Raw genomic sequence first — 144,179 nt, forward strand, 5'->3', positions numbered from 1 at the left:
TTCACATACCTGTGAATATTTATTAGGTATATACTCGCGAAAATATATTAGGTATATACCCGGAGATGTAGTTTAGCATACCCGGACAAAAAAACTTGGGTATTTATAGCTATGGTATTTATACATACCAGTAAGTTACATCCTCGGACAAGTAATTTTGCATACGCGAAAAATGATTGGATATTTATAGCTAGTTTAATATAACTTCACATACCTGTGAATATTTATTAGGTATATACTCGCGAAAATATATTAGGTATATACCCGGAGATGTAGTTTAGCATACCCGACAAACAAACTTGGGTATTCATAGCTAGGGCATTTATACATATCGGAAAGCAATATACTTGGCCATGTAGTTTTGCATAAGACTGGGTATTTATAGCTAGTGTAATATAACTTCAAATACCCCCGAAAATATAACCTCACATACCTGCAAAAAATATATTAGGTATATACCCGAAGATGTAGTTTAGCATACCCGGAAAAAAAAACTTGGGTATTTATAGCTATGGTATTTATACATAAAAGTAAGTTACATCCTCGGACAAGTAATTTTGCATACGCGAATAAATGATTGGGTATTTATAGCTAGTTTAATATAACTTCACATACCTGTGAATATTTATTAGGTATATACTCGGAGATGTAATTTAGCATACCTAGACCAAAAGCTAGGGTATTTATAAATACCCGGAAGTATATACCTAAACGGTACATGGGTATGTATCCAACAAATTAATCAATATACGGGACTGTTAGTGCCACAAGTCGTTAGTTATCATTTTCTTGCATCTATGTGTGGCATATTGCGTCCGTATTTTCTTAGGTATACAACACTAGGGTAGAAGAAAAGTGAGGGTGTGGGTATATAATACCAGTGAAAAAAAGAGTGTGCATGTATGACATACTTAGTGACAAGACCAAAGTATTCGATACAACAAGGTAAGGTCTTGTTTGAAGAAGTTAAGGTAAGGTCTTGCACAAAGCGGTCCTAGGTATGCCGGGTATATCCATCTCCCGCTCGATTCGCCACATTGTTCGAAGGAGGTGGTGGTTTGGGGCCTGGTGGAGAGGTACCGGAGGCGACAAGAAACATGCCCATTCGATGTCAGTTCGCGTCGTCGCAGTGAGAGTATTCGAGATGGGTTTCCAGGTTCGACTTGCTTCTTTGATATCACATATGATACCTTGCTTTTGTATGTCTATGTGATAATCATAGGAAAATGCAGATAACTCAGACTAGAATTGAACAGTCATACTAAAATACGAATCAAAATTTCTATTTTATAACTTCAGTAAAGATCAGGGTGTATGCGGTACATGTTTAGAGCATGCAAAGTTGGAGGGTGCATGATACCTAGGGAGAACGACCATCGGTCATAATTTTGACTCTCTTTAACTATTTTTTTTAAATGTTGCGATGGTGGCACGTTGTCGCTCACGCACCTCCGTCAGAAGAAAGTGGTGTTTGGGGGGTGGGTGGGGGGGCTATGACAACGTTGCGAGATCCATATATAGTAGTGTCCGCTCCATTCGCCACCATCTTGCACGCATTAGGGAGAGGGTGGATGGTGGTTTGTTGGCATGGTGAACAAGGATCCATGAGATGGACGTCGTGACTGATTTCGCATTTATATTTTTTTTATCATAATAAACGCGGAAATACCCAGCTAAATTAAGGAAGCAAATGGTTTATAACATTTTGATAGAAGTGAATGTCCAACAAGTGTGAAAATACTTGACCATTGCACAGGTATATGGATCCAAGATTTTTCAAGGTTAATTAAGACACTACACATTCAAAACTGGTCCTCTAAAAATGCACCTATTTAGTCTATATAATCTATAAGAAAGTAAAGAAATATTCTAGAAAAAAATAAAAAAAATCCTAAAACCTATCGGTCTATACAAAGTGTCACATTTTAGGATCTAAAATGCCATCCAGGTCGGGTCGACAGCGAAGCCAGTCGAAGCATCTACGAACAATGATGCCATCTTGCACACTTATGTGACAAATAAATCATCTGTGCGTGCCGGGTGTCTTTCCAATTCCACAACATGTAGATCTATCACAAATGAGCCACACAAAAATCAACTTCAGACGAATAAAAGAATTATGGATATATACTTGATGAAAACCGAAGCTTCAAATAATGAAGCAAAATAAGGGTAGAGAAACCAATGGTGGTTGAGGAGATCTCACGATCTTATGTGTAATAAGAAAAAGAAATATACCTTGACATAACCACTTAAATCAATCTGATTTGAAAACGGAAAAGTCTATAATCTGCACGGGAGAAGATGGATTACAACACAAATTGCAGCTTCAGTCAAACAAATGTGCAGAGATCAATCATGCATACCTCGTTCAGCTTGGATGTAGAGAAACGGAGGTTCAGCTTGATACCTAACGAGGTGAGACTGTACCAAGGCGATGTCGCGTGTACGAGTTTCTCGTCTAGAGGTAGAAGATCCGTCGGCGGTCGGCCGGCCGTTAGGCTCGCTGCGACGTATAAAAGGATGGTTTATGTCTTCACCGGAATCTTGAAGCATGCATGAAAAAGTGGAGCTGCCGGAAAGAGAATAAGAAGAGGTCGGGCTGCTGGTTTGGTGGGTTGACAAGGAAACAACTCAAATTTGATACCTGTTGCCATATATGGATGGTCGTGTGTTTAGGAAACCAATCAAACTTGTCTCCTCTTGCTTCAAATAGAATATTCTAACGGGTTTGACCCGAAATGCATGACAAAAACCCGAGTTCTTATGTGCTATTTTTGAAAAGATCCAACGGCGATTTGCCTTGGTGCCCGAGGCACCTAGGTGCACCTATTATTTTACCTATATATATATATATATATATATATATATATATATATATATATATATATATATATATATATATATATATATATATATATATATATACACTACTATTCTGCAACCGGTTGCAGAATAATATTCTGAGCACCAACTTGTACTTTTCTGGACACAAGGTTGAACTTCCTGGATAAGAGGGTTGACCTTTCTGTCGGAACTTACGTGAACTTCCCATTTTTCTTCAGAGCTACTGATTACACTATGATTTTCTTAACCATTTGGCGGAAATGTGCAAATAATATACCGTTGGATAGATAATGAAAAATCGCAACTTTTTCATGTTCACAACTTTTGCGGATTATGCACGGTTTAAATCTAATTTTGAAAATACGAAAACGCTTCTATATAGCCAGAAAACGAACTTTTAGATTGATTTTCGAACCGCTTATCGAAAATGTACAAATGATATACCGTTGGATAGCTAATGAAATTGCGCAACTTTTTCATGTTTTACGTTTTTTCAAAATCTTCACAGTTTTTGAATCATTTTGAAAATACCGAAATTCGGACGTACTTAAAAATGAGCGGATAGTAATTTGGATGATTTGTTTCAACCGTTTGTCGGAATGATGCAAATGATATGGCGTTGGAAAGCTATGGAATAGGTGCAACTTTCTTATTCCAATTGTTTTTTCTAATTCCTTACAGTTTAAGAGAATAACTTGAATTACTGTCCGCCCGCTTTATGTGACGGGCACCGAATGATTTTCCCCGCGATTTCCATGCGGTACATTTAAACAATGGAACTGATATACGGTTGGAAAGGTGTCAAAATGGCGCATCTTTTTCATATCTACCATTTTTGCGAAATCCAAATGGTTAAAAAGTAATTTTAGAAGTTTTGAAATCATGTTTCCGGTATATTTTGCGAGAAAACGACTTAAATTTGATGGGTTAGATCGATTTATTTGTTGTGAAATGTTGTAGGTAATGAAATTATACACATACTCTACCATATAAAGATTTTGGTGACAACGGTTGAGGTGTTCGGTGATCAAATCGATGAGATTTGCACAATAGATTTCCGCCCCGTAAAAACAGAGCATTGAACTTCCCACGACATCAACTTGTACTTCTCGGGAAGTGAGGTTGTACTTCTCAGCGAGGTTTCACGAAAGTGTTCAGCAAAACGGCTATAATTTTCTCGTACGATGTCCGTTTGAGGTCCACAACCACACAAAATGTGTAGCACAACCACGTGCATCTGAACTTCCCGCGACATGTCATTCTACTTCTTGGCCTACGTGGTTGTACTTCCCGGAAATGTTTTCAATACTAGTGTGCTTTACAATAACTAAACATGTGTTTTTCGGAATGATAATTTTAGATTATGCATGCCCTCTATTTAAGAGATTCTGCACTTCCTGGATCTTAATATTTGAACTTCCCAACATTGCTATATGAACTTATATGTGAGTATTTTCTTAGAACAATTTGCAGTTCCTGTAATTACCGCTTGTACTTCATGTGGTCTTCGCTTGTACTTCTTGGAATAAATCCTTGTACTTCCTCGCAGATGACGGGATTATTTTGTTTTTCCTACATTTGTGTTTTGTCGGTTTTCTTGTACTTCCTATATTAAGTGTGTGTACTTCTGGTGTCCAAGGGTTGTACTTCAATCCTTCAGCTATTTGAACTTCCTCTTGGGTGACGGGACTATTTCACTTTTTTACATTTGGATTTTGTCGGTTCTCTTCTACTTCCTATAGTAGGAGCTTGTACTGCTTGTGACGAATGGTTGTACTTCTCGTCATCAACTATTTGAATTTCATCGGGGGTGACGGGATTATTTCATTTTTACTACATTTGGATTTTGTCGGTTTCCATGTACTTCCTATAATAAATGCTTGTACTACTTGTGTCGAATAGTTGTACTTCTCATCGTAAAGTATTTGAAATTTCTCGCACATGACAGGATTATTTTGTTTTATCTTCATTTGGATTTTTGTCGGTGTTCTTGTACTTCCTATAATAAATGTTTGTACTCCTCATGTTGAATGGTTGTACTTCTCATTGTCAAGTATTTGAACTTCCTCTTGGGTGACGGGATTATTTCATTTTTTACATTTGGATTTTGTCCGTTTTCTTGTACTTCCTATAATATGTGCTTGTACTGCTCATGTCGAATGGTTGTACTTCTCGTCGTCAAGTGTCTGAACTTCCTTGTGGGTGATGGGACTATTTAGTTTTTTCTACATTTTGATTTTGTCGGTTTACTTGTACTTCCTTTAACAAGTTCATGTACTGCTCGTGTCGAATGGTTGTACTTCTCATCTTCAAGTATTTGAGCTTTCTCCCAGATGAGGGGATTTTTTTCCCACATTTGGATTTTGTCGGTTTTCCTGTATTTTCTATAATTACCGGTTGTATTCCTCGTGTCGAATGGTTGTACTTTTCTTCGTCGATTATTTGAACTTCCTCGCGGATGATGAGATTATTTGGCCTTTTCTACTTTCGAGTTTTGTCGGTTTTATTATACTTCCTATAATAACTAGATCATGCTGACGACGGATGCGGGGAAAAGGGCTAGCGGCGCGGGGGTCGATGGTCGATGGTGCGCGGGCCAGGTGCGGCCGCATGCTGGTAAAGGGCGCCGATGCGTGGGTCAGGGGTGTGCAGAGCGACACGCGGGCGGAATATGTCCTGGAAGTCTTTGACTTAGTGGCATGTTGCCTGCGTGCTAGCAAGAGAAAGGTCGGTGACGAGCACTGCCAGGGTGGTTGCATGTAGCATTAGAGGAGGAAGGAGGAGTCTCCGCATGGAACACCGACAAGCGGTGTCAGGGAGTTCTCCTCCAAATGTGACCTTGCTATGGACGATGGATAGGGGTATCAGGGGTGAGCCTGCGTGGGAACCTGCGGTGAAAGAACGAATTCCATGACGTGGAGAGATCAGGTGTGCCCGACAGGAACGTTGATGCGGGGGAGGGATCGGGGGGAGGGAGGGGCATGCCCTCTTCTCGGCCATTGTGGAGCAGCAGCGGAAGTCTCGTGGAAACATCCGGCTCGGTAGTTTGTTGGGAGGCTGCCCATGGGAGAATCGACTTTCATTGTTTCGTGAATCTAATCAATTAAAATCACAACATGGAGAATACGCATTCATCTTTTTCAGAAGGAGAAACAATTTTGGGGTACACCACAAGACAATAATGAGTTTTTTTTAGGGAAATAAACATGTGAATGTTGGAACTAATCTTGTTATTAGGGCCAAGTTTAGAGTTTTATCATGTTTCATTTCATCGGTCATACGGTTAGTAGCTGTGGCAGTGTGTGCCGTTGCATTAGGGAGTAGTCTATCTACAAGGAGTTATATTAGTCAGCTAGCTGCAGCCGTACACTGCGGAGATGGAGCAGCCGAGTCATGTGGCAAATCAGCGTGGAGAAAGAATAGGAGCCATTAGTTGAGACTTGGTTCTGAACGTGGGAATCCAATGGTTTGAAGACTTGGTTGTTACTCAAGTTGTACGTGTGTAGCTAGCCAGTAGAGTAGAAATAGGATCAGACTGTTAGGTCTGGCCGTGTGTGTGAGTTGGCTATAAAAGCATTTGTAATCAGCTGAGTTATTTGAGTTGAATAAGAGAAAAAAAGGCACGAAGGTGCGGTGCCACAAAACTCTGCGTGTTCTTCTTCAACCTTATACATATGTACGTGTGTGTTGATCCTTGGGCAAATTCTGTCATTGAATTGAGGTGAGGGGTGGCGAATAAACTCATAGCAAGTCTAGAGTATACAAACATTTTCAGGCCGGCAATGAAAATGCAGATAATACATGTACTGCCCAGACCGAACAAGCTCAAGTAGTACATATGCATATTTTTTACGTACAAGGTGCTATGTCTGCTTTTCGCATGCTTGTACTTATTTTATTTGGTACCTGCACTTTTTTCTTACCGTATCTGTACTGCCGAAATCATAATCACAAGAGAAACGTGAGATAGAGAGCTGCAACATGGCTGAACCAGGCTCTGGCATGTCGCCGCCGTCCACCGCAACCAGCCAGAGTCTGTGGTGTTGGACGCCGAGAAGGAGAAGTATGGCCTACGTGTGGCTCTGGTGCCTCAAGCGCCCGGCCGACCGGCCGAAAATCAATACCGTCGGTGACAGTATGTGCGACAATTATCAGTCCCCTGTAAGAACTATTTTTTCTGCCAAAAGTTCACGTCCATGCAGTCCATATCTTTTATTACACAGCTAATTCATTTAATCACAAGGAAAGTACATAACGATGCTTATCAGAAGTACAAGTGGATGAGTAACATATGTTCATGTCTAAGAAAAAACAAGACAGTGATATCTGCACGAATTAAACTTCCTAGCGTCAATACTTGTACTGCCGACGTCTAATATAGTTGTATTATTTCCTATATTAGATATCTGCACCATCTGCATATGTGCATACTTCAATTCTGAAAGAAAACAATGGTGCTTGTCACCTATCAGACATTAGCACGACCGGGGTATTATAAGTTTATAATTGCACCAGATTCAGCTTTAAACAGGAGAGCAAGGGATTAGCAGATTCACCAGATTCAGCTATCAGGCATTAGCACGACCGACGGCTTGGTACATAGCATCTGAAGAGCTGTCGTCGAAACGGAACCAATACGGCTGCAAACTCGTCACGGCCCGCGATTACGCTCTCCTCTACATGCTCCTCCTCTTCTACATGGTCAGAATCTACCTTTGTTTTATTATCGAAATCTTGAGTGTGAGCCTGAACAACTGTTGTCACTTCAAACTAAAACTCTAGGACAATAACTCTTTTTAGAACTTTCAAAAAACCTATGATTGTACTTCCATGTGTTTCTGGTTGTACTTATCTACAATTCTATTTATCAATTTTCCGGAACCATCACGAAAAGCACATCGGCGCACGAAGCTCTCAGAACGTGTACATCCTGAACAATAACTACGCACTCTCTACTTTCAACCATGTGCACTGCCAAAAGAAATACCGGCCGGTGAGGGAAAAATAGTCACACTCTGAGCACCACGGTTACTAGGGAAAAGGTGGAAACATCTTGGGAGTAGCACTGCAAATGAATCGGCAGCATCGGAATTTGACGGTGAAAGTGATACTGCAAATGGATCAGAACATCAGAATCAGCCACAGCACTCAAGCATTGAATCTGCTACTTATCTCAGTACCATTGCATATGATCGGCGACATCAAACGTGCACTGCCTACCGTTTACAAAATGACGAATTTTTTTTCCTGTTAATGGATAATTGGACTGCTCATTGCCAAGCAACTGCCATGCTGTTAAATAAAGCGTGTACTGCCAAGAAATTACGATTTTGTTTCTCTCCAAAGTGAACCTGTAGATGCGTCTGTACTTCAATTATTATTTGCAGGAAGAAAATCAGTGAAAAAGTAGTACTTGAGGGGGTAGAGATTAGCATCAAACACGCCCGACACAATGACTGAAAATTGCAGGCAGTACAACAGAGTGTCTCGTTACTCTCTGCAGAGACCAGCAATCAGGCACGATCTTGACAGCCTCGCGCGGAGAAGCAGAGCAATTACCGGGAGCACGGTTGGTGAGAGATTCGAGCAGGTGGCCTGAACGCCTCGTCTGCTGGTCGAGGGAGCGTTGACCTCGAGTTGCTGCTTGGAGCTTCGGGCGCGGGAGGCACTGGATCTCGTGGGTGCGGCGTGGGAGTCTGGGCGTCGCGGAAATCCTCCATGGCGGCGGCCAGAGGCCGAGCCGAACAGTACAGCGGCGGGAGGTTGTGGTCCGGCAGGGGCAAGAGCATGAGGGCCGGCGCCGCCGCGCCTTGGTGGGCTCGGGGGAGGCGAGATTTGGGGGCGCGGGGGCCTGCCGGCGACGGGAAAGGTGGGTACACACAGGGGACTACCGGCCGTGGGGATGGACAGCGCCGTGGGAGCCAGCCGGCGACGGGGAAGATGGGCTGGCGCGCGGTCCTTCCAACGTCGGGGAAGGAGGGGAGGGCTCGCGTGAGGGCCTTCCGGTGGCGGGGAAGGAAGGGCAGGCGGAGGAGCCTGCCGGTGGCGAGGAAGACGGGCCTGCGCAGGCCCTGCCGGCGTCGAGGAAGGTGAGACAGGCGTAGTCAGGTTCGGTCACGCGCGTGGGTGAGGACAATGGGTAGTTTCTCGGGATTTTTCCGATTCGCTCGATCGCCTCCTTATATGATCGGTGGTGCTCAGAATAATATTTTGAGCACCGGTTTCGGAATAGTGCGACCCTCTATATATATATATATATATATATATATATATATATATATATATATAGAGAGAGAGAGAGAGAGAGAGAGCAAGACTATTCTCGAACCCCTCTTAAGAGTGGTTCTAGAATAGCTATTCTATTCTAGAAACCCCCCCCCCCCAGGATGTTATAGACTAGTTATTGGAGGTGGCATTTTGGCTCATAGGAGCAAATGCTCCTATTATACAAAATAATTAAAAAACAATTTTAAAAATATCAAAAAATTGTGACATAAATTTTTTGTTGTACATCGTGACATTCTATGTTAGTGCACAAATTTTCATGGAGAAACAACATTTTATGTGGCGTGTACAAAAAAGACAAAAAAATGTCCTGTACGTAGTCGTGTTATAGCATCAAAATTTGTCTTTTTTACTGGAGCCACAAATTTTTATAGTTTTTTCTGAAAACTTGTGTACGAACATAAATTGTGTAGATGTACATAAAAAAATTTAGTTTAGAATTTTTTGACACTTCGAAATGTACATTCACACAATGGGAGCAAATGCTCCTATGAGCCAAAGTGAATATCCCCTAGTTATTCTACAACCCATCTCTAAAGACCTTCTAAACCCGACACAACCACCCAATCCCATCCAACCTTCCGCCGGCCCAACCCACCCACCTCCCGCCAACCCCACCCCACCTAGCTACCGCCCGCCAACCCCACCGCCCGTCGACCCCACCCTACCTCTCGTCGACCCTACCCCACCACCACCACCCACCAACCCCACACCTCCAACTTCCGAAGATCCCACCCACACCACCTCTCGATGACCCCACCCTACCTTACCTCCCGTCGACTCCATCCCGCCTACTATCAAACCCACGCCACATACCGCCGAACTCATTTTTGAAAGTTCGCTTCATTTTTTGGAAGCTCGCTTCATTTTTCGGAAGTTCACTTCACTTTTTTGGGAAGTTCACTTCATTTTTTGGGAAGTTCACTTTTCTTTTTTGGGAAGTTCACTTCATTTTTTGGGAAGTTCACTTCATTTTTCGGAAGATCACTTTACTTTTTTGGAAGTTCACTTCATTTTTTGGGAAGTTCACTTCATTTTTTTGGGAAATTCACTTCATTTTTCGGAAGTTCACTTCATTTTTTTGGGAAGTTCACTTCATTTTTCGGAAGTTCACTTTACTTTTTTCGGAAGTTCACTTCATTTTTTGGGAAGTTCACTTCATTTTTGGAAAGTTCACTTTACTTTTTCCGGAAGTTCACTTCATTTTTCGGGAAGTTCACTTCATTTCTCAGAAGTTCACTTTAGTTTTTTTGGAAGTTCACTTTACTTTTCCCGGAAGTTCACTTCTTTTTGGGAAGTTCACTTTATTTTTCGGAAGTTCACTTTACTTTTTTGGGAAGTTCACTTCATTTTCGGGAAGTTCACTTCATTTTTCGGAAGTTCACTTAACTTTTTTTCGGAAGTTCACTTTATTTTTTCCGGAAGTTCACATCATTTTTCGAAAGTTCACATTACGTTTTGTCAAACAAGCTGAAATACTTTTTTTCTGTAAAAATTCACTTAGGTTAAAACAGTAGTTCACTTTGTACACTACGAGGAAGTTCACTTGGCACCACGTAGAAGTTCACCTTTTTGCACGCCGATAAAATTACTTCTTGTGGGAATTCACTTTTGTAAAAAAAGAATTTCACTTTGTACCGCGTGGAAGTACACTTTCCATCTCATGGAAGTTCACTTTAAAATATGTCGTACAACTACATTTTGTTGAAATTCACTTTGGTCAAAATGACAGTTCACTTCGTAACGTCCTGAAGTTCACATTGTACCTCGAGGAAGTTCGTCTGTAAAAAATTCAACACGAAAAAGTTGCACCTAATCAATATCTTTTCGACAAAATTTCAGTTGGAACATTCCGACAAGTGGTTCGGAAATAAATCCCAAAAAACAGTAAATAAAAACAAGAAATTCGAAAAGTAGAATCATGTTTTTTCAAATCTGCTCTTAAACTGTGAATAATTGGTGAAAATTATATATATAAAAAAGTTGCGCCTAGTCAATAGCTTTCCAATGGCATATCATATGAATCAATCCAATAAACCGAGACCTCAAAAACTGCACGAAATTAGTGAAATCCACGAAAATGTTGTTTTGTATATTCGAAATTATTTTTAAACAATAAAGAATTTGGAAAAACAATGAACACGAAAAAGATGCGAAATTACTATACGAATCCAATAGTATATTATATGCATCATTCCGATAAGCGATTCAAATATTAAATTAAAAATACTGTCCGCATAAACATTTAATTCTAATGTTCTGAAAAATAGAAGTATGTTTTTTTCAAATCTGCTCTTAAACTGTAAAGAATTGGGGAAAATGATCTATATGAAAAAGTTGCGCCTAGTCAACAGCTTTCCAATGACATATCATATGCATCAATCCGACGAATCGTTTAGAAATTAGACCTCAAAAACTGCACGGAATTAGTGAAATCTGTGAAAATACTGTTTTGTATATTCAAAATTATTTTTAAACAATAGAGAATTTGGAAAAACAATGAACACGAAAAAGATGATAAATTACTGTACGAATCCAACGGTATATTATATGAATCATTCCGATAAGCGATTCAAAGATTAAGTTAAAATTACTCGTCCGCATAAATATGTAATTCTAGTGTTCCGGAAAGTAGAATCATGTTTCTTTTTCAAATCTGCTCTTAAACTATAAAGAATTGGAGAAAACGATCTATATGAAAAAGTTGCGCCTAGTCAACAGCTTTCCAATGGCATATCATATGCATCAATCCGGTGAACCTTTTGGAAATTAGACCTCAAAAACTGCACGGAATTGCTGAAATCCGCGAAAATGTTGTTTTGTATATTCAAAATTATTTTTAAACGATAGAGAATTTCGAAAAACAATTAACAAGATAAAGATGCGAAATTACTATACGAATCCAACGGTATATTATATGCATCATACCGATAAGCGGTTTCAAAATCAACATGAAAATACTGTCTGCACGAATATGCAATTCTGGTATTCCGTCGAGAAGTTCACTTGTGAAACACGCGGAAGTTCAGAAAGGGTATATATATATATATATATATATATATATATATATATATATGGGAAATAGCCACATGACTTGGTGCATAGATGCGCATAGCCCCAAAACCGTTGATCTACACCACTGTTGATAGAGAGAGCATGCATGTGAGCTAACGGCGGCATGATATTCCGTCACACCGGGAGCATGTACCTGGCAAATTTTTAGCTGACACATGTATGCTTTTAACACAGTCGACAGCGCACACACATCGTATTTATGTGAAACCAAGCATCCCAACACAGAAGCAGGTGTAGATGAATGCACCAACAAGCATGAGCCTCTAACACAGAAATACGATCGTGCGACAACGTGTGGATCAAGGATTTTTTCTAAACGCGCATGGTTTGCTAAGATATGTAGCGTTTGGACACAACATACAATAAAGAATCGAATTCAAAAAAAAACGGGGTATAGGTGTAACGACAGAGCAACGCCGCGCACACGTAGCATTGTTAGTTACCGAGCAGGTGTATTGCTTTGTTTCGCCAAACGCAGCACACACAAGCAAAGTTTCTAGCCGAATCCAAGCGGTTGGCGCACGGCTTTATCTCTGCTAACACCACTTGTAGTCACCCCCAAGCATAGTACCCGAAGCATAGCCGTCTGAATCCGCGAAAACCCAACTAATTAGCCATTCATTTGCGGTCGAAGGTTAGCATGCGATCTCTATCTCCTTCTAACTCACTGATCGCTCCTGTTATGCGTCCATCTTGTAGCAAATGTTTGCTGACCACTATCCTACTCCCTCTTCTGTTTTCGTTTGCATCAGGATGAGTACCGGTTCTGGATCGTCGATCGGGAGAAAAGGGCGCAACCAGTCCGAGCAAACGATGAAGGCGCAGATCTTTCGGGTGGGAAACAGTCAGCCCAAATACGGAAACTCAGAGTTGATTATTCGTCTGAACAACCTCGTCAGCTCGTTCACAGAGAAACAGTTTCTGATTGCACAGTCAACTGGGTTCAGTGAATTTGCAACACCAATTCATCCTGTAGAGTTTGATAAACAGTTCACTGTTTGGTTGATGCAAAGAGTTGATACCATGACCAGGACAATTGGGCCTGTGGATGGTAAGAAGATCATGATTTTCCAGGAGGATGTTGCTATGGTCTTCGGCGTCAATTCGTCTGGGAAGGAGGTGTACGACTCCTCTTTGGACAAGTCTGCAACGATGCGCGAAGAGGTAATGTCCCTTGTAGGTATGGATGATGAAAGGGCTAAGCCCAGCGATGCAGCCTTCAAAACCTTGTCTGCATTAGCTGGACATCAAATGAATGACGAGGATGAAGCTAAGTTTAAGGTATCATTCTCTATGCTCATCGTGTGGCTTCTGTGCGACGGAAGAAACCCCGGAGAGAAGGAGTCTGTGAACTTCGGCCAGCTCTAAAATGCCCCGCACAGATCCACACATTCAACTGGGCATCATATGTTCTTGATTCAGTCATCTCAGCCTGTGTAAATGCAAGGATGGCCATGAGGACGAACACCTGCTACTCCCCACCAGCAGGGACTGCACTTTTCCTTCAGGTACCATGTTTTTTCTTTCAGCAAGATATGTAGATCACAAATAAACCATTCTCATCTTAATCATTCGCAGGTTTTCTACCTCGACAACATGGATTATGGCGCACTGTCAATGCCCAAAAGTAGCACCCCCCGATTCAAACTATTTGACGCCCAAACGTTGTCGAAACAGATAATGGCAGAAACAGTGGGGCTCCGTGGCCAGACACCATGCAGAATTTTCGGTGCCGGCAAGGTAACCATATCTGTGCACGACCACATAACTGGCTTTAAAACAATGGACTGCTGACCAACCCCAACTTATCATAACTCGGTATTTTGCATCTTACATTTTTGCAGATCAGAGCAGATGATCAAGTAGTGTACAAAAGGTTTGTACGGTACGTTCCGGGGAAAACTCCATCCGGCACTAGTAAAGTATCTCCTCGCCAAAAAACGCCGCAACAATTGGCGGCTAGAACACCGACTAAGCCAAAGGTCAACATACGGGATAACCATACGGCTAATCAAAAAAGACAGAGGGCGAGAGGCACCTCATAATAGCCGTGCCATGATCGAGCACCTGCTAGGATGGGCGTAAGTATATGCCTGCTACTCAGAAACACTGACATTTGTTTGTTCCTTCTATCTCCCCGCGCCCTCTGAGTTTTATTGTATCCTCATAATCCTTATTTTTGTTGGAAACAACTACTGAATTTGGTGCGTTTCCGTTGGTTCGGCAGGTAAATATGGAAGCCTTGCTTGCCGTCAAAGCACACAAAGCCAGATGTTTGAAGATTCTTACCGTAGCAAGGAAAGCGTTAGAAGACGAAACCGACAAATTGATAGACAGAATTAGTGTGCTAGGAGTTACAGGCAAAGTTTCGCCTACGGTCACAACTTTTTCGGTCAACGATGAGCAACAAGATGAAATACAAATTTCACCTGGCCAGCCATTCACCCCGTCGCCCACAATCAACCGCCCACCACGTAAGAATGAGCTCAATCATATTAGTTGACCTGGGGTCAGAGTTCCATGTTGTATGCGGCTTTTACACTTCTTCATTGAAAATTCACCTTTTTATTTGTGTCCAACATCGCTACACTGATTTGTTTTCAGGAACGCCAACTGGAAATAAATTGAGAAGCTACGTTGGATGCGAAGCACCAACGTTCTCTTTCGGGGCAGAGTTTGATGATATGGATCTAAAAAAACAACCAAGTAAACAAGTTTTGATGCATGTGGGAACCTCATCAGTGTCGCCGATTGGTCCTAGCCCACCGAGGAAAACCATACGTCTCTCCAAAGACAACATCTCCACTCGTCGATCACCAAACGAAAAGCGGTGAGTACCTCTTCAACAAGAGAACATCATCAACAATAAACCTCAACGACATTGCAGCCGAATTGGAGTATACACGATCACCCGTCACTCGTAAGGTTGTGCGCGAAGGCCGGATACTATGCCCACCGAGAGACACATCGCTGCCGCACAATGAAGCAAAATCCAAATCGGTCGCCGAGTTCCACACGTGGGCCATTAATGCAACGGCTGACAGTAACAGGTTTAGAACTTGAACTATACCCAAAAAAGGTTTTCATCACGCAAATTAACATCCATCTATTTTTTTTTTGCATGTTTTCTGAACAAATGCATGACCTGACACAGGTACTGGGTGCGTCACGCTTATCCGAAGTTTATTGAGATATCGATGGCCCAGATCGTCGCACAATTCAAACCCAACGGAACATACGAACCAGACACATGTGACGCCTTGCTACGTAGATTCAAAGAAACAGCTGCAAATGGAGCAATAATTGCATGGAGGCATTACCTAGAAACTGATTTCGGGGTAATTGGTTTCATCCTGAGCATCTCATATTTGCAGAATTCGTTTTATGGGTTCCATGCCATTTCCACTTTTTCTTAATTTTATATCAGACACATGGACATTCACTCTTTTAAGATGCATGTTAGCAACTGGAATAAACAATTTTGTTTCCCAAAGCACTTTCTAAAATTGTTTTTTCGGATGAGAGCACTAGCCGGTGAAGATTATATTTCCTCCAGGAGCATCCGGAACCAATGGATTGGCAAGCACATACAATACGATGTTTCAAAGTGCATGCTGGTTAGTTAATATGCAGCTTTTCCATTAAACACTCCCATTTTGTTTTGTACATTTGCTTCCTTAACTCCTACCCAGCTTCTCGTTCATTCATTTTGCTTGGACGGATGCAGATCATGACCATGGCCATCGTCGAAAATAGGTGGACATCCTTCGCCTGGGACATGAAGAGAAGACAAACGACCATTCATGATGCAGGAAACAGGTGCGAACAGTGGGACGCCCACAACAAGGTGGCGGAGATCTTAAATTCTGCAATACGCACGTGCATAGCGGCATTCTTTGACGGGTGGAACATAGATTGGGAAAATTGGGCAACGGTTTATATGTCATCAAATGTGAGGATCTCGAATAGCACCGACAGGTTAGCACCGACCAAACCGACTTCAAACCCATGCAAGCACCATATATTTTTTTAGTCCACCAATTTAAACTACTCGCCTTTTATGCAGGTCAAATACCCCAAGCAACTATGACTTTGCACCGGAAGCACTTCGGTTCTGCCGCACCTTCGACGGTGTCAAGCAAGGAGGCCGACTAACATCGGTGAGCACGGGATGCACTATGAATATTGTTTATGCGCATCAATACGTACATTACCCCCCCGTACATGACAATCATGATTTTTTTTTCTCCCATACGGTCCATAAATAACTTTATACAACCACTTGCAGCCCAATATGGACTTACCAAGCCCGGCTGATCTTCTATTCGACCTTCTACACCTGAAGAACAACTCCGGGTCATTGCCGTCCCAATTCGTGCAAGACGTGGATGATTGACCGGCAGTTATGCACCACAAATAATGCTCGCACAATGGCCACGCACGAACAAGATATATTACGCTACCCGATGCCCTTTTATGTTGGACCATGTCGTGAATTATTATAGGCAAAGAAGACCCCGATATGGTATCATCCCAAGATATTATGGTTTTTTAGATATGTATCAACTCATTTCCAACTCATTTTTTACTAACTCGGTATGCAATGTTGAACAAAACGGGACCGCACATAGCACTAACACATGCTTCACCCATAAGCTTTGGTCCACTCTTCGAGTGTCGTCAATCTCATCTCAACCCGGCTACTAGTAGTTTTTGCAATTTTGTTCTCATGACGAATAAGTACTCCACATGGAGGACGTACACTCACCAGTTTAGGACCCATTAGTACCGTTGTATTTTTAAACCAACACTATAGTTATACACACATGCGTGCCAACTCTCAATTTTTTATTTCTCCTAACACACGACAAATACAACTAACGGAATACACCCCCCCCCCCCGGTTGCTAAATAGATCGGTTCATACTCCTAACACACGACTGAAAAAACAAACTCAATGCTCCGAAGACATGAACGACAAAGTAATTCCGCCAATGCGTCGGTTACACAAACCTAGGATCTCACCCGGAGACAGAACCAATCCAATGCGGTGACAGGGAACTGTCGACATACCTCAACGGCGCCCATAAGGTTGGGAAACGACACCCACGGGCGCCATCGACGCCTACACAACCAAAGCGGGCTACACATCAGGCTGATGCCCCCACAACGCCCACAATGCCCACCCGGAACGAACCACTTATCTTTTTGTCTACACCTACGCCGCCACGACAATCCGGCATCTTAGCCTCACCATGGTGATCCACGAGCTCCCGTCATGGCCAAGGAGGGCACGCTTCGAGCTCCACCACCAGCCAGAAACGAACAACAGTATGCACCATCCGTCCCATAATCTAGATCGGGCCCCAGATGGACCAAAATCTGGGCCCTGCGACTCCAAAACAGCATCCCCATCGCCGCCATCGGTGAACGAGGACGCATGCCCGCCTCGCTGGGACGTCGTGCGCCCTCCACTGTACCATGTCTCACCCTGGTCACACTCCATGTCGCCGCCGCCACCAAGTTAATGACCCACCGTCACCGTCCCCGTCCTATGCTGAGTCTCCACCGCCTGACCGTCACCGGTGTCTACACCGTCGGGATCCTCCGCACAAACACCACCGGCGTCGCCCCCTAGGGACGCCCCCCCCCCCCCCCCCCCCCCAAGCGCGCGAGGAACCCATTGGTGGCGCGCCGCCGAAATCACCCGCCGTCCTCGACGGCCGGTCGCGCCCACCACCGCCAACGTAGGCAGCCGCAACGACCAGGCAGAGAGGAAGAAATGACGGTTTTCATTACGGTTGGTGGAACCCCGGAGACGCTCGCGATAGCGGCCCGGGAGGAAGGCGGAAGACAGAACGGGGGGTTTCCATTCCTTTGTAGGGGACCTTCCACGTGTATTCCAACACATGGGGGCACATGCACAAGATGGATGTTACGTAAGGGATTCCAGACTTGGGAGGTAAATAATATACCCATTAAACGAGCCATCCTTTTTTTTTTATCACAATTACTACTTTTGGAAATCGGCACGTTTTTTTGGCCAAACACGGTATTCAAGCATAATTAGGGACGTGCGATATCACGAAACTCTGGATTTTTTTATATCCAATGCACACCCACACGAACTTTGCAACGAAACAACTACAGTGTTGGTCCACCTAGGTCGCACGCAGATTAAATAAACCATCACCAGCACCTGCATTGCGCACATTGGGTTCATCTCTACGCAGGTGCCCACCGACAACACGGGAAACAATCGAACAACTGCACATTTGCGTTCTGCTAGAATAGCACCCTGGCACCGATTTGGGTCACCTCATTGCCACCTTTTGTACATGCCGAGACCAACTCATTCTCCCTTGCAACGTTGCTGATAATCAAAGTACACACCAACAGCCACACGCATTTTTTTTTTGCATCGACCGTCTACCATGCTCACCTGCTGTGGGCATGCAAAATCCGTTATACAAAAGGCGGGGAAAGTTGTATAGAGAGAAAGCAGTTCGTAGCTAGCATCTTCTTTTTTTTTGCGTGTGACTCCTTGTATCGTCTCGCGAGGATAATTTTTCAGTCCCTGCGGCAGCAGATCGATTTTTAAGCCGTGGACGTAGATGTGGATGGCACACAGTTCGTTACGATCACACACTGTCGTCCTAGCCAATTGTGCCCAACAGCAACGCATATAGATAAAGCGCACGACCATGCTTCCGCCGGGTCGACCAAACGAACCAGAGGACCAACTATATAAACGATGCTATACGTTTGTGGATGCCATTCCATCCTAGCCAGTAACTCATCCTTAGCCATGAGGAACAATCGCCTAGCCATGCTCTTAGCCGTCCAAGCAGCTTCCAAGCACGTACGCAGGCCTGCCGGCCGTTTAGCTAGAGCTCGAAGCATCCATCCATACCACCGCACTACTACGCCCGGTTCTCCAGTCTCCACTTTGACGATACCCACACCCAGCAGCCCAGCATCCCCGCCCACTCCTGGGAATGACATGACGCCCCCCACAAGCCCCAATCCATCGCTGCCCACCCAGAATGCCATAGACGAACCCGAGCCATTCGCCCCAGTAGACTCCACGGATGGCGCGTCGTCGGAGATGTCCTCCGACGAGGAGGAGGTGCCGGATTCCCCTATGCCGCAGGCGGCGGTCCAAGAACATGGCGATCCCACGGCGGCTGGAGATGAGGAGGATGAGGACTACAAGTTAGTCATCCGGGATTCAATCCGCGACGAGGAGGAACGCCAAGCCAGGGAAGCAGCATACGAGGAAAACAAGAAGCAGAACGAGACAGTCGACGACTGGCTGAAAGCGGTCTCTGGTGTTCAGGCAACTCCACCACCTAAGGATACAGGTTACAAGTCTCACCCCGTTGTAGTCGGTCATGCACTTACTATAAACTATTTTTGACGTGGTTTAGTTTCTTGCAGCTGCACGTTGTAAAGACAAGGTATCCGTCAACATCATTGAGATTGGCGGCACACTAGTGAAGGACGAGCCGGATGAACAGCTGCAGAAGGATGATGTCATCGACATATCCGATGGAGAGGATTCGGACAATCGGATGGGCTGGCCATCGGCAAGTCACGGGAAGTGTGCTGACGGCGACGCCGTCATCACCATTTCAGACTAGGTAGATGCAGGCCGGAGATCGATGCCACCCCCCTGCAGTGATTGCCAAAAAAATTGTCATGTTGTTGTTCTATTTGTATTTCAAATCCAGTAGTTTGCTACGGCGTCCAAGGCTTCTCCTAGATGCCCACCTCCTAAACCATCCGCATTTCCATTTTTCAGTTCCACGTTAGTTTGCAAGCAACTTGTGTCATGTAACCGCCCGTAATCATTAAATGCTAGCATGTGTTTCAATCATGGATTTTGTCTTGGTTTATAATTATTCACTCGCCCTTGACTTGTTCCGGATGTTGTCAGCCAGATAATGATTTTAATCTTGCTTCGCTCTTCAAGCATAAAATCATGTCTGTTCGAACGTGCAAGACGTTGCATCCCATCGATCGTAACATAAAATCATCACTACCTTTGTTCTGAGTAAAGACATAATTACTAAATGGCAGTGCGACTATACGGAGGACAGCAGATGTACGGCCGTAAGTGGAAACATTTTTGTTTTTGTGCTACACATGTCATGTTGCCTTCACCGATAGACTCAGGATCCATGCGGGTTCACCAAACATCCGATCGGTAATTTCACACCTTTTAATAGTTACTAAAACATGGTTTGTACGAAATATAATAACACAATGGAACAAGAGCCTGATACCTTAATTCATAATTCCGCTAAAACCCTAACCTCGACATCTTCAAATCCTTTGTTAAAACGACGTAAAATGAATGTAAAGCGTGCGCACATTTGTATAACGAGTTTTACCATGTATCACCGCCAAGCGGTCAAGATTGATACAGCTTTTGATCACTGACACGACACAATGTGATCCAAAAACCACCTACACATTCTTGCCAGTGCATTCTAGATTTGCAACCCGTGGGAGAAGAGATGCGTGGTGATTTTTTTTAACTCTTTCTTTGCCTCATTGGTCAACTACATCCTTTTTTTTTAATGGAGCATCCCAAATACAAATGGAGTTTTATATCTTTTTTTTTTGTGGAACACTACAACAGTTACGTGCAATAGATTGTGTTAATACAAATACGGGTACGGTAAACACTAGCTTTTTATATCTACCGCCACAATTAGCAAGATACCAAATGACAAACTAATCTATCACATCAACAAGTTTGCCAATGGCTATGTTTCCACCCACTATCGGAGTAAGAGGGTCCCCTATCCATCCGAGGAAATGTACATGCTACATTGGCTAAATCCGCAACACATAGTTAAGCCGTTATATCTAAAGTCGCTGTATCACCGAGACAACGCTCGGGGGGATGCTACACTATGATCACCTATATGACAGAACTCGTTACAAGTACCAACATTATTTTCCCCAGCGGAATCCAGATTTAAACCAAATCGAACGGATGCCGGTGAAGTTTTTTTGCCATCTTTTTGACATGTTTCGACCAACAACACCCCTTTTTACATAATGTGACAAACCAAATACAAATTTAGTCTTTGCATTGGACATTATACACGCGTCGTGCTATACGAGTTCGTTCATAGTCGGTTCGCGGGTGTTGAGCAGCCCTTCTCTTAAAAAACGGGCCTTTTTTAAGATTGCTATCAATGCAAACTTGTTACATCAGATTTCCATTTTTAGGGAGGTTGTCCAGGGTTTCACACCTGTCGGAGTAATAGAGAACGATGTCCATCCGAGACTAAATACATGTCTTTTGGGTTGAAAACATGCCATACAGTTTAGCCGCATTTACTATTTTCGATGAATCGCTGGCCAACGGGCCAGAATGATACTCTACGATAACCTATATGAGGAAAATGATACGAACACGGGTATATTCTTTTGTAGAAAAAGGAACGTATCTTTCACGCCCCGAGCCGGTGCAACCACAATGGAGGTGTCGAAAAGATGTCCCCTTTTTTCGCTAGAAACAGGATACGAGCAGGGGGGTGCAGATGATATCACCATCACACGATATAAAATACACAAAGGTGTGTCGGCCCCATTTATCTCTTTTCTACGTAGATAAGATCAGTCCAGACAGGACCCTTATAACCCACCCACGCCACCCCCCCCCCCGTAGATTTACGGCGGGATACTTGGCAGGAGTGATTGTGGCCATCTAGCAGGCCCCGAATCCAGGACCGCCAATTTGGGCGGAATAACAGGTCAAGGACAACTCTCCAAGCCCTCCCCCCAACTTATACCGGTCGCAGGTCCTAGTTTGGGTTTAACACATCACTCTCAACCCTAAATCCGCCGTGCGGCGCAACATCCGTAGTTATATCCAGCGAGCAATACTGCACACCCAGCTCCGTATATGTACCGCGGTTCGTCACGTAAATTAGCGCCAGTAGAACTACCTCGCCCGCTATCGGAACCAAGGAATCCAGCTCGCCCGACACCTTGCACGAGGCGTGGCAGCGCCAATGCGAGCGCTCTGCCGAAGGAAGCCGCATTGAGGCGGCTCGGTTAGCGGACGATCTTGTACGTGCGGGACGTACCGATCAGACCCCGCCGGTAAAGCCTATGAGCGGCGTCGCCTCCGAGAAGTGGCGCGCAGACCAGTACCGTGAATGTGGCGGCATGGCCGGCGCACATCACCGTCACCATCGGCGGAGGAATCGTTGGAGATTCGCGAGTCCACGAGGAGGTAGCGGAGACGGCAGAGGAAGGGGGGACATCATGCAAGCGTTGGGCGCATACAAGAGGGGTACTGCCTATAAGGCTCGGGCCACGGCAGAGGAGCATGCGGCGGACATCTCCGCCCTCAAGGAACTTCGGACGCAAAAGGACCGAGTAATAGGCGACGGCCATCGCGTTCACCCCATACATCATCCTTGATGAATAGATGTAGAATAGATGTAGGTAACATCGTAATGTATTTATGATTGGTGGTATGACAAATCAACCTGGACTTCCAGGTGTTTTATTTGTTGAAAATAAGAGACGAAACAAACTTCAGCAGGCTCCACTTCATTCCCATCCACCTCCCCCCCTTCTTTAATGACCATTCGCGTTGTCCGCGCATTTTCTCATCTGCCCCACCTACTACTCGTCAAGATTAGATCCACCGAAATAAACACAAAAAATCCTACATCAGCCATGGAGAAGCCAAACCACCCCGCTCCACCCATGGATCCAAACCAGCACCACGTTTTTGGTGACCAAAACCTACGCAGAGAGATCCTTCTAAGGATAAATTCCACAGCCTCCACCACAAGATGCGCCCGCGTCCACGAGTGTTTCATGGAGGAGATCCAACACCAAGACTTTGCACTAGCCTATTCCAAGATCCAGGATCCGGCTAGCATAGGTTTCATAGTTGAGTCAGGGGATGGAGCAGGCCGGATCACCTGGCTTGCCGACACGACGGATAAGCCCGGAGACGACACGGCGGCTCGGTTAAGAGCACGCATCAGCCGCCCCTCTCTAATCCGTGAGAGGGTCGTCGGCTGCCGACGAGGCGTCGCAGGTGGTCGAAAGAACCGACGGATATTACACCATCGGGCCCCGCATCGGGGAGAAGGAGGTTACGGCCGTGGCGCCGCCTCGCTCCGAAAATTGTGCGGTCAACGGAATACATCTCCTCCAACAACTACGGCAAGTACGTCGTGCTCCAAGATCTTGTTCAAGGAGGGATCGGCTTCTTCGTCCAGGACTCATCTTCCCAGCCCACACGCACCGATTTTGGGGTAAGCTGCGGCCCATCTCCTTTCAACAGGGTACACCTTACTGTCCTTTCGAATGGTCAGTGGCGCTGCTACGCCACCTCACAATTCAAGCATCCGCACCAGATTTTCTTTAAGAACAATCCTAGTTGCATCATCAAGAAAGACAGGTTGTTCATGGATTACATCTTAGGGGTAATCGTGACATTTAGGTTCAGCGATTTCAGTTTCAGCCACACAACACTGCCAGTAGAAGTCAACACTGCTAGCGTAAGAGACACTGATTACGCAATAGGAGAGCACGAGTAAGGCGGACATGTTATTGGTTCATTTGAATTGTGGCGTCCTAAACACATTTGCTCTGTTCCAAACCAAGCACGAGCACGGCTGGATGAAGATGTCATCGACTTGCCTTTTAGACAACTTTGTATACAAGTTTGGCTTGTCATTCTGGCAACGTCTTTTGAAGACAAATGTTGGAGGGACAGAGCAGGCAGAACCCAAACCACTGCAGTTAAGGTCGGCCACAAGGAACGGATCACACATCTTCATCACCATGGCGGACGACGAGGGATTCTTCGTTTACGACGCCACTAAGTTGACGATCACTGAAATATACAGAGGCCCAAAAGGTAGGATTGGTAGCGTGCTTACCCTGACTGAACCGTGGCCTCCTGTATTTTGAGTTACTATGAGCCCAATTCATGTACTGTCCCAAAATAAAGTGTGAATATCGAACAATGTTTGCATTGCCTTTCGGATAGTATGGGATATTACATCGTTTTTAATGCAAATCGATCGCTATTAGGCTAGAACAGATTTTTCGAAGCCAATAGCAATTAACACTACGATATTTTGGGAAACGATCGTATTGCACACAGGTGTTAAGCAACACATGCTATAACGAACCAATCATGAATTTTAGGCAGTCGGGAACATTTTCCTACTCTTGCTACATTTGTAAGTGTTGATCAAGCGGTAACACGATTTTAATCCATTTTTTTACATCCTCTATCATATTACAGAGCACCGCATGCTAGTAAAGTAAGGCTGCAAAACATCAATCGTGTGGACACTTAACACGAAATCAGAAGCACAAGTAACGACCGGAAGCCCAGCCATGTTTTTGTCGCATTATGAGTATGTAAATGGTTGCGTCCGAAAGCATGGTAAAAAACTAAACTACAATAGTTCCGAGCATGAGCGTAAACACAACAACATGGCTGGGGCAAATCGCTGCTCGCCGACTCGTTGGTCAAAACGAACCTCCCACAAACAGGATGCGGCGAAGGTTTTCCCCAACCAATATGGCCAACCGGAAGACCATCACAAGCGCACCACAAAACAATAATCCGAAAACATAAAAATCGGTGGTAACAAACAACAGTTCTGCAATCCAAAGGCGGCGTCCCATATATCACCATTCGCTATAAAAGAAGGCCACAACACAACGATGGCGCACAAACATACCTTCCACTCCACAAAATCAAACCACCAGTGCATACACAGACCGCAAACCAGATATGGAGCAGATCAAGGAAGGGAGCATTGACCTGTCGCTAGCAATCGTCCCAGTTTCATCCGCGGCCTGCATCAGGGTAAGGAAATCAAACCTTCGTTTCCCAGACAACCACTCTCCATGTTTTACACTAACCACCGTAACCATCAAATATCTAGTAAGCACAGGCTTATTTACTCTTGTTTTCTGCATTTCGTTGTATGCAGGATGAAACACCAGTGACCAAGTCTATGCAGACAAGCATTGATGGTTTTCTATGCTCCCAAGTTAAGAACGAAGTGTACCTTGGGAAGACTCTGATGCCAGTTAACACAAAGCAGATCAAGGATGCATGGAACAGCCGCAGGAGAGAGTTCATGGTCATAAACAACACAGCCGTCTCGTCAGTACGTACTGTAACCTTTATATTATTAACACATATGCGGCGGATCATGCAATCCCTCTCGTATTTCACCAGGCGGCTACTGAGTGCATCTTTTTGCATCCTTTTGCTTAACAGATTAAAGTCATCGGGCAGATCAGAGGGAAAAAGACTGACGAGTACAAGGGGATATTCTGGATCGAGGATTGCTGCGGTGCAGTTAAGGCATCAATATGGTTCACAAACGGGAGAGACGAGCTTGAACGAATCCAGTAAGTACTATACTCTCTAATCTAACCGCAAATCACCACCAAGCCCACCGAAATGCTCTAGATTAGATCCTGCAGAAAGCATTGTATTGACCTGTTCAACCATTTTTACAGCGAGGGATCATACGCAGCTGTAGTGGGCTGTGTGAAGCTGGCGGGATACTCACCAGAGATCCAGTGCTACGATTGCAGGCCAGTGGTGAATTTCAACGACATACCACACCATCACCTGTCTGTCATCGCTACACATATTGATCTCGTCATCAAACCGGTAACAAAAATCTAATTATTTAATAATATTTACTAACAATTAAAGCACAAATCAATCTGATTTAGATAGTCTTCAGACTAATCATCTAGGGAGGATTAGCCAGCTGTCTAACATTTTTCTGTCCTTGATGTTTAATTGCTTCCCTTTCAGAAAAAAGGCGTGTACGCTCGAGTTGCTGAAATGTGGGCCGAAGACAACGATAAAATTCAGAACAAGGCCAATGAACCTGCGCTCGCACCTGTTAAACTGCAGAACAGAGCGAACCCCATTGCCATTAAATCACCTAAAGAGGAAATCATGTCGCAAGAGCAAAAGGTAAACGGCCACGACGCACTCTAGATTATAAATAACACAAAAATGGGTTTGCATATAAGAATTTACCAGTACGCGACTGACTAAAATAATCGTATACCAGGTACAGGAGTATGCCGGAGCAACATTAGCAGGATCACCAAAACGTTCGCTAAACGAATCTACTATGAACACGTTGCGTCTACAGTTTGAAAAGTAAGTTTCCGTTACAGGTGAAAAAAAAGTTTCCCAACAGATATATTTTGACCTCGGATAACGGAATAACAATGCAAAACAAGTTGCCCACACTGTTTTTCTGAACTGACATGCCTTTCTTTTCCCCGTGAAAACATAACACATAAACAGAGTTGGTCCGGGGGGGGTTCACATTGATGCATTATGCAAACTGTTGAAGATCGACAAAGACACAACAAGGTAATCGACAAAAACATGTTTGTAACAACGGCCAAATACCCGTGAATGAAAAAACCTACTTAAAGCGCACCTTTTTTGTATATGATGCAGGCAGACACTAGATGAACTTGCTCTTGATGGGGAGGTGTACACCACAGTTGATGGTGACCATTTCGCGCCGGCCTAGTTATAAACGAACAACTGCTTGAATGCCGGCTGATCTATAGGAGCAGTTTCATCGGGAGACCAAACGGAAGCTTTAATGTGTTTTTCATGCCTCTTTATGTTGGCTAATCTATGTTGTAACTAACACCTTTCCGAAGTGTCGCATAAATCGAAGCGGATTAAGGACGAACATGTAGCATGTTCAACGATCTGGTATGTTAGGTTTTGCTTTTCATGATTCATGAGTAAGATTTATGTCGGAACACATAGCATCAACGCATTATCAGCAAACATTGTAAAAGCATAGAACAGCCAACCATACATTTAACGCGAAAAAAGTTCATCTCAGTTCTGACCCCCCAAATATACCAGCATAAGGAAAAAAACCCTATCCCGTAAAAATCCTAGAATTTTCTACAAACAACATTTAACATTTTTACCAAATATATTCGCAATGTTGGTCCGAGGTGGAATATCCTAAATGAAACTGTCCGTATGTCGTCAGAGCTAAGGCAAAGGACAAACAAAGATAGCAAGCATACCTAATACAATAGTAAAGAGAATCGTAGACAGTGCATTCCATCGTCTTAATCCCTTTTTTTTCCGAAACTAATGACCAATGTCAACATTCACATCAACCACCGAATATAACATGTTGCACTAACCTATCCATTTCTGGGACAAAGGCCTTCATTTCCCAAGTATTTGCTCTAAAAAAAACATCTCACTTTAGAATGTAGTTCATTGATTGTTTCATGAAGTATGACCATCCCTCACATGTTTTGTCTACCATGCACCAATGCTTGATTGGTCTTACTATAGACCCCGCGGGAAAACCGCCGAGATACGATTCGTAGCAACTATTGTGAGTATCTAGAAACATACAAACCGAGATACGATCCGTAGCAACTTTTTGTTGGAGAGATCAAGCATGACAATACAGTCGTGCACGTGTTCGCTGCGAATAAACAACACTCAGTTCTCCTACTCGGCGGATTTGCCGCCGTGGTAGCCCAGGCGGCAGCGCATCTCGTGGAATAACTTAACGCTCATGTCCTCCTAGACGAAGTAGGAGGACATGAGGATGATGCCGGATCAAAGGCTGTGGTGCCGCACAAACTAATCCTACCTGATGTTGAGGTACATCTAGCCGCGAACTTCGTAGATCACGTCGACAATACACCGGTAGCAGCTGCACACGCACCCCCGCAGATGCATCGTGCGTGGGAGACCGTCGCAGGCGACGTATTCTGCGGAGGAGTCCGGTAGCATCTGGATCCCGCGCGGTTCGCCCTTGAGGACGAGTACGAATTCAAACAACAAGTCCGGCTACACATACATCTGCCACGGCCAGGAGCACGAGCACAACCACGACCACGGCCGCGAGGTCGTCTCCCGAACTTACTACACCTAGCGTGAGTCATGCTGAGATGGTGGCGGTTAGGGTTTGGGAGAGGGAGCCCAGGGTTTGCGCGCGAGATTGGCGATGAGAGCCGACCCTTTTATAGGTCGGAGGGAGGCGGAGGAGCGGGTGTGCTCATTAACGCCGGCACGCAGAGCTAGGTGAGCCGGTTATGGTAGAAACGACTATCCCGCCGCAGAGTCGGCTGCGTCACCTCCGCCTTGATTTTTCGGTGTGTCCGATGTCCCAGGTTCGTCAACTGTGTAACGGGAACGGGGCTCGGGGCGTCAGAAACCTTATCGGGCCGCACCGGACGAATAATTGCTTTTTGGTGGACGAGAGTTGAACGTTTCTTTTGGCCGACGCGAACCTAGTACCGTAAGTGATCGTTTTTTGTGTGGTACGCGCCAGGAGATGCTTAATATAGAATACTTGTGATTTATCGACGATTATCGGTTTCCGAAATGGGGGCTTGCTTGTGATATTACTAAGAGATGCCCGGTACTCATCACACTCGTATTCTTGACGGATCAAACAACAACGGAAGTAACCTTTTTCCACGCCAAAAATGCATGAAACGGAAAAAAAAAACAAGGTCTGTACCCCACGTGCAACCCTCCGATCAACAAACACGCATCATACTGCGAGTGTACTCAACAACAGCGAGAGAGACAAGCGTGGGAGGTGACTGCGAGTAAGGAGATACGTCGATCAAGCGAAGAGCTGCGGGGTGGGTTAAATAAAATGATACCAAGTTAAGCCAATTCTCCATTGTCCGTACGGCGATCGAAAGCTGGCCCTCATACATCAGTCGGAGGCAACATGATGTCGACGGAACACAGTTGGCAACGATACATGTCTACCTGTCCACGACGGCAACCAAAGGCGACATATGTCGCGGCAGCCTGCTGGTCATGCATGGATAGTTGAGGTGCACGGTCTGGTGCTGCCGCTGCGATTCGCACACAGAGGAAAATCCCAACATTAAATGGCTGTGCAGCGAGGCGGGGAGGCAGCAGAAGGATGTTTCGAAAAGCATGCACTTGAAGTACAGCTCGGCCGCGCTAGGATGTGACGGGCCGGCGGGGAAGAGAGTGGTGGTGAGGGAGCAGACATAGAGTTTATTACCGACGTACCGTTTGTTATTAAGAGCTCTGTCTCCACACACTCGACGACGGGGGAGCAGCCGCATGACATGTATCCAGAACAGGAACACACAAATCTCCACGCGCGTACCAATGCTCGAAGACACAAAGAATAGGAGTAGACCGATTTTCTACCAAAGAGCAAACGTTGTAAATACAATAAGGCACAACGAGAACTTCATGTCGACCGCCGACGATAAAAAACGATGCGCGACCGTATTTGTTCTTAGCCCTACTCGAAAATGAGTCTGCCACCCCATATAGCGGGACGCGGCAGAAAGTCACCAGACCGTCATCGTGAGAAGGAAATATACTACCCCGTCCATTTTTAGATGTCAAAAAACTGTCTCATTTCGAATGTATTTAGACATTTTTTAGGCATAGATACATCCAAATTTTAGACGAACCACTTGGACATCTATTAACGAGCGGGGGAGTAGATGAAACTTGTGCCTATGATGCACCTCCGTGGATGCGGCACGAGCACGCACATTGTTCGCTCCGTACATGCGGATGGTTTTGGCTGCCGCACCTGCAACAAGAATGGGCCGATGCGCCTTGTTCCCTAATATTGGTGTCGAGCCGTCTCTTTTGGCAGAATGCGCCCGCGTTAATGGCGGAAACGCACGTGCCCCCGCGGTCGTCGTTTACTTCCGCACACGGAATTATGGCGCTGGCACGCGCGCCGCGGCCGTCGCACTCCCTTTGATCTACATAAAAACTGCATACGTCATCGCAAGTGTTGTCGCACTAAATAAAATAAAACAAGCACACAGTGCACTGTATGGTCCATCCAATTCAAACATCGCCGCAACAACCATTATCAACGCCAAACAGCGACAATGCTACCCCACCGCCGCCTACACCTACCAAAATGACATACAACGAACTACAGCTAAAACGAGTCGTTCACATCCGGAAAAAACAAATACCAGCTCCTCGACCCGCACAACGACGTCAAAGCATTAGTGGACGCGGATCATCGAACAAAGGACGAGGGGCCAGTACACGTGGTGGAAGTACGTCAACATGCAATAGCCCAAGCTGGCGTACGACACAACCGCAAGGAGCATTGGCCCCGGCGTAACATAGTTGTATGCATCACACGGTTTGGATTTGCCCCCGAGGAGGGGGTCAGCGGAGCACGCACGAAGCAATTTGCGTTGCCACACGTGTCATGGGAGTCGGACTGCTGCTAAACGGTACAAAACGAGTGACGTTCGCAACTTAAAACATCTGAACTTAAAACATTGCCGAGCGTACAAACATCCACCTTTTGCTCCTTTCGAGCTCATACCCCCGCCGCAGCAACCGCAAACAACGCCGAATGTTGCCAGACTCCCACTCCTCCAAACACACCCTACTCCTTGAAACACCAACTCCCCAAGCATATAGTTCAACTCCGACATGGAGCTCGACTCGGACAAATGCCCGGGCAACCTTATATAGACGATCAGGGACGCCATGGATTTTGTCCGACGTCGAGAATGAGACAGTGGATTCTCGATCGAGCAAAGAGACGTTGGATGCCTATGATGGAATAGCGCACGTTAGCGACCGCCGCAGACGGATAGTAGTCGGACTGGGGCGTATCACTATGTTTCCGAATACTATGATTTGCTTACCATTGGGAAATTTCGAGCTACCCACATGTGTTTATGACTTTTTTTACAAATATCAGCTGTTTTTTTGTGTCATGCACAGCAAACAAGTCGAAAAAAAATATTGGAAAATTAACCAAGCTAACAATTAATGCTTGGCCACAACCTCATTAAACAACTGTAATATGCAAACACGTACTGGCAGAGAGAACCGTTCTGGTCTATTTTTATACAATACGGCAAGCCCACTGTAAATGAAAAAAAGGGGATGGGAGTGCATTCCCCTTTGTTTTATGATTTTCATCTACTTGAATTGAATAGTGGGGCACACAAAATCTAGGGGAGAACCATGCCAAAAATACGAAATGGTCTTCCTTTTCATCTTGTCCCACTTCGCGGGAGGGGGTGAACCAACTGAAAACGTGGGGCATGCGAGTATCGGTACCCATTTAAACGAGGGGTAGAACCGAAGCAGACTTCACCTACTACGCTACTGTTGCTGCTTTCCTTCTCAGACTTCTTCTTCCTTCCTCTGCACACCTGCAACCCCCCTACTAGTTGGCTGCGCTACTCGCTCCGTCGTTTGCAATGGAGGTGGATGGGGATAGCACATTCAACGCTAGCATGGGGTTCGCGAGCAAGAGATAGAGGTATTCTTGTTTTGCAGTAACTACGGCAACGAAACATATACTCTAGTTCACATTCATATGCTCTGTACGTAGTACTACTCATCCTCTAAAACTGTTTCTTCCTTCAACAACTGCAGAGCTCATTAATGGCGGCAGGTCGGGGCTTCGAGCTGGACGGCTTACTCTTCTCTTCACCACCACCGGCAGCCAACAATCTCGGAGGTCAAACGGTACGGCCGTATTTATCACCTAATATGGATGCACAAATCCGCCTGCCCGACCATGCTACTACCCGGATCTATCTATAAAAAAAGCAGACCAGTTTTAGATAATTAGACTTACGAGCATCCGCATCTTGTTAGCAAATGGATGGTTCGAACGGCATTTCACACGAATGTCTGCCCAAGAATGTTTACTCTGTCTTGTTATACTGCAGTTTATATGGCCAAAACGTTAGTACCGAGTGAAGTTTGCCTGACGTATAATACACAATCTGTTTTTGGCAGGTCAGCATTTTTGACAAGGGTTCAAGCTCCATGAGAGGAACACACATGAACTTCAGCCCAATGTTCAACAATGCCGATGCTAGCGGTGATCGGCATATGTGCGACTCAGGTTGGTTCTGAATAAGCTGACCAATTTCCTTAAAAAAACAGTTAAATTTCGTTAGACATCCTCTCAACTTTCAAAGAATCACCAAAAATTTTCGATTCTATCCTTGTAAGCAGCAAGGACCATACACAGGTATGTACAAGGCTGTCCAGGAAGCAATTAGCCGGGCAACAACTGTTGCCCCAAGCGTTGATCTGCCGCCGGGTGAATTTCGCAACAGGGCATACCGGGTATGCAAGCTCGTCAAGGCCTGATACCTGATTTGTTTTATTTTTTTTTCCTAATGGATACGAGTAGGGAGATCGTGTGCAGAAGAAAATGTCAACAGATGATGTCCTTTTCTCTCTAGATTACCAATAGACAGTTCACCATGAAAACGAGCTGACGACGAGTAGAATTTGACAACCGTGTCCAGGCTTTACACGAGTCGTATATTATCGAGCATTTGGTTCGATTTTCACGTTGATGCGTCTCCAGCTGCACAACAACACCGGAGCCTACACATGAAGAATTATACACTACCCCATATAACACCTCCACCGCAGCCATGCGTTTTACTTCTGCCATCTGAAAGCATGCAACCAGCTTAGCACTATAAAAACAGAGACGTCGCCTAGATCATTCATTGCAGGGGGGTAGGGAGGTTAAAAAGGACACCAGTCAGTAGGTTAACAGGAGCGTTTCAGCAAACCAATCTGAGATTGAATGGCAGTTGAGTTGCAATTAGCATTCTGGAGGTTCGTTGCAACGGTGAGTCCTTTGCCATGTTTTCCGGTGGATGTAAGTTATTCTCCAACCATGCCTGTAAGGTTCATTTTAGGTTGTGTTTCTCCTATGCTTCTGTTGTTATTTTGGTTGCATGAGACACAGCCGGATCCAGATCTGTTTTTCCACATCCCTGTACTGCTCCCGTTTTGCTGAATCCGCACACGTTTGACTGACGTTTCTTACTTCCGCACAAATAAAACGAAACAGGTGCCAGCTCCAAGATCAACCTTGCGCCCCCTTCCTGAAACGGTGACGCCAAGGGTGCTGTTCGACGAAGATGTCCCCGAGCAGGTAATATGAACTTATTTGATGTATAGCGCCGAGATCTTCCCGAAATGAGTTGATGAATCGAACCAAACCATGTCTGCTGGCAAAAGAACATATAGATTATTTTTCTGATACACCCAGCTTGATTACTATTGTTTGCAGACACACAAGATGGATCCAGAATTCCTCCGAGCAATGAAAGCTTCGGCTGACCAGTTTCAACATGCTGTATCGGTGTTCAGCAAAGCAACCGAAAGCATGAACAAGCTCGCATCAGCTATTGTTCAGGCGAAAACAGATGGTGATGCTAAGTTCAGTTCATCTGTGGAAGACATGAGTGCAAAATTGGAGGAACTTGTCAAAACCATCAAATCGGAGCAGAAAAGCAAATCCAGAAGTAAGTCTTTATCTGGTAGGCTTTTTCACCGCATTTTATAAACTTCCAATCTAAGGGATCTAAAACAAATTCTGACAAAACGATGTATTTCTTCCAAACAGAATCAGCAGACGGTGACAGGCCCATACCATTCAACTGGATGTTCGGCGATGGTACTGCGCCTAAGAGAGGGAGGAGGGCCACCAGCGATCAAAACAGGTTTCAACGACTCAGAGATCATATGAAGGGGGCTGCAACATGGTTTGTACACAATGCCACTCCCCGGACCTGAATCGGTAAGTTTCACATGCCGATCTACAAATGAATTATCATATACGAGAGGCCAAAACTATTCATCCGAGCACGGGCTTAAAAGCTATAATTTCTCACATGGTTATCCTTACGATACATGCAGGATATGGATCGAGTTCGGGGACCCCCTATGGTATCTCGTAGATGGTGTATACATTAAGAGAATGCTGCGGTTCAGGGAAGATCTATCCGAAGAAATGGAAAATGTTGTTGTCAGGGTTTTGAGGAACGACGAAGCAGACAAGAGGGCAGAAATTGATGGAAACGTACACTACGTCATGCATACGTGGGCGGTGAGAAAATCTTCCTTTTGTATAATCCTAACCATTATTACCACTACAGCTTCCATACCCATCTTACCATAAACAGTGACATATGTGCAGGAAGACTGAACTGAAAACTGAATACCATTCACATTTTTGCAGGACAAGGTGGTTTCGGATGATTCTAGTGTGCATGATTGTGAAGAAAGTTTCCTCCAGCCACATTTCCATTACGACATATCAAACTGTGGCAGGGGTAAGCTAATGGCGACAATTTTTCACCCCAAATCTGAATGCCAACTAGCGCATGTGCAATATGCTTCCTGTCCCTACCGATATATAATTCTTTGTGATAATGCACAGGTAGTTGCTATGATAAAGTTTGAACAAGTGTGGGCTTCAGTCTCAATAGACTTTGTGAAGTGCATAACACACTTGATCAATCCAACTTTAGCCGGGACATCACACATCCAAGTGTTGGATGTTTTCCGGCCGACAATGGAGAAGATTACCTCGTTCGCAGTATCTCACATCAAGCACCTAACAAACAGGAGGATCCCTGACATCCAATGGGTTTATGACGTCGCCCTGAAAAAGCATCACACCATGCATGGGTAACAAAACCTGATCAATCAAAATATACAGTTTAACATTATATAGTTGTTTGCAACAGGTTCATGTTTCACCGCCTAGAAATATTTTTGCAACAAATTCGTTGTCGTTTTTGTGTTAATATGATCCTGTCTAACAAAATATTCCTCGATTCGTTTTTTCTAATGTAGACCTGACACTGGAGTGAGCACAGCATTCTTCAGTGTTCCCAAGCCAAACCAGTTCCTGGTATGTGATCTTTATTGGGACATCCATTTGTTGTTGTTCAGTTAACTGACATGAAACAAACTGTTAGACTGGTACTAACATTCTAACCTGAACAAAACAGCCTGTTGGTCCAGATACCATCTACCTAGCTAAAATGACATTCATATACAAAGGGATCATATCATCCTACACGATCACGAAGAAAAGCGCACCGAAAGGGAAGAAGGTGTTGTCAAAGAAGAGAAAGGCTGAAGGAGTAACCCTAGAGGAGGACAAGTACGCAGGTTATGTCAGTGATGTACCGAACGGCAAAGGGAGCGACCATGCACCCCCGTCGGATGCATTTGCATACCTGGTCTGATATGTTTATTGCTACCTTTTCCAAATTCCTATGAACCGCGTTTGCCCACACAATGTGTTTTGTAATATGGAGGGTTGGGTTTAACTGAATCCCTGGAACTATACACCGTTTCTGTATGATCGAAGGCTTTGGTTTGTTCTCGTGTGCAACAAGAATAGGTGGGAATTAAACTTTTGTTACTCTGTTTCTCTGCTCGACCAGAATCAACATGCAATGCTTGATAAATGTTTTTTCTCCTAGGCCAAATGAAACACAACAACGATGAAGCACATTTTCTAACAAACCTGCCACCAATGAATTACACAGAGAAACATCTATCCTAATTTATTGTAGGGGAGATCATTCACTAACAATACTAAACCCCTGCCGGCAATCCAACCAACCGCAACAACTAGTGCTAGTAAAGCAATTCGAACAACCATGAGCTCGGCCTGCACATCTCTCGATCCCTTGCATAACATTGGATGAGGAAAACAAGCGAGATGGGTTTGCTGAAGCCAACTCCTTGCGAACATCCTGACGTCTGCTGGATCGTGCACTAACCTCATCTTCCCAGAACCAGTACTTGCATTTCTGTGTAAACATCAAAATGCTTTAGCACAAAAGATTCATATGACAAAAAACAGAAGGAAAACTCCAGCAGACGAATCCAAAGATCTAGACGAGTACCTTCTCCATGCCGCACTTCAAAAAAAGTCTTCCTGGGTTATCGGATGTCCCAGACCTCCATAGATCAGCAGGCTCGTCGCGTAGTGAGGGGAATTTTGAGAAGCCAAGATAAGCGGTGCTGCGATCCGATACATTGGCGGACATGCACGACATCTTGACCTCAACGAACACCTATCAAGAAACAGACGCAAGTTCTGTTTTTTTTGGTCCTCACCTGAATGAAAGGAGCTTGGCTACTGGTAGCTAAACGGGAGGACGATTTTTAGGGTGTGCCTGCTTTGCTTCGATACCACCTTTTTATAGCCACCAGACGTTGAATTATGATGTGACAGCCGACCGTTGTGGGAAAGGTGCATATGTCGTCTTTACAACCATACCACCTGCACCGTTTTGAACGAGTTATTTCTTCAATCATTTAACAAAAAGTATCACATGTTTTTTCAACCCAAAAACAAAAGCTGTGATACAAAATCGATTCCCCCTAGTAAACGATCAAAAGGAAGTTACCCAACATAGGAAAAAAAAGTGACAAGGCCCATTTTTACAACGCAAACGATTGGGGTCATTATAGTACCGGTGAAGAAAATCCAGCATATGTTTTTTTTACCCCTCACCGCCTCCGGCATCAATTTTCAACGTTTTCTTGGGCGTTCGCACTGCACATTCCATGTATAGTGAAGTAACAGGTGAATCCATTTTAGTACATCCTCAAAGGCGGGGCAAATTTCAATGTTCTCGGTTGTCGGTTCTTGCCGCGCTGCAGACGCCAAAAAATGCCTGTTCCTATACGAGCTTCCAGTTTCCCGTCTGGGGCCTGCTTCAGCTGTGCGACGTCTTGCCCTTAATTCCCTCACTAATACAAACTGCACATGGTTTGGACGATTGCAGTTAAAAAACATGAATTCAAACAAACTAGCACATAGTCGGGAAAATTCGGATGATTCGTTGAAATATTTAACTTGGATTAATTTTAAATTTGCATTACTCATAGTGTGCTAGCATATCAGTAAACCCACAGCCATGTTACCAAAACATCTATATGTAAATTTCTCACTACTAATACAATAGGTTTCATGAAACGCCCCCATCATGTTAACGAAAGACATGCATATTTTTGTTTTCAATTATGGTTTACGTTTCTTCGTTTATGTTTCAAACTTGTGCTAAACTAGAGCGATGCTTCCATTCACAAATTAATGCAACATGCAACCACCATCATTCCAAATGAAGCACAGAGCTAAGCATCATAACCTACATAAGAACTCAACACACAACATAGATCCACACAGATTCAGTACTTAAGACCATCACTATAGTAGATGGACTGACAACTCGATTCAAAAGCAAACCTAAACATTGTTCAACACACCATGCAGCAGATTGTTCCAACATCATAAACCAAACGCATATCTAATAAAGCAACCGAGAGAAACCACCGTCCACAGGAGCTAGGATTCAAGCATCCTCCATAGCAAGCACCAAGAGAAGGCCATGATGCTCGCCCTAATCTGCTTGGAGGTGCCGATCCGAGCTAGCTCCTCGCGGTGCTGCCTCGGGCCACTAAGCTTCCCATCCCCGGGCTTCACCTTGTGCCATGGACGAAGTACTTCCCTCTTCTTGAAAGGGAAGGCCCCAAGCATCCAGCCTCCGTGCAGCCTTCCTCTTGAAGGATCCAATGTTCCTCGCTGTCCACGGACTCGGCTGAATCTCGGGAGTCATACCGCACAACAACAAAGTCTACAAGTTATGATTCAAGATACAAACCAAACACAATGAAATACATGCGAGTGGTACATAACAACTTGTATAGCTCACCTCCAGGGAGCCATCTGAATCCTGCAACTCCTCATATGGAGCAGGGACTGGTGGAGCTGGCACTGGTGGAGCAGGCACAGGTGGAGCTGGCACTGGTGGAGCTGGCACTGGTGGAGCTTGCACTGGTGGAGCTGGCACTGCTGCAGCTGGTACTGGTGGAGCTGGAACTGGTGGAGCTGGCACTGGTGGAGCTGGCACAGGTTCTTCCTCCTCCTGGATTGGAGGAGGGACAGGTTCTAGCTCATGGACCGGAGGAGGCTCATGCTGCTCCTCATCGCGCTTTCGCTTCCTGGAACCTTCACCAGCCTTCATAGTAATAATATAAGTCACCACAGTAATCATCTTAAGGAAAGTAACATCCAAACAACATGCATACAAAATAGATCATCTTAATTATTCTTTCATTGTATCTTATGTATAATCCAAACTACCTGACCATTCATGTAACGGAATTATTTTTTATAGCTACATTTACGCTAGCACCTAGCACTGATCATGCTTTGACAAGGGTATTGTTTTTTGTCCGCCCCATCATGCAAAGTTATCATTGACGGGGGATTATTTTTGTCTGGTCTGTTAAGCAATGTATCAGAACTAACTGATCATGCAAACTTACATTATACTCCATACTAACTGATCATGCAAAGTTATCATTGAAAAGGCAATTATATTTTTGTCTGCTTTGTTAAGCAATGCATCACAACTGCAAATAATTCAACAAGCTCCATCTTGCTAATTGGTAGTGACCCATCATCGCTAATTTTCCCCTTGTCAACAAATGGAGAACATAATTCATTTTGTTCTTATTTTGGTAGTGGACCATCAGTGCTAAAATTTGCTACGTAGTAGCATCAATTTGTCATTGATATCTTTGCAGACATGTATGCTCATACAAGCAAGTTTTCTATCACTAATTTTCATAGTTTAAGCTATTTTTGTACCAGGCAACATATCAATACCAAGCTTTAAAATGTAGTTAATGATTTCTTAATCTAGATAGGAGTTGACAAAGCATTGAATATATCAATTTAATTTTTCTGTATCAATAATTGTGAGTCTACCAAATTTTAAGGTAATCCTATGTCACCAAATGTTACGTGTAACCCACATTGAAACTCATAACTAGCATGAATCGAGAAACAAATCAACAATACTGTTTTTGTACTCACTTACAACCCATACTGCAATTCATACCCACCATCAATCACGAATCAATACAACGGGCTAGGTTAGTTATTGCATTCACAACACAAATATGAAAATACAGAAATCTCCGCTGCAACAAAAATCCTATCATAGGCACACACTATTTCTTTCTTACATTTTTACGAGCATAGCAAGATACCTCTACAGCAAAATGACTACGCCCAAGATCCATCGCTCTCAAGCTTTTTAAAAACATACGTAAATCAATCGTTCTTCCTAGGTCATTCTCATCCCCAATGCACTCCAACCATGCAAGCTGTAGACCCGCTCAATCGAAAGCAAAAACAAAGGGACAGAGAAGTTACCTCCATCCGCATGTCCGCCTGCACCTCACCGACGTCGCCGGCGGCCGGAGCGGCCACCGGATCCGCCACCGTCTTCACCGCCGAGGAGGATGAAGCCTCCTCCACAAGATCCGACGCCGCCTTCACCGCTGCGGCAGCATCTCCGCCCGCATCCACATCGGCCGTTGCAGCCGCCACCGTGCCGACGACCAACGGCCCGATGATGGAGGTCTCCACGGCGGTGGTCCTCGCAGCGACCGCCGGCACTCCAGCACAGCTTCCCCCTCCAACAGCCTGCGCCGATGGATCAACTTCCACCACCGCAACCGTCTTCACATCATCCGCGGCAGCTCCCCAGGCATCCATCGCGTACGGATCTACAGGATCGCCGACGATCTAACACCTAATCTACCGGCGGGCGGAGCGAGGGAGAGGGAGGCGGGTTTTTTGGCGGAGTGAGCGACAGGGAGAAGATGGGGAACGGGGGGAAATGGCAGCGGGCGTGCCAGACGGAAGGCTTTTATATCCCCGACGGTTTCGCTCCCTAGCCACGTCCGGCTGCACGTCACCGACGCCTCCTCTTCCTTGCCACGTTGCTGGCCACGTCGCAAACCGCGTATATACGGAAAACCGTACAAATGCAACCGCGCGCCCCGCTTTACACATAGCCGAAGGGGCATCGGGTAACCTTGAACGTCAATGTGTTTTTCACCCAAAGGTCGTTCGCCATGGGGTGGACACCGGAGCACATGCGAGCACAGCTTTTAAGCAAAACACAAAAAACAAAGAGTTCCATTCGTGGAAATACATATTTTGCCAACGAAACTATTTTTTGGCAGTGAAACATAAGGTAAACGATAAGCTACATTTTGGGGGTGTAGGTGGACTTCCGCCCGCATGTCGAACGGTTATGCCCAATTTCGCCACAACTCTTGCACCTCCTCCGCGTGGCAGTAAATTCCTCCGGCAAGCGATTAACGGAACACTCCGATGACCGGTGCTTGCGTGGAACCACAAGATCCACAATGTTCAACAATGTACACCCCTGTCTTCGGGAATCGGGATGACCGTCTAGGACGATCATCTTCTAGGCTACGACTGCTGTCTGCAACAGCCCGTTTGCGCGATCCTGGTGATTCGATAGGGGACTTGTACCTCAGCTCCTTCGGCCTTCCTCGAGAACGAACTCGCGGTGGCGCTGCTACAGATGGGTCGACATTCAGCTTCTCCATACCACATGCAGGGGCATTTTGAGCATCCAGAAGACTCTGAACCGGGTCCTTAACAGTAATCGCCGACACAGCAGCCTTCGCATGGCTGATGTAATCCACGGCTATCTCAAATGCCTGTCTAGAGTTGGTGCCCATGCCAACCAACTCCATTGCAGCAGCGTGCAACATACCGTGCATGGACGCGGCATCGGCTCCTCGGGCAGCGAGCGTCACCGTAACCAGGGATATTGCACACCGCGCCATCCCTAGCGGATATGCTCCATCTCTTCTTCAACAATCCAGCAGGGAGCTCGCACGCGCCGGTGTGGACAAGCACCTGCAAAGAACGTCAAAAAAGTGTTAGTACACAACGCTGAAAACAACAAAATAGAATGTAGGTATTTTTGCATTCTGATTGAAGTTATTACTGTTACCTTCAGCACGTGCCTGCACGGCATGCCACAGTGTTCGAAGGATTTGCAAATGCACCGGTAGTCGGTTTTCTCCGCATCTGTCGTTACAATGAACTCCTTTCGCCACTTACTGATGAGCTCGAAGAGCAAGCGTAAGTCACAATGAACCTGTTAGCTTCTTCACTTTCTCTACATACGAGAGCCCCAGCGCGGAAAAGCTCCCTAAAAAAACGCTCGAACATCGCTCTAGTGTAAACACTAGTGGCGTGTCGCTCAATTGGGACACCGGTACGCAGGAGGTAGTTCACCTACAAACGGATAAAACATATATGACATGGTTAGCAGATCCAACACCACCTTTCATGTTCGAGTCACAAAGGAAACAAAAAATGTAGAAAGTCACGCAAAGCATTCGTGATTGACAACAGAAAGAACAGTTGTCTTGAGAGGTCTCACCAGCTTTTGTAGCATGCTCTTCACGACCCACATCCGCTACACGGTCTCGTAATTAACCGATCATATTGGGTGACAAACAAGTGCATCGGTGCTGACCGAGGTATGTACGTCTTCAATACATGGTTTGCACTCTCGCTACGCTGTGTGCTAGTCATGCCGGCGCAAAATGTATCCGAAAAATAAGGCTTCGCCCACATCTCCCTATTTTCGTACGCCTCGGCAAGAAACTCGTTATCACCAAGACCATTGCCGAAACGATCTCGGCCCACCTTGTCTCGAATTCTTCAACATCAACAATTTGGTCGAGCAGGTTCATGCGGTTCTCTCTTGAAAACAGAGTTTTTGTCGTACACGGGGCCTAGCGATTCCTTCGCTTTCGCGGGACGTGCCATTTGCACCACCGGTGCCGAGTGTCCGGCAACTCTGAATCAATAGCAACCCTCATCCGATGGCACCGGTGCTGTTGTTGAAAGAAGGAAAACCGTTTGTTATCTAGTAAAAAAGGGGCAATTTAAATATGCATTACGAGTTTTTAAAGGTACTCAAAAGTTCACGAGACGACAACAAAAAAGCTAACTTGTCAAAATAGTTTGAGGTGCTTCCCCACCCATGGCAACAACAAAATTGCGAAATGTCCACTTGAACGCTTCCGTCGTCTCTTCGGTCAATAGTACGCCCCCAAAAATTATACTCTGGAAGTGGTGGTTCACGCCGACGAACAACCCAAATGGCAAATTGTAAAGGTTCGTCCTATATGTGGTATCAAACGTGACAACATCTCCAAAAGATGAATAATCAACCCGGCTAGAACCGTGGGCGAATAATAGCGACCTAACTCTTTTCTTGTCATCTACATCCATCGCTACAACAAATCCCGGGTCCCTTAATCTTATCCTACCAAACACCTCTAGTGTTTTTGCAATATCACCCTCTATCGATTCCTCGGGCTAATTTTGCACACAACGTGCGGACGGACTGCCGGCTAAATGGGACATATGAATCATTATGATGAACTGACCCCACTATCGAACAAACTCTAGAGAGCTGGACATTGTTACCGCGCAAGTGGCGAATAAGCTCCCGCGTGCTTGCCGTCGATCCGACCGTGAGATGGCCACCGACGTTTCTCACCACAAGATACCGACATGGGGTGGTTGTGTTCTTCGCATAAACGCTTAACATACCACGATTCATCGTCTCCTCGGAGCAACGACATTATGCGGGGACAGTCACACACGGCGGAACGGCTCATCTCCCCATTGTCTTTGCCCTGGTACATGAAAAAGTAAATAGCAAAGACACATAAAACGTAATGATAGTCCGGAACAAAACGGTCCAACGAGATATACAACAGAACACAAACAATGAAAATTATCAATGCCTTGTGTTCCATATACTAACCTGGCAAGAACAAATAAGGTCTTGTCTAGTCTTTGTTTTGGCTGCATTAATCCGGCTACGGCCATATCGTATGCCAAATCCAACCTCCCAAGAATACATGTTGAAGAACTCATATGCTTCTTCTAGCGTCTGGAAAACCTGTCCCTCTGTCGGTTTGAATATGAACTCCCCAGGTTTGCTTGCAGCTCCTCGAAGGGCGATCTCGACTGCCCCATAGTTCCAAGAAGATGGCAGGCAGGGCCCGATAGGAAAACTTCATGTAGAAAACGGGATCACCACACGTCAGATCTAAAACTGGCAAGTAAGGCATTTGCCTATAACAGAACTCCATCGGGCAGGGGGGTGGGGGAGGAGATTACCTTTCGCCGGCGGATGCATCTGCCATGGAGAAGAAGTAACCGGAAATGAGCTAGATGGTGAACTTGGTTCCTCGGGTTGCTTTGGTAAGGTCAACCTTCACTGCCAGATATGTTTTTTAGGCTAAGGAGATGAAACCATGAGGCGAATCATCGGCGCGTCACGCAACACACATTAACACACGCGTGCCAAGGGTACATCTTTGCAGATCGACGCAAGCTAGCAGGACAAAAAACGGTGTGTGCTGTACCTCGCATCTTTTTTTAAGACGTGTGCCCTCTTGTATAGGGTGTGAAGGACTATGTGTTTTTTCTGATTAACACGAGCATATCAAATGGAACTAGCCAACGACTTTTGTTGTACGTCAGCCAAAGCAGACTAACACTAGCACGGCAATAAAAAATATTAGCGGATCAACTTCTATGTAGCGAGAAAAAATTTTTTGTAGCGCCTTCGTCATGTTTTTAAACATGTATGCGCTTTTGTAAAGAGCGTGACGGGGGGAGTGGGATTGTTTTGGTTGACTAACAAGAGGATGTCAAGGAAGAATCGTAGCAGATTGGTGCCGGGTCAGACAGAAGAAGGCGTGTATGCTGTGTACCATGTTTTTTATGGGGTGTTTGCTTTTGTCAACCACGATAGGTACTGTGTGCTATTTTGTTCCACAGCCTGTCTCTCATGCAACTTAGCAACGCGAGCTAGCTCACGGCGCAAAAATTCATGAAACAACACGCGTTGTTTTTAACCAATGCAATTTTGCTTTCGTTCGGTGACGGACATGCATACCGCCGTTAGCTACCGAAAATTTTGTGAAGTATCCTTATGCACCACATCTCAATCATGCTCCCTATATCCAACGGCTGGGCATGTGTGCACAGCTAGCCACCAGGTCATAAAATCCGCGTCGATATATATATATATATATATATATATATATATATATATATATATATATATATATAGAGCCCAACTATTCTTGAACCCCCCTAAGAGGGGTTCTAGAATAGCTATTCTCGAACCCCCATCCACCAGAAAAACCTTCCTACCTGAACTAGATCTCCTTCCTCCCACCTACCCCTTACCGAACTGTCCGAACTTCCCCACGAGCACTGCGCATCTGGCCCTAATCCCGCCTCACCTTCTTCCCCCGGCTGCGCACCCGGCCCTAATCCCGCCTCACCTTCTTCCCCAGACGGCTGTCGGCCAGGTGCTCCTCCATCACGCCGATGTGCTACGCGGCGGCCGTCGACCAGGAGCTTCTCCGCGCTGCCCCTGTTCTGGCGACGCGGATCTCCTCCACGCCTGCCTCACCGGCCACCCGGCCTCCTGCACGGTAGCTGACCCCTCCTTCCATCCCCTTCCCAGCGTCGATTCTCGCGGATGCGGGACTTTGACTCGATTGAGCGCCCGGCGTGGACTCCCTCTGCATCTACTTCGGTACTCCTCCCAATTCCCAGACCACCAACACAACGCCCACCAGCGAGTCCATATCCAGTCACGAGGGATCCACACGGGGACGGTTTGCAATCCCGCACGGCCCTTCCCCAACCTCCTGCGCCAGCCACCGTCTGCCGCTGCCCTCCCCTCTCCAATCCCCTGCCTCGTCCACCTCTGCGCGTTGGCCGGCAAGCTCCGCCCCATCATGGTCCAGGCTCGCTGCAGTCTCGTCTCAGTCAGGCACTCAGGCCAGCGTGGCCGTCGAGCCAGGCCAATCGACCTGCTGTGGCACTCCATCGGGTGATCTGAACAGCCCGTTTCTGAGCTGCCGTGTTGTTTCTTCTAGTGAGCCCCCCTTTTTAATTTGTTTCCATTATGTATTACATCGATAAAAAGAAGACTGCAATGTGGATCGGGACAAGTTCACTTTATTCTGTTCACCTGCCTGGTACTAAAAACATTAGTTCACATTATTCATAGGCGCAAGTTCACTTTGTATTTTCAGGTTGTTCTTTTGGTTCACATTATTGTTGTCTGACACAATAACAGAAAGTCAAACAAAAAAAATAGAGGATGGTCTTTAGCGAGGACAATCACCTGGATGACAGATATAAACGATATGTTCATTGGAGATCATTTGAACTATTATTTTGAGCATTTCCTGAAGGTATAAGTAACTATCGCCTTGTTTCATTGCTAGGTTGGCTCCTGTTTATGAAAACTGAAACTTATATTAAAAGGATGTCGTGCTTTTTTGCTTTTAATGTCATTGCACAAGCTGGGAATGAGTTATAGCGGCTATTGTTTTTAGCAGAGGGCAGGGAGGACCGGCTGCATAGTGTGGCCAGTGCCACTCTGTTTTTGTTGAGCTAGAGGCCCCCTTTTTTGCTTTGTTCCTTATACATGAGCTAGCTCGTCGATCAATCGATTCAATCGACCTGGATTGGCTCAGTCCAACTGAATCATGTTTGGTGGTGTGCACTCCAGTGCATTTCTGATGTGAACCGCGACAACTTCTTCTGCATCGAGCTTTTCCCTTTTAATATGTGAACTACGTTTTTCTTTACGAAATCTCTGAACTTCAGCTCATTAGAGGATGCAGCGTGTTACACTAGCTGTACATAAAAGTTTATCTCTGCATAAAAAACTGGCCGAGTAAAGTTTCTAGAAGTAAAAATCTTGTTAATTTGTGCAGAAAAAACTCCAGACTACCACATGTGCAGCCTCTGTCGCTGAATGGAAGCTTACGATTGGGTGCCGAACTGCGAAAGGCCGACTCCCGATCTATGCTTTGCGGCGACATGTGCACTGCATCCTGCTGGACAACCTTTGCATCAGTGTCGACACTGCTGCTGCAGAGTTTGTTTCTTTTACTTTTGAACTGCATGCCCTACCGGTTGCACTGCTTTATGTTTTCAGAATTCTGATGCTATTTCTGAACCGCTACTTCTGAACTGTCCACCTCCCTTTACTTTGTTCCTCTTGTACAGAAGCTCACAAGCTTGCCTCATCGAACGATCTAGTCAATCGTATTGGATTGGCTCAGTCCAAGAAATAGTTCCGAGAAAAATGCAGGAAGTGCAGTAGTTCAACGCGAGTAGTCCTTGTGTTGTAAGTTCTGGAATACTATTTACTTAATCTGATGCCATTTTGTAGCATAAAAAAGGTTGAAATAATGATTTACTATGTTGCGAAATCGGTGTGCATATACACGAGGAAGCATGGCCTTGGATCTCTATAGATCCAGAACATATAAACATATAAAGAACATATAAATATTTCTTTATCTTCTGAAATTCACTATTTTATCGAGTAAAAGTTCACTTCGCCTATGAGGGGAAGTTCACCTATTTTAATTATGCCATCATAGTCTTTTGCATATTATCAATTGTGTATTGCAAAAGAATTAGCATTCAGAGATGCAACTTATCTATGCCTTCATAGTTCACAAAATGAAGTTCTGGTGGTACACTTATGTATTTAGGGCAGGTCAAAAGTCTGATTGATGTGCCGGTACTTGCTGATTGATCTTGCTGTTCTTTAGCCCATATCTTTTTTGATTGATGTGCCGGTACTTCACAATTTCTAGTTAGGACGTTCAGTTTGTACACATGTGAAGTTCACTTTTATCCAACAAAAATATTAATACTTTTATTCTTAATTATCAGGACTGTACTTTATTTGTCGTAGAAGTTCGTTTTCTATTTTTCGTGTAGTTCAGTTTTTGCTTCTCGAAAAGTACTGCAGCTTCAGTTTGTTGTTGTTTGTCACTAGTATGCTGCCGCCTTCCACCTTCCGTCCCGCGCGCCGCCGCCTTCCGCCCCCGGCCCCGCGCGCCATCGCCGCCCGCCTCCCGTCCCGGGTGCCGTGCTCCACCAACGGCCCGGGTTGCTTCTGCCGTCGTTGACCCGCGTCGCCCCGCCTGGGGCACATGGCAGCACTCCGGCGAGCGTCGCTCCGAACTCCCTCTAGCACCAGGTTCATGCAGGTACTCAAGTGAACTTATGCTCCCGCTGATGTGAACTACTGTTATCGTTGCTGCATACTAGTGATGCCACTGATGTGAAATAGAAGTGTTTGTATCTGGCTAAAAATGATCAATCAAAAGAATTATCTAGTGGAGTGCACTTTTAGTTTTCCTAGCAGTGAGATGATCCCAAAATAGAAGTGCATATTCTCGAGTTTTAGTTTTGGTCCTGAAGTGCACCTTGTCTGTTGCTGAAGTTCATTTTCTTTCTCAGTAAATTGTTATATGTTGTCAAAGATTTCACTATGCCAGAGCTAGAAGCTCATTAAAAATATGATAAGTCCAGTTAAAAAAATCATAGATTGCAGTTAAAAAGAAGTCCAACACAAGCTAGAGTTAATTACAATTCATGGTAACCCACAGTCGTCCAACTCATGTTTGCCATTTCCTGTTTATTTCTTAGTTTGTCTCCCAACAAGCATTTGCATGCCATTGCTTCATACAGCCCTTTCATCCATGTATGTATAAACTAGTCTGTTAGTAAAACCAAGTGCATATACGGATGTATATAATGGTATGAAACGATGATGGACACTGAATGTGAGAAACAGAGCAGTGTACACCCACTTTTTTTTTTGACCTGGAATAGAAGTTCTATTTACCGTAAAAAATTGTGGAAAAATAGGAAGTTCACTAGTTAAGCTACAACGGTTCTTTATTTGAGAAGTTTGTGAAGCTCACTTCTATTAATTTGCGAAGTTCACATCTACTGCTATTTTCATTTTTTTCTCGCCTAGGAGTTCAACTATTCATTTATATGTTGATGTATGTCTGACAACATGTTAATTCTACAATAAAAAAAATTCAGGAGGTTCGCTTTTACCTGTCCTAAAGTTCATTCTCTGTTGGCAGGAAATTAGTTTGCGTTTGTGCAAATACTCGAGCAGCTACAGGATGCCGACGATATTCTCTCAGGAGCATTGCCAGGACGAGTGCAGTATGTGAAGTTCATTTCTTCTAATCCTTGTAGTTCACTTCCCCTAATTCATGAAGTTTACATCTCTTGCTACTTGCTATTTAGTTCATCCATTAGGTTTAGATATGAACTTGTTTATTTAGTTCCTTGTGAAAGTCAAATTTTTTTGTCGAAGTTTAGTTTTATCGACGGGAGAGTTCACTTTATTTTTTAGAAGTTCAATTGTTATAGTGCAGATATTCATTTCTTTCAGCAAAAAAGGGTCTGATTCACCCACGAGGGAAAGGTTCACATTTTGTTCATCCATCAGGTTACCTACTGATGGAGAAAACACATTCAGCTTCTTTACACCTGTTAATTGTATGCTGATCGAGTCTAGTCAATAAAAATACTAAACCGTGCTAGTTGTTTCGCTCTGCTATATAACTTCACAAGTCATGGTGATCAGAACAGATTGGTGATCAGCTTGCCAAGAGAAAGGAACTCACGCGAGAATACATCAGAACGTGGAGTAGCAAGCAACAGTTCACTTCAGCAGACAGCAACAGTCTAGTTCAGCGGAGTTAGATGATGTTCCCACAACAGTCAGATCTTTACTTTGAATGACACAAAGCTAAACCTATATTATCCCTTCTGAACTACCAGGGAACCAAGGACTGCTTTGGACAACAATAATCCCTAGTCTGATATTATAGTCCATGTGTCAGGGAGTTCATTTGGTCTATCACGAGAAGTTCTTTCTTTTGTTAGAAGTTTATTGCCTCCATATCAAAACATTTTTTAAGGACTGGAACGCAGGCATTGCACTTATCATGTTTTGCTAGGTTATTGTATAATAAAACAGGAGTTCACTCAGTCAGTGCAGGAAGTTCCCCCTTTTTCTATCTAAGAGTTCATCATTTCTTGTTATCAACCTTGTTTTCTGTGGAAGTTCAGTTGACAACCATTTGGAACAAAAATTCTAATAAGTGACATGAGCTAAAACAATCTTGCTGGTGGAATTTCCGCAGATGAAGTTACACAATTGCTATTTTCCCACTAAGTTATTCTAGCGCTTTGGTAGTTTAAGAATTCTTCTTTTACATCATATATACTTAACTAAGTTGGTCAAGTGATTATTTTCTTAATGCAAACATGGTGTGTTTATCTGATCTTTTTCTTTTTCTCAGGTTCTATCGAGCAGTCGTTGGCTTTGCTCTGCTGCAGGCGCCCGTGAGCTACTCTTAGATAGTGTGCCCCAGACCAGGCCACACGACCCTAGGAACCACCTTAGGGTCGTGCGCATGTGCGCCTTCTATAAGGTTTGAGCTCCAGCCATTGCGTGTTGACGAAGGCATTTGCCGCAACCTTGGAGACGCAAGTACTTGCCTGCCACGATGTAGCTACGTTTTCGAATATATTACAGAGCTCACCATCTCAGTACCAGGGGCAAACATTTTTTTTGTGTTACCTGTTGAGCAACTGCTCGTGAGAGCTGAAACTCTTTTTTTTGTGAACTTGTGACACCCCTCATGCCGGACAGAGAGCTGAGAGGTTCAGAGAGAAAACGTGATGTGAAGTTCAGTTAAGATAACAGTAAAGTTCAGATATCCTATCTTATGTGAAGTTCAGATGGTTTGTTGAAATTTTAGTTGCTTTTAGATGAAGTCATTGAACCATATTGTGCTTGTTTTCATTTTTGTATTTTTTCCATCGAAGCTCAGGAAAAAATGTACTCCCTGTAGTGTCCGGGGAATGTAAATTGTACTTTGTAGTTGCTAATTTTAAAGCATGGACGTTGTAGAGATTTGTTGTGTTTGGGGAATGTAAACTTTCCCCATCTAACGTGAAGTTCACTAAGAGTTCAAAGTTCACATTAGTACTTTGCAGATATTAGGAGGTTCACGTATACATATGAAGTCCACTTTTGTCAAGAACTTTGTCGAAACTTTTCACCGAAAGTTCATTCTCTTCTGAAAGGCACGGTGCAGGTTTGAGGTTCAGATTCATTTGACGGGAAGTTCCAATTCTAACAGTGGGGAGGCTACTCTTTTGTTTGTTCACAAATTTGATTTCCTACGGTACATGACCATACCATAATTTTTTGTGGTACGCATGTTTATTTTAGACAGCTCATCCGTTTGGTCTATAGTGCACATATTTATTTACTTCCATGTGAAATTCAATTTTTGGTTGAAGTTCAGTTTTGTTGTAACGAGAGTACACTTTATATGTTTAAAAGTTCGAATGGTCTATTTTAGATAATACACTTATTATGCCAAAGTAATTCAATTCACCCACGGGGTAAAAAGAAGCTCACTATTTTCATTCCTGGAAGTCCGGAAAAAATTTAATGTTTCATTGTCTTGAAGTTCAGTTTTGTATATAAACATAAAACAAAAGTTCACCATTCAGTTTTGTATAAACATAAAACAGAAGTTCATCTTATGACCATTATAAGTTCACTGCATTCAACATTAAAGTGCACTCGCATAAACTGCAGATTATGAGAAAAATAGAGTTTTGTATATTTGAATATGCCCTATGTTCGCCTAGCTTCAGAAGTTCGTTCAATGTTTACAATCTCAAAAGTCCACTTTGAAATACTATGCAAAAACACGAGTTCAAAGAAAAAACATAGATTCTTATCATAATTCGCGACCGGAAGTTCACTAATGATTAGTCTGAAGTTCACGTGCATGTAGGAGGCAGTTCACATACTCTGTTTTTCACGGGCGGAAATCCTACTTAATAAATTCATTCATACGAGCTACAATTGACGAAATCGATCCCCTCCTTGTGTAATTGACAACAATACGAGCTCAATTTCACCCTAACATGGCGGCCCTCCTCACCCGACTATCGAAGGCGCGCCAATTTCGAACCGTTTGTGTGCCGATGACCATCTCTATTTTTAGTATATATAAAATTACTTTCAAACCGCTAATTATTTGGAAAAGTGTTCAGAACAAAATATTTGCGCATTTTCCACACGTTTTTAACGGTGTATCATACATGTCAATCCAACTTATGGTTTGAAAACAGCGGCCCAAAAACAGTACGAAATTGGAGAAGTTCGTGAAAACAGATTTTAGTATTTCTCAAACTGCTCTTAAACTGCCAAAATATTGGGAAAATAATCTGAACGAAACATATGCGCATTTTTCATACCTTTGAAATGGTATATCGCATGCATCAATGCAACAAACTGTTCGAAAATTACAGCCAAACAACTGTACGAAAACTTTGAATTCCGCGAAATAGAGTTTAGTATGTTTGAAATTATTTTTATACTGTTACGAATTTGGGAACAGTTTCTACACGAAAAAGTTGCGAAAATTTCATAGCTTTCCAACGGTATATCATATGCATCATTCTGATAAACGGTTCGTAAATCACCCTCAGGACATTGTCCGCCAAAACATAGAATTTCAGTGTTCCGTCGAGAAGTTCACATGCTATGCAGCGGGAAGTTCAGAAAGGGTTCGAGAATAGCTATTCTCGAACCGGTTCGAGAATAGCAGACCTATATATATATATATATATATATATATATATATATATATATATATATATATATATATATATATAGAAACTCTATTAGACACCCTGGGTGTAGAATAAGTAATTCTACACCCGGATCGATTCACCCAGCCGGAGCATGCCCCTGAACCTTTTGCGGCCCAGCCTTCCGCACAGTCGTGATGTATTTTTCTTTTTCTTTTTACGTTGACGGTTTTTGCCCTTCCGTGGTCGTGGGGTACGACTGTACGAGGTAGCCCAAGCCAACTATTTTCCGAACGAGATCGAGAGCTGGTGTGCGGCGGGTGATACGTCTCCAACGTATCGATAATTTCTTGTGTTCCATGCCACATTATTGATGTTATCTACATGTTTTATGCACACTTTATGTCATATTCGTGCATTTTCTGGAACTAACCTATTAACAAGATGCCGAAGTGCCGATTGCTGTTTTCTCGTTGTTTTTGGTTTCGAAATCCTAGTAAAGAAATATTCTCGGAATTGGACGAAATAAAAGCCCCAGAGGCCTATTTTCTCACGAAGCTTCCAGAAGTCCGAAGGAGAGACGAAGAGGGGCCACAGGGGCGCCAAACCCTAGGGCGGCGCGGCCCCCCCTTGGCCGCGCCGGCCTGTGGTGTGGGCCCCCTGTGCCGCCTCTTGACTTGCCCTTCCGCCTACAAATAGCCTCCGTGACGAAACCCCCAGTACCGAGAGCCACGATACGGAAAACATTGCGAGACGCCGTCGCCGCCGATCCCATCTCGGGGGATCTCGGAGATCGCCTCCGGCACCCTGCCGGAGAGGGGAATCATCTCCCGGAGGACTCTACACCGCCATGGTCGCCTCCGGAGTGATGAGTGAGTAGTCTACCCCTGGACTATGGGTCCATAGCGGTAGCTAGATGGTTGTCTTCTCCCCATTGTGCTATCATTGTCGGATCTTGTGAGCTGCCTATCATGATCAAGATCATCTATATGTAATTCTATATGTTGCGTTTGTTGGGATCCGATGAATAGAGAATACTTGTTATGTTGATTATCAAAGTTATGCTTATGTGTTGTTTATGATCTTGCATGCTCTCCGTTATTAGTAGATGCTCGGCCAAGTAGATGCTTTTAACTCCAAGAGGGAGTACTTATGCTCGATAGTGGGTTCATGCCGCATTGACACACGGGACGAGTGACGAAAGTTCTAAGGTTGTGTTGTGCTGTTGCCACTAGGGATAAAACATTGATGCTATGTCTAAGGATGTAGTTGTTGATTACATTACGCACCATACTTAATGCAATTGTCTGTTGTTTGCAACTTAATACTGGAGGGGGTTCGGATGATAACCTGAAGGTGGACTTTTTAGGCATAGATGCAGTTGGATGGCGGTCTATGTACTTTGTCGTAATGCCCAATTAAATCTCACTATACTCATCATGATATGTATGTGCATTGTCATGCTCTCTTTATTTGTCAATTGCCCAACCGTAATTTGTTCACCCAACATGCTTGTTCGTCTTATGGGAGAGACACCTCTAGTGAGCTGTGGACCCCGGTCCAATTCTCTTTACTTGAAATACAATCTACTGCAATACTTGTTCTACTGTTTTCTCTGCAAACAATCATCTTCCACACAATACGGTTAATCCTTTGTTACGAGCAAGCCGGTGAGATTGACAACCTCATCTGTTTCGTTGGGGCAAAGTAGCTTGGTTGTGTTGTGCAGGTTCCACGTTGGCGCCGGAATCTCCGGTGTTGCGCCGCACTACATCTCGCCGCCATCAACCTTCAACGTGCTTCTTGGCTCCTCCTGGTTCGATAAACCTTGGTTTCTTTCGAGGGAAAACTTGCTTGCTGTGCGCATCATACCTTCCTCTTGGGGTTGCCCAACGAACGTGTGAAATACACGCCATCAAGCATATTTTACGGCGCCGTTGCCGGGGAGATCAAGACACGCTGCAAGGGAGTCTCCACTTCTCAATCTCTTTACTTTGTTTTTGTCTTGCTTTATTTTATTTACTACTTTGTTTGCTGCACTAAATCAAAACACAAAAAAATTAGTTGCTAGTTTTACTTTATTTGCTATCTTGTTTGCTATATCAAAAACACAAAAAAATTAGTTTACCTGCATTCACTTTACTTATTTCATCATGTTTCCTTTTAATTTTACTACAAAGAACATACCGGTAGGACGTGGGTCTATAGTCGGGAGAAATAATATAGAAGAATTCTTCAACCATGTTAGTACCATTGAAAATTTTGAAGATAGACACTTGATAGATCTTGCGCCTACTTATGAAATTGCTGCTGCGCATTTAGTTCGCTTGTTGGAAACTAAATTTGTTAATCTTAATCCTATAATCCAACACATGTTTTTCACGCTTGGTGATATGGAAGAAGGGGAAAAGAAAGATTTTGTTTTAGAAACCCTTCTTAGAGAATTTGGTGGTCTAGCAAGAGAAGCTAGAAAGGTGTTTGCTAAATTCAATATGCTTGGTTCTCCTACTAATTTTGCTAGTCTCCTTGAAAAGATGGATATGGATAGAATAAGATACACTAATAATATTGATGATGGTGAGGAGATCAAAGCACCAATACCATGCAAGCTCCTAGCTATGAATGATGCACTAGAAAATAATTATGCTTGGCTTGTTCCAGAAAATTTGTTTGATGAGAGTAGCACACCTAAGACTAATAAAAAGGGAGATGCTAAAACTTATGTATCTAATATAATATGCCTAGTTGAGAAAACTCCACACCTCGCTGAGAATGCACCACCCTTCGATAATACTTGATACACACTTTCTGCGCCTAGCTGAAAGGCGTTAAAGAAAGCGCTTATGGGAGACAACCCATGTTTTTACCTACAGTACTTTATTTTTATTTTGTGTCTTGGAAGTTGTTTACTACTGTAGCAACCTCTCCTTATCTTAGTTTTGAGTTTTGTTGTGCCAAGTTAAGCCGTTGATAGAAAAGTAAGTACTAGATTTGGATTACTGCGCAGTTCCAGATTTCTTTGCTGTCACGAATCTGAGCCCACTGCCCTGCAGGAAGCTCAGAAAATTATGCCAATTTACGTGCATGATCCTCAGATATGTACGCAACTTTCATTCAATTTGAGCATTTTCATTTGAGCAAGTCTGGTGCCATTTTAAAATTCGTCAATACGAACTGTTCTGTTTTGACAGATTCTGCCTTTTATTTCGCATTGCCTCTTTCGCTATGTTGGATGAATTTCTTTGATCCACTAATGTCCAGTAGCATTATGCAATGTCCAGAAGTGTTAAGAATGAGTGTGTCACCTCTGAATATGTCAATTTATATTGTGCACTAACCCTCTAATGAGTTGTTTCGAGTTTGGTGTGGAGGAAGTTTTCAAGGATCAAGAGAGGAGTATGATGCAACATGATCAAGGAGAGTGAAAGCTCTAAGCTTGGGGATGCACCCAGTGGTTCACCCCTGCATATATCAAGAAGACTCAAGCGTCTAAGCTTGGGGATGCCCAAGACATCCCCTTCTTCATCAACAAATTATCAGGTTCCTCCCCTGAAACTACATTTTTATTCGGCCACATCTTATGTGCTTTTTCTTGGAGCGTCGGTTTGTTTTTGTTTTTGTTTTGTTTGAATAAAATGGATCCTAGCATTCACTTTATGGGAGAGATACACACTCCGCTGTAGCATATGGACAAATATGTCCTTGGTTTCTACTCATAGTATTCATGGCGAAGTTTCTCCTTCGTTAAATTGTTATATGGTTGGAATTGGAAAATGATACATGTAGTAATTGCTATAAATGTTTTGGGTAATGTGATACTTGGCAATTGTTGTGTTCATGTTTAAGCTCTTGCATCATATGCTTTGCACCCATTAATGAAGAAATACATAGAGCATGCTTAAATTTGGTTTGCATATTTGGTTTCTCTAAGGTCTAGATAATTTCTAGTTTTGAGTTTGAACAACAAGGAAGACGGTATAGAGTATTATAATGCTTTCAATATGTCTTTTATGTGAGTTTTGCTGTACTAGTTCATCCTTGTGTTTGCCTCAAACAACCTTGCTAGCCTAAACCTTGCATCGAGAGGGAATACTTCTCATGCATCCAAAATACTTGAGCCAACCGCTATGCCATTTGTGTCCACCATACCTACCTACTACATGGTATTTTCCAGCCATTCCAAAGTAAATTGCTTGAGTGCTACCTTTAAAATTCCATCATTCACCTTTGCAATATATAGCTCATGGGACAAATAGCTTAAAAACTATTGTGGTATTGAATATGTAATTATGCACTTTATCTCTTATTAAGTTGCTTGTTGTGCGATAACCATGTTTACTTGGGGAACGCCATCAACTCGTTGTTGAATTTCATGTGAGTTGCTATGCATGTTCGTCTTGTCCGAAGTAAGGGCGATCTACACTGAGTTGAATGGTTTGAGCATGCATATTGTGAGAGAAGAACATTGGGCCGCTAACTAAAGCCATGTTCCATGGTGGAAGTTTCAGTTTTGGACAAACATCCTCAAATCTCTAATGAGAAAAGAATTAATTGTTGTTGAATGCTTAAAGCATTAAAAGAGGAGTCCATTATCTGTTGTCTATGTTGTCCCGGTATGGATGTCTAAGTTGAGAATAATCAAAAGCGAGAAATCCAAATGCGAGCTTTCTCCTTAGACCTTTGTACGGGCGGCATAGAGGTACCCCTTTGTGATACTTGGTTAAAGCATATGTATTGCGGTGATAATCCAGGTAGTCCAAGCTAATTAGGACAAGGTGCGAGCACTATTAGTACACTATGCATGAGGCTTGCAACTTATAAGATATAATTTACATGATGCATATGCTTTATTACTACCGTTGACAAAATTGTTTCATGTTTTCAAAATCAAAGCTCTAGCACAAATATAGCAATCAATGCTTTTCCTCTATGAGGACCATTCTCTTTACTTTTATGTTGAGTCAGTTCACCTATTTCTCTCCACCTCAAGAAGCAAACACTTGTGTGAACTGTGCATTGATTCCTACATACTTGCTTATTGCACTTATTATATTACTCTATGTTGACAATATCCATGAGATATACATGTTGCAAGTTGAAAGCAACCGCTGAAACTTAATCTTCTTTTGTGTTGCTTCAATACCTTTACTTTGAATTATTGCTTTATGAGTTAACTCTTATGCAAGACTTATTGATGCTTGTCTTGAAGTGCTATTCATGAAAAGTCTTTGCTTTATGATTCACTTGTTTACTCATGTCATCACCATTGTTTTGATCGCTGCACTCACTACATATGCTTTACAAATAGTATGATCAAGTTTATGATGGCATGTCACTCCGAAATTATCTTTGTTATCGTTTTACCTGCTCGGGACGAGCGAGAACTAAGCTTGGGGATGCTGATACGTCTCCAACGTATCGATAATTTCTTGTGTTCCATGCCACATTATTGATGTTATCTACATGTTTTATGCACACTTTATGTCATATTCGTGCATTTTCCGGAACTAACCTATTAACAAGATGCCGAAGTGCCGATTCTTGTTTTCTGCTGTTTTTGGTTTCAGAAATCCTAGTAAAGAAATATTCTCGGAATTGGACGAAATAAAAGCCCAGAGGCCTATTTTCTCACGAAGCTTCCGGAAGTCCGAAGGAGAGACGAAGAGGGGCCACGGGGCGCCAAACCCTAGGGCGGCGCGGCCCCCCCTTGGCCGCGCCGGCTCGTGGTGTGGGCCCCCTGTGCCGCCTCTTGACTTGCCCTTCCGCCTACAAATAGCCTCCGTGACGAAACCCCCGGTACCGAGAGCCACGATACGGAAAACATTGCGAGACGCCGTCGCCGCCGATCCCATCTCGGGGGATCCCGGAGATCGCCTCCGGCACCCTGCCGGAGAGGGGAATCATCTCCCGGAGGACTCTACACCGCCATGGTCGCCTCCGGAGTGATGAGTGAGTAGTCTACCCCTGGACTATGGGTCCATAGCGGTAGCTAGATGGTTGTCTTCTCCCCATTGTGCTATCATTGTCGGATCTTGTGAGCTGCCTATCATGATCAAGATCATCTATATGTAATTCTATATGTTGCGTTTGTTGGGATCCGATGAATAGAGAATACTTGTTATGTTGATTATCAAAGTTATGCTTATGTGTTGTTTATGATCTTGCATGCTCTCCGTTATTAGTAGATGCTCCGGCCAAGTAGATGCTTTTAACTCCAAGAGGGAGTACTTATGCTCGATAGTGGGTTCATGCTCGCATTGACACCGGGACGAGTGACGAAAGTTCTAAGGTTGTGTTGTGCTTGTTGCCACTAGGGATAAAACATTGATGCTATGTCTAAGGATGTAGTTGTTGATTACATTACGCACCATACTTAATGCAATTGTCCGTTGTTTGCAACTTAATACTGGAGGGGTTCGGATGATAACTCTGAAGGTGGACTTTTTAGGCATAAATGCGGTTGGATGGCGGTCTATGTACTTTGTCGTAATGCCCAATTAAATCTCACTATACTCATCATGATATGTATGTGCATTGTCATGCTCTCTTTATTTGTCAATTGCCCAACTGTAATTTGTTCACCCAACATGCTGTTCGTCTTATGGGAGAGACACCTCTAGTGAACTGTGGACCCCGGTCCAATTCTCTTTACTTGAAATACAATCTATCGCAATACTTGTTCTACTTGTTTTCTCTGCAAACAATCATCTTCCACACAATACGGTTAATCCTTTGTTACAGCAAGCCGGTGAGATTGACAACCTCATCTGTTTCGTTGGGGCAAAGTAGCTTGGTTGTGTTGTGCAGGTTCCACGTTGGCGCCGGAATCTCTGGTGTTGCGCCGCACTACATCTCGCCGCCATCAACCTTCAACGTGCTTCTTGGCTCCTCCTGGTTCGATAAACCTTGGTTTCTTTCTGAGGGAAAACTTGCTGCTGTGCGCATCATACCTTCCTCTTGGGGTTGCCCAACGAACGTGTGAAATACACGCCATCAGCGGGCGGTTCCCAATCCGGACGGCTCGAGGCGAGCGGCGAAGGATTGCGGCGGTGGGCGGGCGACTGCAGCTGCGGATTACGCCGGTGGACGGCCTCGGTAGCAAGGCGAGCGGCGCGTGGTCTCGGCGGCGTCGTGGCCGGCGGGCGCTGGTTGCGGACATCGGCGAGCGGGTCAACGCGGCGGCGGGTGGTGAGAGGTTGAGCGGCGGGCGGCGGGAGGATGAGTGGCAGGCGTCGAGCAGGTGGCCTCGGCCGCGTACGTTTCTGCGGTTCATCTCGTCGTCCGGCGGCAGCGGCGGCGGATATAAGCGTCCAGTCGGTTGACAGCGGTTGGATTGTCGGCGGCAATCGGCATCATCTTCGTGGGAGGACAGCTGGTATCAAGTTTCTCCCGACATCTCACCTCTTTTCGTCAAAATTTCTTGTTCCCAATTTGATTGGTCAAACGTTGGGAGCAGGATTCTAGCAGCAACCTGAGCATGGACTCGCCTTGTTGCCGCGGCTGGAGAAGGAGAAGCGGCAGCTCGTATGTGTTTGTCTCTGGATTGGATCGAGTAGGTGGACTTCCTGCTCGTACCTGAGGTCTCAGACCTCCACTAGCCGCTGAAATCGACCACGACCTCTGTAGCTCCAACCTTCGACCCGACCTGAAGATCCGTTCAAGTTCTCCAACCTTCAGCTGCCTCCCAAGGTCAGGGTGTTGACTGCCAAAACCCACCGGCGGGCAGCGGCCTTGTCAACACTGTAGAGCCGGGGGGAGCCTAGAGCTGCGGCTGGCTGAGACCCCTCCGAGCGACGGCCCGCAATGCTCTTCTGGTCACACGCGGCGTTGCGAAGTGCAAGGGCGTGCCACCTGACCTATACCTGGTCGGGAAGGTGATGAGATTGCCTCGCTTAGTTTCTGCAGGGCATACATGTAAACGTTAAATACGAGCCTCGATCGGCTCTCAGGTTATCCTGTGAATCGGCTCAAAGAGCCGATCCACCCATGGTCCGTACGGGGTGTACGAACACTTGGTGGTCCTGCTTGATCAAGATGAAGCTAATGAGATCTACGACGATTTAGGGTTTTCACCACATAATCGGATCATCCTACTCCGAGGTTGGGCCAGATGGCCACGCACGGTGCTCGTAAGCCGATCCTAAACAAGGCCAGAAAACCAACATGAAGTTGATCCTAGGAACATCCCGTTTAGGACTTGCGAACGCCACCCTACGTGCCACGGGATCCTCCCCCCTTTGTAAGGCCAAACTATTGCAGATATTAAACTAATCCTTGTAGAACAAGGAGCAATCGTAACGGATCAGATCTACTAAATAATGATCAAGCGGGGTGCCGCCCCACACCCGGGATAGGCGTGAGGACGGCTAGATATGCAAGGGTTGCACTACGTAAGCATGCTTAAACGAAGAACAATGCTAACCCTAACACATCTAATGATAACTACGTTGCTCGCCATCAAAAGCGCTTCGATACGAGCAACGCATGAACAACGTGGGGCTTGTGCTGCCTAGATCGCAAGATGCGATCTAGGCAGCATGTCGCTACCCGATAGAAACCCTCGAGACGAAGGAGTTGGCGATGCGCCGAGATTGGTTTGTTTTTGGGGTTGAACGTGAGTTGTTGTTTATTCCATAAACCCTAGGTACATATTTATAGTCCAGGGGACTTTCTAATGTGGACGTGCACTAAACCGTGCACGAGTAAGATTCTATCTCTAAACTAAAACACGATCTAATATGTTACAGATACACGGGCCATTAAGCCCAACTTGGTATAAAAGGCCGATCTACGTATTCCTCCATATATATACATCTTCAAACCATCTTGATCGCGGCCCACCTCTGACTCGGTTAAATTCCGGTGATAACACATGCCCCCCTGGTTTTGGAAATATTATTTCCAAAATCATCATGTCCTTCTCTCGTCGGGCCATGTCGTGGCATCACCGTTGCAATGCCTCTTGTCTCTTCTTTCAATACTGAAGAAGCGTTCCCAGCCAACTGTTCTGCCGATAGTCGAAATCAGACGACCTCCTTTTCAGTCCCTCTCATAAGCACACCGGGCAACGTTGAGCTAGCCATCCTCCAAACGGTAACTCGCGACCTCCATCCGCAAAAACGAGTCGAGATCCCCAAATCGCCGCTCGAGCGGTTCCAATCCAACACCCCCTTCACAGATCTCGACCGCGCGGCTTCCAACCCCTTCAACACATCCCATGGCGGAAACAGCTAACACTGACACCACGGTCGCCGGACTGAAGGTAATCCTCAATCTTCCCTCGCCGTTTGACTTTGACACGGGATTAATGCCAACGCCTAAATTAATGCCTCGTTACTGCCACTAATTTAGGTTTCGAGACATTCTTACGCCACATCCTTCTCTCGCAAATTCGATGTGCCTCGGTCCTCGTTCTTCCGAGAGCCCCTGCTCTGTTAATCTCATGCGAGGCTAACGGAATCCCCTTTGTGAGCCAAAACCTAGATCTGACTTCTGGGCCGGCCGCTGCGAGCCCGGCCCAATCCCCACGAAGGTTGGGTGGCATGGTACAGTAGGGTATCAAAATCCCACTATGCCACTTGGGAAACTATAGGAATAGCCGATGCTCTGTCATTATCGCTGTCTCCTCTTGAGAAGAATGAGAACATCTTGAAAACCATCGGCTATTTTTGGTCCGACGCACTGAACTGTTTCATGTTTGGTCATGGCCCTATGACTCCGACCCTGCTGGACGTGGCCATGATCACAGGGCTAGACATTGCGTCTCCCAGTCCTTCTGCATTCAAACTCCCAAAGGTCCCTTTCACTCTCTCCTCTAAAAAAGAGTGTACCAGCTGGGGTGCTTATCTCAATCGTTATATGAAAACCAAAGGCTCAGTAACAGAGAGGGAGCACACAGCCTTCTTGAACTTCACGGTTGGAGCACTTCATATTACGTGGTCCGTCACTTGCTCCTACCAAGAATTACCTCTCCCTAGCCTATGAACTCGCCAAAGGCACCCAACTTGGTCTAGGCAAGTTATTCCTTGGAGAGATTTATCGATCCCTTCAAGCGATGTCCGTCAAACTGTTCACCCGCAAGACAGTTAAAACGGCGGTCCCTGGTGGTTCATTCAACTGTGGGCCCAACTATATTTTCAAAGCCAAATCCCAGACTTCCCATCGCTGACTAACTGCACCTTTCCGGATGAAAATGGCAAGGAAATTCGATGCACCAGCTACGGCCAAGCCCTGTATGGTCTCCCGGGTAGCAGATTGATCCCCAAAGAAGCAGCAGGGTGGTTTAAGATTTTCTACCAAGGTTTAGACAACCCCCTGTTCCACCCTTATACCGAATCGGCAAATTTTGAAAACCCCGTCTCTTTCCGATTGGACGACTTTGCCGATGACGCCGGCACCCAGCACTTGTACTCCCTCATGATTCGTCCTTGCTTTCTCCCTGTTGGCATGAGCACCTCAAACCGGATCATCAAGCCAGGTTATGAGTCTTATCAACCAGTAGTAGCGGCTCGGCAGCTTGGTCTTGGACAGGTGCCTCCACACTTCTTCCTTCATCATCTGACCGCAAGTAGAGCTGAACTGCCTGACATCCTCACCGCCCAAAGGTGTTATACCTTCTTTGATGCTCTGGTCATACCAATTCCCCATGACCTCCAATTCTCCTCCACCACCGACGGTTTCGAAACTTGGTGGTCTATGTGGAAGACCCATGTCTTCAGGAAGGCACTAGGACCGCAGCTGAAGGAGCTTGACGCCGAATATGATCCCCCTGCCGACCAGGTACCGTCACTTAAGTATTTCTTGTAACTGCCTCACGGTGATTGTCCATGAATTGACTTTCTTCTCTTGGCAGCAACAAGATGGCCCAGCTCCTACACAAGCCGACGGCTCCCCTTTCGTCTTTCTTCCTCCGGCACCCGGTGGTTCTCTTACGCCGGAGTTCGCCCCCTGAAGAAAGTTATAATGCAGGGTCAGCCGATTTCACCGAAATCGGCTTCCAAGAACAAAGCGTCTTCGGGGCTCGTTGCCCCCCGAGCCTCGACTCCGGCGAGGACGGTGGTGAGGAAGGTAGCGGTTAGGAAAACCCTGAAGCGTAAAGCTCCGGCCCAGGAAAGCTTGCGTGTAAGTTGGTTTAGACCCTGCAGGCGCTTGTCCGTATTTCTTCCCAAAGAATTTGTTCATACCGCACTTGCATCCTTCCCTACGGGCCCTCGTTGATGGATCCTCCGGTGGAGCCGAAGAAACCAGCCGGGGAGAATCGAGCTCGAGGTGATTCCGAGAGGTCCACTACCCGGAGTCAGACGGCTTCGCCAGCGCCGGCTCCCAAGAAAAGGTCGATCACCGAAACTCCTACTCCTCAGGCCCCGACCAGGTCAGGGTTACGTACGAAGCATCGCTGCGTTAAGAGGGTTCGCAAGAACCCACCAACCTCTCCATCAAGCCAGGAGATCTCGAATGTAATTATCTTTGTGGTCGTGCTCTCATGTTGCCCCGTTATCACCTGGATCGGCTAATCCCTTCCTTTTGTAGGTCGCCGAAACTTCTAGCGGGAATGTTGAGGAGGTACAGAGGCCGTCTGCTACCCTGGATCTAGCTGCCCCGACGCCCGCGGCTGTACGAGCGGTTGATCCAACCGAGTCCCCAGAAAAGCCGATCGTTACTGCGCCGGCTGCTCCTTCCCCCTTGGGAGAGGTATGTTTTTCCCTTTTGGCTCTGTCAGTTCCTTGCCACCTGCTAAACTCACTGTGTTTGCCTTGCCAGGGTTGTGATCTCTCGAGCTTGCTTGCGTTCGATCCAGCATCCATCGATCCCACTCCTTCCAAGGCAAGTGGGGAGCCAGACATCAGCACGGTCCGTGGCCAGCTCCAGCGCCTCAAGGACTTGCTCTCTACCTCTATTGATGCTCTGATTGAGAATTCCGAAGAGGTCAAGGGTATCCTCGCGGATATCCATTCTCATCTCCCTATGCCCCCGCAAGTGAAGCTTTGGCCCGCCGTCACCCTGTCGGTCTTCAAGTCACGGATTCAATCCGCTCGCCAAAGGATTACTCTTCGCCACTCCCAACTTCCGCCGAGAGCCGATATTGCCGAGAAGTGCCGACGGCTCAATGAGAAAAAGGCTGCTCCGGACGCCAAGACGGATACTTCGCCACCCGTGCCGAACTCGAAACCTTGCACAAGGAGTTGGAGGACCTCGAAGAGAGGGTAAGGGTGACCAAACAGCTCATCCAAGATAAGGAGGCCCTTGTCGCCCGCTCTGAAGAAGAAGCAAAAGATCTCACAGCCGATCTGAAGGCCGATCTGGCTGAAATCCGTTCCCTGAGCAATCAGCTGGTGACGGGCAAAGACGCAGATGATGAAGCTGAGATTGCTGAGGCGGAACGCATCCGTGTTGATGCTATTATCGCCCTCGGCGTGTTTCTCCAGTAGGGCTTTTATAGACAAATGATTCTGCTTCTCGGTAGGGCCTTGATATGTTGATCGCTACGCTTGCAACGTTTTGCTTCTCTCCTTCTTGTTTTTTTTTTTTTATTATTAGCCGATTTTCCACCGGCTATCGTTTACCATCTGTCCGGCGTGGTGACCGTATGCCTCCCTCGAGCCGAATCTGTCTGGTAACTACAGATATCGGCTCTGCGTTACGCCCAGGCGCTGTACTTGCGAGTCAGCCCCGTTGGGACTCGTGTAGTCGACGTGGCTGCTGTCCGTTAGATCGCCGCTTGACCCAAGCAACCATGTGGTGAACATAACCTCAGTCGGCTCGTCGGAAATCTGGGGCACCAGGCTCCGTCGGGAGGACGAGTAATGCGTCCGCATCAGCCGAAGTCATCGCTATCGGCCTTCCTTTGATTGTTTGTTTCGCGCATCAGCCGAGCAACGTAGTTACCCGGCAGATCCTCGTAGGCGACTGGCGTGCCGTCCGCCATCTCAGATGTAGATGGCGATGTGGTTGATGTAGATGATTGTCCCACCGGGCGTGCCGAAATGTGTTGACTGCCAAAACCCACCGGCGGGCAGCGGCCTTGTCAACACTCGTAGAGCCGGGGGAGCCTAGAGCTGCGGCTGGCTGAGACCCCTCCGAGCGACGGCCCGCAATGCTCTTCTGGTCACACGCGGCGTTGCGAAGTGCAAGGGCGTGCCACCTGACCTATACCTGGTCGGGAAGGTGATGAGATTGCCTCGCTTAGTTTCCTGCAGGGCATACATGTAAACGTTAAATACGAGCCTCGATCGGCTCTCGGGTTATCTCGTGAATCGGCTCAAAGAGCCGATCCACCCATGGTCCGTACGGGGTGTACGAACACTTGGTGGTCCTGCTTGATCAAGATGAAGCTAATGAGATCTACGACGATTTAGGGTTTTCACCACATAATCGGATCATCCTACTCCAGGTTGGGCCAGATGGCCACGCACGGTGCTCGTAAGCCGATCCTAAACAAGGCCAGAAAACCAACATGAAGTTGATCCTAGGAACATCCCGTTTAGGACTTGCGAACGCCACCCTACGTGCCACAGGATCCTCCCCCTTTGTAAGGCCAAACTATTGCAGATATTAAACTAATCCTTGTAGAACAAGGAGCAATCGTAACGGATCAGATCTACTAAATAATGATCAAGCGGGGTGCCGCCCCCACACCCGGGATAGGCGTGAGGACGGCTAGATATGCAAGGGTTGCACTACGTAAGCATGCTTAAACGAAGAACAATGCTAACCCTAACACATCTAATGATAACTACGTTGCTCGCCATCAAAAGCGCTTCAGTACGAGCAACGCATGAACAACGTGGGGCTTGTGCTGCCTAGATCGCAAGATGCGATCTAGGCAGCATGTCGCTTACCCGATAGAAACCCTCGAGACGAAGGAGTTGGCGATGCGCCGAGATTGGTTTGTTTTTGGGGTTGAACGTGAGTTGTTGTTTATTCCATAAACCCTAGGTACATATTTATAGTCCAGGGGACTTTCTAATGTGGACGTGCACTAAACCGTGCACGAGTAAGATTCTATCTCTAAACTAAAACACGATCTAATATGTTACAGATACACGGGCCATTAAGCCCAACTTGGTATAAAAGGCCGATCTACGTATTCCTCCATATATATACATCTTCAAACCATCTTGATCGCGGCCCACCTCTGACTCGGTTAAATTCCGGTGATAACACAGGGATATTCCTCAAACTTCAGAATGATCATTTGGACTGTAGGGACTCTCCATATTATCAAAGATTACTAGTTATGTCAATTTTTCTTTCTTGCATCGTTGTGTTTGATAATTGATACTGTCAATTAGAACTCCGGAAGTTATAATTATTTAGAGACTGAAATAACTACAATTGTGTGTGATCAAGTGTACATAGATTCAGCTGAAAGATCTCATGTTTCTTCTCTTGGTTAGATCATTTGGTAAACATAGCTAAAAAAAAATCACTAGTTTGGCCAACCAGGTTCTGCTTTCTCTGATGGTCTATCAAAAAGCTAGCTGCAGCTTCATATTTGAACTGGAAAGAGTACACAAAAACATTGACCACAGTAGGAATACGTAGACAAGAATTCGAAACACTTTGATCAATCTTTCCTTTTTCCCGTGTCTGGTAGGTGCAAGTAATTTTAGGGATTTAAATTTAATTTTTGTTTTGTTTACGTAACCTTCGAGCTAGCTAAAAGTCACTAACAAAATCTATGATTGGTGAGATAGAAAGAACCTGAAGAAAATAATTAGAACCTGAACCTGGAGTTAACGTGAATTTTTTGGCCACCTGCCTTCTTATGCCTGACATATTCTAATAATCATCTGAAGTTACTTTCTTGTGCGTTCTTATGCCTGAACATAATAATCCATAGTGTTACAGTCGGTTTGCTGCCTCATTGTTTCTTGTAAAAAATTAAAACACTTCATATGCTACTTCCGGACTAGTTCTGAAAAAGAAGTTTCTTTGGAACTGTCTGAAAACTAGTATTATTGTATCAATATGCTCATGGCATTGTCGTGAGTGTCTGTCCAAATTAAGTTAGATCACGTTAGAATTTAGTTACCTCAAGTCTGTTAGATTACATCACCAAATGCAGAGGGGAAACATTGAGTGTTTGATGTTTTGGGCATTGCTAGAACTACAAGTTCAATACTCAATTTTTTTTGACATGAACCCGGGGATATTTGGGTTAGAATTGTTACATTAAACAACTGAAAATAGACGGAGGGTGACCTGCTTGTCAGTGCATTGCTTTTTTTTGTTGACCTACTATTTTGTTGTACCAGACCGGAGCAGAGCCTGCATCCTACTCTGGTTCAATATTTTTTGTTTTTATTCTTGGAGATGAGCTACTTTGGTAGTTGTGTTTTTCTCTTAGAGAGTAGGGTGATCAAATTATGGGGTTGCTTTATTTATTGGAACCGATGATGAATTAACCATTTGGTCCTAAAACTGGATCTAACTTCTTTTGAGGTCAAACAGATATCCGAATGTAACATGTTTTGCTGTTGTGTTGGCCTCTTGTGGCCTGAGGCGAGCTCAAGTCTGAATCCAATAGTGTAGGTTGTGTTAGTGTGTTTCATTTGGGGGTTTTGCCATTAATTACTTCCTGTTAATATTTCAAGTTTCAGTTGCACTTTTGCTTATTAGTTGTGCATGCAATCTGCAATGACATGCATCGAATTTCCAGGCTGACAGCGGGAGGATAGAGGCACCACCGGCGGCTCACGTAGCAACCACTCCTCGTGTGCTGGAGATGCAGTGGCGTGGTCGATAATGGAGCTCCCATCCCCACCGTTGGCGTCAGGCCACCAATGGAAGAGGAACCTGGTTATTATGGTTGACTCCAATAGCAGCTCCTACGTATCGGACATCAGCTCCCCGGACAATTCTCTCAGGCACTGCTTCCATGTGCACTACCTGGCTACTATGACAAGGCACCATAAGAAATACATCTTGAAAAAGACGATGTGATTCTAGTAATTATACGGAGGGAGGCAAGAGCTAGCGCCCAAACACTAGTATGATTGTGTTGGTCAGGTGCTTCTTTCTGGCTTAGCTAAGCTATGGGAGTCGGTGTTTATTGATGGGAAGTAAATTGTAATTGGTGGCTCTAAAACTCTCTTTCGAAATGCAATAAATCAGTGGGACCTTGGTGGATATTTTGGTGTTTGTTGCGATATTCTTACGTTCCAAAATTGATTCAGTTCAGTTAGTTGAATCCTTCAGAGGACAATAGAACACGATATGTTTGACCAAATATGATTATGCTTTTTTCTGAACAACTAATTAAATCAGCTTATTTTGGTTGCGATGCAAAATTGTGTTATTGTGACTCGCTATGTAAATTTACTTCATATGAATAGCTCCACGTATGAGTTTTATTTGCACGTGTACATAGTACAGAGTACTACAATTTACCTAGTACGCATCATGTGCCATGGTGTAAATTTACATTGCCCAAGCAAAAAACTTATGTCAGTAGTGTGCGGGGATGGCTTTCTTGTGGGCCGGTTCAGATGCATGCCATAAAATTACGTCACATGCAGAAATGGTGAGGCGCCTGCGGGATGGTTTTCGTGCACGGACGGGGACCATGCGGTGCGACGGACGGGCGGGGTGCAGAATAATATTCTGCTCCCAGGGAGTCAAATAGCGTCTCTCTCTCTCTCTCTCTCTCTCTCTCTCTCTCTCTCTCTCTATATATATATATATATATATATATATATATATATATATATACCAGCACTATTCTGCAACCGGTTGCAGAATAATATTCTGAGCACCAACTTGAACTTACCTGGACACAAGGTTGAACTTCCCAGAGAACATGGTTGACCTTCCTGTCGAACATACCTGAACTTCCCATTTTCTTCAGAGCTACTGATTCTACTTCGTGTTTCCCAACCATTTGTCGGAACTATCCAAATGACATACCGTTGGATAGATAATGAAAAACCGCAACTTTTTCATGTTCACATTTTTCGCAGATTATGTACGGTTTAAATTTAATTTTGAAAATACGAAAACGCTTCTGTATGGCCAGAAAATGAACTTTTAGTTTGATTTTTGAATCGCTTATCGAAACTGTTCAAACGATATACCGTTGGATAGGTAATGAAATTGCGCAACTTTTTCATGTTTTACATTTTTTCAAAATCCTCACAGTTTTTGAATCATTTTGAAAATACCAAAGAAAATACAAATCGTTAGGCCGTCTTGCCCGATGCATGATTGAGCTAGAGATAGCAGCCCTACCGTGGATCAACTTGATCGCCGATGCGTCTCGAGAAGAACGACGGGGAGGGGAAGCTTCTTCGCACGGACGGGACGGGGAGGGGAAGCTCTTCGCACGGACGGGGATAAGTTGTGTAGGGGTAGGTTTGGAGTCATGCGTCCGGGCCGCCGGGGTGATAATTAAGGTCGGTAGGTGGTGTTTAATGGAGTTGCGTGTGTAATTTTCCATGCACTAGGTTGAGGAATAGGCGGTTCCCTTTGCTGCGCGCACAATTCAAATTATCCCGCCCATGTAGTTTAAATTCGCCCTATTTTCGTTAAATCGACATACAGTCATGTGAGTGGGGGGAAATTAGCAAAGTTACTTGAAAATTAGTAAAACTCTAGAATTATCCTTTAAATATGCTCTACTTCGTGTGAAAATCGGGGCGTGGAGGCATGTTGAGTTTTTTTATTTGTACTTTCTTCATTAAAACTCCCATTTTATGCACTTTGGATGGAAAGAAATCATTTGTACATAAATTTTGATAAAGCCATTTGCAAACATTAATTTTTTTACAGACCAAGATGCACCCATCCACCAAATATGGGCCAAAATTTTATCACAATCTAGATATGTATAATTAGTGAGAGACCCCTTTAATTTTGTACAAGTTTTCCACTAATTAGCTAGAGAGAAGGAGTTAATTAATTAGACCATTTTAGGGGTTATGTGTTTTAGATTAGGGTTATGTGGATTAAAATACAACTTCTTTATTTTTGTGCTATGATTAATCAAAACTAGATCGATCAAGTGCACACACATTATTAGAGGCACCTGCCTTTATGCACAAAGTGCATGTGTGTTGTTGGCTACCAACGAGAGAGAGAGAGAGAGAGCGAGAGAGCGTTTGAAATCCCCAAATTTAAACACATATATATGCATGCATGGTTAGGCCATGCATGCATATTAATTATATATATTGTGAGGCAAATTAAAGTGTGTTTTCATTCGAGACCTTGTCGAAATTCAAGTTAATTAATTTAATTATCAGTGCTAATTATATAATTACCGAATCTCAGTAATGTCTATATACATGATCGATATAGGCCATATATATTAATTGGGGTTAATCTAGGGTTTGCTAGCTATATATAGAGAAGGGTTTTATGAGATCGGGTTATTAGCTTGAAGTTATGTGTTTTAAATAGGGTTTGATTAGCTAGGGTTAGTTTTATATATATATAACCCTTTCTGAACTTCCCGGTACATGGACCTGAACTTCTTCTTCCATGAATCTGAACTTCCTGACGGACTTCAATATTGTACAAGGCGAACTTCCGAAACTTGAGTCTAGTTTGAAGTGAACTTCAGAAAATATAGCGAACTTCCGTCGCATTTGAACTTCTCTGGCAACTTGTGAACTTCTGGATGTTTCCAAGTGAACTTCTCGGCAGAATACCAGAATTGCATGTTCGTGCGGATAGTATTTCTATGTTGATTTTTTAACCACTTATCAGAATGATGCATATAATATACCGTTGGATTCGTATAGAAAATTCGCAACTCTTTCATGTTCATTGTTTTCCCAAATTCTGTACTGTTTAAAAATAATTTTAAATATACAAAACAACGTTTTCGCGGATTTCTCTATTTTTGTGCAGTTTTTGGCGTCTAGGTTTCAAACCGTTTATCGGATTCATGTGTATGATATGGCGTTGGAAAGCTGATGACTAGGCGCACCTTTTTCATGAAGAACATTTTTCTAAATTCCTTACAGTTTAAGAGCAGATTTCAAAATACGTGATTCCACTTTTTGAACTTCTCAGCTTTTCGTACTGTTTTTTGGGGCTTATTTCTGAACCACTCGTCGGAATGTTCCAAATAATATTGCATTGAATAGATATTGATTAGGCGCAGCTTTTTTATATTGAACATTTTTCCAAATTCTAAATGTTTTAATTTTAATTTCAGAAATATGCAAAATCGGAGATAATGCCGACACGAGAACATTTTGATATTGGCTCATCTAGATTGATTAGTTGTGGCATTGCGATTTGTTGTAGTATCAATAGAGTTATATTAGTGCTAATTGTACGCTGCAGAGTGAATGGCATCGATCTGAAGTTCGTAGTCGATTTGCGCAATCGGAGGCCGTACGGACCATTTCTATGTGTATGATTTCCACCGAGAAAAACAGACTACATGAGCTGCTCGAATATAGAAGTGAACTTCCCGATATCTGTTAATGAACTTCCAGTCGCGGTATAAAAGTTTCAGGCATGCTCAAAATGTACTTCCTACATGGGTCAAAGTGAACTTCGCGCCGGTACAAAGTGAAGTTCGACAAAAGCAATTTTCCGGCACGCTTCATGGTGAACAACCTCCGCATTCAAATTTAATATTGACAAATATAAATTTTGAACTTCCTATGCGTTCAAAGGTAATATTGACAAAAAATAAATTTTCGCTTGGTTAAAGTGAACACTCGCGCGGTACCAAGTAAACTTCGCCCTACCAAAGTGAATTTCGGTCAAAGGTGAACTTCCACGCGACACAAGGTGAACTTCCGTTCTGACAAAAGTTATTTTCTATCTTGACCAAAGTTAATTTTGACAAAAAAATAAATTTCCGTCTTGTATAAAGTGAACTTCCGTGCGGTACAAAGTAATCTTTCGGCCCGAACAAAGTGAATTTCGACAAAGAGTAACTATTTGGCATGCCAAATGTGAACTTCCACACGGCGAACAAACATAAAGGCTAATCAGAAGATTAAGACTAATTCCCCCGTAAGAGAAATGCACATTGTGCAACGCAAAATGTACTGAATTGTTGTCGCATGATCAATCGGCAGATGTGAACTCCACGAATTATTAGAAGTGAACTCCACTAATCAGAAGATGTGAACTTCACATATACCATGTCGAGCTCAATTCTCGTGATGTTCCAGGGACATCGGTGGCTATGCGGAGATCCAAAGTTTAGAAGTTTAGACTAGCGGAAAACAGTGATTTTTATCAACCGCCCAATCTTTTTCCTACACAAATTCCATCCAAAGAACACCATGAGAGGCATTGCAACAGCTGCGGCCGGTACGGTCGACGAAATCCCAGGATGTTGAAAGTAGATTCTCGTGGAGGACAGGGTGACCTCCCGTGTTCACAGCTTTAATATCTTTGTTTAATGCCTAAGTCATACGAGCAATCCTTCACATACCAAATATGTGTACTTCCATTATTTTTGCACGGTTCAAACCCACAGAGTGTACTTCCTGGAATGAAGACAATTAGTGCACTTCCCAATATACAAGTGAGTTCACCATCCATGTACTACTCACACAATTTTACAAAGCAGTGCAAACTAGTCAGCACTCGCACAAGCACTGCACAATAATATGCTAGCAAACAAAATTTCTAAAATAGATATCAAATAGTACACGCCGAGTAGCAGTTCCGAACTATGCAGATGCTGCTCCACCTGGAAGCAGTTCTGGGCTTGCACCACGTCCAAAAATCAGCAATTGATATAGGGAAGCTAGCTTCTCACCAGTAGCAGAATTGATCCATAACACCTTCTTGCTCTGATGGTTTCGATCGCCAACACCTTTTGCATGGGATTCAGTGTGAGAATCCTACACAAAGCATCGCGCTCAACTCTGGTGACTTGTTGCCTGCACGGTGGGCTTCAGGCCGCAACAGTCTGAACTTCCCCAAAATCAGTATTGAGCTTCATGGCACATGACGGACTGGAGTCTCACAAGAACAATTCACCTCACAGCACCGAAACTCCCCCTTCACTATAACTAGTGGGTACCCTCCAAGAGAATCTAGAGCGCCATTTTGCGTGGGAGAGATCGTACCTGTCGGAGGAGCACGCACCCGCTCACAGAAGGTATCAGCCAGGGAATCAGCAGCACAGGGCCCCATTCAATAATTTTAGGACATGACCGCCACCAGCGCGACATGCTACTGCAGAAATCTACCACGCCAACAAATGGAAGAAAATAGGTTCATCAGTTTGTATCAAAGGAAGAAAATAAGAGAAGAGAATATAGATGTATTATATAGAAATGCTAGAGCGAACATGCATGGGAGCTAGAATGGAGCACAAAATACACAACAACTTGTTAATAGCCAAATCAAATATAAGCTCACAGCCGCAGGCATTCCGAACCAATTAAACAACAGCCTGTTAATGTATCAGCCAATGTTGGACTAACTGAACTTCTCCAATGTATAAAAGTGAACTTATGCAATGTATATAAAGTGAATTTCCAGCAATCAACTAATGTTTAGTTCAAATCAATAATACATTGCTTTCAAATAAAATGAACTTGGCGAGAAATGAAACTTGGCCATGTAAACAATATGAATTTTTTTCCTTCTACATCGCAAATCATTGTACCTTTTTTTAAAATATAAGATATCATGCATAGCAATAATCTTTGTATGCAACAATATGAACGGACTTCAGTATATTTATATATGACAAACTTCTGGTGTACAAAGAGTGATTTTCGTATGTTTCTCTGTTATTGTATAAAGTGAACATGCTAGCAGCGGAGATCGACGGAGCTTGCGCAATGAACTTCCTGCACTCACATAATGAACTATGAACTTCTTGTATTCACATTCTTGCTCATGAAATGAATCACACACCAAACTAGCATCGAAACTATCTGTTTTTATTTCTATACTGGTAGTTTAGAAGGAACAATACAGGTTTAGCTTCATGTCATTCAAAATTAGCAACAGATACGGACTTCCGGATATGAAAATAGTGAATTTCGTGAAAAAATAAACTTGTAGAATTAACTTACTACAATTTTGAGTGCGGGTAGAGAAGGCTTAGTCTATGATACAAAAGAAAAGAATGTCAACAACTGCCATTACCTATTAACCATAATAGTATAATACAACTGCAATGTTTCATTCCTGTGTTTTATCCAAACTCCGCTGCTTTTCCACCTCTCCCAGATCTTATAGGCTTACAAATAGCAAAAATGGAGTATCCAAAAGCATTCCGAAAATGAATTTTGTGAAGATACACCTGCACATCAGAGATGCAATGAAGTAATTTCTTGAAATCGGAAAGTGAACTTCAGAAATGACTGTTGTGTGCTGCAATTATCCAAACTTTGCCTAACCAGAATGCTACTACTCCCTACACATAAGGTAAAAAGTCAACACAGTTCATATACATCATTATTAGTTCAAGTAGCATCAGCATACCAATGTGGACGAAATAGGAAAGATAGCGTAGAGATGAGTAAAGATATTTAAAGTTCAGACCATTCAGTGAAAGATCAAAATAAACCTTGAAATTAAACGTGGACGGACAACACTCACCGACTATATAAAGCTGAACTTTCACACCGAAAGAAAGTGAACTCCCATTGTGGTTTGGCCGACAAAATAGTTGATGAGGCAACTCCCGTGAGAAAATAGACAAACTTCCCCATGGAGTATTACCGGATATAGCATGGTAGGCTTGATCAAGTGGTGTACCTTACATATAACAAAAAAGGTAGCATAAGGATACTAGTAGACAGTGGTAGATGGTCAAGAGCAAATGAAATACTAGATAATGCTTTTATACATCAAAACAAGATTGAGCTCCTCGACAATATGCATTTTTGTTCAAATGAACTTCATTTTATTTGCGGAGTGAACTTCACTTTTACAAAAGTGAACTCACCATTACCATTTAGTTTGTTTCATAGAAAAATGAAATGAATTTTCACGGTGTGCAAATTGAGCTTCCCATTATGTCCGAAGTGAACTATCCAACAAAAGTGAAGATGGTTCGATTATATTTGAACCCTAATGCGGCGACCGAGTGCTCGGTCAGCCCCAAGAAGACCTACACTGATCTGCTACGGAATGAAGTGTGAACTTCCAGAAATGAAGATAAATTATCACGAATATTGAACATAAATATCAAATTGATCCATGTGCACTTCCTGAATGCAAATAATGCACTTCGAAGAAAGAAAATAAAAATATGGAGGACGAGACCAATAAAAGACTAGTAATAATCAATAAACTAACATTTGATTGCCTTCAGGTTCTAGCACAGAAACTCGGTAGCAACTTCTTAGAAACTTTGTCACAACTATACCCATTTGTGTCCATACTGCGGGTATGTGCAAGTGCAATGATTTATTTAACATTCTAAAATTTTATCACACCGAGTGAACTGCCCGGATGTATGGAGTGCACTTCCCTGATGTATATGATGCTGACACATTGACACCAACGGATCCGCGGGATGTACATCATCGTTGAATCTCCACCAAGTGCCCCAAACGCCATCTTAAGAGAGCTCTAAGTATTGTCAGATTTACTTCCTGGAATAAAAGGTAGAGTATACCTGCATCAGTGCAATGGTTATACTTAGTTTGTAGAGACTATGGTTAGGACCGGAAGAGACAAGAAAGCTGAATATTAAGATTGAAGAAACAAAGGTAGCTTCTAAATATCTCACGTAAATAAAACTACAGGGGCACAGTAGTGCTAATAATAATAATGTGAACTTCTTTTTCTTATTTACCAGTCACATAAATATATCCCCATATGCCTTTTACTCTATTTTGCTTATGCATCCAAGTAACAATCGAAAGCACCAACCTCTGTTCTTTTATATATTTAAAAAATAAAAAGGAAGCATCAAAGAACAAAGGAAGATACCAACTGTGGGCTCGCTAGAAGAACAGTAACACATGCAGTGTTTTTTATTCTATAATTTCAAATTATTATGGAAATAAAAGGTGGATTTCTCCTCTAGATTAAGTATTTTTCCTTCTTTTCTCATGGGCGAAGAATTAAAACCTTTTGAGAGAAAAAAGGTAAAACCCCGAATTGGACGAGCCGAACTTGCCGCTAAATAAAAGCGAACTTCCTGAAAAATAAAACACTAACTCATAGTATGTGCAGAACTGGACTTCAGCTTCTGAAAATTCCGAACTTCTAAAATATGTCCATGGTTATCAATAAAAGTTAGAAACTACCAAACATAGGAACATAGTGAACTTTACATAGGAACATAGTGAACTTCTTTTTATTCTAAAAAAGTGAAATTTTAACATGCCCATTTTATACTGCTGGTACAGATAATAAATCTTGAACTTATACGCGTACGATCTGAACTTGCCCAAAAAGCTGAACTTTCATACATAGAGAAAGTGAACTTCAACGCGGTGGCGCTGTGAACTTGCCAAAAAATAATGGACAATGCAAAATCCCAGAAAAAAGAAGGCGAACGTACCCCTGACATCAGTATTGAAATGCAATGCTATAATGAACCAGTGAATGATGCAACATATGAGACATTCATCTAACATCTGGAAACTAGAAGTACGACTGTACGACTAAAAATCTCTCCGTTTGACTACATATGAGCCCAACATCAAATGAATCAAGCAAAATATTTTATAACAAATGTACCCCCAGAGTGTCAATCTGAACGACAACAATATGAAAATCAAGAAGGAATATGTACCATCTCAGGGATTGGGCCAGTCTTGGAGTACCGTCGTAGTACTGTCCTGCAAAGAGAAAACCCAAACAATTAGTAGAATACAACTAAGATGTATGGCTTGGAAGGAAAAGCTAAAGCGTGATTACAAATATTGTGGTAGCGAAAAGGTCACAATAGTATATACTTTTAGTGCACCCTGTAGACTACATACATAGGCAAGCAACAACAAAATGCAATGCAGAGTTTGGTGCATGTGAACTTCTAATGGCGGCTCACTAGACTTCCGGGCAATACGACACGCCACAGCAAGGTGGCAAGGAGCAGGAGCACAGGACTCCCAGAGCGGCGCACATGGAATTCCGCGAAGGCGATGTGGATTTTCACGACAACAAAAAATGAACTTTCCATGTTAACGCATACAGAGGGCACCAATCTTTTTTACCTGAATGTTCAAAAGCACAAATGCATACATACCAAGAGCAGCACTAAGACCAACGTTAAAAAACTAAGCATGCTTAATTTGGCTACACATAATTCTATCTCTTATAATTTCCTATCTCGTTTACCCAATATAAACCAAAACAAAAACAACACTCCACTACCTTTTCTTCTCTGGCTTAGCTTGGATTGCATCCACTGTGTGACCTTATTTATTTTATTTTTGCGAACTGAACTATTTTTATGTCGAATTAGTGAACTGATTGAAATAATAAAGCGAACTTCTGTTTTGATCTAGTCATGATTTAAACTAGTAAGAGTCGGAGAGGCGAACTGCCCCAAATACACAAGCGTAATGTGGAAAAAAGAATTGGTGAACTATCGATGTGAAGTTACAAAGTGTCCAGAACATACTGTCCAGAATATGAACTCCTTCAGCCTAATTGAAGCGCCAAACACTAATTTTCCCACATACGTACTGAATATAAATGAATCATCATACCACATCAGCCATATCAAAAATTAACTTCATGAATTTCGAGAAGTGTAGAGCAAAAAATGCACAAACCTTGGTCATAACGAGAAATGCAGAGAGAGCTTTCTATAGTATTTTTGAGTACAAGAAGATAATAAATAGGCGATAACGAGAGAAGAAGAGCCCCTGGGTCTCAATTACCTTGGATGTTGGGGGTCTGCTGAACTTTTATGTACTCCAACGGCCAGGAGAATGGCCTGGTGCTCCGCGAAATCCTGCAAATATAAAACTGCACTTTCATCAATAGGAAAAGTGAACTTGAGATATTTTCCTATTATCCACACATCAACAACAAATACATCTATTTCCTGTAATGTTTTTGCAAAAAGTTATCATCCAAGAAACAAGGAACGAACTTTCTGACACTGACAAGTGAACTTTTCCCAAATAAATTAAGAATGGACAATCTGTAGAAACTGTCTCAGATACAGTCGGAAGCAGTGCATCATCACCCGCAATTCTAAAACCAATCCGAAAAGTGAATATACATGTGAACAAATGAACTTCCACGCAGTAACTAAATACATATACAATATTCAATCAACAAAGAAATACATCAACTCATAAGCCAGCAAGCATATTAACTAACCAGACTAGCATGTTGTAATCAGAACCCGTTATGATCCACTCGAAAAAAGCTAACAGATACTAGCAGCAGTAACACTCATGCATAATCGTTGGCTTGTGCTTTATCTAGTAATCAGATATGCAACCGCATAACCCAATGACGCCAGCGAGAATGCTCAACCAGGGACCGACCATGTGGCCACCGAGGAGGGCAATCCAGGGTTTCTGGTCAGAGCACTCTCTCACGCTCGACGAATTTCGGCGAGGCCGCCGCTACACTCAGAGGGAAGCACGGGGAGGCGCCAATTGACTCCCACAGCGACGATCTATGAACTCCCATGAATGGCGCGGGGTAGACCATGGGAGAGAGTGAGGGGGCTTGTAGCGGGTAGGCGTGGCAGCCATGGAAGGAGGTCGCCGGGTGATGTCGTGGCAGCCGAGCAAGGTGGTGGAGCGGCGATGAGGTGGTTCCGCCGAAGAAGGCGGCACGAAGATGCAGTGCTGCCGCCAGGAAGGAGGCGGGGCGGGGATTCGCAGCCGCCGCCGCGGGGAAGAAGGCTGGGCGAGGATTCTCCGCCGCTGCCGCGGGGAAGAAGGCTGGGCGGGGATTCGCCGCCGCCGCCGCGGGGAAGGAGGCTGGGCGGGGATTCGGCGCGGTTGCCGCCGGGGAAGAAGGCTGGGCGGGGATTCGCCGCCGCTGCCGCGGGGAAGAAGGCTGGGCAGGGATTCGTCGTCGCCGCCGCGGGGAAGGAGGCTGGGCGGGGATTCGGCGCGGTTGCCGCCGGGGAAGAAGGTTGGACGGGAGTTGGGGTCGTGCAGCGAGGTGCCATGCTTTTTGAGCTGATAGGGAAGAAGGTGGGGAAGTTCAGAAATATAGACGTATGGGTGGAGGTTAGGTGGGTTTTTTCGGCCGGTTTGGTTCGGGATCTCGGGTGGGTTCGAGAATAGCTATTCTAGAACCTCTCTTAAGGGGATTCGAGAATAGTGCTGCTTATATATATATATATATATATATATATATATATATATATATATATATATATATATATATATATTACGGGGGATCGCACTCCCGCAACCTCCGGACGCGTCTCCGTTGGATGGGTTCAATCGTATGGTTGATGTTTCTCCTGGGCCCACTAGCCACCGCTCCCGCAAAAGGCAAAAAGCCTATCTCCAACCTCCTCCACATTGCCATCACGCGGCCGCTGCTCCTCCCTCACGCCTAGCGCCGCCACCTCTCCTCTCAGCGCCCCGCGCCGGCCGCCGCCGCTTCTTCCTCAACGCCCAGCGCCGCCGCGGCTCCTCTGGAATGGGTCAGCCGCCGCCGCGGCTCCTCTGGAATGGGTCAGCCGCCGCCGGCCGACCTCTCCCGCACACCGCCCAGGGAGGCCGTCGCCATCACACCAGCGAGCAAGGGGAAATCGCCGGAGGGAGAAACTCTGCCTCCGACCGCCATGGCCATTAGCGTTTCCTCTCGACCACACCAGCACCTTCCCTGCCTCGCACCGCCGTAGAGGCCGCCGCCATGGATCTGATGGATTCGTGGCTGGAGGCCGCAGCTGCGAGCGCCGCTGCGCCATCGATCTGACCGACGCCGCAGCTACAGGCGCCGCCTCCCGTCTCGCCGAGGCACCCCGCCGTGCAGCCTCCCCCTCCCGTCTCGCCGAGGCGCCTGCCGCGGAGCCGCCGTCGCCTGTCTCATGGAGGCATCTTGCTGTTGAGGAGCGCAGGGGCACCAAGGCGGGGCTCTGCCAGGAAGCTACTACTGACAAAGGGGTGCTATCTTGGACGACATCTGGCGATGCTACCAACCGCAGTCGAGAGTGCTACCTTGGGCGCCTGTTGTTGTTGTCGGCAGAGGCTGGCATTGCTACCTTTTGGCGTTTGGCAGTGCTACCGGTGGAGGGTGGATTTGCTACCTTAGGTGTCCGACGTTGCTGTTGGCGGTTCTGGGTGTTGCTACCTTTAGTATAGAAATTTTGCTACGAGGTCTGTGTTGATACAATAGCAATGACCTCGTCAGAGACCTTTTGTAAAAAATATTGTGATGCTTTTTTTTTTGCTATAATTGTTTTGTTGTTTTGCTACTTTAGATAGAAATTTTGCTGCGAGGTCTCCGGTGAGGTCTTCGTCAATTTTTTCGATGATATTGGTTTTTGCTACAGTACCACTTTGTTTTGCTACAATAGCATAATTCTTTTGCTACGAGCTCTCCGGCGAGTCTCCGGCGAGTCTCCGGTGAGCTCAGCCTTTTTATTTGATTTCATGACCGAACCGTTTTTTGCTACAATGTAGCAAAAGAGGGTTATTTTTTTGCTGCCGGGATGTATTTTTTTGCTACATTCAGTAAAACCAAATCTGGCCGTCGAAGATGGCCGATCCGACGCCTGGGGACCCGGGAGCTGGGGAATCAGATCCCCGGGGGACGCCCAGCAGTTTCCATTCTAAAACCGATGCTGAGAATATTATTCTGAGCACCACCGCCTCTGTATAAGGCCATCCGCACGAAAATAACAATGGAACCGGTTCGATTCGAGGAAAGAAAAACTGCCCGGTAGCTACCACGCATCCCACGACCAGCCTCCCCTAGTAGCCGTCGCTGGCCTAGACCACGCCTCCGGCACGGCTCGCCGCCGGCGCACACTTCCACCTCGGAATCCCCTGCGGCCTCGCCGGATTTACCCCCAAAATCCACCGCCCGCCTTACCCTAGAAACCGCACCCCCAGCGTCGCCTTCCCCTGCAACCACCGCCTCCGCTTTCCCCTACAACCACCTGGATCTTCGCCGCCGGCTGGGTGCTCACCGCCGACGCAGCTCCTCCCTGCAGCTTCCCCAGGGTCACCCCACGGCCTCCACAATCCCAGCGCCGCCTCCCGGCCTCCCCTGGCGCGGCCGCCCCAAAATCCGTCTGCCTGGAGCCCCGTGCTCCTCCCCCTCCCTCCTGGTCGAGCTTATCCATGGTGGGCACAGAGCTCGCTGGAGAATCAGAGGGAGGACCGTGGTGGCTGTGAGCTCACGGTGCGCAAAGGGAGGGAGGAGGGAGGACCCTTTTTCTCGATGCTGTCTTAATTGGGTGAGTAACCAACGATTTCTTCTCCCTTTTTCTTGAAATATCTAGATGCAATTTCTCTGAGTTCAACTTCCAGGCGATGATCCTCCAAACAATTTCAGTGGATTGAGGAAATTAACTGAGATGCAGCAGGACATATGTTGAAAACTGTAAGTACATGAGTTCGTTCCTGTAAGTACAGGCATACTCTGTGCCCAAAAGCTGTTTGTTCTTATGTCAGAAAGTTTGAGAATGGCAGCATCGTCGGTGCTCCAGTTCATTGCCACGTCCCTTGCGCACACAACATACATGCCTTGGGAGCCTCACGTCCCTGCACCCCTTGGATCGCCCACTGTTCGCTAGCTTTTTTCTTGTACGGAGTACTTGAAGGTTCAGAATTTTTATGAATCATATTACCGTGAGATTGAAAATTGCCTTCTCGGAAGAACAATGTTTCTATTTGGGCACTACAATGCTGGCAGTACAGTTTTGCGGACCGCACACAGCATCGCCATGGCTCACCGTATCTAGGGCGCCGCGCGCTTTTTCACTGCTCCACCGTGACTGGCCGACTTGTGCAGCTCCTGCGACGCAGGCGTCGGCGGCCGCCGCGTTACGCTGCTCTAGGCCCGCCGCAAAGCTCCTGGCAAGATGCGACCTGCCGGCGTCTCGTGCGCGTCTTTCCCTCCGTATTGCCTATGGGTGAGGGTCGCTGTCTCTGCCGAACTTCCTGTCCCCCCCATCTTGCCCCATCTCGAGTAGCCTCCGAGCTCTCCCCCCCCCCCCTGCCTCATGCCGCCACCGTGGGCACAGCCACGACGATCTCCCCCTGTCCAACACCATTGCACCCTCACCCAGCTGTTAGGATGGCCGTGTAAGATGGCTTCCTTGGCAAAGCTCTGGCCATGGACGCATGCGCGCGAAGAAACGATTATTATCTGAACTGTGGCTTCCTTTTCTATTATCTCATTTGCGTGGATGGAGAGATGGCTAGGGAATTTCAGTCTCAATTTCGTTCGCGCTTCTTTGTCCCGATGAATTGCACTGCCATGCTCTAAGTAATTGTCCTGCCTAGTCTATTTGGCCGCACTTCACTATGCGGCTCCGGGCAGTCTGCCATGCATAGCCTGGAGTTCAACTGCGCCTCCCCCCAGCAGTTACGAGTCCACCATGCTCCTTGCACCGAACTGGCCCGGCTTCCTCTGAAACTCTTCCCTAGACGACAATATGAAGGCTTGTTCTCGTAATCGTCCGTCTCAGCCAGCACCTAGCATTTTTATGATAATAATCTGAAGTTGATGTCCTATTTCTCCTAACAATCTCTGTATGAATGAAAAAATAGGGCAGTACAAGTGCATTCCCGTTGGCAGTGCTATCAAGGGCAGTACATCTGTGATTGCAGAGCGTAATTATATAGACCCCAAAAAGGAGGCAGTGAGTTCGGGTGAATGTTTATTTCCAACGACCATGTAGTTGCTGCATCATGTGATTATATTTGCTTGTGCGTGCGAGTTTCTTCTGAACATGTGCATCCTTGTGCTTGCATAGAGCTAGTTACATTTGTCCCATAAATTGTTAAATCTTACAGTGTAGTTGCAATTGACTGTGACCTGCTGTCTTGGTAGATTCTATCCGTGTTGATGTTGAAACTTCGTACAAAATGAATACATTTGGCGAGAAGTACAAGTCATCCTCCGTCGGCAGTACAAGCACATTTTCAGGTTAAGTACATGGTGTTGGTGAACCAGTTTGATATGTCCATTAGACAGGCACTCTGCATCTCTCTTTCTCTTGATTTTAGTTTGTGATTGCAAAAGTTTGCCATGAGATCGCGGCTAAAAAATTCTTTTGTTGCCCCCAATACTGCCTACAACAGCACATGGTATGCTTCATGCATGGCTGGCCGGCTATTTATCTACCTCTTGCATTGGTAGTTTTTAATTTTTTTAGTTCGTTATGTATTGGTACGGCGCTCACTGAAAACTCCTAATGATTGCAGGGATTCGGCCTTAAAGGCAGCTATATGAAGCACTCAACAGCATGTGATCCTAATCCGGCAAGTTCTTTCGAGCCCGAAACTAAATCATGTTGTGCTCATTTCTTTGCGTCCCCTTGTGTGTATGTAGGAGGAACTATCCGGTGATTATGAGACCAGGAAGTCTGCCCGATGAAGTAGCTAGTTTGACCAGCGGGCACGTTTGATGGACATTGCTTAGGTACAACAATGGGAGCATACGACTCCTGCTGATGTTGTTGCCAAGGATAGAGACGAGAAACTGGTTGTTAGCGCGTATGCATGGACTGTGCCGAGTTTCCGCAAAGATTACACGTCCGGGCGGTCACTTGTTCAGTTTCTCTCCTTGGTTGTTGTGGTGCCAGGCGCGTATGCATGGACCGTGCCGAGTTTGTTGCTGCTACACTATCTCAATTTTGTATGCTGCTGCTAGTCTCTGTTCCTGGTGATTGTTTTCTTGTGGCAAAATACCCCCCCCCCCCCGCGCACAGTTCTGATTTGATTCAGGCTTTTACAAACTCCAAAGGAATTAAGTTTTTTCATTTGAATTATAATTCTGTGCATTGTACCTGTTTGTTGCTTTGTGTACATGTACTGACCTCGTTTTTTGAGCAGTACCCACTTATTATATCCGGGTACTGAACACATACATAATGGGCAGTACATAGAAATTGTTACAGGAATTAACTCGCAGAAAATGTGGAAAATCATCAAAGGTTGCTGGGCATTGCAACCTGCTAATATTTAGGGTGTACACGTCCGACAATGGGAAGTAGATGAAAAGGATTTAGATAATTCACCGATAAAAAATGTGTACAAAACCACACACACACACAACAAAATTAAATTGTGCACGCTCCAGTAGTGAGCTTGAGCAACGACCCTAATTATTGTACAAGACTAAATGTCAGTTTGAAACTTATGGTGCATTCAAATGTCAACTTGCATTTGGTAGCACAAGCGAAAAGCAGAACATGGAGAGAGAGGATACACGAAGACTCCTGAGGAGAGATCCTAAATATGTGGTGCAAAAGATCATTGTTTTGGCTTGGCCCACTAGTAATCTTTTTTGGCGAATTAATTTTACTATCATCAGACCATTTTATTGACAATCTAATTTGATTTATTAAGCAAATAAACCAATAAGTTTAAGATAAAAGGGTAGTACACTTAGAACATCAAATAGTACAAACCTTTGCATCGACAAGTACACATCCCGACGCAAAAGTGCTTTTCCAAGCGCTGTGAGCATGTGACGCCCCAACATGCTACCAGTAAGTACACATCCCGCCACTCTTTGTACCTGATTCTATATCATGGAGATATTAATCCCACGCTGGTTCTAGCCCTTATCCTATTGTTGCACCAGTAAGTGTAATTGATTAGTTTGAAGAAAAAACTTGTTTATAGAAGTACATCTTCTATCGAGATAATCAAAAAATAATTTGATAAAATACACAAAAGTCATTCTGATAAGTACAACATTCCAGTCAAAGAAGTACGACTAGTTGTCACGTAAGAAGTACAATCATTCGTTGCAGGAATAACTGATCATTACACATCGACCTGTTAGTGCAATCATTATAGTATCGAAAATACAATCGTTATTGCCTTGGCAGTACAATCGTTAAGACCCAAGCAGTACAGTCGGCAGTACAACCATTTTAGCATCGGCAGTACAACCATTTAGATCTGAGCAGTACACATCGAATAACCTTGAAACCTTTTATCCAAGAAGTTCAAATGATTGACGATGAGAAGAACAACCATTCGACACGAGCAGTACACCCGCTTAATGTAGGAAGTACAACAAAACCGACAAAATCCAAATGTACAAAAAAAAAATAATCCCGTCACCCGCGAGGAAGTTCATATACTTGACAACGAGAAGCACAACCACTCGACACGAGCAGTACACCCACTTAATATAGAAACTACAAGAAACTCGACAAAGTCCAAATGTAGAAAATACAAAATAATCCCGTCATCTACGAGGAAGTATGTGCAGTGATTCCGAGAAGTACAGGCGGAGACAACAAGAAAAAATAGCGGGATTTACATGAATTAAAAGTATTCAAAGAAAATACTCCCACCTAAGTTCACATAGGAAAAAACAATAATAATCCCATCACCCGTAAAGAAGTTCATATACTTGACAATGAGAAGTAGAACCATTCGACACGAGCAATACACCCACTTAATATAGGAAGTATAAGAAACCCGACAAAGTCCAAATGTAGAAAAAACAAAATAATCTCGTCATCTGCAAGGAAGTACGAGCAATGATTCTGAGAAGTACAGGCGGAGACAACAGTAAGTACAAGCGGTAATTACATAAAGAAAATACCCCCACATAAGTTCACATAGCAACATTGTGAAGTTAAAAATATTAAGATCCGGGAAGTGAAGAATATCTTAAATTAGAATATAGGGACAATCTAACATTATCATTTCGAAGCACACATGCTAGTTTTTGTAAAACACACTAGTATCAAAACATTTCCAGGAATTACAACCACGAAGGCCAAGCAGTACAAGGACATGTCGTGGGAAGTTCAGATGCGCGTGGTGCTGAGCATTTTGTGTGGCCATGGACCTCAAATGGACACCGTATGAGAAACTTATAGTCATTTTAATGAACACTTTCGTGAAACATCGCCGAGAAGTACAACCGCATTTCCCTAGAAGTGCAAGTTCGTGTCGAGGGAAGTTCAATGCTCTATTTTTACGGGGCGGAAATCTATTGTTCAAATCTCATCGATTTGATCACCAACCACTTCAATCATTGTCACCAAAAGCTTTATATGGTAGAGTATATGTCTAATTTCATTACCTACAACATTTTACAACAAATAAATGGATCTAATCTATCAAATTCAAATCGTTATCCCACAAAATATACCGGAAACATGATTTCAAAACTTCTAAAATTAGTTTCAAATCGTTCGGAGTTAGCAAAAATGGTAGACATTAAAAAGATGCGCCATTTTGTGACCTTTCCAACCGTATATCATTTGCATTGTTTAAATATACTGCATGGAAATCGCGGGGAAAATCATTCGGTGCCCGTCACATAAAATGGGCGGACAGTAATTCAAGTTATTCTCTTAAACTGTAAGGAATTGGAGAAAACAATTGGAATAAGAAAGTTGCGCCTAGTCCATAGCTTTCCAACGCCATATTATTTGCATTATTCCGACAAACGGTTGAAACAAATCATCCAAATTACTCTCCGCCCGTTTTTAAGCACGTCCGAATTTTTGATACTGCTAAAAAAATTGTCAGTATGCTCGAACTAATTGGCACTTTATAGTTTTCCGCTCGATTTGTCCTCGATCAATTTGTTCATTTGCGTGGGCTTATATAGTCAGTTCTGCACTCGATCCGTTAATTTGCTGAAATACCATGGTAGAGTTTTGTACTCAGTCTGTTTGCTAAAATGTCGATGTGCATTTTTAGTTTTGTAGTTGACATGATTGCTGAAATGCATAATCATAAGTATAGTTTTGTACTCGATGGATATACCTTTCCTACTCTGCCTTAAATTAATCACCAACCACTGTATCTCATAATTAAACAGATGGACAGAATTTGGATAATGCATGGACACTTATCTTCCCCTTCATATATAAATGGTGTTCAACACTTTATGAGGTTTGTTAGAGCTAAATGAAGGTCACAACCTGGACGTGTACTGCCCATGCTGCACATGTATTAATGGTGAGAAGAGGCCTCACCATGTAGTGGAAGATCATTTACACATTTTTGGAATGGACCGCACATATGTTAGGTGGATTTATCATGGTGAACCATATAATGATCATTTAGCGGGAGAAGCAGATCTTGCTCACACTGTATGTGTGTTGGCATATGTAGTTAATTATTTATATTGATGCTGCCGCTGTTTCGATCAATAGTTTGCATTGATGTGCAAGGTTCTGTACTCAAATTTAACTTGTTGCAGATGGATAAACCGGAAGGAGAGAAAAAGCGCTTGCTTCATGAAACCGGCAGCTCTGGGACCTGTGCTATGCCAGTTGAGAAGGTAAATCTGTAAAACGACATTTGTTCAGGTTGCATCCCTTAGATGTTTATCTAATAGATTGATGTACTAATTGTAGAAGCATAGAGTTGAAGAGGACTCTCAGTTTGATGGGAGAGTTGAAGATGAATCTCAGTTTCATGCACCTATGGATGGTATTGATGATGAACCTTCCATAGACGAAGGTCCTGCTCCTGAGATTATCCAGCCTATAGATGGAGGCCGTGGACCGAGTACACAGCTTTGCGTTGAAGTGGATGCACCCGGAGATCATCAGGGGCGTCCGGGTAGTCTCAAGACCACCCAACCCTAATGCACATGTGGATGGTACTGATGACGAGCCTTTCATAGACGAAGGTCCTGCATCTGAGATTATCCAACCTACAGAAGGAGGCCATGGACCGAGTACACAGCTTTGCGTTGAAGTGGATGCACGCCCGGAGATCATCAGGGGCGTCCGGGTAGTCTCAGGACAACCCAGCGCTGATGCAAAATGTTGAGCTACTTTATGATTCGTACTCTTATGTTCTGGTGTTGTAGTATGTACTATCTATGTTATGATTTGTACGCCTTTGGCGCTAGAACTATAATTAAGAATTCAGTGGATGATCGCGTTGCAAAATTTGACACCCACACAATCAGTTCGTCGTATGAGTAGTAGCACAATTACTTGTACAGCGAGTCCTGCCAGCGCATTAATCGGTAGCATGAAACACTTTCAGGTAGTCCCCTATGATTTATATTAATTGACTCAATTTTTTCTAGATATGGATGTATCTAGATGCATTTGTTAACTAGACTAGATACATTCGTATCTTGACAAACTTGAGTCAATTAATATGAATCGGTGTAAACTGCCCAAGTCCTCGAGCAACTAGTTTATTGACTCTGGACTCCAAGCCTCTCGCGGCAAGCCATCGACGAAGCTTTGACCAGTTCTTGGCCCGCAATTGTTTTTTTTTTTTTGCAAATAGCAAAGCTTTGACCAGTTCCTCTCGGAATACATCACGCCGGTGAGCTTGCACGGTTGCCATGAGCACTTTCCGGCGGAACTTCCTCTGCAGCGCCCTGATGGCGTGTAACTCACACGTTCGTTGGGAACCCCAAGAGGAAGGTATGATGCGCACAACAGCAAGTTTTCCCTCAGAAAGAAACCAAGGTTTATCGAACCAGGAGGAGCCAAGAAGCACGTTGAAGGTTGATGGCGGCGGGATGTAGTGCGGCGCAACACCAGGGATTCCGGCGCCAACGTGGAACCTGCACAACACAACCAAAGTACTTTTCCCCAACGAAACAAGTGAGGTTGTCAATCTCACCGGCTTGCTGTAACAAAGGATTAGATGTATAGTGTGGATGATGATTGTTTGCGTGAAAACAGGTAAAACAAGTATTGCAGCAGATTGTATTCAATGTAAAAGAATGGACCGGGGTCCACAGTTCACTAGAGGTGTCTCTCCCATAAGATAAATAGCATGTTGGGTGAATAAATTACTGTCAGGCAATTGACAAATAGAGAGGGCATAATAATGCACATATATGATATGATGAATATTGTGAGATTTAATCAGGGCATTACGACAAAGTACATAGACCGCTATCCAGCATGCATCTATGCAGTCCACCTTCAGGTTATCTATCTATTATATTATTAAAACAACAAACAATCAATGGTGTAGATTAGCTAGCCTAAATCAAATCAGAAACAATGGTTAAGATTAACTCCGTGGCATCCGGCCACTATCAACTTTGGATACAGGTATATACAATGTTATTCCCCCTGACGTCTACACAACAGATAAGAATCTTAACTTCCTGGCCAAAAGCGGCGGCGGCGTCGCACCCGGGAGGTGGTTGAGATCGATGGAAGCCCGGTCTATGGTGGCAAACAGACCGGCATCCAATCCAGGACGAGTCTAACAGGATACCTTCTCTTCTTTGACAATCCAAGACGAAGCATTACCGCTGGCGGCGTGTTCTCTACTCCATGGCCTGGCGTCCGGCCAGTGTCGATTTGGATACGAATATTCCCCCACGTCTACGCATCAGATACGAACAGAGAAATTCTACTATTAACTTCCTAGCAAGAAGCAACGATGTCGTTGGCCCTGGAGGTGGTTTAGATCGATGGCAAGTTGACAACCCGGTCTACACGGTGGTAAACACAGCGCAGCAGGCAAGACGAATCTAACAGGATACGTTCTCTTCTTCAACAATGCAAGAGGAAGCAATACCGGCGGCGTTCTTTAATCCATGGCCTTTGGGCATCGTGTGATACGCGTTCACCTCTAGGCGTTCAATCTTGCACTGCTGTACGTGAAGTACGTGAAGTTACTCATGCCACGCTGCGATCTGCATCAGTCAACTAGCCAGGAAATCAGGGTATACGTGCGTGCATGTGCATATTGATGTTGAGGTATGTTATCACCTGATATGCACAATGTTATTTCTAACGTACATAGAAATTTTGATTGTACAAGATTAAAGCAGCTAGAGCCGTATGTGTATGCAGATGAAGGGAGGTATTTTATCCAGCGGACAACGCCGTCCTAGCAGGAATCGATAAATACATAAGATTTCAGGTATCAATTTAAACGATCAATTTCAGGTATAAATACTTTAGTACTTTTTTGGTTATGTTTTCATTTGCTTTATTTTTTCCAAAGTACATAAGATTTGATGAAGGTAATAAATTAAGAAGTGCAGGCAAGAGGTCATAGATGCATCGCATATAATTAAGAGCGCGATCTGCATCAGTGAACTGTCCGGGAAATCAGGGTATACGTGCGTGCATGTGCATATTGATGTTGAGGTATATTATCATCTGATATGCACAATGTTATTTCTAACGTACATAATTTTTTTGATTGTACAATATTAAAGCAGCTAGAGATGTGTATGCGGATGAAGGGAGGTATTTTATCCAGCGGACAACGCCGTCTTAGCAGGAATCGATAAATACATAAGATTTCAGGTATCAATTTAAAAGATCAATTTCAGGTATAAATACTTTAGTACTTTTTTGGTTATGTTTTCATTTGATTTATTTTTTCCAAAGTACATAAGATTTAGTGAAGGTAATAAATTAAGAAGTGAGAGAGAGAGAGAGAGAGAGAGAGAGAGAGAGAGAGAGAGAGAGAGAGAGAGAGAGAGAGAGAGAGAGAGAGAGAGAGAGGGAGGGAGGGAGGGAGGGAGGGAGGGAGGGAGGGAGGGAGGGAGGGAGGGAGGGAGGGAGGGAGGGAGGGAGGGAGGGAGGGAGGGAGGGAGGGGGGAGGGAGGGAGGGAGGGAGGGAGGGAGGGAGGGAGGGAGGGAGAGAGAGAGAGAGAGAGAGAGAGAGAGAGAGAGAGAGAGAGAGAGAGAGAGAGAGAGAGAGAGAGAGAGAGAGAGAGAGAGAGAGAGAGAGAGAGAGAGAGAGAGAGAGAGAGAGAGAGAGAGAGAGAGAGAGAGAGAGAGAGAGAGAGAGAGAGAGAGAGAGAGAGAGAGAGAGAGAGAGGGCTTGCCAATGGCGTTGAAATAATTCACACGAAGTATGGATGGATATATGAGGTAAAGACAAAAGAAATCTGTATTATCCTGCAGTTTCGAAAAAAAGGAACTAACAAATTGATTTTTCAAACGAATTCCAATTGAATTCAATAAAAAAATTATCTGTTTACTTTATATGAAATTTAAGCTGGGATAAGAATAAAAATATTTTTCGTAATACTAAATTTGAAATACTAATACAGAAAAACTATCAAATATATTATTTGTGTGCTTCATATGAACTGCATGAATACCTACATAAATACGATTTACACTAAAACTACGCATCTGATTCAATTGGGAATGAAACATGGAGGAATTGACTAAAAAGGATATGTAATCCATATGCACGTAAATAACTAAAGTTTTAGATGAAATTTATACAATAATTAGAAATTCCAAATATTAGGAAATATAAGAAAAAATATCAATTTTTTTTGCAAATTGACTTTCATACATACTGGAATCAAAATATGCATAAATAAATGCTTCTTTTTTTCGATAAAGGATGCTTTCATTACTTTTATAAGCAATTACATCCAGCCTCTGCATAACCAGGATGCACACAGCCGTTTATGTTGTCTCAGGTTCGAAAGTGATAAAAACAAAAAAACTAGGCGAGATACACATCAAGATGAAACATATAACGCCTAAGAAATAGGTGGGGCATCTATCCGTAGACTATGCTGCCACCCATGTTGGGAAAAAGTATCCCTCGCCGTAGCCTCCAACCGTGTACGGACCTCCGTAAACAGGTCTCGGTTCTCCACTCGCTGAAGAGGTAACCACGAACGGAGAATACCTGTACATCCGTAGATGACCTGCAACAAAGAGCAATTTTTATCATTAAAAATCTTGTCATTTCTACATAGCCAAAGCGCCCGGATAATCGCTAGCGCCCCCACCCTAAGAAGCAACTTAAACCTTGAATCAACCCCATGGAGCCAATTACCAAAAACATTGGCAACACCGGTCGGAGGATACGTGGTAGACGCTACTTGGATGACTCGACCATATAGATCTCGCGAACCGGCACTCGGAAGAACAAATGCTTGATTGTTTCGTCCTCGTTGACGAGAAAACACATCGAGTACTTCCATGCCAATTACGCTTAACAAGATTATCTTTGGTGAGGATTACCTCGACGAAGATACCATCCAAAAATTTTAATTTTTAATGGTATCTTCATCTTCCAAATCTTTTTATTATTATCAACTCGGTAGATCGGAAAGAAGGATCGCGTTGTAGAAAGATTTCACAGAGAAAGCACCGTTGGCATGAAGGTTCCATCTAAATTCGTCCGGTTCGTCCGATAATTGAATATCCCCGAGCCGTTGAATTAAGGTATTCCATGCCGCAAGTCTTTGTCCAAGTAAAACCCGTCTGAACGTCACATTCGGGGGTGAGGTAGCCATTACAGTAGCAATGGTATCACCTTGACGACGAACAATCCTATAAAGAGCTGGATACTGTTCACTTAGGGGTGCGTTGTCAAGCCAAGCATCTTCCCGTAAACGTATTTGTGCTCCATTTCTGATTGAGAAAGTGCCATGGCGAAAAAATTCATTTTTAGTCGCCATTAGCCCGGCCCAGAAGTGAGAATCCCCTGGTTTCCAAACCATTTGGGATAGTGTCTTCGAACCGATATACTTTTGCCGAAGGATAGTCTGCCAAATCCCATCCTCAGTGAGGAGCTTAAACAGCCATTTTCCCAATAGGGCCGAATTCTTGACTTCCAAATCATGAACTCCAAGCCCACCTTGGTCTTTGGGACTACAAACTATACTCCACTTAACCGAGTCGATATTTCTTTTCTCACTCGTCCCCTTGCCAAAAGAATCTGGATCGATAATAATCGAGTTTATGCAGAATTCCTTTTGGTAAGATGAAAAATGATAACATATACGAGTACCATGTTTGTGAGTACCGAATTAATGAGTATCAATCTTCCACCTAGGGACAGCAACTTGCCTTTCCAGCTACTAAGGCGTTTTGTAGTCTTTCTTCCACTAATTTCCATTCCGCGATTGTAAGTCTCCGATAATGAATCGGAATACCCAAATAACGAATCGGAAATTGGCCTTGCCCACAACCAAACAACTCTGCGTACAGAGTCGCATCATTTTGGGCATCACCGAAGCAGAACAATTCACTCTTATGGAAATTGATTTTCAATCCTGACAATTGCTCAAAGGCCGCCAAGATTAATTTCAAGTTTTGAGCTTTTTCAAGATCATGATCCATAAATAGAATTGTATCATCGGCGTATTGAAGTATAGATAAGCCACCATCAACTAGATGTGGAATCACACCTTCAATCTGGCCATCAGCCTTAGCCCGCTCTATGAGTATAGCCGAATATCCGCTACAATGTTAAACAACATCGGTGATAACGGATCCCCTTGGCGTAACCCCTTTCGTGTTTGGAAATAGTGACCGGTGTCATCATTGACCCGGATTGCGACACTACCACCATACACAAAATCATTTATCGGAGCGCGCCACTCGGAGAAAAACCTTTCATCCTGAGTGTTTGCTGTAGAAACGACCACTTAACTTTATCATACGCCTTTTCAAAATCTAGTTTCAAAATAACCCCATTTAATTTCTTAGAATGCATCTCATGTACCGTCTCATGCAAGACCGCCACTCCATCAAGGATGTTTCTTCCTTGCATAAAGGCCGTCCGTGATGGCTGGACAACATGATCCGCGACCGTATTAAGTCTAATGGTGGCCACTTTCGTGAAAATCTTGAAACTTACATTTAATAGGCAGATAGGTCTATATTGTTGAATCCTTTCTCGCCTCATTAACTTTCGGTAACAAGATTACTTCACCAAAATTTAGACGAAATAATTCTAGTTGTCCGAGTGTAGGTCATCGAACAAATCTAGAAGGTCCGATTTAATCGTGTCCCGGAAAGTTTGATAAAACTCAGCTGGGAAACCATCGAGACCCGGTGCTTTATTGCATTCCATTTGGAAAACTGCCTTCCGAACCTCTTCCTCGGTATAAGGTGCGGTTAGTAGACCATTTTCCTCAACGGAAACTTGGGGTATATCGGCCGTTAAATCCTCATTAAGAGAGAAAGTACTTTCCTCCGGAGGACCAAACAAGCCTTTATAATAATTAGTAATGTACGATTTGATCTGCTCATGGCCTTCAATCACCCCTTCATCTTGAGTAAGAGAATGGATACGTTTTTTCCGATGTCTTCCATTGGCTAAAGCATGGAAATATCGCGTATTTGAATCTCCCTCTAAAATGAACTGGGCTTTGGATCGCTCGGTACCATTTGAGTTCCTCCTCACGAAGAAGACTCGCCATCCGCGCATTTGATTGATTTTTGAGTTCAATCTCCCGCGTCGACAACGGTCTAACCTCCGCAAAAGCCTCAAGCTCATCAATGACCTTTGATAAGCGAGCCTTCTCTTTTTAAGAATACCAGCCGTATGGGCAGCCCAACCACCGAGATGTTTGCGTAATGATCGCATCTTATTGTTCCATCTCAGAATTGGAGAGCTGCCACCGACCGGTCTCTCCCAAACCTTCTTAACCATATCAAGAAAACCATCCCTATGTAACCAACCAAGTTCAAATTTGAACGGCCGCTTACACACAGGGCGGGGTTCCCCAGTGGTTAGAAGGATGGGGGCATGGTCAGACAGATTTACAATACATTCTAGTGCACGGACAGACACCATAGGGTATTTATTTTCCCATTCGGTGTCCATCAACACGCGATCTAGTTTCTCGTAGGTGGGTTCAGGCAAGCTGTTGGCCCAAGTAAATTGTCGACCAGACATGAACACCTCCCTTAAATCAAGACTGTCAATGACAGCATTGAATAGAAAAGGCCAATGTCCATCAAAGCGGCCTTTGCTTTTCTCGTGAGGGAATCTCAACAAATTAAAATCGCCTCCGATTAAAATCGGGTAGGGATTATCTTTTTTAAGATTTACCAACTCACGTAAAAAGTCAGCCTTAAAAGCATCTCGAGCGGCACCATACACAGCGACCAAAGTCCACTTGAACCCGTCTCGCTTTATTCGAATGTCGAGTTTAATGTGGTACTCGCCATCAGAACTAGCTAAGACAGTCATGGTATCAATACGGACGCCAAGTAAAATGCCACCGGATCTACCACGGGGTGGGCGAGAAAACCACTGAAAGTTAATTCCGCCTGACAATCGGTCAAGAAAACTTTGTGTGAAATTTTGCCTACCCGTCTCCGATATAGCAATGAAATCTAAATCATAATCTCTACAACCATCGGCAATGTGAGAATGCTTAGCCAAGTCACCAAGACCTCTGCTATTCCGAAACATGCCGTTCATCGAGAAACTATTTTGGATTTAGACTTTTTGCCATATCTACGAGATTTCTTTCCAGCCGATGATCTAGAACCACGTTCAGAGGCAGAGAGGTCATAAACTGAACTAAGCTCTGAGTGGTCTAAATCAACTTCTGTCACACCCCCAACTAAAGCCGAGAGAAGATGACCATCTAGGATGCCATCATCTTCGTCATCGTCAACAGTGGAAGTAGCCAGCTCAGTGGATCCATTTGGAGCAACCGTTAAACGGTCAAGCTCCGTCTGTCTCAACACATGAGCTGAAGCTAAAATCTCATCCGAACCTCTACCCAAAGATATACCTACACTACTCAAATTCGAAGAAATTCTAGTATCAGAAAAAGAAGTGAAGGACTTGGATGAAAATCTGGTACCTGCCGTGTCGAGGTTCTTTTCCGCCTTACGCCGCATAGCCCTCTGCATCACGTCTTCATCCGTAGCCTCCACGCCGTCCTCCGTCGTAGCAAACCTCCCACTCCTCCTCACCGGCGGCTGCGCCACTGGTGGAGGAATAGTGGGGGGAGGATGCAAAACGGGGGCAGCTGGCGGAGGCGGAGACGAGCGTGGTGAAGAAGACCGTCCTGACGCTGGTGAAGAAGATCTCGATGCAGGGGTAGATGGCGATGAAGCCCCCTGCACCGAACCCGACCGCGACGCCGAAACCCCCATAGGCGGCGAGGGCGCCGGGGATCGGCTGCGTCGCCGCAAAGGGGACTGGCCGGGGCGCCTCCCCAACCGGTCCTGCTCCTCCTCCTGAGGCGCACGGGGCGAGGACGGTGCAACCCCAGGCCCTCCGCTCTGGCCCGCGGCCGGCTGCTGCCCAGGCGTGGCCGGGACTGCATGCAGTCCCTCACTGCCCATGGCCGGCTGCTGCAGTGTCACCGAGGCAGGGGGCGGTGGCTGCTGCCCCACCGTTCCAACGTCCTGGTGCTGCGCCAGCTGCTGAAACCCCGCCGGACCAGGGGGGTGCTGCTGCGTCGCCGTATCAGCGGCAGGGAGCTGCGGCAGCGCCGAGCCCAAGGCCGGCTGCTGCTGCTCCACCACCACCGCGGCGTGTCGCTGCATCCCCAAGTCCGACGAGCCAACCGTCGGAGAAGAAGCCTGCAGCAGCCCCCTCTCCGTCTGTGGCGAGGTAGAAGACGGAGTGGGAGCAACTAGAGGACCACCGAGCGGAGTAGGAGACGAAGACACCGGACGATTCCTTCCCTGCATGAAAGTCCGAACACGCGACGGAGGCGGAGTTGCCACCAAGTGTGGCGACATCGACAAAGCTCTAGCCACAATCGCCTTGCCCCTGTCAGTCGTCGGCGAGTGGTTAAACGGGGTCATGGCGACCTGAGTAACCGGCACCGAAGCTGAGCCAGAAGTAGGCAAAGATGCATGACCATCAACGTCCATAAGTGAGGCCCCTGGTGCCCCCTCGCCGCGGCATCATCAAAACCATCATCGTCACCATGAGCCGCATCGTCCTCATCTTCACCCTTCCAAAAGAAAGGACGAAACCTAGGGTCCGGCTTGTACTCAGAAGGCTCACGGCGAAATCTGAATCTGTATCCATTAAGCTGCAAGCGAGCCAGCACCTCTAAGCATGGTGGTCCGTGCTTGGCCTTATCTTTCTCCAGAACAGAAGTATCTCTCATGGCCACCTGAATACGAACTAACCCCTGACTCCTCAAGGTGTACAAATCCACATCAACAGTAGTACCAATAAAAGTACCAACAGCCCAAAGACCGAGGAAGTGACGTAGAGCATTCGGAACACCCTCGACATGCACCCAAACAGGCTCCATCACAAACTCTGGCAAAACATCCTGCTGAGTCCAAGAAGAAACCATGGCCTGTGCATTAATCTTCAGCACGCTCATCTGCATGCCGTCAATCCTCGACAAGTCCTCAGCGGTGGGGATCCCAATCAGAAAAGCGTTATCACCATGAGGCTGCGCCTCCCACTTCCAAGTGGGATTCCCCGGACACATGCGCGCCATGAGATTCTGAATATCTGCCGCTGCAACAGTCCCCTCCCCTGACACCTGTACCAAAGCTGTAGGTGCTCCGCTGGATAACAGCTGTGGCTTATAAACTGAGTCAGGAACCTGGAGATCTAGCGTGGCGTCATTACCGCAACCCACAAAAAAACTCATAGGTCTCGGGGTCTTCAGCACAGGGCAACGAATAGTCGGGTGAGCCCCTGAGTCACAAACCAAGCAGTAATGAGGAACCTTACAGTCCTTAGAAGCATGAGTGTTGACCGCGCACTTCCAACAGCGACCCGCTTTCTTCGGCTTCACCACAGGTGCAGTCGCCGCAGGCGCAGCAACCACCGGTGGAACAGCCGGCATCAGCGGTGCAGAAACCGTCTCCAACACTGGCGTAGGACTACTAGCCGGGTGCGGGTCCTGCATGTGACCCTGCAGAATAGCTGGCGGCGCAACAGTACCACCTCCCGCTGTCCCCACCGCTGCGACGGGTTTCTTCTTCCTCCTCTTCTTCTGCTGCCCAGGCTGCGCCGGCGGAATAACCTGCTGTGGTACCTGTGACACCACCGGCTGCTGCAATGGATTAGTAGCGGGGAAATAATGACCTTGAAACTGAGCATACTGCTGCTGCGGCGGGTACTGGGGGTAAGGCTGCTGCTGAGGGAGATACGGCGGCTGTTGAGGAGGTACGAACGGAGCGGCCTGCATGCGCGGCTGCGGCGGGCGAAATCCCGCCTGAGGCCGGGGCGGCGGTACAGGGGCCGGCGGCATGAGGGCCCCCTGCGGCCAACCCTGGAACCCCGGAGGGCCTTGGTACCCTCCAGCGACCGACGTAGCTGCCGCCGCCTGCGGACGAGCCGGCGCCGAAGGAGCGGGCGCCGTCCCCGGAGGAACGGAGCGGGGCGGCCCGGCCATGGGACCCGAGGCGGCCGACGCCAGGACGTCGGCGAAAGATCGACGAAACGGAGTGCACCCAACGGAGGCGGACGACGGCGAGAGGTTTAGGCGAGGCTCAGGAGGAAGGGGCGGCGGCGTTGATGGATACGAGGCGGAGGCGACGTGGTTTCGGTGTGAGGACGATCGTGTGATTGCATGATCGCTCGTCGTCACACCCATCCGTCTAACCCCACGCTGCAGGCCCACCAGCGCGCGGCCCAGCTTGGCCCAACACGGCCGCGGCCCAAGGCGCGAAGATCCCGCCGCCTCCGTTTGAACCGAAGGCGGAGAAGCCGCCTCGCTCGCCGGCCGGAGCTCGTCGCCGGACGTCCGCCTTGCTCCCTTGGCGGCTGCGTCGAGGAAATCACCGAAAACCGCCGGCGGCGTGAACCTCTTGGGCGGTAGTGGGCCTTTCCATCCTTTAAGGCGCACCGGCTGCCGCGGAAGCCGCCTCCCCGGCGGCGAGCTAGAGACAGCCCGACGAGGCATTGCAGCAGCACGCGGAGGAGACGACGAGCGTGCCCGCGGCACAGCCTTCGCCACCATGGAAGCATTCCTCCCCCAGGACCTGGATGCCGCCGCCGGGAAACCGATCTTCGCCCAAAAGTCCTCCAAGAGCGCTTCACGATCTAGATCCTTGTCGATCGGCAGCACCTCCGGATCATCTTCAAGGCCAGCCCACGCCACCTCCTCAGCCACCGAACATCCATCCTCCCCATCCAGATCGTCGAGCGGATCGAATCGGCCTTGAGAGGGAACAGGGAGCACCGTCGGAGGGATAGAAGAGCCTGACCGCCGGCGGGCTAGGCGCGCCGGAGTCCGCCAGGGCTCGTCCATCCTCGCGCTTCTCGTCCAGGCCGTTGGTAGTCTGATGCCACGAGCACCGTGTTGCGAACTAGAGTTTATAAAGCAGTGTACCTAGCTGAAACTGGCAGAGAAGTTTTATGCTAGAAAGAGTGATATAGTGTGAACATGTACAGCTTCCAAAAACGGTAATACAAGACATGTAAAAGAATCATCATGTCGATCACAATGTCCTAGAATTTAAGTAACGTTGTTTCTCCAAAAAACAAAAACGTCTTAAGAACAATGTGGACACAATAAAAAAAAGGAGAGAGAAAATCAGATGCCAAGTAGGAGTGTAGCGTGAAGAATATTGGTAATAACCTCGCATCTTTATATGCCATAGAAGAAACTGCTTGACATGCAAACGGGGGTTGGATAGAGTAACAAAACACAAGGTTTACCGTCAAGCCCAACATATTTAGATTTTGTTTGCGGTAAAAACAAATATTACAAAATTATAAGAGGTAGACACTTAGGACCATACAAGAGTAAAACAATACAAAGATAAAATGTTACACTTAATAAACTATAATACTATAGTGTCAGCTGCATGCATGCATTCAATCTTCTGCGACTGAATGCCTAGAGGTATGCTAAATATATTGTACTCCCTCCAGTTCATATTAATTGACTCTAATATGGATGTATCTATACACATTTTAGTTTTAGATACATCCATATTGAAGTCAATTAATATGAATCGGAGGGAGTAGTTAACACGAGGAAAATAATTAGTACAGAAGGATAGCAAAGTGTCTTTCACACGAATATTCTTGCTACAGGTTTCTACAATCCGAATTTTCAATCTAATAGCTCTGTCTACACAAAAAAGTAATATCTAATAGCACACCAACATCTCAAATTTGGTTTAATGAATAGAGCAAAACTACTGCTAAGGAAAATAATATCTAGCCACGTGGATGCACGGGTCAACTTGCCAGGAGGAAGATGTGGCGGACAGCCGGAGGCTACCCGTTGTGTGGAGAGCAAGGCACATGCGTGCATGATGTCGCGAAGAGCCAAGGGTGATTCCCTATTGTACTCAAGGTGGACTTATCGGGGACTAATGACCAGTGCTAACTGAATTCTGCTTTCTGGCAGTGATAGGTTTGGATGTTGGTCATTCACGTTCTAGATTTTGTTCTATAAATATTTTTACTTGATTTGCATCGTATGTCTATGAGATTATGACATGTATTGAGGATCAGCTTATTGCAGAAATTTGTGTGTGATCACGACATCAGAATTGGACCCTGAAGCAAAGGAAAGCGGTATGCCCTTTTTTATCTTTCTCTTTCCCTTTTAGTTGAACGTGAAGTATAAGAAGTGGTCGGCCATGAAAATACTATTGCTCTGAAATGTGTATTAGTTTTATTCCAAATACGTATCAACTTAGGACTTAGGTTAAAGAACCTTACCAAATACTTTAACTCCGTCCATTGATTTTTTTCATGGATTAATGATCAGTGCTAACTGAATTTTGCTTTCTCGCATGTGTTCAAATATAGTGAATACATTTCAGTCTTTGTCCGATATATTACCTTCATATGAAGTCTAATAACTTGCATGTGTAATTTCAGGAGAAAGACGCAGCAGATGGCTGGAGGCTACCCGCTGTTTGGAGAGCAAGGCACAGGCGTGCGTGACGTCGTGAGGAGCCAAGGGTGATTCCGTATTGTATTCAAGGTGGACTGTTGGCCGTTTTGGATCAGATACATCGACTAGGGCTATTTGGACTAAAGGATCTTTTCTGCTGATAATATAGAACCTTCTTCTTCCCAATTCTATAAGTACCAGTTGATATAGAGAGCAATACAACATCACTAATGTGGACAGAGTGCTCATAATGTTTCGTGTGGCTGTTCTCAGCTTCTGGCGGTTAAGATTTAGTAGGTGAGACGAATGGGTAGGTCAGTTTTCGGCTGGAGAACTTACATGTTTTTTAGCAATATATAGAAGCATCTAGGTGTTAATTTAATTACCTAAGCTAATATACGATTTTCCTATTTTGTTTCAGGTTTGTGGCCATGCTTTCCACAGTAATGAAACAAGTTCAGATATTCGATAATTCAATATGATGTGGAGAGCCCAATTGGGTCACCCCAGACCACTATTGTCATTGTATCTGGAGTATCGACGCTTTATCATCAGATATTTCAAACTATTAAGTAGACACTGAGGTTTATAAACTAACATATCATCAACATAAGGCTATTTATAGATGTTTTCGGTTTGATCACCATGGAATAGAGTTACAAATAAAATCAGGGGATAGGGATTCATGGATGACTAAGTGGTCTGACCATGCAAGGACCAAGGTGGAAACATGTACAATACACTTATATACGTTAAAAAGTATTTGTATAATACACCTGATTAAATAGCCAAATTAAGAGAGATGTTAATCATTGAAATGGGATGAAGTAAAGTAAAACAGCTATACTTCCAGAAGCATTCACATTTGCACGCCAATGTTGGTCAATAAGAACCAAGCCCTGAACATAATAAAACTGTTATGTGGAAGAAGTATCTTTTGTTTCAAGATCAGCAACAATAGTCCCTTCTAAAAAAATGTGTGCACATGATAGGCTTGAAACGTTGTACTTAAATGACAAAGCTGAGGAGGTAAATGTGCATTTTTTTATACATAAAATTGCTACCATTTTAATTTTCCATACTGCTTTTTACAATGTTTTGCATAACTGCTTCGGCTTTCAATATTTTCTTTTGCAACACACTTTTATTTGAGAAGAATTATACAGTACACTCAGATATATGCTTCATTGAAGATGAAAGGCATCAAGCAAGTTTAATAGCCAGATCTTAAGAAAGAAGAGTGAAAAAATCGTAATTTCAACTTACCATATTGTTTGAGTGAAAAGGTGAGCTCTATTCTTTTGCAAGGAAAAACTGAGTCCCTTAGTGAAGGTCCTACAAAGTCAATTCACCGTCATCTTTGTACACTAAATGCAAATCTATAATTCATTAATTACACATCTAGCCGCGCAAATTGCGCGGGTCACATCGCTAGTTAAGTTGTAAACAACAGACAATTGCATTAAGTATGGTGCGTAATGTAATCAACACAAATATCCTTAGACAAAGCATCGATGTTTTATCCCTAGTGGCAACAAGCACATCCACAACCTTAGAACTTTACGTCACTCGTCCCAGATTTAATGGAGGCATGAACCCACTATCGAGCATAAATACTCCCTCTTGGAGTTAAGAGCAAAAACTTGGCCGAGCCTCTACTAATAACGGAGAGCATGCAAGATCATAAACAACACATAGGTAATAGATTGATAATCAACATAACATAGTATTCTCTATCCATCGGATCCCGACAAACACAACATATAGAATTACGAGATAGATGATCTTGATCATGTTAGGCAGCTCACAAGATCCGACAATGAAGCACAATGAGGAGAAGACAACCATCTAGCTACTGCTATGGACCCATAGTCCAGGGGTGAACTACTCACTCATCACTCCGGAGGCGACCATGGCGGTGAAGAGTCCTCCGGGAGATGAATCCCCTCTCCGGCAGGGTGCCGGAGGTGATCTCCAGAATCCCCCGAGATGGGATTGGCGGCAGCGGCGTCTCAGTAAGGTTTTCCGTATCGTGGCTCTCGGTACTGGGGGTTTCGTCACGGAGGCTTTAAGTAGGCGGAAGGGAAACGCGGGGGGCCACACGAGGGCCCCACACACCAGGGCCGCGCGGCCAAGGGCCAGGCCGCGCCGCCTGTTGTGTCGGCGCCTCGTGGCCCCACTTCCTTTCCCCTCGGTCTTCCGGAAGCTTCGTGCAAAAATAGGACCCCGGGCGTTGATTTCGTCCAATTCCGAGAATATTTCTTTACTAGGATTTCGAAACCAAAAACAGCAGAAAACAGCAACTGGCTCTTCGGCATCTCATTAATAGGTTAGTGCCAGAAAATGCATAAATACAACATATAATGTGTATAAAACATGTAGATATCATCAATAATGTGGCATGGAACATAAGAAATTATCGATACATCGGAGACGTATCAGCATCCCCAAGCTTAGTTCTCGCTCGTCCGACAGAGTAAACGATAACAAAGATAATTTCTGAAGTGACATGCCATCATAACCTTGATCATGCTATTGTAAGCATATGTAATGAATGCAGCGATCAAAACAATGGTAATGACATGAGTAAACAACTGAATCATAAAGCAAAGACTTTTCATGAATAGTACTTCAAGACAAGCATCAATAAGTCTTGCATAAGAGTTAACTCATAAAGCAATAAATCAAAGTAAAGGTATTGAAGCAACACAAAAGAAGATTAAGTTTCAGCGGTTGCTTTCAACTTATAACATGTATATCTCATGGATATTGTCAACATAGAGTAATATAACAAGTGCAATATGCAAGTATGTAGGAATCAATGCACAGTTCGCACAAGTGTTTGCTTCTTGAGGTGGAGAGAAATAGGTGAACTGACTCAACATAAAAGTAAAAGAAAGGTCCTTCAAAGAGGAAAGCATCGATTGCTATATTTGTGCTAGAGCTTTTATTTTGAAAACATGAAACAATTTTGTCAACGGTAGTAATAAAGCATATGTATCATGTAAATTATATCTTACAAGTTGCAAGCCTCATGCATAGTATACTAATAGTGCCCGCACCTTGTCCTAATTAGCTTGGACTACCGGGATCATCGCAATACACATGTTTTAACCAAGTGTCACAAAGGGGTACTTCTATGCCGCCTCGTACAAAGGTCTAAGGAGAAAGCTCGCATTTTGAATTTCTCGCTTTTGATTATTCTCAACTTAGACATCCATACCGGGACAACATAGACAACGAGATAATGGACTCCTCTTTAATGCATAAGCATGTAGCAACAATTAGTGTTCTCATATGAGATTGAGGATATATGTCCAAAACTGAAACTTCCACCATGATTCATGGCTTTAGTTAGCGGCCCAATGTTCTTCTCTAACAATATGCATGCTCTAACCAATAAAGTGGTAGATCTCCCTTACTTCAGACAAGACGGGCATGCATAGCAACTCACATGATATTCAACAAAGAGTAGTTGATGGCGTCCCCAGGAAACATGGTTATCGCACAACAAGCAACTTAATAAGAGATAAAGTGCATAAGTACATATTCAATACCACAATAGTTTTTAGGCTATTTGTCCCATGAGCTATATATTGCAAAGGCAAATGATGGAAATTTAAAGATAGCACTCAAGCAATTTACTTTGGAATGGCGGAGAAATACCATGTAGTAGGTAGGTATGGTGGACACAAATGGCATAGTGGTTGGCTCAAGGATTTTGGATGCATGAGAAGTATTCCCTCTCGATACAAGGTTTAGGCTAGCAAGGTTATTTGAAACAAACACAAGGATGAACCGGTGCAGCAAAACTCACATAAAAGACATATTGTAAACATTATAAGACTCTACACCGTCTTCCTTGTTGTTCAAAACTCAATACTAGAAATTATCTAGACTTTAGAGAGACCAAATATGCAAACCAAATTTTAGCAAGCTCTAGGTGTTTCTTCATTAATAGGTGCAAAGTATATGATGCAAGAGCTTAAACATGAGCACAACAATTGCCAAGTATCAAATTATTCAAGACATTTTAGAATTACTACATGTAGCATTTCCCAATTCCAACCATATAACAATTTAACGAAGAAGATTCAACCTTCGCCATGAATACTATGAGTAAAGCCTAAGGACATATTTGTCCATATGCAACAGCGGAGCGTGTCTCTCTCCCACACGGTGAATGCTAGGATCCATTTTATTCAAACAAAAACAAAAACAAACCGACGCTCCAAGCAAAGTACATAAGATGTGATGGAATAAAAATATAGTTTCAGGGGAGGAACCCGATAATGTTGTCGATGAAGAAGGGGATGCCTTGGGCATCCCCAAGCTTAGACGCTTGAGTCTTCTTAAAATATGCAGGGGTGAACCACCGGGGCATCCCCAAGCTTAGAGCTTTCACTCTCCTTGATCATATTGCATCATTTCCCTCTCTTGATCCTTGAAAACTTCCTCCACACCAAACTCGAAACAACTCATTAGAGGGTTAGTGCACAATAAAAATTAACATGTTCAGAGGTGACATAATCATTCTTAACACTTCTGGACATTGCATAAAGCTACTGGACATTAATGGAACAAAGAAATTCATCCATCATAGCAAAAGAGGCAATGCGAAATAAAAGACAGAATCTATCAAAACAGAACAGTTCGTAAAGATGAATTTTAAAATGGCACCAGACTTGCTCAAATGAAAATGCCCAAATTGAATGAAAGTTGCGTACATATCTGAGGATCACGCACGTAAATTGGCATATTTTTCTGAGCTACCTACAGAGAGGCAGGTCGAAATTCGTGACAGCAAAGAAATCTGTTACTGCGCAGCAATCCAAATCTAGTATGAACCTTACTATCAAAGACTTTACTTGGCACAACAATGCACAAAACTAAGATAAGGAGAGGTTGCTACCATAGTAAACAACTTCCAAGACTCAAATTCAAAACAAAAATACTGTAGTAAAAACATGGGTTGTCTCCCATAAGCGCTTTTCTTTAACGCCTTTTAGCTAGGCGCAGAAAGTGTATATCAAGTGTTATCAAGAGATGGAGCATCGATATCATGACCATGGGTGTTGGGAGTTTTCTCAACCATTCATAGTATGTTGGATACATAAGTTTCAGCGGCTCCCTTTTCATTAGTCTTGGGCTTGCTACTCTCATCAAACAAATTTTCAGGAACAAGCCAAGCATAATTATCATCTAGAGCTTCATGCATCGCTAGGAGCTTACATGGTATTGGTGCTTTAATCTCCCCACAATCATTAATATTATTAGTGTACCTTATTCTATCCATGTCATAATTTTCAAGTGTTCTTTTAAAATCTGGGAATGAACCAAGTTTCTTGTGCTTAATAAAAACTTTTCTAGCTTCTTTAACTATATCTTCAAATTCTCGCACTAAGACTTTTAGAACAAAATCTCTCTTCTCTTCCCGCTCCATATCAGAAAGTGTAAGAAACATGTGTTGTATCATGGGGTTGAGACTAATAAATCTAGCTTCCATCATGCGTACCAAACAAACAGAGGCATCTTCATAAGTAGGGACAGCTTTTGCAAGGGGTATATCTTTAAGATCTTCATGCATACTAACATGGGTGAAAAATTCTTCTATATTATCTCTTCCAATTATAGACCCTTGTCCCACAGGTATATCTTTTGCAGTAAAATTAAAAGGAAACATGTTGAAATAAGTAAAGCAAATGCAAGTAACTAATTTTTTTGTGTTTTTGATATAGAGTGCAAGACAGTAAATAAAGTAAAACTATCAACTAATTTTTTTGTGTTTTGATATAATGCAGCAAACAAGAAAGTAAATAAAATAAAGCAAGACAAAAACAAAGTAAAGAGATTGGATTGTGGAGACTCCCCTTGCAGCGTGTCTTGATCTCCCCGGCAACGGCGCCGTGAAAAAGAGCTTGATGGCGTGTAACTCACACGTTCGTTGGGAACCCCAAGAGGAAGGTATGATGCGCACAGCAGCAAATTTTCCCTCGAAAAGAAACCAAGGTTTATCGAACCAGGAGGAGCCAAGAAGCACGTTGAAGGTTGATGGCGGCGGGATGTAGTGCGGCGCAACACCGGGGATTCCGGCGCCAACGTGGAACCTGCACAACACAACCAAAGTACTTTGCTCCAACGAAACAGTGAGGTTGTCAATCTCACCGGCTTGCTGTAACAAAGGATTAGATGTATAGTGTGGATGATGATTGTTTGCAGAAAACAGTAAAACAAGTATTGCAGCAGATTGTATTCAATGTAAAAGAATGGACCGGGGTCCACAGTTCACTAGAGGTGTCTCTCCCATAAGATAAATAGCATGTTGGGTGAACAAATTACAGTTAGGCAATTGACAAATAGAGAGGGCATAACAATGCACATACATGATATGATGAATATTGTGAGATTTAATCAGGGCATTACGACAAAGTACATAGACCGCTATCCAGCATGCATCTATGCCTAAAAAGTCCACCTTCAGGTTATCATCCGAACCCCCTCCAGTATTAAGTTGTAAACAACGGACAATTGCATTAAGTATGGTGCGTAATGTAATCAACACAAATATCCTTAGACAAAGCATCGATGTTTTATCCCTAGTGGCAACAAGACATCCACAACCTTAGAACTTTCCGTCACTTGTCCCGCATTTAATGGAGGCATGAACCCACTATCGAGCATAAATACTCCCTCTTGGAGTTAAGAGCAAAAACTTGGCCGGAGCCTCTACTAATAACGGAGAGCATGCAAGATCATAAACAACACATAGGTAATAGATTGATAATCAACATAACATAGTATTCTCTATCCATCGGATCCCGACAAACACAACATATAGAATTACGGATAGATGATCTTGATCATGTTAGGCAGCTCACAAGATCCGACAATGAAGCACAATGAGGAGAAGACAACCATCTAGCTACTGCTATGGACCCATAGTCCAGGGGTGAACTACTCACTCATCACTCCGGAGGCGACCATGGCGGTGAAGAGTCCTCCGGGAGATGAATCCCCTCTCCGGCAGGGTGCCGGAGGTGATCTCCAGAATCCCCCGAGATGGGATTGGCGGCGGCGTCTCAGTAAGGTTTTCCGTATCGTGGCTCTCGGTACTGGGGGTTTCGTCACGGAGGCTTTAAGTAGGCGGAAGGGCAACGCGGGGGGCCACACGAGGGCCCCACACACCAGGGCCGCGCGGCCAAGGGCCAGGCCGCGCCGCCCTGTTGTGTCGGCGCCTCGTGGCCCCACTTCCTTTCCCCCTCGGTCTTCTGGAAGCTTCGTGCAAAAATAGGACCCTGGGCGTTGATTTCGTCCAATTCCGAGAATATTTCTTTACTAGGATTTCTGAAACAAAAAACAGCAGAAAACAGCAACTGGCTCTTCGGCATCTCATTAATAGGTTAGTGCCAGAAAATGCATAAATACAACATATAATGTGTATAAAACATGTAGATATCATCAATAATGTGGCATGGAACATAAGAAATTATCGATACGTCGGAGACGTATCACGCCCTCAAGCCGCGGCTGCGAGACAGCACGCGGTGCCTCGAGGATGGACGGAACTCAGAATCTCAGGGCGGGGGGTCAGCCTCGTCGAGGAGCGATCCCCAGCAGGTCATCGAGGACATGCATGGAGGCCAGGGGATTTGGGGTTTTTTCTTTTTTTTTTGAGCTTGGGATTTGGGGTTTTTTGGATTGGGGAGGAGGAAGAGGAAGGAACAGCCCGCGTGCTTGGTGCGGGGCGGTGTGCTTGAATTTCAAATTTTTGTGAAATGTTTAAGTTCCCCGCTACAATTCGAGGGTTTTTCTTGACGCACCAATGCGTCCCGCCGGGCAGCTTCAAGTGTATTTGGGGTGCCACACTATGGGCTCCAGTTTCAGTGAGACACGTAATGACTATTCACATCAGTAAGTGCACTATGTAATAAAGTATGTTACCCCTCCCCTTTATGTAGCCCCCTTCTCTCCCGATCGAGTGCTGACCGATGCAAGCCGCTAGCTCGATCCCCTCCTTTCGCCTCCACCGTCCAGGCATCCAGCTTGGAGTGGCAAAGCTTCATCTAGACCAAGTGGATTAGGTACTACTACCTCCATTTCAAAGAATAAGGCATCCTCTTGTTACGTGCTTTTTGTTTGACCAAAAAATACTTTAAATACATAAATATTGTTTGTATGAAATTAGCATCATTAGAAAGTGCTTTTCAGTACGAATCCAACGGTGCTAATTACATATAATAAAATTAAAATTTTATTGCTCATTTTTATGATCAAAGTTCGTCTTGAAATACGCGTGCGCCTTATTCCTTAAAACGGAGGTAGTACTAGTAATATTCTTTCCTTTCTCGAGATCGGCTCTTTTTGCTCACCTCGAGATCTTGTTGCCTAGCTAGGAGCATCTCTTTCCTATTCTAGGCGAAGGGGTGTCTTTCTGGTCACCCTCGCGCTGGGAGTGATTGATGGGGGTGGGGGTGGGGGCTACCTTTGCTTGGATTGGGGTGTTCTTCCTTTATTTATCGACATTTGCAACCTTTGTAGTTTATGCTGATCCTCACTGTATCTTTTGTTAGCTTCTACAGGAAAGGAAAGACCTCGGGGGGACAATGGAGCGTAAGGCCACCACGCATGTAGGCAGTTGGCTGAGCCTGAGCTGCGTCCCCATCCCCGCGAAGCAGGTACTCTGTTTGCTTATCGACTCTTTTCCTTTTAAGTGTTTGTCTGCATCCTCAATATGTTCCTGTGCTGGAAGATGCTTAAATTAGCACATGTCTTCAGTTGTTTGTGCGTAAAGCCTCGGTGACACCATTCTCTATATTTTCTATATTAGGATAGTACCTCCAGGTTCTGTGCTGAGACTATGCGGAACGAGAATAGCGCCCCACCTGCTACATGAGCATGACACGATCTGCAGCACAAGAAGCGAAATGCAACTGCCGAGCTGGGCAGGGACCGCCCAGGGGTAATTTTTTTAACCAACTTACCATGATATAGTCTGAATCTGATACTCCCTCAGATCCAAATTAATTGACTCAACTATCTGTAGATATGAATGTATCTAGAGGTGTTTTAGCTCTAGATACTACTACCTGCATCCCAAAGCTTAGGGCTTCTATTATTTTTAGAAATTCAAACTATGCCATGTTTGACTAAGCTTTTACCAAAAAACATTAACATGCAAAATACAAAATTAATATCATTAAATATATGATGAAATATATTTTCGTACGGTATCTACACTATATTATATTTGTTGATAGAATGTAAGTTTGGTCAAATTTTACTTGGTTTGACTTCTTAAAAAGAAATAAGCCTTAAGCTTTGGGATGGAGGTAGTACATGCATATCTAGACAAAGCTGAGTCAACTAGTTTTTTTTGTCAGTCCATAGCTAGTGTTCATGGTGCAAAGGAAGATCAAAACTGCGCCTGATGATGCTGCCAGTATTTTAATGGCGCCCCCATCTTCTAAATGCCTCTACAAGCACAAGGCCACGCGCCAGGTGGGTGGTGACCTTTTAATGAATATGGTATATTTTCTTAAACAAAACATGCCTTGATTTTTGTCGGTTTATTGTCAGTTTTTTCTAATGCTTGCCAAAAGTTCAGAAACACCAAATTCGTTTACTTACAATCATCATACACTAATGTTCATCTACTCTCCAGTTCCCCTAACCCAACAAAAAATGATGTTAATTACGATTTTTAGATTAAAAGAGCACCATTAGGCGCTGTTAATTATGACTTTGAGATTAAAATGTCATTTGCAATTGTTAATTACAATTTTGAGACAAAAGATTAGTTTAACCTCGATCTGTTCTGCTCTCCAATTTTCCCAACTGAACAAAAAAGTAACCATTCCATTCCTCTGAAATGGAACCATTCAATTCCATTTCACGCCGTTTTAGAACCAAACACACCTTGCATTATTGTGAACTGTTGTCCATACACGGTCATACTCTTCCACTTACATCCATCACTATATGCACCAGTCTGTCTCAGAGTCATTCAATATCACTGCTGAGATCTGTTCACATTCTTATGTAGGCTGAAACTGCTGCGCCTTTACTTAAGTGGATACAAAATAAGGATGATGAGGCTGCTGTGAGGACGATGGCGCTGTCACCATCTTCCGAAAACCTCTACAAGCACGAGGCCATGGGCCAGCTGGGTGGTGACCTTTTAATGAATCTGGTATATTTTCTTAATCCACATACATGATTTTATTATTATATGTTTAATTATTGTTAGCTTTGTTTAATGCTTACGAAAAGTTCAGAAACCACGTTTGCTTACAATCATCATAAACTAAATTTTCACTTTTCAGTCTGTCTCATCCAGCATATAAACTGTTGAGTTCCGTTGGCTTCTTTTGTAATCATTTGCATTGTTGTGAACTGTTGTCTATGCACAACCCTATTCTTCCACTTACATCCCGCACTATATGCATCAGTCTGTCTCATAGATTTTTTAAATATCAATGTGGAGTTATGTTTCTGTTCATATGCAGGATGATACTTATGTGACTCTAGTCAAATGGATAAAAAATGATCCCGATGAGGCTATTGTGAAGATGATGGTGCCGCCACCATCTTCTGAAAACCTCTACAACCACAAGGCCACGGGCCAGCTGGGTGGTATCCTTTTCAGGAAGCAGGTATATTTTCTTAATCCTCATACATGATTTGATTTTTGTTTGTTTATTGCCGGCTTTGTCTAATGCTTACAGAAAGTTCAGAAACACACACAACCCTATTCTTCCACTTACATCCAGCACTATATGCATCAGTGTCTCATAGATTTATTTAATATCACTGCTGATATCTGTTGCTCTTCAATTTTTCATATGCAAACTGAAACTGCTAAATCTTCATTGGTCAAAAGGATTGCAACTGCTGCCGATGAGGCATCTGCAGAGGCTGCCACCAAGTTACTGTCAGCCCCACCTTCTGGATGCGTATATAAGCTCAAATCCAAGGACCAGCCGGGCCGTAACCATCCAAGGGTTCGGGTATATTTTCTTAAGCCACACTAGGAAATTTGCCCGTACGTTGCTACGGTTCGAAATTTATTAAATATACCAATTTAGAAACTCCTACCTAAAATCTCAAGTATCAAAACAAATATTCTGCAAAAACAATATTAAATTCCATCTTTGTTTTAAAAAGTGTCAATTATTTTAATCAAAAATGTATGTCTTTTTTCTTAAAGAAGTTTCTGTGATCATTTGAAGAACAGACGCTGGCAGTTATAAGAGAAAATTCCTACAAATATGGTGCCATCAAATACTTTATATTCTCTAGTATTCAGATAACTACCTCTAGAAAAAGAATACTAACTACAGACTAATAATCCAATACAACATACTCTAATCTTTCTAATTATAATTATGCAATCAAGTTGAAGGATGCGCCCCAAGGTTAATTTTGAGAGAGAGAGAGAAAAAAAACAGCAGGCATTTCTGAAGATATTTGATGTTCTTCGGTTTTAGTGTTAGAGTTCATCAGCGATCAAATTTGCCATTTTCCATGATAAGCCAATCCACGGACTACAATTTTAAACTACTAAATTATATATGGTTCATTTTTCAAGATTCATATTCGTACATGTGCCAAGGCCAGGTAGAGAACAGAAAAATGAGATATTACTTCATACTCCATTTGTTCCAAACTAAGTGTCGTAACATTTTTAGAAATAGATATACCTACACACTAAATACATCTAAATACATCCGTTCTAAATAAGTTTGGGACACTTATATTTTAGAATATACTCCCTCCGTTTCTTTCTATAGTGCCTATAGATTTTTCCGTGCCAAAAAATATTCAGAGATACCAAAGGAAAGAAGCAAGTCTCCCGGTTAACTGCCCACCATCCGATTATCATGACTGGATTGACTGCCAGCATCATAAATCGCATCTACAGGCTCTGTACCTACGTCAACACCCGTGGACTCCAGCGAGAGATTCAGAGAGGCACAGCACAAAGTTCAGAACGACGGGAATCTATCTGAAGGTATAAACGATGCCCCCCATAGGGGGCTTCACAGCGCATCCACGTAAGACACGTCGCGCGCCCCGGCTGGGCAGTTTGCCTCTTTTCTTACTCCACCGAGTGGGCCACGTGTCACCATTTGATTGGCTGGGCTAACAAAATCCTCAACCCTATCCCCACGCTCCCCCAAACGCCGCGCCCCTCCCCGTCTCGCCCGTCCTCCTCTCCCATCGTCGCCATCGCCTCGCCCGTCCTCCTCTCTCCCATCCTCGCCCGCCCTCCTCTCTCACCTTGTCGCCATACCCTGCGCCTCTGCCTCGCCCGTCCTCCTCATCTCCGTTGTGCCTGGGGCAGCCGGCGAGGATCCCCTCCGCCGCTTGCTAGGCAGAGAAGCGGAAGGGGCATGCGTTTGGAGGAGCAGCGCGCCTCCCAAGAGAGGAGGAGGTGGAGGAGGAGGTGCCGGAGCGGGACTCAGCAGCGGGAGACTCTTCGGAGGCCGCCGGAGACTGAGGTGACGCGAAGGGGATCGAGGTCGCTGAAGATAGATGGTGGCAAGGAGCAAGAATACAGGTTGTCGCCACATCCAAACTCACCTATCAACCTGCCATGGAGGCCGGCAGCGATAGGGGACAGCCACGTCCAGGCTCACCATCTTCATCAACGCAGGTCAAGTGTGGGCCAGCGACCCGATCTGAAAACCCTAGCCGCCATCACGTTTTGGTTTGTGTGGATCCTTTTCTACTGCTTACATAGTGCTTGATAAAGTGGTCAATTAGCTCATGTTTCATCTCTAGGTTAAATAAGATGACAATATATTGGGTTTCTTGGTTACAGTGGTTGATTAGCTAACGTTTAATCTCTATCTTTTAAATTTTCCTCAGTGGTTTCTTTGGCATTCCATTCATACCACATCCATGCTTTGTCGCTGTTTGATATTGGATATTTTGTTTTCTCATGCAGGTGTTGTTGTGCGCCGGGTTACTCTCGGTGATGCCTGCTAATTATTTGATCCAAAAATCAATTTAATAGGAATTCTCGGTGGCGGCTGCCTACTATTCAATGAAAAATCATGTTTTGCGTACCAAAATATTGTGTGCTGGTGAAGGCCATTTATATGTCACAGGAATATACTTTACTAGAATAAGTTGGGATCCTCATATACTCCCGCAGTCAATGGCATAGTTGTTATGCTTTTGGTGACTCGGATTATTTGGATATTGAATGTCTTTTTGCTACAGGGACTTCAAATAATATTTTCCATTAATATTTTATTATTATTATCTTCCTTCAGTTTATACCTAGAAATTTGGCTTTGATGCTTTGCTAAATTATGGACAACTATTATTTTAGGTAATAACATGATTGTTTCATATTTTTTCCAGCTCGGATGCGGGTCAATTATAATCGCATGGGACTCCCAACGTACAGTGTTTATCTCTCCCTACTAATCCAGGTGCAGCTCCATAGTCATCTTGCCTTCCACAATTTTATTTCATAAAGGTCAAGGCTGAGGTAAAAGTGCAGCCAAACTCCTCCCTAGAAGCTAGAACATCTCATCTTTGTTTATGAAAATATGTTTTGTCTATGACTAGGTCTTTAATTAAAATCCTAGCTAAGATATGTTATATTTATGCTCCACCATACCAGGATGTTAAGGAGAGAGATTTCATGTCTGATTTCAGTAATGAGTGAACACACCATAGCTGTGTTGCACAAGAGAGCCCCGAGAGATGCAGCAGAACGCCGACAAGGAAAGCGAAAAACATACTAAGTCATGTGAACATCGAATGTAGCTGCATTTTATTTATGTAAGTTATGACTAAGGTATCCCATATTGAGCATGAGCTGATGATATAGATGCAAAGGTATCATTTCGGCACAGGGCTATTGCATACCATTTTCTAAAGAGTAGATTATAGTCAGGTTTGAGCACTAGCATTTTATGCAGAGGTGGAGATGGGCTGAAGCTGTAAGTGGTCAAACCATGGGAAGGTGGAGATTATAGTTAGGTTTGAGCACTAGCATTTTATAGTCAGGTTTGAGCACTAGCATTTTCATTGATTTCACTTAATGTTTTTTATCTTCCTGGTAGATGATGGGATTGCTTTTTTCCATCTCGCTTGCGGACTTGCCAATTGGCATGTCTTTTGTTTTGCATGCAGTTATTATTCCACGTGCTCGATCTTCCATTGATATGGATGTTCGGAGGCGTGAAATTCATCTTGGCATGATCCCGGTTGGATATGAGGATGAGGATGGTATGTTTTCTTTTCTTAACTATTTTTGTTCATCTTAGCTAACAAGCGTACGAAATTCTGAAGCTTACACATTTAACCATGACAGTGTAGCGGGCGGTGCATTGAAAAGTACATGTCTTGGTATGTTCTAATTTTCAAAATCGTGCTCCAGCATGTGGGTTATGTTCCAGGCAATGTATCTTAATATATTCTCGGGAAATTTTTGTAGGTTATCTTGTCACTGATCTTACAGTGAGTGAATACAACTCTGCTACTAGGATTGGGTCAATCTATGTGCAAACGAGAGGCTGAGGCCCTCCTCGGAATTATGCAGCAAAAAGTGACAGAGTCATGTGTACTGATGCACCTTTTGCCTGCTAGGATCACACATTGATTTAGTTTTGTTGATGGATATTGGTTCACCATTGACATTTTCAGTCCAATGTTTCCCTTTCTTCACCATATGATATGCCAATGCCAATCTGTTTCCTTTTTACAAGACATGCTGATGATATTGTTATCCTAACTTTTATATAGTAAAGCGGATGGTATTTATATTTCAGGACTTGGCATCGTATTTATAGGTAACTACTGACATGCTCAAGACCTGGCATGGTTTGTACTTCGTCACTTGTAGAGGTAGGCCTCAATGATTCATCACTTGGCATAGATCATTGATCCTAATATATTTTACTTCTCAGTCAGTAGTTACCTATTTAGTTCCATAATCACAGTTAAATTGCAACTTAACAGTAATATATATATATATATCCAGGTGCTTACTTTACCTCAACTCAATGACTAAGGAATTACCTGCTTCATAATGACTTTGGAGGTAACTTTCATCTTCTTAATACATTCTAATGTATTTGTTCCATTAGCTTCTCCTTACCACCTGATGCTTTGCTTTACTATTTTGTACCTCTTGTGCGACAAGTTAGGCTTCTGCTTATTAACCGCAATTACTTTTTTTTTTCAACGTAGCATTCGTAGTTATCTACTATTTTGTTTGCAGCTACCGAGTTGAGGAATTATTAGACATTTGTAATGTTATATATGCTTTGATGGATCACTATCTAATCTGATGTGTGCTCTATTGTTTTATTTTTGTACCTGAAGAACATAATTCAAGAGAATTCTTATAAAATAAGAATATGTCGTATCATGTATGGACACCAAAATAAAATTGAGAAGCAGATAACCATATATAATATCTTACCTTGTTGCAATAGTTAGATCATATATTTGACACCGTCAGTGAAAATTAGGAGGGCACGTTCATGGATCTATACATGCTTCTGATCTGTCAAATGAGGAATAAATTTCTCAATATAATGCCATCAAAATTAAGATAATTCAATTGCAAAAATAGATGAGGGGCTGCAGCAGCTGTGCAAAACGGAACCATTATTTATCTGTTAGAACTTGTACAAATTTCACCACACATAATATAGCAAGGGTCCCCAGTAATTTCCTCGGATTAAAGCATATTCCCTCGAAGGCAGAATAAAAGTAGCTTCTTTGAACCAAAAAAATATCACTGGAGTTGTGATTAAAGTGATGTCCTTTTATGAGACAACTAACACATTAATAACAATAATGGATAATGGATGTAAGAAAAATGCTCACAACTTGGAATCTCAGTGGGCTTTGATGGTTGATAATGTTTTTTCTTAGCAAAATGCTCACAACTTGAAATTCACATCAATTAAGTATTTGCTTAATATGATTAAGAAGGAAGAGTATACAGTATGTTTAAGGAACTGATCATGCATCATTTCCAACAATCTCATAGCATCCCAGGATAAATTATGAATAACTATGAATGACTACAACAAAGAGTTATATATTCAAAGATTCTTAGTTTGCCTGAACTGAATGACAATGGATATATCTAGCATCAGAATGATTTATTTGGGGTATCTTTGATATATTATTAATGCATCCTGGTATGTATGCTCCTTTTTAGGTTATGCTCGACAGTTGTGCATTATATCAATTTAGGCTGTCTCATATGTTGGATTTTATAAATGGCACTGTTAATAGCCTTTGTGGATGCCTATCGCCTGCTGATTATTATATTTTGTACGTGAGACAAGGTATGTTTGTACCTATTAGCTCTAATTGTTATTGCACTTTTCTTAAGTTGGCCTTCATAGTTATATACTGTTTCATTTGAGAAAAAACAAAGGTAGTACTACTGCATCAAAATAGAAATTAGCTCTCCTAGATTATTTTTCCTTTCAACCTTTCCAATTGGTAGAAATACTGCATGCCATTGTTAAATTAAGGTAGAAATTCCTGTAATTACATAAATATTTGTAGGTTTATTATGGTATACAGTACGTAGGCACGTAAAGGCGAAGATTTCATTGGCCTTACAGGTAAGTTAGTTACGATTGTTCTTCTGGCTATTTACCATACTACCATGTCAACTGCAACACTTTAGGTCTTATAAAGTTCTCATGTTAAATGTATGTCTTCACAACTGATTCAAGGTTGCCATGATATCTTTTACTCCAGTGGCAACACTTATGGAGTATACTGCAGTAGTGTTAGTCCAAAGTTTTGGGTTTTGGTACTAAGTTGAGAATTCCTTTTGTGGCTCGGTAAAGATAATGTTACTTTTGGAGAATTGTAGCACACCAGATATTTTGTTGTGCATAAGAACATCATATTTTGAGTGCTAAAAATGAAGCATACTATTGGCATATTAACTTCGTATTCTTTATCAACTGTGTAGGTATCCATGTACTTGCCACGTGGGTGATTATGCTCTGTTGTTTTCAGGATGCATTTAAGCAGGTACGTCAGACGGTTAGTGTATTTTTCCACTTTGGACTCTTGGTAGGATGTGCTAGAAACGTATGGATGTTGTGCACCGTGAACTGAAGATTTTTGTTTTGTGATTCTCATGATTGATTGGTAGTCTTAGTTGTAGTTGATCTTGATGGTCATGCACTTTGCTTTCTTCTGATGCTCATGGTTGATCTGTAGGCTTAGCTGTAGTTGATATTGTTGCTTGTGTGTTTGCCAAAACTTGCTTTGAAAAGTTCAGCTGGCATCTACCTTGTACTGAGTTTTTTTTAATAAGAACGAGGCTTTCGTAGCGAATGATCGTAGCCATATTCTTCATCTATGGCCCATTTTATTATTACGTCTTGTGGGAATGATGCTCTACCTTGTTGTGGATGACATCAATTGGATTGTCAACCTACTTTCCACAGTGCTACTCCATTCAACAGTTATGTATGTCGAAAAATATGATTGGAGGGCCTGATATGTTGTTTTTTGTTTAGCTTTATGTAAAATTTCATCCACTGCGATGATTCCCCCACCCCTATAGAGACAAAAAAACAGGTCTTGGGAACCACATATAGGAACACTACATCTACTCAGGAGATCAGATCGCACGGTCTTATAGCATACAATTGCCTTGCATGGTTTTTCATGACACAATCAATTCGCAAGATAGTATAATTATGATTCAAAGGTAAATTTACCTTTGGCGCATTGCAATATGAACGATTGATTAAGAGGTGAAAACCGGCCACTGTCAGGTCAGCGTCTGCCCATATGCGTGTTGCTTCGATCAACGCCGCTTGCCTTCGAGCCTCCTTCGTGTTGCTTGCCTCAAGTGTATTTATTCGACCTGCTTGCTTCTCCCTTGGCTTTCATCCGCTTTCTGCATCCATCATTTCTGTCCAACCTCCTCCCATGTTCTGATATACTACTGAACTCTACAGCATACAGCGGCAAAAGGAAAGCACCGCCCACATACATCTGTAGCAAGTAGGAGAGTGCTAAATTAGTGCATGACCAACGATCCACCCTTCACAACTCCAGAGGATAGCAGAGACCTAGAATTATGACATGGATTGTTGCTTGATAGCGATGGCTCGGTGGAGAATGGCAAGGCGAGTAGCAGCTGGGCGCGGGATTACCTCGATTTGGTCCAAGGCGGCCGAATCCGCACAAGAAAATTGCAGCAGCCAATGAACTCTGCGGGAATACATCAGACTGATTACACTGGGAAAAAGAGCTATAGGGAAGAGATTGAAAGATACAATAGTGGTAGTAAGCTTGTGGAGCATATGGCTCTGAGAGTAGCAAACCAATGCCTCGGCTATCGGGGCTGCCACTTCTTTCGGGAGACATTGGGGAGGAAAGAGGACAAGTTAGATTGAGGAAATAGTTTTGTAGTTCTCGGAAATAGGAGAGAGGATTTTTCTGGATCGCGATGTGCGTGAGGTAGGAGAAAGGGGATCGTATTAGGACTTCTCGAGAGAAATGCTGTGAGGAGCAAGGATAAGACAAAATAGATGACCGGTGAGTACTATATCACACCTGTGAGGATGCAAGAGACAAAAATTAGATGGTAAAAATAGGATCGACGTGACCAAACAAGGTCCAGGCTGAATCCATTGGACTTACCTGCTATGTAACTAGATCTGGCATTCTGGTTATATATGACTACTACTTCATCTTTGCAAAATATCATCGATTTGTGTAAATGATAACGCATTGTTTTTATCAGCTTATTATCAAGTGTATTACAACACGATCATCCGTACGAAGGGCCAGATGCCAAGCGCAGCATCGTGGATAGAGAATTTCCTGTTATTTCGACCTCGGTTTAATTTGTCCGGCACATGTAGCCGGAGACATAATGAAATACGCCGTTCGTCGTCGGGTAAGAACTGAAATTCCTTTCGTAATCCTCTCGCCCCACGTGGCGGCACAGCGCCGCACTTGTGCGCCTCCCGTCTTGCCGCAGCCAGAGGCATTATGTAATATTATTTATCTTCGGGTATGATGTACCAAGACTTAAAGGCGGAGAATACTGTACATTTTTTTTTTTGAGAAATGGAGAATATTGTACTTCATATGGATGGGCACATCTCCTTGACAGACTTTGATTTTTCTTTCTGACATTTTGCTGACACTTTTGACACGTATGTAGTGTATTTTTCTAATTTATTATTGTGTTTAATCCACTGATATGTTGTGTTTTATCCACTGATATGTTATTTAATCCACTCTTTATTATGCTTGCTTATCATCGATTGTCCTAACTTGTGTATGGTGAAAACTTCTTTCTTATTTTATTAGATAATGTGTGTAAACTAAAAAATATAGTGCATAGCTGCAAATGGAGTTGAAATATCCTGCTCGAAGAAACAATCTTTTCGGCAATCAGAAGATATTAGGTCAAGGTATATTCTAGGGTCCCTATGTGTCAAGGAAAATGAAATACATGATTCTGGTTTCGATTTGCATGCAATTGTGCATCTATGAGATGGAGAGGACCTGCAGGTTTATTGTTTCTCTTTGCATTGCAATGCGGTGGAGGAAGCAAGCATGCCGCTGCGATATGTACTAATAATCTTAGAGGCGAACTATTTATGCGATTCTAAGTGCACTATGTTTATCCCTGTAGTATGGCACCATTTTAGCGGGTCTGGGTTGTCTCCTAATGCTTATTGATATTTTTCCCTTCTATTGCACAAGATGACATGTTTGATGCTTTTTGGTACATATTTTTTTTAATTTTATTGGAAAAATGGAATAAGACACATAGATGGCTGCATCCTCACTTCATCTTGATAAGCAACATCAGTTGTAATATGGTAGTTGTCTCATGCTTTCTAGAGTTTTTACATGTACCGACTGTCAAATTTTGCAAGTCGTGGCTTTGGATAGGTGGGTGTTTTTTTAGCTTTGACCGAATCAAGTTATTTCTTGCTATTTTTATGAGAAGAAAATAAGATGCAATAAAAGTCAATGACAAGCCTTTTGTTAAACCATAGTTACAAATGCCAGAAAATAAGAACTGACAAGAGGTTTGGGTACACACTTCTGGTATCATTGTAGGAAATGGAAAATCTTGGTCTGTTTTTTTGTATCTCTTCCAATTACATTGAAACAGTACTGTATTAGAATTTAAGAAAAAAAATTCAAAGCAGAGTTGTAGTTGACACTTAGTGTAAAAAGGAGAAAATACAGTGAGAGACTTGGTTTGTGCGATGATAAGTAACATGCTGAATTATGACATAGAAGGTAAAAGGGAACAAGCATGCTTGCGTCATTTCGGTAACTCTTTGCTAGCAACTCTCCCGTTTTTTAGATCTACTTTCTCATGGGATGTTCTTTAAGATGAATGCTTTGTATCGACTTAACCATATAATATTGTCAAGTAGGTTTACAGAAATAATGTTAGACTATTTTTGATTGTTCCATCTTTACCTATCGGGACGATCTTCATGGACATGTCGAAGAAACATGCCTGCCTCTCCACCAGGAGAACCTATTGATATCTTCAGTTCGAATGCAGAGAGGTAAATATATTAGTTTTACTTTTTACACCACAACTATTTTCTTCGGAATCACCCTCTATATACTCACTCAATTACCAGCGCTTAATTCTTCTTTCTTGAATCAATTATTTAGAACTCATGTCAGTATATTCTGAGCTTTCTGGGTGTGTTCATATAGTTACTTCTGGTTAAATAGTTGATCTCTTGATACCTTAATCTGAATGGTAAGGGTTGGTGTTACTTCCATGTGTTTTTTGTGAAACTACGATATTGTTCAAATAAAAATATATGAGGCTTAGGCTGTTTATGCACCACATTCTGCTTCCTTTGTACCTTCAAATTTAGATATGTCAGTAACTTTATGCATGATATGCATTCCACCTTGGCCAAGATGTCGCAACTTATCTATTTCGAGATATATATCTTCGGTGTTAACTACGCATTTTCCAGTATTTTTGTATTTGTATGAATCCTGATATGCCATATTGTAGTGTCTAGATTGGATTGTGCAGTTCAAGATTGATGTTTTTTTTGGCTTTCAACTACCATCCTCAAAACTGTGAGCCAAAGGTGAGCAGTTCTCTGGCTGCTATGGGTTAGATGAAGATGACATAATCAATTGGAACCCGACTCCCAACTGATGTTTGTTTGTGTTTGTTGTTTCGTGTTAGGCTACTTGTAAGAAATAATTAGCAGCTCTATTGTGAACACGACTGGGACCCTCTATGTACTTAGCTGATGTTACCTTAGGATGGTATATTTGTACCTGTTGTAATATATTTCCTGTTTTTGCCACTTGTGTGTAGCATGTGCATTCAACAACAGAGAATTGTAAATTTCTGGTTAAGTCATGCCGCTGCCTCAAGAATTGTCTCTGTGTTCTTTACCTATTACATTCTCCCTCCATTCATTAAAAGATGCCTCAACTTTGTTAAAATTTGGATGTACCCTTTGATACATCCAAATTTTGATGAGGTTGAGACATTCTTTTAATAATGGAGTAGTAGACTTTAATAACGGTATCTGAGGAATAAGCATCGGCTAACTCTGTGCCAGGAACTGCGGTATGACAGATGATGTTATCTGGAATAATTGAGCGTAAAGCATCTATAGGTGGCTTTTCAATTCTGTCGTCAAATCCCATGTGTTTTATCCTAATTTCATCTTTCAAATTCGTTTTATAAAACTGAATTTCCATCATTTGTATACAAAGTGTAAATATGTATGAATTCCACGGGATCGTGCGCCAACACGCACATCTAAATCTAGTACTGCTTTAAGCTAGCGACTCCTGCCGACAGCCGCTGCAGCCGCATCTCCAGTCAGAAGCGCTGGTAGCTGGCAACAGGGGATGGTGTATTATATGATTCCTCCCGTCCTCTGCTACTAGGTGTTCAAGTCCCTCTCCTGCAGTCCTGCTTCGTGCCTGAGCAAGAATCCCTGAAGACATCTCCCCTCCGCGCGCAATGGGAGCGGCCGTCGCGCCAAACGGGAAGCGGATTAGGGACCACCGGAGCAGAGGATGAACGTGAGGCTGTGGAGCTTGGATAGATGGGGCGCCTGGACCCGTCGCCTCCATGCAGTATAGCGCCCCTCCGCGGCTCGGCGGTGCACGTGGGGATTCCGGGGTCGGCGGACCGGGGAAGCCAGGGGGCGGCGTAGGAAGGGTTCGCTGGGGATTTTCTTTTTCTCTCAACGGCGCCCGCCCCATGCAGCTGTTACTCGCTCAGGCACCCTCCCCCTGACTCTGCTGCGGTGCTGCCCGTCAGATCTGATGAAGAGGCATGGCCGCACGGCCACCGCTGGTCGAGACACGGGACAAACGAAGCTGCGGGGAAGGGTGCCGCCGTCGCGTGGCAACATTGCGGGGATAGATAAGGTGCAGGGCTGGCTTCTGTCTGGCTCAACCGAACCGTTATTCACTTAACGGTGGCAATAATTGTAATTTTTTTTATAACCAGGGGTAATAACAGACGGACGAACAAGAAATCTTATTTTCTTTACCCAAATGCTAAAAAGTGCTCGGATGCTCCCTGTCCATCTGAGCACTCCTTTTGTGTCCGTCCGATGCACTTGATCAAAGCACGCGTGGAGCTTGGTTTCCGACAGATTTTCCCCTGAGGTCCCTTGAGATAGAACCGGTCAACTCTTATCCATCGCGTTCCCATCCCCTTCCTCCCGCATCGTGTCGTCTCCCCATCTCCACTCCCATGGCGGCTCTACTGGTCAAATCGGGCTACCAGCGCCGCCCCGTAACTTCAGCCGCCTGCTCTCCCGCCGCCACCCAACATTGCCTCCCTTTCTCTAATCCGGCGCCATCCTAACCCTGGTCAGCCGCTTCCTCGACTCCTCGCCGCCGCAATCCTAGTAGCAACCCTAGCTGCCGGCCCTTCCCGCGTTCGCCTCCTCCAGCAGGTCTCCGCCGGCGGTGTCCCCAACCTGATCCAGGCGCCTCTACCCCGACCTCCTCCTCAAGCAGCTCCGGCCGGCAACCTCGACCTCCCACTCGTCCCGCATCACCAGCTCAAGGTGGGGTCATCCCGCATCCGGCCAAGGCACGTGCTGCTTCTGCACTCCGTTCAGGGCAAACTGCTTGAATGAATCATAGTATGTCAATTCATGGAGTTCGCATGTTCTATTGTACTTGTAGAATTGTGTAATTGGAAACAATTGCTGAACAAGTGCCCCACGTACCCGTCCCTGTCGCCTCCAGATGTGGACAGATCGAGACTGAAGAAGTCGAAGCTCGGCCGCTCAGCCTCTGCTCCCACGTTCGTCTCCGGTGGCATTGGGCCTCCAGGCGGGTCGTCCCCGCTGAGGCGCAGATCTGGATCCCATGGTTCCTCCTCGCGCCCTTCGACGACGCTGCGCCGCGCCAGCGTGCTTCGCGACTGGCCGATGTGTTCTCTGTGACTCTGTCGCAAGAGAGATTTTCTGGAGAACCTGCGGCGGGTGCTCTCCTAATCTCCTACGAGGTACTACCGCCATGTTCCTGCTTTCAATGTCAGTGGTTGGTTGACCTGTGTATGCTCGTACGTTGGAAGCAATCCAAGTCAACTCACATGGATGATTTCTTGTTGTGCTGTAATCAGGTATGGGACAAATGTCAGGCCGGACGCTGTGCTTAACAAGGAGCGGAAGAACAGAGCCGATAAGAAGGTGTATTGTGCATAGTTAAACGACACCATTTCAGTATTTCGACATAACATGCTTCAAACTTCTAGTGTTTGCAACAGGGGCAGGTAAAGGATGCACGGCAGCGGGTTCAGAACCAACACTCGGAAGACGCCGGGACAAGAACGCCTAGGTGCATGTCACCGCCTTCAACTCTCTTTAATATCGTTGCTACTCACTTCAGTTAAGTTGATTATCTCCGGTAATTAAGTTGCTCATACCCTTAAGTAAGTTGTGTACTGGTCTTTTTTTTTATCAAGTTTTTGTTTAGCTGCAATATCCATGTCATCTTTCACTTTAATAGAGTTTTTAATCACTTCTGTTAAGTTGGTTGTCCCGGTAATTAAGTTGCTCATACCTTCAAGTAAGTTGTTTACTAGTCATTTTTATCAAGTTTTATTTTTCTGCAATATCCATGTTATCTTTCACTTTGGTAGAGTTGCTAGTCACTTATGTTAAGTTGATTATCCCCAGTAATTAAGTTGCTTATAACCTCAAGTAAGTTGTTTACTGCTCTTTTTATCAAGCGTCAAGCTTCGTGAATCCCCCACCAGCTGTCCTTTGTTTCATTTTTTTTTGTTTATATGTACGTTTGTTTCATTTTCGTTTTCAACATGGAATTTCTTGCTTGTATCTGGAGAAGACGACCTGACAGCGAATGTCAGCATTGGGCTGTCAGCCATTTTTTCTAGATACGTTGCTATGCAGTAGGGCATATTTTCAGTTGATATAGTAGATGTTCTGTTGGCAGTAGATAGTTCGGCACCTAGGGATATGGTCTCATAAAACGCGCACTGGTTTTTTGTTCGCACCCAAGGCAATGCCCTTACAACGTGCGCGTAGTTTGGAATGATCGACGCCTGCCGGTAGGTTTGTGTGACGCAGGTAATGCGAGCATCAGTTATTTTATGTTGCTCGTGTTTCTGTTGGCGATGTGCTGCTCCACAAGTAGCGCACGATTGACCCATGTTACAGTGCATGTATGAAAGGAACATAGCATGAATCTAAATTCTAGTTGAGTTCATTTATTTTTCTTTAGCACTACCCCTTTTTAAGTTTTACAGTATTTTTCGTTAAATTGTCTTATTTAACTTAGTTCAGTAGGTTAAGTTTATTTATAGTTTTTCCAGCACTGCCACCTTTTTTAGTTGCACACTTATTTATTAAGTTGCAGTGTTCAACATAGCTAAGTTTGGTACTGGAATCCACCATAGTTGTATTTCCATTAAGTTGTATAATAATTTTTATTTAGTTGTTTGACCAATATGGCTAAGTTGGTTACTGTATTCATATTAGTTGTTTCTCTTTCAGCATGCCTTAGTTGTCTTTAACTGCTAGTTAAGCTATGTTTTTTCAGCACCATCATTAAGTTTTGCATCCTTACTTTCATGAAGTTAGTTTTCAAACATGGTTAAGTTGGTTACTGAAACCGACATAGTTGTTACTCGGTCGGCATGCCTTAATTGTCCTTTATCCGCTACTAGTTAAGCTATTTTTTTGCACCATCATTAAGTTTTGCACCTTGATTTACATTAAGTTGTAGTGTTAAATATAGCTAAGTTGGGTACTGGAATCCACCATAGTTGTATTTCCATTAAGTTGTATAATGATTTCCATTTAGTTGTTTGACCAGCATGGCTAAGTAAGTTTGTATTTTATCTTGTGGTTTAGTAAGTTGAATATTGGATTCCATTAAGTTGTTTTTGTTCAGCATGCTTAAGTTGTGCACAGAATCTAACCAAGTTGTATTTTCTCAGTATGCTTTTAGTTTGTGTTTTTTTATCTTCTAAGTTGTATAATGATCCCTCATAGTTGTTTTGTTGAACTTACTTAAGTTGTTACTGAAATTAACGAAATTACATTTCTCACAGCAAGCTTATTTAGCAACATCGTAATTTTGAGTTACAGCCATATGCCCTAATGTAGTATGCTACTCCCTCCGGTCCTATTTAATTGACTCAGATTTAGTACAAAGTTGTGCTAAATCCGAGTCAATTAAAAGAGACCAGAGGGAGTATTAGTTAAGTTCTTTCTATCAGCTAGCTAACATGTGTTCAAACATCTTAAATCTGAGTTACAACAGTATGCCCTGATGGAGTACCTTCCTTTTTTTTATACAAGCAATACCTTCATGATTTGAATAATGATATTAATTAGCAAAGGTTGTTTGATTGTTTCCACTATACAAGCTTATATCTTCTTTACTTAATGTCTCTTATTAAGTTGTTTTGTGTACATATTTGAACTAGGATTTCTGTTGTCTCACAAGGCGACCATAATTTTTCTTACAAAATGACATGTCTTCTCTTTGGTATATGTTTTCCAGGCAACAACCGTCAACTTTGGACATCCAGCCGTCATTCCTGACCCGAGTGCGGCTGCACCCTAGAATAACGGCTGTAGCTACTGTAGTCACACTTGGGGTTTCCGATATGCAACTGAGTTTGTTTCCAAAAGGTTTCTCTTTGTTGCATGAAACTTGGGTTTTCCTGTTTATCGAAGTTGATGCGGGTTTGCTATATGTTGTATGGGCATGCGGACTTCTGAATCTAACTTAGTTGCTATAAGGATTGTTCTTGTTATCCAGGACCTAACATCTCTTATTTTTTTATCTTAGTATTTCAGTTTTGTTCTTTTGTTCTTTGTTCCATATAACTTGGATCTATGAATCCAACTAAGTTGCCGCCGATGTAGTTGCTATTGCTTCCTGGGATTTTTTGTACGGTTGTATGTAATTAAGTTGATGCAAGCCTTCCTAGGGTGATTCAGTATGTTGGTATTATTTTCTTGTGTTTTACGTGTTCCAGGAATGAAGCCTGGTTGGCGCTCGCGAGCTAGAGCTGGCCCAAGACGCTAGGGTACCTGGTCAGGGAATTTGCGCGGGGCCCTGGTCCAGGGTACGCATATGCGCGTTGCATTTTCGGGCGAGTACTAGATTCGTCAAAACAGCATCTGGATGCTGGATCAAACGAACGGGCATCCGGATGCTTGTATGGACAAACCAGCACCGGATGCTACCTAGCCGCTCCCTTTTCTTTATTATTAGGTATAGACTAGGAAAAATGCCCGTGCGTTACACCGGGAAGAAAACACAAACGCTCGGGCGAATCATTTGTGACTGCACATTTCATATGTTCCACCATCGATGAAGGTGGTCACTTTTTTTCTATTCATGACAAACATGATTAATCCTGAGAATATGAGTCTGGCAGACCGTTGCTTTATCGAATTATAATATCGTGAATTTGTTATAATGGTGGTAACATACCGTATCTGATCTAACCTTGGTGTCATGGAACAAAGGTCGGTGATTAAAAAATGAAGGAATTGAGTTCAAATGAGCAACACTTTTACAATACTATATTTTTATCTAGAGTTCAAAAAAATTATAGCAATAAACGTGATTGAGAAAATGGCACATCTAACCGGAAAGGAAAATGCTTCTATTCGGCCGACCGATCCGGGGAGGAGTTATCGGTCGTTCCAAAACCGCGCGCGCAGATTCCGCTCATCTGCCACTTCCGCATGCCACCTGCCTAGTGTTGGCCCAACAATTCATGAGCTGTCACGTACTGGCTGCTGCTAGCTATTGCAGGATACTCTTATGTGCTTGCGTGCACACAGCTGCAGCGCTGCTCTCCTGCATGCTTCCTCTAGCATGTGCATGCAGAGGTATGGTCTAGTTGAATGCCTAGCTAGCTAAATATTTTTGTTATAATTTAATACTAGGAAGCATTGGCGCGGCACGCCGCGCCCGTTGTGCTAATATGTTGTTATAAATTGTTAGCGTTATCTTCTTTGGAGAGTGTTTTTATAGTCTACAAAGCGATGTATCTGAACTATAATGTTTCAGACGTGTGGTAGAGCAGATTATTTTTCTTGTCGAGACTATGATGTTAAACTCTGATAAGCAGGATGACTCACAAGCAGAGGATTGTGTATTTAATAAGCAGCAGATGCCCAGTTTCGGGACATGCCAAAGGCTCTTTCTAGCTGAGATAGTAATTAGGTTCATAATACTATAGTACATAACATCCAGAGTGGTCAACTCTAGCAAACATTACCTCGGAAGCACTTGCTGGCTAGTACGGCAGGTAGGTAGGTTGACAGTACTACTTTTTTGCTTTGGGTTCTCAAGCTCAATTGATCTGTTTTTGTAGACAGATCTCCGCTGCTGCTGCGAGAATAAACCAAAAGGTAAAGCTAGCATGTTTTGCAATAATGGTATTTGATGTGTTCAACTTGTGGTTAAATTTAGTTCTTACCTGGAAGTGGTAAAAGTTCTTTGTTGATCCGCTTCTTGGTTGCTGTAGTAGCTGATGCCTTGGCCTTTCTCTTCTTTTTTCAGTCGTGGAGCTGACATCCTTCAAAAGAGAAGTAGACGCGTTTATGTAGAAATTGTATGCTGGGCAAACTTTATTTCTAGAAAATCCGAGTAATAGTAACTCTGTAACTTTCACTTACTCTTCATTCGAGCAGCTGAGGCAGATGTCGTCTGGCCGGCGTGGTTCCTCAAGCTTTGCTATCCTCTGGTGCATTTGTCAATTCTTCAGGTGGACAGAGTACAACAGATTTTTCTGGGTCTGTCGGGGTTTCTATGCTGCTGCCTGATGCTAGTGCTAATGCTAGAGAAGTAGTGTCGGTTAGTTCAGAGTTTGAAATACGTAATGTTCAGTATGTGACTGCTATGAAATGTTCAGTACATGCAAGATGCAAATAGGGAAGCTAGTCTTCTGAATATGCCAAGATCCAGTGTTTTACTTCTTGCAAAATATTAAAGCAAAATAGCAAATGCATACATTATACTGTAGTTGTTGCTTTTATGATCAGTTAAATTGACTATTTCAAGAGGAAACATGGTAAGAACAGATCAAAGTTACCTCCAAAATTCGTTCTCAAGGTAGGTATGTCCATTGTCATTCAGTTCGAGCAAACTAAAAACCAGCAAATATATTACTGTTAAGTTATGGTTAATCATAGTTCTCAACAATATATTCTACCCATCAGACATTACCGAATCAGCCTCTATATATGCTCACGTACCTGTTCAAAACAGCCTAACGACAATGAAACTGTCTGCTACAAATAGTGCGGCGTGGTAATTTCCCAAGAAACTACTCAGCACAGTAAGAATGGAAGGACTAAACCAACTTGGCCCGGCAGCTTTTATCCGTTTCTTTCCTCTATATAGATCTCGTGGGTTTAGGTCCAAGTTTGATCCTCCATATCTCCTCATCGCTCTCTACACGTGCAGTTCACCAAACCTCAGCTCAGCCTATTGATAATCGAATTGTTGTAGAAATGTTTTTTGTCAGCAAATGGTGCACACATGAGAATGACTGGTCTATCCTGAAAATTCGAAGCCAAGAAACATGTTTGAAATCATCAAAAAATTGTACACGCTAAACAGCATGTTTCTGGTACCAACATCTACACTTGGATGAAAAGGGCATGTGTATCAGTTCATTGTGCAGATAAATGGGACAATAATATTGGGAGAAAAGATCATGTAAAAAGCTTACGAAAAGACCTGTAAGAAGTAAGCCGTCATCAAATATTAGATTAAAGTGGTCATATGGTTAAGGGAATGCACAGCTTCAACATCACACCTTCAGCAAATGCTTGATTGGGTACCTGTGCTTCATTGAGAAGTTCACGTTATGATTTGATCAGACAACTTCTTAGCTGGCCACCACTTTTAGAATTGATGAAGACCACACAAGCGAACAACGCAGCATGGTAGGCGACAGAATCTAGGTTGACAGAGGATAAAAATAAAATGTTGGGATCTATCAAAGAAGCTGACCGAGCGCACCTGTCGGCTGGGCTAGAAGAGGAAGGCATGTAGGAAGAAGAGAGACTCACCGAGATGCCACACGTCTCACAAAACACTGCTGGAATCTTCTTATTCTGTAGATACATGGATGCACATCAATTCAGTGTCTGCATATCAACCATGATTTAGTGCGAACTACCATTAATCAGCAGGTCCACCAAGGGAGCCGTACCAAGTGTTGTTTCAACTTTGATCAGGCTGACCATCTTATGCAGGCAAGCATTCTGAAGTTTTTCCCCTTCTCACATTCATAATAATAGAAAGGAAGAGAAACATGTTCAATCGAAATATAAAGAAAAGGAGAGAAAATACCTGAACAATCAAATGATGAGCGATGAAAATCCTATAACACCAAGGAAATATGAAAAGAAGGTCGAATTCGTCCTCCATTTTCCAGAGAAGGTCTCTACATTCTACAACACAAATTAAGCCAAAATTATATCAATTTGCTCCCAGTATGAACATACTCACAGGAAGAACACGTCACAATATCTGATGATCATAATGTAAGAAAGAAATATAACTTGGTATGGAAAAATTACAATAAGAAGATGTGCACATAGATTTCAGCTGACCTTCTCAAGTGGTATTCTGGAGGAGACAACACATCATCCTCCAAAACGCAGTTGACAACAACCTGCCGTTGTAGCCCGACTGCCGATCTCAACGCGCAACATCAGACCTTGCAGACCAATCTGCGAGCAATAGCACACAGGATGAAGGCGGCATCACGGCTCATCAATCAGCCCAGCTTAAAGACTGCGGGGCGCCCGGAGAGCGCAACGACGGCAGGGGGTGCGGAGCTGGCCGTACGCAGCAGTACATCGGCCCGCGCAGCAAGCCCGCGCGATGGCCATGGGCTAACCGGCAGCCTTGCCGCTCTAATTTCGCACACGCAACGCCATGAGGGGCGGGCAGTGGTCGCATCAAGAGATGGCACGCGGCGGCGCGCCTCCCCACCCTAGCAGCAGCGGAGATCGTGACGCCGGCGACCTCCCCTAGGGAGAGAGGCGGCACCCCGTGTGGGTCCAGCAGTCTGTCCGCCGTAGCAGTCCTGCTGTGAGAGTTCACCGGGATGGACTCCCCGTTTCCGCTGCGCACATCGCGCTTATGTTGCCCGCCCCCTCGCGCCGACGTCCTCTTGACCTCTTCCATCTTCATCTCCTGCTCCAGGCTTTCCTCTTCTCCCTCCTCCACCTCCATCTCCTGTTCGAGATTCTTCTCATACGCGTTCATCGCTGCTTCATTGGCCTCCGATTGAGGCGAAGCGAGGTAGGAGGACCTACAGCAAGAAGAAGACGGCTCAGCAGTAATATCTTGAAAGCTCGAAACACACGATGACGCAGAGAAGGAGGCCGGACTCGCCGCGGTGGAGGACGTTGGCGCCCTCGGCCTCGACCCGACGGCCAGAGGGAGAAGAGGCTGCCGGGCTGCCGGCCCTAGTGGAGGACATGGAGGGAGACACTTGGGAGTCGGGAGAAAGAGAGAAGAAGAGACACGGGACAAAGCGACCCCAAATGTTCTATCGTGAAGATCATGGGCACCGCTTTGACCCTGCCGCTTTGACCAAGTTCTCAACAAAACAGGAAGCAAATCCATTGATCCGTTCTTGCCGGTAACCGGTCACCTGCCCAACAGTAAAAAAAAGCAGAAAAAATTTAACCAGCAGTTGGACCAGACGGTAAAGCAAACAAATAGTGCACGTGGCATTTAATGTATGGATGAAACCCACAGAAATTAGCTCATGAACAGTGGCCAACTCAATCTGAAGGCGTTAAATTGATTGAACTTTATATAGGTTATAATGTAGTAAATTAGTTACGGCTTGACCATTTCGCATTATAATCTTAAACATATGGATTTTTGTTGTAAAGGTTTATGACTTTTCTGAAGATAGTTTCGTGATTTTTGTTGTAATTAAATCTGTAGACAATTAGTTGTTGCTTCACCACTTTGTATTGTTCCCAAACATATGAAATTTTTATTGTAATCGTTTGTGACTTTTGTAAGAATAGTTTGGTGATTTTTGTTGTGATTAAAGATGTAGCAAATTAATTTTTGCTCGGTCACTTTGCATTGTTCCCAAACATATGGATTTTTGTTGTAATTATTTGTGAATTTTGTAAATTAGTTTGGTTAAAATTGTTGTAATTAAATATGTAGAAACATAGTTGTTCCTTGACCACTTTGCATTTTTCATAAACATATGGATTTTTTTTGTAATCATTTGTGACTTTTGTAAATTAGTTTGGTTGTTTTTGTTGTAATTAAAGCTATAGAAAATTAATTGTTGGTTGTCCACTTTGTATATATTCGCAAACATATTGATTTTTTGTTGTAATCGTTTATGACTTTTGTAAATTAGTTTTGTTGTTTTTGTTGTAATTAAATCTATAGAAAATTATTTGTTGGTTGTCTACTTTGTAATTAAATCTATAGAAAAAAAATGTGTTGCCTAACCGCTTCTTTATATAGTGTTACTTTTCTGAAGTGTTTCTATTATTTTGTTGTAATTGCAATTTTCATATATATGGTGAGTGGTTTTTGTTGTAATACTACTTGCTCTAGCGTTAAATCACCGCGGTGGTATATTTTCTTGAAATTGTTAAATAAGAGTAATTAGAAATTATATTTTCTTAACTTAAAGCTTAATATAACTTACCCACTATTGTTACATTTTATACAGATAAATAAGAGTAGAGCTAGCTGTCTGATTGTAGTAGTACAAAGCAAGTACTAATAGCATAGGTTGATCCCAACTGCGCACAAAAATAACAGCTACACCTAATAGCGGCTGGCGTAAGGCTTCTCCCATGCATGCATGGCAGCAGGATAGGAGACTAGGCTCGCAGTGCGCGGCAGACCAGCCTGAAAAGCCACCTAACACTGCTACTGTAGCATGAAAGCGACCTGTCACGGGTAATTCTGGAGCGTTTGATCAGCTGAACGGCGCTAATACGACCGATCCAGGGGTGGGATCGGTCGGCCGACGGTCAGCGCGACCCGCGCCGCCGTGGTGGAACCTGCATCAAACTGCGTGGAGCGGCATGACAGCGCACTCGACGTCCTCGTCACCTCGTGCTTCGCCGACGTGATCAAGCAGCGTCACCAGGTTGTTCAAACACATCTATCTTTTATCTACACGCCTAGGTTGTTCCGCATCGCAATTGCAACCACCTCCACTTAATGAACCCATCATATCAGCGATGATCACGAACCAAGAGCATGCATGTAGCTCTTTCATTGAGTCAGCCTTTAACTAAGCTCAGCCGATCGAGCGGCCATAGCTCACCTTTGTCCATGTCTCGGGACGGACTACGCACTGACCACCTCAGCTGTCACGGGCTGAGATGTAATTAATCGATTTTATCGGTCTTGATATCTCCCAAGATCTGGACGCCATGACAGCTCATAGAAACATAATGTTGTTCGGTCCGGATCAGAGACGCATCAATCAACTGGCTCAATCTTGAAATTTTCCAGCAGTGTTGTACGATGGGCGAAGACGGACGGAGAAGGGAAATTTGTCATATCTGCGGTTAACGTTGTTTGCGGCAGCGTCCAGCGAGCCAGCGACGAGATCGATCTGGACGATGGCGTTGGTGGCAGCGACAACCTCGGCAGCAGAGTGAACTCGATGATGGCTCATTGCGACATCGCGCGACGATCGATTGATGATAGTACCACGTTATCTTCTTTACTGGAGTACTAGTAAGCTTGCACGTGCAATGCACGTTTTAAATTTAAAATTTTAATGCATGTCTCAAATTCAAAATTTGAATATGCAGAGCTTACAAATGTCAATCCACATATTTCCTATCATGTGTGTGCAATGATTAGGATTGGAGAAACCACTTTGAATAGACCACGTGCAGTGCATGTCTCAAATTTAAATTTAAATCATGTCTCAGTTTCTAATTTTGAATATGCAAGGCTTACAAATGTCAATCCACATAATGTTCTTATTCTGCGTGTGCAATGATTTGGATAGGAGCACCCATTTTGAATAGACATGTGCATAACTTGGGTTTGACACAATATAAAAAAACGCCACTCTATTTTAACACAATAAATCTCGAAAAATCTCGCCTCTACAATCTCAATTACTGCAGACCTTCGAAAAGGTTCCTCTCAGCATCTTCAATAATGCAGATTTTCAAACCGAAGGAAACCCCACAGAACAACCCCACAAAACAACATGTGCATCTCCACTTTTTGTCACGTTGAATCCCTCACCGGCAAAATCACCACACTTAGGTTTTAGGAGTAAGCAGCTGTCGTCGTACTTTTAGAACTTGAACAAGATTTTAGAACTTGCCATTACCAAACATGGCATAATACACACACATGTCATATCACCCATAATAATGTACTGTTGTTAACTTAAACAACAAATGTTAATTAGAAAATGGAAGGACAAGGTTCGTGTTTAAACCTGACAGTAATGTCAATATCAGGCTAAGCAACAAAAATTGTAAGAAAATTCATACAATTGCCAGAAATCAATTATGTTCGTCCTTGACAGATGGCTGAAAAGAGAAACTTATGTATTCAGCTGGACAGGTGGCTGAATTTGCTAGACATTTCAGAATTTGGATAGTCCAAAACTCGTAATACAGCACCAGCTTCCTCACTAAAACCAAAGATCAATGTTAGGAGTAAGCAACTCCCAGCGTACTTTTGTAAGTTTAGCCCGACCAAAGAAATGACTCTTAACTAAAATGACTCTTAGCTACAGTGAACCATTCTCTACAATTAGTATTCCCTCCGTCCAAGATTGTCGATAGTCTAAAATAGTATATTGAAGTGAAGGGATCTGATCTTCAAATCACCTTCAGAAGAGCAAGATTGTGCAATGGATTTGTTCTTCTGCCCCTTCGACATCTTCCAAGTAAATGAGAAGTAAAGAACATAAGCACAGGGTTCCAACATGAATGAATCTGCATTTGATTAACTATTTGAAATGTTTATGTTCATTTTTCAAGTTCTTCAAGAGCAGCTTGACACTATTGCTATAAGACTAACACTCAGTTTCTCACTACTTCAGAACAATTTTTATTAGTGTCAAGCAGTAATAGCTGTTAGAGTTATAATTATGTGTACTTATGTTGGCTTTTGGCTTTCCACTTTCTATCCTTTGGACTACCACATATACATGTATATATGGCCTTTGGCCTTTGGTAATATCGTAATCATGCACGTGTTGAATAAAATAATATTTCCTGGTAAAGTAAACTAATATAATTCAATTAGAAAGGCATAACTAAATTGTTATGTCATTATTATCAATGTTATTTTGTAAATTGAGGACATAAAATGAAAAAAAATCACCGATTTCCATAGCATCTATTGATGCCAGAAAATCAAGGACATGGTTCTATAGAACTATGTGATATCTACATTGCATCCACTTGTGCAAAATCAGGTGGAGCTACCCAAGCAATACAATGATCTGCACCGCTGGCTGCACAAATGACTTGAGTTGTATACTAATTTCAATCAAAATAGATATATGTGCTAACAAAGCTGGTGAGCCTAAGTAACAATGAAAAATGTAAGGATCATTAGAAAAAAAAAATCCTGGAATAGTCTACAAATAGAGGAGTCTTCTTTGCTAGTGTACATGACTTGCTGCTCAACGACCACTGCCCGTCGAGATGAAATAAATAATTGGTTTTAGTGTTTCTTACCAGGAAAAGAATGAAGAAATTGACGCTGGATGGATCTTTATTTCATTCATTTGCACCAGATATGTCTGATTAATTAGTCGTTTGCACCAGATAACTGACATCAAAATGTGACACACGGGTTGAAAGAAGATAGCAGCATACAATGTCCGCCTTTCAGAAAAATCATGAAACACATACCGTGCAAGAATCCCAAGTGAGACGATCTCTAATCTGCAGTCTGATTTATTATCATTTAGAGCAGGATTCAAAATTGGAAGATCATTCAATTCTACCACATATGCGCATAGTAAGAAAATGTAGTCTGGTGCCCAAATAGCCTCCCCAAAAAAACTCAGCAGAACAACATGTCGAAGCAAAGACTGCCACTGCCAGTCCAAGAGATAACAGTATGCAAGCCCAAACTGAGGGTAACACAGCAGTAATATCTCTCAAATGACTCACGAATTACCAACTTTGTAAATATATCTAGAGTTGGTGGTACGGGTTGTGCAAAATAATTAAGATGCTCAACAGACACTGAAAGTCATAAAATCCCAGCCACCACACACCATGCTCAGCAGATTATTTACTTCTGTGTAGCATAAAGATGATAGGAATGGCAATATGGAAATCCTTTCCAACTCAGACTCAAGCTGTAGACATATACTGAAAAAACTACCACTCACCTTTAGCTCCGCTTGAATAAAGTATTGCCACGGCATTGACATGGCCATAAACCTCATTGCCTCCTGCACTTTATCAGAACTGGGATTACTGCATTGAGCATCATGCAACCTGGTTTTCTCAATTGACAGTGGTTCGTAATGAAAGCAAGACCCACATACCCCAAGCTCATCAACGTAGGTTTTGAAGAAGATGGTGGCGGCGAAGCGGTATGCCCAAAATCTCCCATGGGCGATTGCGAGGATCGACGCTCCATGCAGTGCACCGTCCTGCAGTTCGGAGGCAATTGCAATGGCCAGATGGAAGGGCGACGCAGCAGCGAAGCGAGATGCCCAAAATCTCTCGTGAGCGATTGAGAGGATCAACGTTCCATGCAGTGGACCTGCCTGCAGTTCGGCGGCAATTGCAAGGGGCAGGTGGCGGGGTAGCCCGCTGGTCAGCACAGCGGCGGCCCGCATATCAGCAGCGACTGCGTGCAGGTCGGCGAAGATTGCTGAAATGTGTACATATATACACTATTCTTGGCATATTGTTAGAAATGAACTATAACTGAACCTATACTTTGAATTGACCACACTACACTTGCGTCGGGGAACATATGAGTTCATTTTTGTAATAAAGAAAATCTTGCAATAACTGAACGACATGAACGGAGAAAATTGAAAGTTCATTTAACCTTTTCTTCTCTCATTTTAGGAGAAACAAAAAAATGAATTAAAAAAATCTTGTTGGCATCTCATATATGAAATTATGAATAGCAGATAAAGTTATTGCATCAATTTGGTCAGTATTTCGTTGCAATCTCAGTATGAAGAATAGATGTAGAAACCCCGAAATTGGCTTCATGTAAACAAGTTAAGGTTGTACTCATGCCTTGAGCACATACTATCTAGATATATCTAAATTTAGATAAACTTGCGACATTTTTTTTATCGACAGATGTAGTTTATAAAGTCGATATTTGTTCTTATATAGGCCTCCCTTATTTGGTTGTACCTGTACAATAGATAGAGGTTTCAAGATATGATTTTAGAAATAGTATTTGTACTACTCCCTTCAATCCATATTAGTTATTTCTATGTAGATATATCTAGAGATATTTTAGTTGTAGATACATCCGTACTAACTGCAATTAATATGAATCGGAGGAAATAGTAATTTTCTTTTGTCAAGTGCTACATTTGCTCCTTTTGGGATTCTATAACTCATCTGCTCGTTTGCATAATTCCTGCCCAAAAATACTTTTTAGTCGACATCTTAGCACACAAAGATTACAAAAAAATATGGCATAAGTTGAAACAAGAACACCTGGTCCCAGGACTGGATGTCGCCACAGTAGGAAGCAAATTCCCTTTTGGTTCAGTCAGGTACTTCAGTCGAGTAGAAGATGATTTCTACTCAGTCAAATCCTCTTTGGTATCTCGATTCTATGGAGACTGCAAGAGTGGGGATTACAAAGATCATCAGAAAAAATAAGAATAAGCAACGATGGAAAGAAATCGGATTGGGTGAAGAAGAGTAGAAAGGATGTGAGCTATGTAGAAGATGATTTCTACTCACCAATGCGAATCGAGGAGATATATTTGTATGATATCAATTAAGATCTTGTTCTCAGCCGCGGCAAAACAGGCAAATAAACTACAGCGAGCAGAAGACAACCTTTTCATCAGCCAATGGAGAAGACGAAGGAGACGGCAGCGCCGCCGATGACTCGGTCATTAATCACATGAGTGCTTCAATCTAGCACATACCTACTCTGCCGGGGGATCCTTGGATTTTGGGGCCCAGTGAGGTTGCACCAATTCTCCCCCGGATGCACCCGCTCAGGGCCGACCTTGCCTCCGCGGCATACGGAGGCAGTGGCTCCTGCGGCGACGCGATTATTGGGGCTCGTGGAGCAGAAGGACCGGAGGCGATTGGGGCACGTGAAGGATAAGGATCGGAGGCACTTGGCGGTGGGCGAGGACTGGAGGCGCGTGATGGACGCGGCGGCGGAGGCTGGGATGGTCGGTCGCGGCGACGCCGACGCAGAGGGTGGGGGTCGTGGCCTCGTGGGGATAGTGCTTGTTTCTCTCGTGCGCTGGAGCAGTTTTTGTCTAAACTGGGGCAGTTTAGCGAAGCGATTAGGCGCTCAACGCGTTGAGCTGCTCAACATTGGGCAGTTCTGGATCGTTAGATCTTGCGAGTGTAGGGCTCAGATTTATTGGATCTGCCCTTCTCTCTCTTTTTATATTATATTATTAGTTTAGATTTAGATTAGTTTTGGATCGGTGGTGGTCGTATGTAATTAAACTGTCGTACGTCAAAAGAACCAGAAAAAGCGGAGATGATCGCGTTCCTAGCGAGAAAAAATCGGCTAGAGCGAACCTACTCGCCTTGCACATATCCGTGAAGAGAACAACTCCACGTCGAGCACGTTTGGTCTTCCCTTGCACGCACGTTTGCTCCCCTGGTTTCCCATGTACATATACGGGTGAGATCGACCAGATCGACCACGACGGAAACTACCAATACCTACACATCATCGATCGACCGCATCTACTCCACGTCTCCACCAGACCCCGCTGACGGCGAGACCCGGATGAACGGGGGGCGAAGCACAGCAGCAGCCACGACCGCCATATGGATACACCAACGCCATGGTGAACGGTGATCTCGCCTTACATATCGAGCTCGACTGGTCCACCTCCGACGACGAGGACCAGCCGGGATCCCACACTAGTTATGTTTATGGCCGGTTTGCTCCGTGCGATGGTACCAATTTATATCTAGAGATCGTGGTGCCGAGACGATGGAAATTCAGGCCTGGTACAAACAGAGTCCTCCTCGATCAGGAAGTGAATATTGCAAATATCTCTCTCTTCCCTTTCCTTCATATACCAACCGACCTAGGAAGTGGACACTTTTTGTTTGGGCCCATGAGCAAAATGAACCAGAAACGAAGATTAACTCTCTTGGACGTACGACGGACAACCAACAGGAACTACGATCACGGACGAAACAAAACGGACGAAACCACCGAAACGCTTTTCCCTTTATTTTTAAGTTTATTATATATACCAACCGACCTAGGAAGTGGACTTTTTTTGTTTGGGCCCATGAGAAAAATGAACCAGAAACGAAGATTAACTCTCATGGACGTACGACGGACAACCAACAGGAACTACGATCACGGACGAAATAAAACGGACGAAACCACGGAAACGCTTTTCACTTTATTATTAGGTTTATTAGGTATAGATATACATGCCATGATTTATGTCTGATATTATCACCAGATCGGTCAAATGCTTTTTTGGAATTCGGAAACACCAAATTAGCATGCTTATATTCATCATACACTAATTTTTCACTCTTCAGTTTTTAACATAGTGTTATGCACTCGTTTGTCAACATTTGCATTGCTCTGAACTATGCGCTTTACACAACCTAATTCTTCCACTTACATTCCGCGCTACACACCAGTAGTACCTCCCATGTTTCCTTCACCATCCCGATGCCGAGTTTGCGGAAATATGGCGGGTCCATGTACATACCCCGCATATAACACCTCTTATGGCTCTATCTACCTTTCTAATAACTCCTTCACAGAGTTACAGGTATGTATTCTTAGTGGTTTAGCATGAATTGACATATAGTAAAGTATTATTTTCAGTCTTCATGCTTCTTACATTAGTATCAATTTTCACATGCAAACTGTACCTTGTGAAATTCGTCCAATGATTAACCAGATGTGTCCGCATGACGGGTCTTTCACTATGCATGGCAATGGAAAATTGATGAACACCTACACGGTCTATGAGGTGTTTGTCTACAAGACGCAGGCCATCACATATTTGTATGGATATGATTGGAGAAAGATTGCTTTTGACTACGGTCTGAAGAAGGGCGACGAGCTGAGGATCAGAAACTCAAACGGGCAGATATACGTAACTGCTTACAGAGTTGAAGACACTTACAAATATATAATATGTAATTTTTTTGTACTCATATCCTTTGATTACTGCATTCTAAGCAGTTGTTCTAAATCATTCTCTCTGTTCTAGCTTGCTGGGTTTAACATGATCAAAGCTGCAGATCTCCTGATGGAACAGGAGCGGATGTCACAAAGGGCACCCACACCAGCACCGGCACCGACTTCCCACTCTCCTGCATCAGCACCAGTTCCTGTACCAGCACCGTTTACTGCATCTACCCAGTAGGCCCCTACATCAGCATCGGTTCTTGTAGAGGCCCCATATACTACACCTGCCCAGCAGGCTCCTGCATCAGCACTGGTTCCTCTAGAGGCACCGTTTACGGCACCTGCCCAACAGTCTCCTCCATCAGCACCGGTTCCTCTAGAGGCACCTTTTACTGCACCTGCCCAGCAGTCTCCTGCAACAGCACCAGCGCGTGTACCAGCAAGGCTCCTGCACCAGCCCAGCCAGATCACTGAGGTCTCAGCTCATTGCTGTGGCCACCCGTGTGGTAACCAGGACGCATCTGAAGGCTATGTTCGTGAGTATATGACAGGAGAACTGCTCTTATCTTGATGTCTTCTCTGCTCAAAGTCTCATATGGTTCAGTGCATTAGTGCCATTGACTAATTTTTGGTAGTATCTCTTGCTTTGAATCAGAAATTTCCTAGAAGTATCTCCAAGGATATCAGTGCTGACCAATGGGGCAAGATATCCCTCGTCATGAAGAGTCAAGGTCTCACCGTGGAGGGACTGTACTCCGTCAGTCCCACAGATGGCCGCTTGGCTGTTACTTCCAGGTGGAAAAAGTTCATTGACGGTGCCAAACTTCGCATTGGGTCAAAGTTGAAGGTCAAGATCTTTCGATGCCGCTGTGACGTGCTGGTCATGAAGTTCGCGGTTTTCTAGTTCTGTTGTCCCATGAGCCCTTAGCAAATGCATTTGTAGTTATACTTATATAAGGTTATCTTATCTGAACTGCCAATTAATTGTATGGGTGGTAAAATTGTGGCAAGGTTTTGCTCTTAGCAAGTATGTATGTATGATAAGCTATTATGATAACAAATGTTTGTGTTCATCTCAATTTGCATTTCCGTTTTAGAAAAAAACTTAATTTGTATTTTGGCTGACATGTTAGAGAACTATCAGATTGAACCCACAACATGATTCAAATAGATTCATTACACCGAGCCACATGTCTTGACCTTGCTATACACAACTTCCATTAATCAGTGCAAGAAGGCTTACCTGAGCTGCCTGAACCACGACAGATTCGAATCCACCTTAGCTATCTAGAAATAAAACATTTTCAGAAAGAGGATTCCAACCTTCTTGATTTGAAGTATCATGCCCTTCTCGGATTCCAAAGAGGATTGGAAAAGCTATTGCCGCCCAAAAAAGGGAGTGACAAATATTTCAGTTGGGGCTGCATCTAGCCATCTAGGCCTTCGAATTATCCTGCTGGACGCCTTTTGACTCGTACAATTTCAGCCCACTCCAAAACAGGAAAGTCATATGCTTCGCAAAAATAAAACAGTAAAGGAGATTCAACATATAAGTTTGTTTATGTAAAAATAAATATTTAATTTATCCGTTTGCAATAGCTCAAAGCGAAATACAATGTTTATTGTCTGCAAAATAATCAAGATATCATATGTTTCTTGTACGGGGAGGCTGCCATCGGGGACACATGAGCCAGCAGCTTCGTCAATTTTTTAAATGCGGCTGGGGATCGAAAGAAAAAATTTACCAAAAATCAGTTGGTAAAAAATCCAAGAAAAGAAACATTTATCGTTCCGAGAGGATGACATGCGGGACCCATGAGGCAGCAGCATCCTCAACGTTTATTTTTCATAGAGGCTGACATGTGGGACCCGTGAGCCAGCAGCGTCCTCAACGTATTAAAGGCGGCAGGATATCGAAAGAAAAAATAAGCCAAAAATCAGTTGGTAAACAAAATCCAAGAAAATAAACATTTACCTTTTTGAGAGGATGATATGCGGGACCCATGAGGCAGCAGCATCCTCAACGATTTGAAGGCGGCAGGGGATCAAAAGAAAAAAAAGGAAATAGCCAGAAATTAATTAGGGGTCAAAAATAAATCCATCAAAGGAAACTTTTATTGTTCATAGAGGATGACATGTGGGATCGACCTGCCAGATGCGTCATCATCGTTTCAAAGGGGGCAGGGAATCAAAAGAAAAAGGCAAATAGCCAGAAATTAGGGGTAAAAAATAAATCCAACAAAGGAAACTTTTGTTGTTCATAGAGGATGACATGCGGGACCCATGAGTCAGCAACTTCCTCAACGTTTCAAAGGCGGCATGAGATCGAAAGAAAAAGGCAAGTGATCAAATATCAGGAGCCAAAAATAATCCAAGAAAAGAAATTTTATTGTACATAGAGGATGACATGCGGGTCCCATTTTGCAGCAGCGGTCTCAACGTTTCAAATACAATATAGTTGAAACAATTTGGCACTTGTTTCTCTCGTATCCACCACCCCCTCACTGTAACATCCCAACTTTTCAATAAAGAAAGAAAGAGAGAGTTTCCCAAAAACCCAAAATTTAGAACCAACAAAAACTTTTTATCATCATATAGTGCTATGCATATAGATCACCTTGTTAATTATTTGAGTGTGCATTTTTCCATGATGCTTGCTTGTGTGATTACACTTACACTCAAACCCTAACCATGATCTCTTGATCATCAAATTATAAGGAAAAATAAAAGAGAAAAGAAAATATAAAATTCACCCCAACACACACATATGGCTTATGCCATTTTTGGAAATTCTTAACCTAGACCACTTTGGCTTGCACCATTGGTTGGATATGGTTACTAGACACTTTTAAACACTTTTGGAATCAAAGAAACTCAAATCAAATTGAAATCAAATGAAAATTCCAAGTTACATGCAATATGGTCACATGTGACATTTTTAGCCTGATGCCCACTTTGAGCCCCTGGTTTGTAAGATTTCTAAACTATACTTTTCCAACTCTTTGCACCTCATCCAAGAAAACATCAAGGTGAACAACTTTGCCCAAAACCGTCACCCCAAATTCTTTCTCATTTTCAAATGGTGAGCAAGCAAAGTAGAGACCATGAAGCATATGTTAGATCATATGCAATTTGGATTTTTGCATTTCAACTCCATTTTGACCACCACCACCACCACCTCCATTCTACTTCTCTTATTATATCTTTACACTCCACCAAAAATATTTTCATAATTCGAAAATAAATTTCTTTCGGGCATTATGTCAAACACTTTGTGGGCAGGGATTAAAATGAAGCCCATGCTGAGTTTGTGAGTTGGACCAAGTCCAACCCTGCCCTCTCTGCAGCTCTGGAGACACCCTTCACCTCTCAGCACCAGTGCCCCTCCTTTCCAGCACCTCCACTTGCTCACAATGACAAGGGCATGACCATGCCGTGGCATGGCATGGCCACCCCGTGCCATCTCCCTCACCTTTCACCTCCACCCTGCACCACCGTGTGTAGCATGCTCCTCTCACTCTCCTGATCACGCCCAGACCCATCCTCGACGAAAAATGCCATCGCAGTGTGCAGAACGCGACGCGACCAGACGCGCCCCGACGTGCACACGCACGCACCAGAGCGCGCACGGCGAGCACCACTGGCACGTCCAGAGCACCCGTCGCCTCGCCTCGCTCGCGTCACCTCCGCCCTGGCTCTCTGCGCCACTCGCTTCATGACGTCACCGCGCACCGCCCAGACACCGCCATTGGCCCGCGGGAACGCCGCAGGCGACGCCCACTTCGCCGACGACCACCGCGGGTACTGGCCACTCCCGTCACGCGCACGCACTCGCCTGTCCCTCGTTTTCCCCGCAATCAAGCGCTACAGCACCGCCATGACATCTCCTGCAAGCGCGCGTCATCGCCAGTGCTCCTGCGCCACCCTACCGCCGACGCCATGGCTTACCTCACCTCAGACCCGCGGCCTCTCCTCGCTTCTATAAAAGGAGGCCCTCCCGCTCCAATTCCTTCACACCACCAGCTTCCTCTCCCTCTTCTCACTCTCCTCGCTCACTGCCCTTGCTCGATTAGCCACCAAAGAGCCCCAATCGCTACCTCACCGCCGCTCTCCGTCGCAGAAGATCGCCGGAGCTAGACGCCGCCCCAGGAGACGCCACTGCTACCAGGCGCTTCGCCATCATCGACAACGTTGCTGCGCACATCTCCGACGACCACCGGAGCTCCGTCGAGCTCGCCGACCCCCTACCGCCGC

The 144,179-nt window shown here is 43.9% G+C and overlaps 1 protein-coding gene and 8 long non-coding RNA genes across 17 annotated transcripts; 4 read left to right on the top strand and 5 right to left on the bottom strand.

The window, feature by feature from the left end:
• Nucleotides 1–58,752: 58,752 nt before the first annotated feature.
• On the top strand, nt 58,753–67,762 carry LOC124699104. Its single transcript, XR_007001263.1, has 3 exons — nt 58,753–58,881; nt 58,963–59,195; nt 67,168–67,762. It is a non-coding gene; the product is annotated as an uncharacterized LOC124699104 (long non-coding RNA).
• Nucleotides 67,763–71,907: 4,145 nt separating this feature from the next.
• Nucleotides 71,908–74,517, bottom strand: LOC124703132. The gene is made up of 3 exons (XR_007002943.1): nt 74,043–74,517; nt 73,587–73,743; nt 71,908–72,672 (listed from the first exon to the last, which is right to left on the bottom strand). It is a non-coding gene; the product is annotated as an uncharacterized LOC124703132 (long non-coding RNA).
• Nucleotides 74,518–74,540: 23 nt separating this feature from the next.
• On the bottom strand, nt 74,541–78,269 carry LOC124703133. Of its 2 annotated transcripts, none has more exons than XR_007002945.1 (3): nt 77,288–78,269; nt 76,195–76,240; nt 74,541–75,043 (listed from the first exon to the last, which is right to left on the bottom strand). It is a non-coding gene; the product is annotated as an uncharacterized LOC124703133 (long non-coding RNA). The 2 variants fall into 2 exon arrangements; XR_007002944.1 differs by having other exon boundaries at nt 74,541–75,066.
• A 558-nt stretch (nt 78,270–78,827) lies between these two features.
• On the top strand, nt 78,828–81,188 carry LOC124696178 (translation initiation factor IF-2-like). The gene is made up of 4 exons (XM_047228941.1): nt 78,828–79,060; nt 79,204–79,492; nt 80,275–80,790; nt 80,864–81,188. Exons 1-4 carry the CDS (start codon nt 78,828–78,830, stop codon nt 80,894–80,896), a joined length of 1,071 nt encoding a protein of 356 aa, XP_047084897.1. The 3' UTR covers nt 80,897–81,188.
• A 364-nt stretch (nt 81,189–81,552) lies between these two features.
• On the top strand, nt 81,553–83,212 carry LOC124703134. 2 transcript variants are annotated; one of them, XR_007002946.1, is made up of 2 exons: nt 81,553–82,487; nt 82,584–83,212. It is a non-coding gene; the product is annotated as an uncharacterized LOC124703134 (long non-coding RNA). The 2 variants fall into 2 exon arrangements; XR_007002947.1 differs by having other exon boundaries at nt 82,766–83,212.
• A 39,386-nt stretch (nt 83,213–122,598) lies between these two features.
• LOC124703135 lies at nt 122,599–126,358 on the top strand. Of its 2 annotated transcripts, XR_007002949.1 has the most exons (4): nt 122,599–123,205; nt 123,312–123,573; nt 123,691–123,905; nt 126,099–126,358. It is a non-coding gene; the product is annotated as an uncharacterized LOC124703135 (long non-coding RNA). The 2 variants fall into 2 exon arrangements; XR_007002948.1 differs by having other exon boundaries at nt 122,599–123,573.
• A 1,330-nt stretch (nt 126,359–127,688) lies between these two features.
• Nucleotides 127,689–128,334, bottom strand: LOC124699688. Its single transcript, XR_007001486.1, has 3 exons — nt 128,237–128,334; nt 128,038–128,136; nt 127,689–127,949 (listed from the first exon to the last, which is right to left on the bottom strand). It is a non-coding gene; the product is annotated as an uncharacterized LOC124699688 (long non-coding RNA).
• Nucleotides 128,335–128,651: 317 nt separating this feature from the next.
• On the bottom strand, nt 128,652–130,346 carry LOC124699105. 3 transcript variants are annotated; one of them, XR_007001265.1, is made up of 5 exons: nt 130,184–130,346; nt 129,921–130,021; nt 129,638–129,682; nt 128,816–129,525; nt 128,652–128,706 (listed from the first exon to the last, which is right to left on the bottom strand). It is a non-coding gene; the product is annotated as an uncharacterized LOC124699105 (long non-coding RNA). The 3 variants fall into 3 exon arrangements; XR_007001264.1 differs by having other exon boundaries at nt 128,662–129,525; XR_007001266.1 differs by having other exon boundaries at nt 128,662–129,525; nt 129,781–130,021.
• A 3,734-nt stretch (nt 130,347–134,080) lies between these two features.
• Nucleotides 134,081–137,955, bottom strand: LOC124699106. Of its 4 annotated transcripts, none has more exons than XR_007001268.1 (5): nt 137,713–137,955; nt 137,522–137,599; nt 136,123–137,397; nt 135,299–136,026; nt 134,081–134,492 (listed from the first exon to the last, which is right to left on the bottom strand). It is a non-coding gene; the product is annotated as an uncharacterized LOC124699106 (long non-coding RNA). The 4 variants fall into 4 exon arrangements; XR_007001270.1 differs by having other exon boundaries at nt 135,299–136,031; XR_007001269.1 differs by having other exon boundaries at nt 135,299–136,042.
• Nucleotides 137,956–144,179: the final 6,224 nt, after the last annotated feature.

Source organism: Lolium rigidum, chromosome 3, assembly GCF_022539505.1.
Source record: "Lolium rigidum isolate FL_2022 chromosome 3, APGP_CSIRO_Lrig_0.1, whole genome shotgun sequence".
Classification (NCBI taxonomy): domain Eukaryota; kingdom Viridiplantae; phylum Streptophyta; class Magnoliopsida; order Poales; family Poaceae; genus Lolium; species Lolium rigidum.

What these genes read in the sequence shown, in the direction of transcription:
- LOC124696178 (XM_047228941.1), top strand. Translation starts at nt 78,828, where the DNA reads ATGGTTGATGTTTCTCCTGGGCCCACTAGCCACCGCTCCCGCAAAAGG. An exon ending in CCGCGGCTCCTCTGGAATGG is followed by an intron (nt 79,061 to 79,203) that starts GTCAGCCGCCGC and finishes CGACCACACCAG; the next exon opens with CACCTTCCCTGCCTCGCACC. An exon ending in AAGCTACTACTGACAAAGGG is followed by an intron (nt 79,493 to 80,274) that starts GTGCTATCTTGG and finishes ACTGCCCGGTAG; the next exon opens with CTACCACGCATCCCACGACC.